Source organism: Miniopterus natalensis, chromosome 15 (assembly GCF_054644295.1).
Source record: "Miniopterus natalensis isolate mMinNat1 chromosome 15, mMinNat1.hap1, whole genome shotgun sequence".
NCBI lineage: Eukaryota > Metazoa > Chordata > Mammalia > Chiroptera > Miniopteridae > Miniopterus > Miniopterus natalensis.
Window position 1 is genome coordinate 29891601 of NC_142095.1, and position 121800 is coordinate 30013400.

At 44.4% G+C, this 121800-nt stretch overlaps 2 protein-coding genes across 3 annotated transcripts; both read left to right on the top strand.

Annotated features, from left to right (window-relative positions):
- The first annotated feature begins 13599 nt into the window (after positions 1-13599).
- CCDC174 (coiled-coil domain containing 174) lies at positions 13600-36806 on the top strand. Its single transcript, XM_016209880.2, has 11 exons — positions 13600-13695; positions 16095-16199; positions 16891-16991; positions 20056-20114; positions 22141-22318; positions 25305-25400; positions 26981-27123; positions 27573-27667; positions 28195-28327; positions 29943-30095; positions 30713-36806. Exons 1-11 carry the CDS (start codon positions 13654-13656, stop codon positions 31009-31011), a joined length of 1404 nt encoding a protein of 467 aa, XP_016065366.2. The 5' UTR covers positions 13600-13653; the 3' UTR covers positions 31012-36806.
- Positions 36807-39764: 2958 nt separating this feature from the next.
- On the top strand, positions 39765-90957 carry FAM194C (family with sequence similarity 149 member C). 2 transcript variants are annotated; one of them, XM_087824629.1, is made up of 17 exons: positions 39765-41584; positions 42373-42510; positions 47611-47730; positions 48510-48518; positions 56625-56760; positions 57730-58014; positions 65688-65837; positions 66624-66744; positions 73217-73348; positions 78685-78808; positions 80120-80369; positions 81629-81932; positions 84043-84150; positions 85316-85458; positions 88481-88491; positions 90127-90250; positions 90861-90957. In XM_087824629.1, exons 1-17 carry the CDS (start codon positions 41110-41112, stop codon positions 90955-90957), a joined length of 2727 nt encoding a protein of 908 aa, XP_087680755.1. In that variant the 5' UTR covers positions 39765-41109. The 2 variants fall into 2 exon arrangements, with proteins under 2 accessions (XP_087680755.1, XP_087680754.1); XM_087824628.1 differs by lacking the exons at positions 48510-48518; positions 88481-88491 and having other exon boundaries at positions 42370-42510; positions 90119-90250.
- The last annotated feature ends 30843 nt before the right edge of the window (positions 90958-121800 follow it).

Sequence of the window (121800 nt, forward strand, 5' to 3'; positions counted from 1 at the left end):
TCTTGATTGGTGAATTTATCTGGACTGGAAGATCCACGAATGAATTATAAGTGTCTACTGGGAATACCATACTGTTGAGCTTTCCCGTGTACAAAGACTTGTGACTGGGTGTGTCCCTTTGGGCACCCTGGAAGCTTTGCATATGGAGCTGTTGTTACAGAGACATTGGCTCCTAAAGCATGAGTCTTTGAGACCCACAGTTCCCTAATGAGGATCTCATCTCCTGAACCTAAGTTGTCACCTGGGATCAAACATGAGTAGCTCCTGAGCTGCTGTGAGAACTCCCAGGGATGGGAAAGGCCTGGTGCTACCCTCGGGCAGGCTGTTCTTTGGACTGTGTCATGGGTGACAAGTGTGTCCTATGGTCAGGTGTGAATTTCATTTTCTGGTTGAACCCAAAGAAGAACCTCCTGGTAGTCCCCATTAGCTCACATCTCTTTTCCAATTACAGCTAGGGAGGCACTTGAAATATAAAACTTAGCTGAAGCAACATCTAAAAGGAGGGGAACACAATGTCCACTACATACTAAGGACTTCCACATAGTGTACAAGAGTTCATATTACCTTATGGCACTCTCCATTTTATAGATGAGAAGACTGAGGCTCCCAGAGGTAAAGAGACTTGCTAAAGGTCACACAGAAAGAGCTGATGTCTGGGAGACATCAAGTACTGGCAAGAACTGGTTCCAGTACTAGTTCTATTGGGTATGAGCTGGCAGACCTTGTGGGCTACTCTGAACCCCAGTTTCTTGTTTGAAATAAATGAATGTAATTACCATACAGGGAGGCTGTGAGGCTTGAGATAGTCAACTTTCAGATGTCAGGTGCTACAATGCAGCAGAATTCAAAATCTCCTCACTCTCCTCACCCTGTCTGCTGCCAACCCCTCCCAGGGGTTATACCATCTGACAACAGTTTTTAGTTGCTATTGGACACAGATATCCCCAGTTCTGCAGAGCTGCATTTCTTTGACACAGATTGTCCCAGAATACAGCTAAGACAGAGGTTCTGGCTGTGTCTATGGCCAAATCTGATGCACAATGGGGAGCTTGATTGCCAACATTCTAGAATCGCCTCTGGCAAATATGAGTAAACATAGCTGTGGTTAAAGCAGTTGGAATGAGTCCATTCATTCAATACATATTTAATGAACACCTAATCTGCATGGGGCATTGTGAATACCATAATCTGTGAGCACACATAATCCTTGCCCTTAGCATTTCAGTCAAGTTGGAAGACAGGCATTAATCAAGAAACTATTCAAATTAATATATAGTTTTAAAATATTATTTATTTATTTATTTATTTATTTATTATTTATTTATTTATTTATTTATTTTAATTCTCACCCAAGGACATGCTTAGAGAGAGGAAGGGAGAGAGAGACAGAGACAGAGACAGAGGCAGAGAGAAACATCAATACGAGAAACGTCGGTTGGTTGCCTTCTGTACGTGCCCTGACCAGGAATCAAACCAGCAACGTTTCTGTGCACAAAACGATGCCCAACCAACTGAGCTACTCTGGCTGGACAAAATTAATATGTAGTTTTTAAAAGCCAGCAAATGTTACAAAGGCAAATTGCAAGATGCTATGAAAACTTCCAACGGTGGTCGTTGTAAACTGCAATTGTTATTGCCCACTCAGCCTCTGCCCTCATTTTCTCAGTTTTCCTTTGGGGAACCATTTCTGCCTTCCAATCAGTCCATGTGATTCAAGTGGGGATGAGTCCCGGGTAGGCGCATGACTCTGGCCAATCAGAGCATTCCACTTTCTGACACTTCAATGATTAGTCAAAGATATACACGTGACCTAAGTCTGGCCAATGAGATTCAACTCTGGGACTTTTATAGGGACAATTGGGAAAAGGAAGCTCTCTTTCTGTTGGATTTTCTAAACTGGAGGGTCAAAAATTGAGGTCTAGCATGGAGGTCCCTGGGAGAGCCTACCTCAGTCTGAAGTCCCACAGAGGAAGGCTGAGAAATTTGTTGTAGGCAGTTTCCCAATTATGTCATTTGAGACCCTAGATCCAGCGACACCTGATGCCATTGTACCCTGGGATTTTCTGTTCTCTGAACCAACAGTCACCCTTTTTTGGCTTGTGTCAGTTTAGTTTGTTTTTCCACCACTTGCAATCAAGAGCTCCAGTATAGGACTAATGGGTCTTGGAAGGCTTCCCTGAGAAGTGACATTCATGCTGAGTGCTGAAGGACAAGTAAGAGTGAACTAGGAGAAGGGGTTAAGTCTGAAATCAGTAGTTTTGAGGCTTGAAAATCTTGAGAGCTCAGGAAGGGGGTGGAGCTTTCATCCTGTGAAGGCAGAAAAGGGATTAATGAAGGGACATCATAATGGCAAAAAGGCAAGTCACAAATCACACTGAATGCTTAAATCATTTGTTGTCTTCCAGTTCAATTAACAGAAATCTCTACTTTTGATACAACCAATATTATAATAAGCTCTCTTTGCAGACAGAAAGATGCCCTTCCCAGCACTGGCCATTCACAAGAGGGCAAGACCCAAGCCTGCCTTCAAAAGCACCTCTGCTTCTAGCTTTGATGCAGAAGTTTCCTGTTTTACCTAAAAGGGGGGAGGGGGGGGATTAAAACCAAAAGTAATAATAACTGAAAATGGGGCCTATTTTTAAATGCAAATAACCATTTCATAATTTACCAATTTTATAGCATTGTGTAATTTTGTGTTTCAGATTTTCTTAAATTTTAAGTGTTTTTTGTTTCTTTCATTATGAAAGTAATATAACCACATTTTGGGATATGGATATGCAGAAAATAAAAAGATAACTCTTCATAACTCCCTCATTTTAACCCAACCAGTTAGTATTTTGGTACTTTTCTTCTGTCTTTTGTTTGGCTAGTTCAAAGCAGTGCATAGCCCAGTGCTTTTAAAACTTTGATGTGCTTAAGGATCACCTGGGTATTTGTTAAAATGCAGATTCTGACTCAGTAGGTCTGGGGTGGAGCCTAGGATTCTGTATTTCTGATAAGTTCTTGGGTGATGCCAGTGCTGGTGCAGACCACGCACTGAGTCGTGGGAGCTGAGGTCAACTCCATGCTGTGTGGCCTTAGTCAACCCAGCTAGCAGTTTTGCCCAAGTGCATGAGTTCTGGTTCTCAGGGGTCTCTGGAGAGGATTAAAGAGTCAGGCAGTAGGAGGTGCCCAAGGCATCAACGTCTAAGAGCTGCTTAGGTGATGCTGCTGCTGCTGCTGATGACTAATGCCAGGTAATTAGCTTATTCAGGTACCTCAGACCTCATCCTTGGCTCATGTTCACTGGGTGTGTTCCCAGCCAAAATCTTAGCATATTAAGCCCTGAAGCTATTTGCTTGGGAGCAGAGTACTTCCCACAAGAGATAATCATTAAGTCTTCACAGCTTTAGTGAGACCTGATACACCCTCCCTTCTGCTTACCACACACAGGCCTCTGGCCTCTGCTCCCCCTGGCATTCCACAGCAGAAAGACCCATTCTTGTAGCTTGGCATTCAACTGTCCATGATCTGACCCCTTCTATCGTCCTTGCCTCATTTTCTTATGCCCCATGCTCCAGGTATGAAGGACTCCCAGGTACCACCTCCATGCCTTTGCCATGTTACTTCCTCTGCCTCAAATGCCCTTCCCTGCCTTGATCATTGAAAAACAACCTTCTATCCATCCCTCAAAACTGAGGTAAGAGCTCCACTTCTTCAGAAGTCTTCTAGACCCTTTCTGAATGGCTGACCTCTTGCCCCGTGCCTCTTTTGTGTCTTGTACAGACGTTGCACAGGCATGACTGTTGTAGTAGATGCCTTAGGAAGCAAGAGTGAGTAGGATTCATTGGTTTATGTAATGGAAAAGTCCAGATGATAAAGCTGGCTTTGGACACAGCTGAGGCAAAGGGTTAAACTAAGCCACTGGGACTCTGTTACTAGCTGTTGATTGACTCTGCCTTCCTTTGTGTGGGCTTCTTTCTCTGGCAGCTCCCAGGAGCCCCTGGAAGTTCCACACTTTACCCTCCCAGGTTTAAGTTCAGCCAAAGTCTTCACTTTCTCAGCAGTCCTGCCAAAATCCCAGAATCGAGTGTCATTGGTCTGGCTTGGGTCACATGTTGATCCTTGAACCAATCACTGTGGCCAGCAGGTCAACAGCTCTGACTGGCCCAGCCTGAGCTACACGGCCACCTCTGGAGCCATAGGGACTAGAGTGGGAAAGGGCAGCTTTTGGAAGGAAATCAGGGTCCTGGAACCTGTGGCTGCGTGAGGGCCAGACAATGAAAACCCCAAAGTGTCTACCACAGGTGTCTCTTAGAGCACTTTTCAACTGTATTATTATTTGCTTTCATGACTCTCATCCAGCTATTAGGGAACAAGGGTCCTTCTAATTTATGGTTCCAGAGCATCACTTCAGCCCAAGGGAAGAGGGGGTTTAATACATAGCCATTAAATTGTACTTTTTAGGCATCTCCTTGCTATGTGACCTACATAGCAAGTAAATCACAACAGAATCTGACAACTATATGACATTTTAAAAATCACAAATAAAGTTTTTGCTCAGTGTCTGTGTCCATATAGGGTGAGTCCATGTGTCTCTCGTGGAACCCTCACAAGCTGAGGAAGGAGGGTTCCCTCCTTGATGGGTGAGAAAACTAAATGAAGCCCAGACACCATAAGTAGCTTATTTGAAGAAACCCAGCTGGCCAGTGACATTGCTGAAGGTTAATCCCAGGCAGGCTGACCTTCTCGTACTTCTGATGGTTTGCTGAAGGGGTTCTCGATTCAGGAAGACAGAGAAGGAAGGATCTTGGAATCACCTTTGGGACTTTAGGGAGATATCCCTCTGCCTTAGCTTTGGGTTCCTCAGAGGCAGGCCCTGAGACAAGGATTGGAGTGGATGCATTTTACATGGGAGGGGAGGGTACCCAGGGTGACCGCTGAGAGAGTGCCCACAGGAGACAGAGAAGGGAAGGCAGCCAGTGCAGAGAGCTTTGGACGCGGACACCGCTGTGGGCAACTGGAGCGGAATGCTGCGGAGACTAGCTGATTTAGAGTTGACCTACCCGAACGGGAAGGGAGCTGGCATGTACCCCAGCTCTCCTCGGTCATTGGTCGGGGCTGCTCCCAGGCGGCGGTCATCTGTCAGCACATCCAGCCGCTTGGAAAAGGCCTCAGGCCCCGCCAGGTGGACAGGGGTGAGGGCTAAGTGGGCCAGAGGCCTCACGCAGGGGCTGACGGAGGCTGCACTGACCCCAGCTCTCCCAAGCTGGGAACCACTCTTTAGGGAAGAACAGGCCTCGGTGTTTGATATCGGGGCCATCCCAGACCACTGATGGTGGAGCGGGCCAGGGGCCTCGCCCTTGGCGCTGAGGCGGCCGAGGCGGATGGGGCCGGCTGGGCCAGCATTTGCCTGGGTTTTCTTCTTTGTTTCCCTTCACTCTTCTTGCTCTTTCCCTGAATTTTCACAAATATCTCACAAAGATGCTCATGAAGAATATAATGGAGACTGGAAATGCAGAGGCTGGAGTTTGGTAAGCAACACAGGTTAGCCCAGCCAGGCGTGGCTCAGCGATTGAGCGTCGACCTAGGATCCAGGAGATCGTGGTTCGATTCCGGTCAGGGCACATGCCCGGGTTGTGGGCTCAATCCCCAGTCGAGGGCATGCAGGAGGCAGCCAGTCAATGATTCTCTCATCATTGATGTTTCTGTCTTTCTCTCTCTCCCTCTCCCTTCCTCTCTCTGAAATCAATAAAGGTGTGTTAAAAAAACAAAGAAACAAAAAACACAGGTTAGTTATTTTTCATTCCTTCTGAGAAAATTATAAAAGATTTCAGACAAAGTGGAGAAAAAAAATAACATAGTGAACATCCATGTACCACCTCCAAGCTTAAGCACCAGACCATTTCAAGCTGATTCCATCTTTTCAGGAGCCGCCATTCCTTTAGAGTACAAGATGTGGAGGCAGGAGCCCGAGGTTTCAGGCTCCACTCTGCCCCTTTGTGGCTGTGTGCCCTTGAGCCTCAGTTTCCTTATCTATGAAATGGGGGATGCTGCTGCAGTGACTCCCTTGGGACAGCTGAGGTGTGTGGGTCTGCTTGTCTCAACACTGAGTGGCCCCAACTCCCTCCTTCTACAATTCTTTTCTGGCTTTGGGCTCAGGCTGTGGGCCATCTCTTTCCCCAGCAGCCAGGTGGCCTGACAGTGTGCTGCAGGTCCAGAGAAGCCTTCTCTGCAGATTCACTCCCTTCCCAGTGCCCAGGTATCTCTGGGCTTGAGGGGGAGATGTATTATGTTACGTAGTAATTTTCTGGTTGCAAACAGGAACTTACTGGTTTGTGTAATTAGATAGTTCAGGGCTATATAGAACTTTCAGAAAGGTTAGACACAAGGGCTCAAACAGATCATCTGTACCTGATTTTTTCTGTCTTCCTTCCCCATTTTCTCCAAGTTGGCTCCATTCTCAGACAGACTTTCCCTCATGGTCACAAGATGGTTGTCAGCAGCATCAGTTCAAGGCCAGCTGAGAAAATGTTAGTCTCTGTCCTGGTATCCTAAGCAAAATCTTGAGACTTGCTCTGACTGGGCAGGCTGAGGAGACCATGAGCCAGGCTTGGTGGTCCAAGGAATGCACCACACTCATTGGCTCAGACCTGGGTCATGGGCTGACCTTGGGCAGGAGCCTCACTTGGACCAAGGATATGCAAGGCTACCTCCTCAAGCAAAAATCAGGTTCTTGCTAGCAAAGGGAGATAGATGGGATGCTGGTGAGAAACCACAGCTGACTGCTATGCATGTCAGCCTCATGCTGTGGTCCAGAGAACCCTGCACCGAGTCTTCTCCTCGGTGCCTTCACCTGAGATCTGGTGTCCCTGCTCTGACCACTGGACCATGTTACAGATAAGTGTTGGGAAAATGGAATTAACATACCTGCTTGGGTGTCATGAGCATTTAATGAGTCATGTAATACATTCAGTGAGCTCAGCTCATTGTGCAGAGGCCGTATTTTATGCCACCAAAGCCATTTCCATCTCCTGGATGCTCAAGGAGAGCACATTTCCGGCCCCCCCCCCCCCCCCCCCCCCGCAGTTAGGTTGGGGCTAGAGGATTGAGGTCTGGCTAATGGGCTGTGGGTGGGAATGGCATGCATATATCCAGGCCTGGCCATAAGATGTCCTGTGGGATCCACATTCTCTCTCTTCTCTGCTTGTGAGGTGCAAGCAAAGGGCTCTGAGATGGTGGAGCTGCCTGATGGACGAAGCCCCAATTCCTCAATCATGTGGGGAGGTGAGCCACCCAGGTGATCACCAGCCCGGCCCAGGTGCATTGGGCTTTGTGACAGCACCAAATAAACTTCTGATATGTTAAGTCAGTGGTTCTCAAAGGGGGGCATTTGGTAATATCTGGAGACATTTTCATTGTAGGGACTGTGGGTGGGGTAGGGTGAGGAGATGTTACTGCCATCTGAGGGGTCAAGGCCAAGGATGCTGCTAAACATCCCATAATGCTCAGGATAACCCCCATAAAAAAAAGAATTACTTGGTCCAAAATGTCAACAGTTTAAAAACCCTGCTTTAAAATGTAAGCATCTTGAGAGAAGAGACTTGTCATTGCTCTGCTAAAAACCCTCCAGTGACTTCCATCACACCCAGGATAAATTCCAGATGCTTACCTCGATCTACCAGGCCCTGCAGGAGCTGGGTCTTTCCGACCTCTTCTCCCTCACATCCTGCCTTTTCCCAGTCACTCATTTTGCTCCAGTCACCCTTGCCTTCTTTCTGGTCTTCTTTCAGACCTAAGGGCCTTTGTACTTGCTGTTCCCTCCCTTAAATGCATTTCCCCCTGCTCTTCCAATTATTCAGGTAGTTTAAATGTTACCTGCTCAGACACCTGACCTGATCACGCAATGTGTGTCAGATCCCCCTCCCACCACCTCACAATTCCCTGTCATCACACCACATTGCCATTGTCTTTTCAAAGCAATGATCATGATTCACAATGAGGTGATGTGCTGGTTACTTCGGTGGGTCGTGTGTGCCTGTCTTCCCCCTGCTGTGGGAGGACATGAGGACGCACCATGTCCATCTTGTTTATTTCTGCATCTCAGGTACAAGAGCTGGCACATGTGCAAGGGTCAAAAATAAATGTGTTAAATGAATGAGTAAATGAATAATGGGTGGAAAGAACAGAGTCTTTGCAGCTGGACACCCCAGATTGAATTCTAGTACCATCACCAGCTGTGAGTCACCTTCACTCTCCAAGCCTTTATCTCCTCATCTGTGAAATGGACATAAGAGTCTATCTCCAAGCTGCTATGAGGATGAAATAGGATAGTACATGCAAGAGTGCCTGGCACGACTCCCAGTGCAGAACAGGCACTTAAGAGGTGTGTGTTGAATATAGAATACATGAACAAAAGCTTGGAGATAGTAGATTCCCTGTGAGCTGTCATTTTGAGGGTGAACTCTTGGGGAGGAAGAAGATGACATTGGGTGTTGCGGGGAGGCTCCTTGGAATGGAAGGATGGAGAAGGTGTGCTCATGAACAGAGCCTTGTTTCTCCAGGCAGCTTCTGTTTCTCCCTCTTGATGATCTTATTCTGCCCCACACCTTTATGACCATGACCCCAACTCCCTCATGATAAAGTCAAGGTCCCCAGGCCAATGTCAGGCTTCCCTGCAGCCTGCCTCTCCTTCAAAGGATACAGGAGGGATGCAGACATCATTATGGTCCTTCTTGTGGGATTTACAGCCTCCCCCCCCCCTCCGTGTGGGCGCCTCCCTGCTCTCTGTCTCTATCTGTGTCCATCTAGACCATACAGGATATGAAAGTGGGCGTCAAGGCATTTGTAATAAATAGCTCATGCTCCAGGCCCTGGGACCAATGAGTGTCTGTGAAAAGGAATGTGACTCAGGGGCCTCTTTCTTTCAAGTAGTCTCATATCAGACTTGGAGCCACAAAGGAACTTGGATTATTTCCATCTCTAGATGTGTGAACGATGAGGACTGGAAGGCTGGATGCAGAGAAAGTGGCAAACTAGGGGAGAGACGGGTGCAGGAGCCCCATCTCCTAGGAGAGGCAGGAGTATGAGGCTGAGAGTTCCCTCACAGCCTCGGGGGGGGCACCCAACCTTCCTGAGCCTCAGTTTTCTCTTCTGTCAAGTGGGGATGATAACAGTGTCTGCCAGGTTAGGTTATTATGAAAATTAGGTGAGTTAAAATACATAAAGCACCACTTGAGAGTGGGCTGATCCGGGTGACTTGCTTCCCAAAGCAGGTCTGCAATAGGGATCCTTTTCAAGACTGGCGCTGGGGCCTGATCTGGGTTGAAATGTGTTCCTCTGTGTTGTCCTGGCCCCAGGATCCCAAAATGTGAACTTATTTGGAAATAAGGTCCTTACAATGTAACTAGTTAGACGAAGTCACACTGGAGTTGGGTGGGCCCTTAATTCAATATAACCAATGTCCTTATAAGATAATGGCCATATGAAGACAGAGACACAGGGAGAAGACCAAGTGAAGATGAGGACTGGAGCGACATCAAAGGTTGCTGGCAAACCACCAGAAGCTAAGAAGAGGCAGGGAGGGTTCCCATACAGACTGTAGAGGGAGCATGGCCCTGCTGACACCTTGACCTTGGACTCCTAGCCTCTAGAAGAGAGACAATTTCTGTTGCTTTAAGCTACACAGTTTGGCCCTAGGAAACTAACATAGGGCCAAAAGGAGGGTTCAGGGGCCAACAGCCTTTGGCTTCTTCAGCCTCTGTTGTTTCTTGCTTTTCCCCCATTTGTGGCCTTCAAGGCTCTTTGAAGGATCTCCCCACCTGACTTGTTCTCTGGGCCCCATCCTTGGAGCCCCTCACTGGGTTTCAGGCTTCCTCTGCCTCCTCCCAATTGTCTCTTGATTTGCAGTGGGGCTGGGGTGGGTTTGAACATGGTAAGGCATCTTCTCCTGTTCTTAGTAAGCCACTGGGTTGAGGTTGGGGAAGCACTCAGGCCCCAGTGGTTGGCAGTTTTCTGGATGCTGTAGAATTCTTAGCACTTCTTGTGGCCTTAAGCACCAATCTTCCAGGCTGCAGGAAAAGCCCCACGCACCATCCTGTTACTCCAAATTTGCAAGCTCAGCTGCAAATAAGTTCCAGGCCACCAAATGATCTTTATCCAGTCCCAGCCTGCACCATCAGGTCTCTGGCATTTAAGCAGTCAATTCCTTCTGCCTTCAATGACCTAATGACAGTTCTCTCCTACAGAAATATTCTGGGGCCAGCTCCTATAAAAACCGCCCCCTTCCCCAGTATAGGTGGATGAATGAATAAATAAGTGAATGAATGCAAAGCTAATATAGTCTCAGATCCACCAAGGAAGGACAGTGTGAGGCCCTGGAGCTAGGCTGCCTGGGTTCAAATCCTGGGACCAAGACTAGCTGTGTGACCTTGGACAAGTTACTTAATGTCTCTGTGTCTCAGTTTCCTCACCTACAGAATAAGGATAATAATAGCACTTATCCCTGAACTTGCTGTGGGGATTCAGTAAGATAATGCCAATAACAGATTTGTGTGCCTGATGCTAATAAAGGTTAGCTTCTTTGTCATCCAGGGAAAGAATCTCGGTATCTTTATGCCTCATCCTGTGCCCATGCTTATGCTTAGAACCCCATTTCCTTACTTAGGTCCAACCTAATCTTTTTTTCACACATTGGACTCAGCTAATTCATCCACTGCTGAGTAATTTATTCTCAGAGTGTGCTGGAGACTGAACAAAGGTTGAGGTGCTGCAGGCTGGATGCATGGGGGAGAAACGCATTTTTATTTTGAGGAAAAAGAATATGTAGAAAAATCATTCATGTGCCAAAAAAGGGCCAGGACTAAATTAAACCTTTTGACTTGAACCACCGATTAAAGCATTACAATAGCAGCACAGGCCTGTAATCATGTTGCTATGTGCCTTCATGTTGGACAATGACTGCAGGGCCCCCTTTAAAAATCAAAGCATGGCTTGGTGGCCATTCTCACAGGGAAATAATTGCTGTGTGTTTCTGAAGGTCTCTTCTCTCTCCCTTTATTTAAAGCACCTAGGAGATTTGACGATTAAAATCCAATAAGAGATGAGAAGGAAGATAAGGGATCTCCCACCAGTCCCACCACCTTGGGACCCAGCAGGGATGCAGACAAACTGGAGCTGAAAACACTGCAAAATATGCAGCATCATACCACAGACTGTCAAGCACACACCTTCTGCTGCGAGAAAACTGGTGCTGAGCAAAACTTCTGTATCCCACAAGTGATGCATGCACAGCACTTTTCAGCTTGAAAATTATTTCCATACTCTTTATCTCAAACATCCTGTGTGTGCAACCAGGCATGAGTACTGAGGCTCAGCAAACAGGATGAGGTTCTCAAGGTTACTCGAGGGACACAGCTGGGACTGGGTCCCAGTCTCCTCAGAGGCAATCCTGTGCTTTTTCACCAGACTAGTCTATCCCCGCCTTCTCCTTTCTTCCAGAACAGACCCAGGTCTGTGCATGAGGCACCGACACCCTAGGAAGATAGTGTGGCCTGGTAAAGAACATACGGGCTGTGGTCTCAATTTTTGTACTTGGTAGAGGAAGGCAATTCCAAATAGACCCAGATGCTTGGAAAGCATCAAAGGAAGAGGAGAATTTGAGGAAACAGGATAGGTGAAAAATCGCTGGGGTGCCAGGAGGGCATTCTGGTCATTCCAAGATTAAGCTTTCCATGCTTCTGCAGACCTTGATGTGTTTGAGGGTTGGGGAGAATAAAGGAGAATAAATGGCTTTTCCTTAGTCATTCAAATGGCTTGAAAGGTAATTAAAATCAGCTGGATGCCACTCTAGTGGGAACTTCTGGTCAGGGTGATGGTACAAACCTGCCTAATGAACATGGAGATGACACCATGGACACTGAGAGGCATTATACAGAGAAAACAAAACTCTCGAGGTCTTCTGGGGCATCCAAAAACAACTAAAATCACTTTCTTTCTAGCTACCCAAGATCCAGATACTCTGACTGGCCTCAGGACCAACAGCCTGCTACGCAAGGAAACCAGAGTTCATGATTTCCAATCTCTTTACGGCCCTTCCTCCTCCCTACTTCCCTCTTTCTTTTATGCACATCCTCTTCTAGCCTTTTTTAGATGAAGTCAAACTATACGGGTTCTCCTCTTTACCAGCAAATAGGGTGCAGACAATTAACTCAATGTCTGAGTTATTCTTTGACTCTAGGTTCCTTCACTCCTTAGCCGGCAAATGCCCCGTGGCTGGTCAATTAACCTCGTAGGCCTCATTTTTCTCCTGTGTAAAATGGAGATAATAGCTCCCACCTCTAAGATCATTTCAAGGAATATAAACGAGACAATCCACGAAGAGAGTGACACGTGTGCGTATCGTGTAGTAATGCTTTGCTACCATCATCAGCATTTGTAGTATCAGTTTCCTATTGCTGCGGTAACATATTACTGCAGACTTAGCTGTTTAAAACAACACAGATTTATTCTTTTAGAGCTCTGGAGGTGGAAAGTCTGAAACGAGCCTTCCAAGGTTAAAATCCAGTTGTCAGCAGTGCGGCTGCCTTCCTTCTGGAGCATCTAGAGGAGGATTAGTTTGTTCCCCCCCCCCCCCCCCCAGCTTCCAGAGCCCGCCTGTATTCCTCAGCAGGGGTCCTGTCTTCCTTCTCCAAAGCCTACAGTGGAGCGTCCTCTGATCTGTCTCGGGGACTCTGACCCTCCTGCCTCCCTCTTACAAGGATGCTTCCGATTACACTGGGTCCACCCAAATAACCTCCTCCTCTCAAGGTCTTTTATCTAATCGCACCCTTTCGCTATATAAGATAACATTCACAAATTCTGGGTATTAGAAGATGGATATCTTGGGGGGGAGGGGTCATTAACCTATCACAATTATTAATATTTTTCTCGAGAAGCTAATTTAATCCTCATTAACCCCATGAAGTAAATACGGTTTCATTCTCATGTGGGGGACTGAGACACAGAGAAGTTAAGTAACTTCCCCAAGGTCACAGAGCCTATACCTGGTGAAGGAGCAAGACCAACAGGAAGCTGGCTTCTAAAGTTCATGGTCTTACAAGCTGAAGTATGTGCAGTGGCACACAGTAAGCATTATATCGATGTTAGCTATTATTGTTATTTCTACTAAGATTAATATAATAATTCCTATATAACTCTTGTGAGAATTAAATAAATCGACGTCCGCACATTACCAGACAGTGCTTGGCATACAGCAGCTCCTCAAATAGTATTTAGATCTTTCCAGTTCTTATTCACCTTCCTTTTCTCTAGAAAGACGTTTGAGTTCATTCCTCCCTAAGATAGCACCTTCCTCCACAACTAAATGACCCACTCAAGATGGCGTCCATCGTGCTCGAAGTTATGAGACCTTCTCAATATGGCGCCTACTAGTCGTTTCCATCTTTCGCCCTCAAGATGGCCTCAGCAGTTAGCGTCAACCCTGGGCATCCCGACCTCCTTAAAATGGTGGCGAACCCGTTTGCATCACTTCACGACCTTCTCAAGATGGCGTCGGCGTCGCAAACTTAGCGTCGCTCTCCTAAGAGACACTTCCGGTTGCGCCGGAGGCGGGCGTTAGAGTTCTGCGGGGACCTGTGAAGGATTGTTTTTGGTCCGGGACACTCTGGCCTGACCATGGACCGGAGGAAAAAGCCTTTGGACGTCACAGCCTCCTCGGTGAGTGCGGGTATAGTGATGCTACGGGCTCCGAGTTTTTCCCCACCCCCACCAGCTAAGAATCTTGGCCTAGTTTGTGTCTTAACTCGGGGACCCAGACCTGACCCCCTCCCCCCAAACAGGAACCGGACCTGGCTTTTCTCAGACGGGAACGCGGACCAACTTTCTTACCTACAGGACCCTGAACTTTTTTCTCTCCTCCGACATGCGCCGGTACCGGGCTTCCCCGGCTCAGACACCGGCCGGAATCTCCCTGCCTCCCTCCGCGACGTCCAGCCCCGGCCTCCTGCCGGCGCGGTCTTCCCCCGGGCGAGGAGGACCCGGGCCTGCGCTGGCTGTGCGTACACGTTCCCCGCCCTGGGTCTCCGATCCAGACCCCGGGAAGGTCCTCCGGGAACATCAGAGTGACATTCTCCCTGACCGGGAACCAAGCCGTGGCCAGTGCACCCGCAGGGTGACGCGGTGTCCGGCGCTGTCGGGTCTCACAGGCTGTCAGCCGTGGGGTTTTTTTGTTGTTGTTGTTGTTTTAATATATCTTTATTGATCAGAGAGAGGAAAGGAAGGGGAGAGAGAGAGAGAAACATCAATGATGAGAGAGTCACTGATCGAGCCCGCAACCCGGGCATGTGCCCTGATCGGGAATCGAACCCCGATCGCCTGGGATTCGACGCTCAACCGCTGAGCCACGCCGGGCAGGGCCGTGTTTTTTTTAAAGTTGGCCACTCCTAGGAAGAAAACTTGTTCTGAGGACTCATTTGTGCCAGCACTTCATACGCGCTCTCATTGACTCCTCCCAACTGCTTTGGGAGGTAGGTGCTGGCCATGTCCCCCTTTTCTACATGACGAAATGGAGGCTCAGAAGGGTGAAGGGGCAGCCCCCAGCTTACACACAGAATTCTTAGTGAGAGAATTGGCTCGCTCAGTTTGGTTGCCTTTTCCGTTATATCAGAGCAAATTGCCTAACCCCTGATTTAATCTTGAATTTACTGCAGAATATTAGGATGCAAGGGAAGTATAAGGAAAGCGTCTAAATGTCCCAGCATTTGAACCCCATTTCCTCACCTAACCGTGAAAATTGGTACTAGTTATTATGTTTGAGGATTAAGAAGCAAAAAGATACAAATATGAAAGTTATCCTATCCCAACAGCGTAAAAAATTAGCAGTGATCATAATAGGAATGCCATCTGGGAACTGACAGTTTTCTGAGCATCTTCCTTTTAAAATTCATAAGTTGTAGAAAAGGAAAATGCGTGGCTAGAAAAATTGATGTGGTTAAGAAAGCTTAGAAAAAAAGGCGAGAGGTTTTTATTTGTTTTATTCAATTTAGAATATTAGGTCCTGGGATGAACTGCCCTTTGCATTACTCCTGCCAAGGCTACTTTTAAATTTATTTCTTCCAAAAGAAAAATCATTGAACTTAATCATTTTGAATTCCCTTAAAATTCAGTCCATGATTCATGGCTCTGTAAGTTGATTTACAAATGCCCATGTGTATAAGCAGCTGTACAGGATACTTAAAAAGGAAACTGCCCTTATGCCGTCTTGCGCACAGTAGACAGTGGTGACTGATACAGCTGAGGGATAGGCATGGGTACTCATTCAGTTGTCCTGTTTCCCTTGCCCTGGCCTATTCTTGAACCCTGTGGTTAAGTTGAACTTAGAGTTTCTGATACATACTAAAACAAACTTGGAAGCATTCTTACCACTCACTCATTCCACTTCATGTTTGGCTGTTGAAACCTGCCTATCTTTTAAGGTTCAGCTCAAAGCTGCTTCTGATCACTCTGGACAGGAGGAAATGCTCCCTTACCTGAACTTTTATGCTACTTTCTACCATTCTTACAGCACTGATTACTTCTTACTGGTATTATAAGTTATCTTTCTTATTAGATTGTAGGCTCCACATGAGGCGGGAGTATGTTCGATTCATGTTTGTATCCTACTCTTCAGCGTTAAGTGCCAGGCACATACTGGGTACTCAGATAGTTGCTAAACAAAGACATTTCCCTGTAGAAATAATAAATTGTTGTGATGATTACATGAGATTATACCGTATGAAAAAGCCAAGTACAGTGCCAGTCAGAAAGGTGTTTAGTAATGTTAGCTGACTCTAGAAGATGTAGACTTCATTTACTTTGATTTATCAGTCTCCCTTTGCCCAGAAGAAAGACTTTGAACGTTGAAAGTTAGAATAAAAGTACATTTCCAACAGAGCGAGGATGAAATATGACTTAGTTTTATTTTGTACTGGATTCTACATGTAAACTTTTAATTTTGTATCCATTTTTGTCCATTTATGGAAATTTGCAGCCTTGCTTTGAGAATTATAATAACTTAGAAATCCAGTCACTCATAGAATTAAATAAATGTTTTTGTTTGTTTCTTGGTTTTATTCCAGTTGGTAGACCTTAAGGCCGAACTCTTTCGAAAACAAGAAGAATTCAAACAAGAAAAACTTCTAAAAGATTCTGGAGTTTTGGGAAAACCGAAAACAACTAATAAGGTAAAAATAAGATCTGATTATCTCCATTGATTCCAAACATGGGGAATTATACCATACTTAGGTTTTTTGAAAGTGTTTGTGGTATCTGCTACATAAAAATATTAAGGGAAAATCCCTGTCTTGTATTTGAACATCTTCATGGGATGTCTTAACTATTAAAATAGAAAATAGTAAGATTCTTTAAAAGCACATTTTAATGCTCTAATTCTTTAGCACTTCTTTTGGAAAAGTACGTGCTATTAATAAGTAATTTATTATATTCTCGTGGAAGATTATCTAGGTATAATGTATTATAAATCCAAACCGAGACAAACAGTTAGATAATATAGAAATACAGCAAAACATATCAGGGTCTTTAACGGTTGTAAATGGTTATCCAATATTATAAGTAATGTTATCTATTATTTGTATTACTAATTATCTGTAATACATGCATTTTTACTACAGTCTTGAATCATTCAGGAGATAAAAGATAAAGAAGTAACACTGTATAGTTGTATAAAGAAATTCTTTTCAGCTCCAGCTTTGCCACGTACACTTTATTGCATGACATAAGTTAGCTGTCAGAAGATCTAGTTCTCTCCATTGATTCATAAGATCTGATGGTCTCTTTTTTTCCTTCTGATGTACAAGTATAAATGTTTTACAGTCATTTGGTGGTTCTGTTTTGTCTTTTTAAATTATTTTCCAGAAACCAAGTATCTGGAACAAACAGAATGCGGGAGTTTCAAATCGAGCTGAGAAGGATGCAGAACAGAAGATTGAAGAACAGAAGACTTTAGACAAAGCAAGGTAAAGTTGAACTCTGGTCAATGTAATTACCGTTTAGGCTACCCAAGCAAAGAAATGAAAGTTCAACTTTTACTCTTTTTTTATTTACAATTTAAATTTTTATCATCCTTCTAGCCAAATACTCTGTACATATAAAATATACTTTAAAAATAATGTAATTTGCAGATGTATTTATAATCTTAGAATAAGGTAAGACATAGCCTCAGTTTAAAAGATGAAACACAGTCCCACTTTGAACTTCTTTTAGGCACTAAGATTATCAGCAAGTGTTTAAGAAGTGCATGGGAGTGTGATTCTGGGCTAGGCGATGTGACATTAGCATTTAGAAACTAAATTCCCCCCCCCCAACTTTTTAATATGAAAAACTTCAAATTAACAGAATAATTGGAAGACTACTATAAAGAACATTCTAATACTCTTCACCTAAGTTCACAAATAAACATCTTTCCACATTCTCTCTCTCGTGTGTGTATAGAGAAACTTTGTTAAGCATCATGATACTTGACCTACAAATATTTTGGCATATATCTCCCAAAAACAAGGACATCCTTAAATAGTATTATTTATTATATGGTCCATATTTAAATTTCACCAATTATCCTAGTATAATTATGTCCTTTAAAGTTGTATTTTTAAATTTAACCTAGGATTCAATCAGAGATTACACATTGCATTTAGTTGTCATGTCATATCGCTCTGGTCTCTTTTCATTTAAAACAATTCCCTTGCCTTTTTGTTGTCTGTTATGTGCTGACTTTTTTCAGTAGTCCAGACAGTTGTTTCTACAAGGTCCCAAAATCTGATAAGTCACATAAACTGCTTTTAATAAGAATACTACCATGTAGGTGATACTTTGTCCTTGCCATTGAATTACGTTAGGAGGTCCATATTGTCAGTTTGAGTCATTATTGGTAGTCATAAGTTTGATCTCTTAGTTAAGGTAGTCTGCTAGATTTTTCCACTGTAAAGGTGCTCTTCCTCATTTGTAATAAATAATTATCTAAGGAGGGAAACTATGAGACTGTGCTACATTACATTTTCATGTAGTGGTGTTGACATCACTGATGAGTCATGCCACTTATCAGTTATTACAGTGATGATTTCAAAATGATGATTTTTCTAATTCTATCATTCTATCTTTATTATTTTTTCATTCCATTTATTAGCTGGCATACTCCTGTAAAGAAGAGCTCCTCTCCTATTTGTATTATTATCCTGGACTCAGAATCCCAGGTTTTAATGTCTGTTAAGACTGCCACATATGCTTTTGGATCGGTTGTATAATTAAACTCTGCAGTCGAAAATAGTGGTTGCTAATGTTACTCAGCCCTTTTGGGTCTGAAAATAAAAGTCAGCATATCAGCCCATTTTGGGGATTGTTTTTCTCAGCATTTGACCTGTCCCCAACTGACATGAAACTTTACTTAAAGATATGTTGATTTTTGCCTGGCTGGCATGGCTCAGCAGTTTAGCATTGACCTATGATCCAGGAGATCTTGGTTCGATTCCGGTCAGGACACATGCCCCGGTTGCAGGCTTGATCCCCAGCAGGGGGCATGCAGGAGGCACCCTATCAATGACTCTCATCACTGATGTTTCTATCTCTCTCTCCCTCTCCCTTCCTCTCTTTTTGAAATCAATAAAAAAATGTATTTAAAAAAAAGATACATTGATTTTGAGATAGCTTTCTCACTACTGGACATATTCTCAGAATTTTAATTTTGTTGAAAGATGCCGTAATCTTTTAAAAAATTATATATATGTATATATTTGAGAAATAATTGACATATGACATGATTAACTTCAGGTGTATGATATAATGATTCAATTTGTATATATTGCAAAATGATGAGCCTAGTTAGCATCCATTACTATACATAGTTATATTTTTTTCCTTGTGATGAGAACTTTTAAGATTTACTTTTTAAACTATTTTCAAATACACAGTACAGTATTATTAACTGTAATCACCATGCTGTACATTACATCCCCAGGACTTACTTATCTTATAACTGTAAGTTTATACCTTTTGAGCCCTTTCACCTATTTCTCCCACCCCAATCTCCTGATTCTGGCAACCATCCACCAGTCTGTTCTCTGTATCTGTGAACTTGTCATTTTGTTTTTGTTTTAGAGTCCACATGTAAGTGAGACCATATGTTATTTGCCTTTCTGCCTGACTTAATTCACTTAGCATAATGCCTTCAAGGTCCACCCGTGTTGTCACAAATGGAAAGATATTCTTTTTTTATGGCTGAATAGTATTCCCCTGTGTGTGTGTGTATGTGTGTGATTTTCTTTATGCATTTATTCATCAGTGGACACTTAGGTTGTTTCCATGTCTTGGCTATTGTAAACAATGCTGCAGTAAACAAAGGGGTGCATATATCTTTTGAGTTAGTGTTTTCATTTTCTTAATTTTTTATTTTTTACATGCTTTTATTGCTTTCAGAGAGAGGAAGGGAGAGGGAGAGAGAGTTAGAACCATCAATGATGAGAGAGAATCATTGATTGTCTGCCTCCTGCACACCCCCCACTGGGGACCAAGCCCGAAACTCAGGCATATGCCCTGACGGGGAATCGAATCATGACCTCCTGGTTCATAGGTCGATCCTCAACCACTGAGCCAAGCCGGCCAGGCAGTGCTTTCATTTTCTTTGGATAAATACCCAGAAGTAGAATTGTTGGGTTAAATGGTAGTTTTCTCTCTCTTTTGGGTATTTAAGTTGCATTTGCCATTTAAATTAAGTTAGAATCTTAATTCACTCATTTATTCATTCATCAGATACTGATTGAGTACCTACTATGGTTTAGGTATTGTTTTAGGGATACAGTCATGAATAAGGGAAACATGGGCCATGCTCTTACAGAGCTTACATTTGGCAAAGCAGACGTGGTTGGGTCTGAGGGTCCCTTCAGGGTGGGGTAGTCAGCTATAGTTATGATTGCCTTGTCATCAGGTTGGACCTCTTGGGAAAAATCACAGCAATGAAGCCGAAGGTGGAGCAGTCTTTTCGGGGGTGGCAGTTAAGACATTTCTAATACTTGCTTTGTTTTCTCCAAGGGAGAAATTGGAAGAAAAAGCTAAATTATATGAAAAAATGACCAAAGGAGACTTTATAGGTAAATAAAAATTATTTATTTATACTTCTTTTATTTTCTGTAATTCATACAGCTCTGCGGTATTTCATTATTTGTTAATAACTGTAAGCATAAGGAGAAATTTAAAAAATCAAACCGATATTTTCTGTACCAGAGACAAGAAAATCAGTGATCGTTTTCCAGTTTCCCAGTGGGTGCTGGGCATGTGTTAGGTGCTGTGAGGGGACAAGCAAGTACAATATAAACCAGATCCTCTGCCCTCAAGGAGGGGTGTCATCAGTGGAACAAAGCAAAGTTAGGAAACAAGGTCTAAATAGGCCACAATTATGAATAATTAGAGCTGTGTAAAAAACTGAGAGGTATTATCGTTATATCAGGGTGCTAGAGTTGTTTCCTGTTTCCCTCTTTTTCTCTATATTTTTTCTGTGATGCATTTATAATTGCTTTTTAAATGATAATAATAAAAAGAGATACCACTTTCCTCATACCCCCCTCCCCCGAGAAAGAAAATCCAAGCTATAGCTAAGCAATAGTACAAGAGCATTTGCAAAGCAGTTTACAAAGGAGGCATATATGGAAGTATTTAGGAAGAAGACAGGCTCTAATAGGAGTCTCAGAGGCTTTGGGTAGCTGGAGAAAGGGATTCTGCAGAAAGTGGGAGAGTGATGAGAGCAGATCAACAGAGGGAGGAGAGGGCCAGAGTTGGCAGGGCAGCCTAGTTGGCTGAGCCTGAGGGGGCTGGGAAAGGGGGCAGCGGGGCAACGGGAGACAGGCTGGACCCCAGTCATGGGCTGCCCTCTTCTCAGACAACAGGGGCGCGTTCCCTGCATGGCAGGGAATTGGCATGGGAAGCTCAGGCACGCTCAAAGCTAGGGGCCATGAGGAGAGGCTTGGCCTTCTTCCTGAAGCAGCAGCAGGCTAGCCATTAACCGGGTGTCCTCAATAATATGTGTCTTATAACTCAGCTCTGGGGAAGTACATCTCTTCTCCATCTGAGGTATTTTGTGGCTTTTAATATATATATAAAGAGAGAGAGTGAGTTAGGGAAAGCCTTTATTAAAAAAAATTGAAGTCTTTTCTATTTTGATTCAAGCTTTAACTTGTATTGTTAATATAGGATTCATATAGAATATGCTTATAGACATGGAGATTTGGTTCTGTCCAGAGCGTAGGCCCACCTCCTGATAGGCATATTGGGCTTGCATGTTTGGGCAAATTAAGTTTTGGAGCTTCAGTTACTTCTCCACTATACAGTGGGATAAAACCAGCACCTAGTAACCTAATATCTGTTCCATCTCAGACAAAATGACTCAAGTGATTATATCTTAAATCCCACATAGGGAAACTTCATGTAAACATTATTTGTGAGTATATCAGACATCCTGGGTTAAGTCGTGCATTGCTATTTAACTTTTCAGTATATGTTTTAGCTCGAGTAGATCATAAGCCCTGAGGAGGATAGTATCTCATACATCTCTGTATGTCCCGTAGATCCTGGCAACAAGTCTTGTCTGAAAGTGGTGTTCATTGGATCAAAAATAATTCAAATGACGTTTTACCTATATTATGACCCTTAAGACACTTACCATACCATAGCAATAGAATTAGGATTAAGTGATACAGCTCACCTGATTAGAGAGGTGTATTATCTGTAACAACCAAGGTCTACTGTTCTGACGACATGAGAAATGCACTCTCCTTCTGTATTATGTAACTGGCTATATGAATCTCTTGAAATCAAATGGTTTTGTTATCTTAAAATTACATCCTGAGACAGTATTGCTTACTCAGTGTATTGACAAGACAGCGGAAAACTTCAGGCTTTGTAAAGATATTTTTGCATGTTGTAGTTTCCAATAGCCTATTTACAGCTTCCCTGTCAGTTCTCGAGGTGTCTCTGTTTTGTAAGTGTTCCATGGGGTGGAGTCATTGACTAGTGAACCATCAGGAGCACGAAGCCATCGATGAATGTAACTGCTTCATATCAATTCCATGTGTGTTTTTCTTCTTGATATCAAGAATGTGACAATTGATTTTTATGTCCTAGATGAAGAAGTGGAAGATATGTACCTTGTGGATTTCACACAGAAAATCATAGACAGGCACAGAGAAATGGAGTCGTTTGGTGCCACTAGAGATTCTAGAAATGCAGGAGAAAGAGATGATGATGAAGAAAATCTTTCTGAAAAAGATATACCTCCTCCCCAGGACCCCAGTGAAGAATGGTTGGTAATGTTATGTGGTTTGGTCATACTGACATTGTGAGGCTTGTGTTTACTTTTTAAGAGTGATTTTGTGTGGTTGTTATCAAACCATTTCTCTGTATCCTTCCTCAGTTTTCTTTCTTTTGAGACTCCACTTTAAGTAAAATTGGATTTACAGATGTGGAAACAGTAGCTCCAGTGAATAATTACAAATAAAGGCTGAGCTCTTGCCATGTGCCAAGCACTGTGCCAGGGGCAGGGGGCATTAATACACCTGTTTTGTTGATGGAAAAGAGTTGTTTAGGCAGGAGCATGTTCCTTTGCTACCCATGTCCTTATTCAGATTTCATGGAGACTTTTTTGTCTATAGTGCTGATTTCTGTTTCCAGTAAGCCTTATTCTAGCTATGACATTTTCTGGCAGTGTAATAAAGACTTTGTCGACTTGGACCTGGACAACACTAGCTCTACCTTTCCCTGGCAATGTGACCTTGATTAAGTTCCTCACCAATCTGAGGCTCACTTTCCTCACCTATAAAGCAGTGATGGCAATGCCTACTTCCCTTGATTGCTTGCCTTAAACTTCCTTCAAGAAGTAAGCATATTTTAGAATCCCCGAGAAACTGCTGTTTGTGGAGTATAAGCGGACTTTTTGTAAATCTTTATTACTGAAATTGTCCTGAATTTTACCTACATGTAGTTGAATAATGGGGAAACCAATCTTGTCTTTTCCTTACAAAGAGACCAATGTGTCAATAAGAGACCAGAATGCAAATTCCATTCTGATGATACTCTCTACTTAAGACATTATTTTGAACTTGCTCATAAGCGTTTAAAATTATGTAGAGATTCACTGATGCTATGAAAATGTCCTGGGAGTAACTAACCCTCCCTGCCCACCGTCCTACCTGTGCAGAGCCCACCCATCTTCCCTTCAAGGCTCAAATATCCTCATCATGGGGTCTTTGTCAGGAACTGTTTAGGATTGTTTGCAGCATTTGTTGACTTTTGTGAAGCTTGGGCCCAGTGGCCAGAAGTCATTTATGAGCTGAAGAGAGTAGTCCCTACTGTGGAGCACAGAGATTGCACCTCTTCATACTACTGAGGGTGTCCAAATCAGTCCAGATAAAACATGCGCATTGAGATAGAACAGGTGTGTTCTCACCTACCTTCTAAAAACTTATTTGGGGTGGGTTATCTGGCTGCATGCTTGCTATATAAGCAACCAAGAGAGAAGCATATACAATGCAGTCTGTTCTATCAGTGCTGCTTCATTCCAAGTGATTCTCCCTCACCTGAACTCTGGTAGCACTTAAATATTTCCCACTCCTTTGGGTCATGCTTTTCTTTATTATCGACATAACTGGCCTCATTACAAGAAAAAAAATTGAGGAAAACTTGGGTACTTTTAACTAACATGTTGTTAGTTAAGCATTTCATGGGCATGTGCCTTAGCTTCCCCCAGAGCTCTTTGACAGTGACATGACTGAGCTCTCCTGTTACTCTGGCACCTCAAGTAATTGTTTCCCTAGAGCTTGCTCAGTAACTGATTACACAGAGCAGTTGCTGACTACTGTCTTGCTGCTTCTGTTTTGATGGACTCTGTACGTGTTGGAGGCCTTCTCCAAAAACAGAATAGCCTATGATTGCTTTTCATAACCGAAATCTCATCTCCTTTGGAAGGTTTAGTGTCTTTTTCTTTTCCTTATTAACACCTGTAAGATTACAAGCAATTTGTCAGTGATTTGAAGAGTTTGGAAGGCAATTGAAGGTGTCACGTGCCACCATATAGTGAAGGAAGACACACTGCAAGCAGTTCTGAGACCTTTTGTTTTTAAATTAGGCTCCAGAATTATAACTGCTTGCAAAATTCTTTCAGTAGTTAAATTCCAGGTGGTGGAAAATGTTTCTGCAAAAATACTGTAAATAATTACTTAGACCATCTGGCTAGATGGTTTTCTTCCTCCATTTTTTTTTTAAAAAAAGGAAAAGAAGAAAAAAAAGACACTGCTTTTTGCAGTTGGAGGTTTTATATCTTGTGGTAATCAGCTTTCAGACTATAGCAATGGATTCCCAAGTGCTCAGTTTTTAAATTATGGGCTGACAGCTGGAATCAGCATGTGTGAGAGGAAAAAAATTGCTAACAAAAGCCAAGTCCATACATGAGAATCTGACCTAAGTTGTCCACCAGCAGTATTGGCCCCTTTCTGTGTTTTTAGCACCTTACTAAACGCTGTGGGAAATTCCTTGCCCCTAATTTTTAAAAAATTAAATGTCTGTTGCATTATAATGCAAATGAAATGTTTTCCATGAAAATCCGTCCATAATACCTGTTGTGAAAAGTCTAAGTATTTCACTTGCCTGGCTCTCTGCCTGGCTTCCCTAACTACAGTACTTTCTAGTCTGGGCAAGGATTAGGAAAGAGGAACTAGGGGTAAAAGATAACAGACTGGCCTACTGATGAGGTGTTTTTGTGGCACAAAAAGTATGTTGTTCGCTTCCTCCTAATTAAAAAGAGTTCCAAAATACTGTGATTTATATTAAGAAATAAATTTCCAATTCATTGGGGAGAACTGTACCAATTAGAAGAAACAAAGGAAAAAGTAAAGTGTCAGATTTGGGAAGACTAAAGAAATTAATTTAGAGTCTGGTATAAAGCAAAGTTATTATAATGCTGATAAATTATTTGGAATTGTCTAAACCAGATTCAAGTAAGTTCTGAGATGTTGCAGCAAGGATCTATACGGGTATTTATCTTTGAAATCAGAGACATACATGATCAATCATTTTCTACATTTGCTAAAACTAAGGTTTAATAAAGGGTGCAATGTGTTTATTATGTGTCTTTAAAAAGCATGTTCTTATCAGTGGTAGTGGTCTCTTAGGTTGAGGGGTTTTCTTGGTTGCGAGGCCTACATTAATTTTTTACTGTGCACCAACTCAATAACTTAGGGAACCATATGTCATGTACAAAGCCTTCATTCACATCTTTTCACTTTTATTTTCAGGGTGGATTATGTGGATTCTTTAGGACGATCCCGGCGCTGCATGAAAAAGGATTTGCCACATCTGCTGGAGATGGATAAAAATCTTCAGGGGAAGCTGTAAGTGTGTTATATGGAAAGTTTTGCTTAGGTCTGAAATGCAGACACAGGGATAGTTTTGTGGGCAAGGCTGTCTTTATTCAGTTATCTTTGGTGCTCCAGTAAGGAGATCTTATGTAATGTATAAGAATATTTGCTGAAGCACTTATTCATGGTTAGCATACGCATATACATATAATCCACACTCAGGGAACAACCTGAATGGATGATCCGTCTCATGTAGCTACTACAAGGGATGAGTTAGAGCTATATCTGTTTACAGACACACCACGGAGATATTGTGGGTTAAGTTCCAGATTACCGCAATAAAGCAAGTATCACAATAAAACAAGTCACACAAAATTTTTGGTTACCCAGTGCATATAAGTTATGTTTATACTATAATATAGTCTAGTAAGTATGCAATAGCATTATGTCTAAAAAAAGTAGTATAAGGAGATCAGATGCACTCAAAAGAAAAAACAGAACTACTATATATATACAACTTTCTTTTTCATAAACCTGATGACAACCACAGACAAAAACCCCAAAACTGGGACACATAACTTAAAAAAAGAGGAAACAGAGGAAAGAAGTATGGAATACCACCCAAAAATAAAATAAAAAATAACAGAGTAAAAAACATAGTATACATACTTTAATTTAAAATACTTTATTGCTAAAAAATACCAACTGTCATCTGAGCCTGTTGGAAAAATGACACCAATAGACTTGCTTGGTGCTTGGTTGCCACAAACCTTCAATTTGTAAAAAACACAATACCTGCAAAGTGCAATAAAGTGGAACTCAATAAAGCGAGCTATGCCTGTACTTGGAAGGATGTCTAATTACAGAGTAACATATAGAATAAGCCTAAACCAAACCAACCAACGAACCTCAGTGGAAAAAGGTGTTTAAGAATGTACACTTGGTTATCCTACAGCAAGGGGGCGGGGGCAGGGAGGCAGTAGCTTATTAACTTATTCTTTATACATCTTTGCATTTTGAAGTAAGGGCCTTATAGCTGGATTTTTTTTTCAGTGGGGCCTAAGACACCTAAGAGATAACTTGCTAAAACATCCCAGGGAATAAAATTCCTCTCAGCAAGAGCAACTTTTGTGTGGAAAGTGTTGGGAGAAGGTCCACCTTGTCTAAGTCCTCCAGGTGGGCCTGAGCTTGGCACAAAGGAGGAAGTGCAGAATCCCTAAGCCACCTGACAGAACACGGGCACTGCCAGGCCACGTGGTGTGCAGCTTCCGCAGCCCCGCACGGGCGGCCATCCAGGAGAGCCTGTACTTCTCCTCCCTGCCCGGGCTGCCTCCCTCTATTCAGCCCAGGACGAGGGTGGGAAGGAAAGTGGTTTGTCTTGAGTGCAGGCAAGATTCCATTATGCTATTGTAACAAGTCGGCTGCCTGATCTTAAAAAGGTGAAAATATTTTCTGCTATTTCCCAGTCGTCCAGTGGGTTTCTCTGTAAGGAACTGTCTTCTTTATCAATTAGAGAATTAGAGTTACTTATCCATGATCCATCTTACTGAACTGAAGCATTGCCTTCTCAAAGCTCTTATCTAAAGATAGTTTTTGCTCTTTCCTTCTACTAGTTTTGTTAGTCCTGCTAATGAAAAAACCTTACTATCTGAAGACATGAGAAAAGAACTTCAGCGCCAGCAATGGGAGGAAGAAGAACGGGAGGCCCTTAAAAGGCCAATGGGGCCTATACATTATGAAGACATTCGTGAAAATGGTATAATCATCTTGCAGCTTTTAAATTATGTTTTTATCGTGAACTAATGGCAAGCATAAAGGAAAGTATTCATTCATAAAGCAGCAGTTCTTATGTAGAAATAAAAGATTTCTGCTTTTGAAATTGAAACTACCCTCTTTGTTTACTTCATAGCCTAAAAAATACTCATATTGGGAATATCTTCTTAACAGAGGGTCTATTAATCCAAGAGTTTGTTCCCCAAGAGAAGTGGAGACAGCCTATGACTGAAAATGAATGAATTTTTGTTAATGTTTATCATTTGGCAAACAGGATGAAAACTATTTCTAACTTGCTTTTTTACTTATCTGCCTTTTTAAAAAAAACTCATGCCAAATATCACTGTATTTCTTTTTGCCAAATTTCTTGTAGGATGTAATTTACTGATCAGGGAAATCTATAATCTCTTTTATAATTTTGACATATTTCAGAGGCCCGGCAACTTGGTGTTGGATATTTTGCCTTTGCCCGAGATAAAGAGTTAAGAAATAAGCAAATGAAAACTTTAGAGATGCTGCGTGAACAGGTACAAATTAAATTCAGAGTTGATGTAAAGAAGGCTTTGAGCAGTTGATTTCTTGTTAGATGATACTGCAAAAAAATATAGTAAATTAATTAGGAATTTAAATTGATACTCAGAATGCAGTTATAGATTTCATAACTTTAATTGCTATATTATTTTGATGTTTCAAACTTTTAAGATTATAGCTGCTCAGAAGTAACCTGTGTAATTTTGAATTTTGTTTCAAATATACTTGTGGAGTGGCCTGGGTAAGAAAATAGAAAGTAGCTTGAGGGATTAAGGAGTAGAACAGAATTGATTGGTTTTCTTGAATGTTAAACCTTCCAGGATGCTCTTTGAATGCTTACTAAACCTCAGAAAACATCAGAGGGACTGTGTAAAAGAGTGCTTTATGAGTCTTCATTTTGATGATCTCAAGGATAGCTTCTTAGAGGTGGCATGAAAATCAGTCTATTTTTAGAATAAATTAAACAGAAATATTATGAATTTGTCTTAAAGCAAATAATTTTCTAATTTTCTGTTCTCTTCAGACAACAGACCAGAGAACAAAACGAGAAAACATAAAAGAGAAGCGTAAGGCTATATTAGAAGCAAGACTTGCCAAACTGCGACAAAAAAAGATGAAAAAATCAAAAGATGATGGAGCAGAGGAAGAAAATAAAGGTATGTCATAGCTCATGTTAGTAAACTTTAAAAGGAAAAATTTTAGTTCCATTGATGTCTCAGTAATAAGACTGGCAATATAGAAATTAGCCATTAAGAAAACACCTGACAGGAATAGTTTTTCTAACCAGAGTGATGTGGAATGATACTCCAAGGAATATTTTTAGGTTATAGATAAGGAAATTAACAGGACATTGAGTCACTTCATAGAACGGTTTAGTAACTCACACTTAGTTTAGTTGTGTACATACATGTTTTAAACTAATTTTTTGCTGTGGCTACAGTGTTTGTTCATTATTATATATTAATTTATTTTAAAGAAGAAATATATTCACAAAGTCAGATAATTAAATAAAGAAGTTATAAATATGAGTATGGACAGCTTATGAAAGGACTGCTAAAACACTTGGAAACATGGTTAAGTATTGTATTCAAAGTAGTTCACTATATGAGTTATGGTGGTCTTGTCTAAATTGCCATGGCAAAGAGACCCCTACATAGACTGCCTCAAACAAGAGGGAAGTCTGTTTCTCTCTTTTAACATTTCAGAGGTGATGGGTGTCCAGGTAGGTAGTAGCTCTGCCTCAGATGGCCACCCAGTCTTCAGCTTCCTCTTGTCTTGCTATTTCTGCCATTCCCTAGAGGGTTGCTCTAACCTGAACAGTTGAAGCTTGCTCCCCAGTACCTGTTCATGATCCAGCCTCAGGAGAAGGAACAAAGAGGGGAGGGGAACCAGCTTCTTTTTTGGGGGGGATGACCGTCAGAAGTCACACACAGCCTATGCAAGTCACACACATCTGCAGGGAGGCTGGCGATTGCCCTCTCTAGCAAGGTGTTGTATATCCAGCTGAAACAGGGCATTCTGGTCCCAAAAGAAAGAAGAGGTGTATGGATGCTAGGGGCATATAGAAGCCTCTCCAGCCCTCACAGAAGCCTTGTGCTAAGCCAAAGACCATTTTCTAATTCTGAACACAAGTTCAATTTAGCTTTGAAAGAAGACCAGAAACATTTATGAATTGGAAAATTGTCCATTTAGTTTCATATGACTGTTGGCTCCCTGTAACATATTAAGCTCTGCATGCTGTTTATTTTTGCTCTACTCCTGAACATGTTATTTCTACAAGTTGTGAAGTGTCACACCACAGTGTGTTAAAAACATCAGTTTTTCTTTAAAATATGGCCAAAACTGAATAGCTTTTGGCCTTTCACCAGGCTCCAGCTCTTTATAACCCTAAGTTCCCTTGCTTTTTCTGAGACCCTTACTTTAGTTAAGTAACTGAGGGGGTTTCTGGTCCTTTGATTGTTGGTCTGGGGATATAGATATCTTGAAATCCATCCTGGCTCCTGTCACTTTTGACCTGTGCAGCACTTTTTAGCTTAATTTTTCTCATCTACAAAATGGGGATAAAATGGGAATACCAATACTAGCTTTATTAGGGTTGTTACATAATTAAATGAACTATTATATACAAAGTACTTATCCCCCTGCCTAGAGCATGGTAGGTGCTCAGTAAATACTGCTTATTACTTCTACTCCCATAATTAGTATATTTTTAAAAATTAAGTAGCTTTAAGCTTTGTTATAATAAAGTCTTATTCCCTTGCAAAAAAATAGATGGAGATGTTATTGGGCCTTTACCACCAGAACCAGAGGCCATCCCAACTCCACATATTGCTGCCCAGCGTAGCAAAGTAGAAGTCATCGTTCAGGAGAGGAAGGATACCAGGCCCGGAGTGCCACACGTCCGGGAGTGGGACAGAGGAAAAGGTAAGGAGGGTGGGCTCCTAGGTGTAAAAACCTTTCCAGTAATGGGCCCTGTACAGGAAATTTTTCTGGCTCTCTTGATCCGAGTATGATTCTGATGAGTCTTGGTGGTCCTTTGAGTCTTAAGGAATTCTCCATGTCTTTGAACTCATTTCTTCTTGATATCCAAACAGAGCTGTTTATAAATAGGAGCACTAGGAAGAGTAATTACAAAGGACCAGGATTCACAAGGCATCATGTCGAAGGATGAGGTGTTTTTTTGGGGGAAGCGCTTGGGGGATATTTTCTGAAATTTGTACTGCCTCGTGGTTTTGCAGCTTTGGAATGTCATTTGTCAGGAACTGCTTTCAAAATCATATGAAGGTTTGATATTTTAATGTATTGTGTTTTTAGCAGGCTCTTCTATGTTCAGTTAAAATTGTCTGCATGCCAGTGTGTTAACCTGGATTCACGTATGGTTCCACTGGGTTATGCAAAATTTTCTATAAATTTTTTCTTTGCTTTCCAGAGAATTTGAGGTGGCTTTTAAGAAATACATACAATGATTGAAATGTAATAACAATAAAAATTCATCTGATTCAATAATCAGTTCTAATAATATTCTTTCTTATTTTTACTAGAATTTTCCTTTGGGTACTGGTCGAAGAGGCAGTCAGATCTCCGGGCTGAAAGAGATCCTGAGTTTGCCCCACCGTCGGATTACTTTGTGGGTCAAAAGAGAACTGGTACTTTCAGTAGCCAGACATGGAGCAGACCTGCACCTGCACAGAGTGACGCAGGGCAGCACCTTGGTCAGAACCATGACCCCAGCTGTTCACATACATCATCCACTCCTGCCCCCAGCGGCCTGCCCCAAGCTCACACAGTCACTTTTGAAACTCTGGATGATATGATATCATATTATAAACAAGTGACATGAAGTTAATATACATTCTGACTTAGGTCTGTATGGTTGGTGGTGTCTTCCTATCCCAGAGCAGAGAAAATGACTTAAATTTAGGGACTGAATTGTAACTTTCTTTTCCCGTCCTTTCCCTAGAAGATACAGGTTGGATTTGTCAGTAAGGAAGAAATATTCTATTTAGTAATATTTGACACCGAGGGGCTTGTAATCCTATCTTTCATACCTATTCCCATGACTTACTCAGATTTAAGGGCTCCATTTCTTTCCTTTTGCAAATGGTAGCATATAGATGTCTTTCCTGAGGGGTCAGCTTCCAGATCAGTGGATGGAGCATCTGTCAGGAGGAACTTTTGCCTGTCAAAGAGTGGTAAATGAGAAGACACTGTGGGAGGCAAGTGATCTAATCTCCAAGAGGACAACTCAGTATCCTCTTTGCAGCTGCAGACAAGCGGATGGAGTTGGCCATTTCCCAACCCTGTGAGTCCTGTAAGAACGTGCTAGAGCAGATCTTCCAAGTGCCCAAAGGAACCCACTCTCCTCTGGGCTCTGTGGTGCACATGTTTTCTATTCCCACAGCACAGTGGTGTTGATGTAAGGCCCTCGTTCTCATTACAGATTGCAAATTGGAGCACAGAGAGGCTCAATTGACTTGTACAAGGTCATGTGGCACCTAAATAGCATATCTAGGACTTATACACAGTTTAGGCTAGGTTTGCTCCAGGTTCATGCTTTCTCCAGCACCTTGTGCTCTCAGTCTTGTTACTCCAGTATCAAGCAGTATTAGACAAAAGTTTCTGAGAACTTAACCTCTAGACTCCATATTGAGCAAAATTGCTAGACCTATTAATAGTCATTCTGTCAGCCTAATCAGGGAAATACCTCTTGACAAATATACATTAAAACCTACTGACTCGGCTGCCTTTTTTTATAGAAATTGACAAGCTGATCCTAATATTTATATGGAATTGCAAGGGACCCAGACTATCCAAAACAAACTTGAAAAAGAACAAAATGGAGGACTCACACTTTCTGATTTTAAGGCTTTCTACAAAGTTACAGAAATCAAAACAATGTGGTACTGATGTAAGGATAAACATTATAGATCAATGGAATAGAATTGAGAGTCAGAAATAAACCCATATACTTATGGTAAATTGATTTTTGACACCGGTGCCAAAACTACCCAATGGGGAAAGAATAGTTTTTTCAACAGGCGATTCTGGGACAACTGACTATCCACATGCAAAATAATGAATTTGGACCTGTACCTCATGCCATATACAAGACCAACTCAAAGTGGATCAAAGACCTAAATGTGAGAGCTAAAACTACAAAACCAACTGGATCAGCTTGTAGGACAAAAGAAGAGAGAAAAAGAAAAATTGGAATATTAAAAAAAAAAAAAAAAAAGAATTATTAGCTATCCTAGAATCATAAGAAAAACAAAAAAGGGAAGAAGGAAAACAGTTGACAAATCTGAGAAAGACTGTATTTATATAAGGTAGAGCAGAAGGACTCAAGGCAAATTGTGGAGTCAGGCAGTAATGAGCCCATGAGTATGGGTGCCAGTGGTCATGGAAGACGCCACCAAGTAACCTTTTGTTGCCCAGAGTACGTTGGGTAGACAGCGAAGCAGTCTGTGTGGTCACTGTCAACTAATAAGTGTAAGTGAGATTTTCTCTACGATTTCAGAAACTGTATTAACCTATTTCCAATTCCTTTTTTTTAAATTTTATTTTATTTTTTCCATCACTCCTCTGTGCCCTCTCTAACTGTTCTGTGAGCTCAGTTCTTACGTTGTCTTCCATTGCAGACCCAGAGTTCTTCAAGTGTTAACATAGTTTGTTTTAGCATTTCTCACGGGCCTGTTTTGTATGAGTACATCCAGCAGGTGGCATTAGAATTCTTAGACTTCAGATCCACACTTTGCCCAATAGGAATATGTAAGTCTTGTGTCTTTTTCAGTTTTCCAGTAACCACATTAAAAAAGTTAATTTTATTATATACTTTTATTTCAACATTGAATCAATGTATAAAAATATTAATGAGATAGTCTATATTTCTTTTCATACCAAGTCTTCAAAATTCACTGTGTATCTGCTTATAAAAATTTTCATCAGGAATACTTGATCTTTAGATTTCCTAAAATATACAGTTGAAAGAGGAGATTCACATATCTAAGTTGTTCCAAACATACTTAACCATGTTTAAAAGTTTGCCAATAACTGAATCAAGTGTCATTTTAAATTTAAATTAATAAAATGAAAATATAGTTTCTTAGACATATTAACCGTATTTCAGGTACTCAAAAGACGTGGTCTAGTGCTACTGTACTGCACAGTATAACTCTAAATGATCTGTTTTTACATGCTCTGGGGCAGGAGTGGGGAACTTTTTTCCTGCCAGGGGCCATGTGGATATTTATAACATCATTCAAGGGCCATATAAAATTATCAACTTACAAATTAGTCTGCTGTATTTGGTCAAACATTTAATTAACTAGCCCCTGATGTGACGGTGGACTACTCTTTGGTGAGGCCTTGGCAGGGCGAGACCAAATGATTTCCCACCCCAGACGCTCCCCACCCCTCCTCTAGGGTCTGACCACACATGATCCTCCCATTAATAACTAAAGGGTAGACAAACAATTTCTTCCAAGTGTACATGAAGCATTTAAGATATTCTTATGGCTGTGTTTATCTTGGGAGCAAGTAGTGGTAAAACCTCTTGTCAGAAAACATGACCACACCTTATTCATGTCTTTGTAGAACTAAGCGAAATGTTTTGGGTCAGAAATTGCTTTGAATTATTTGTTTTCATTTTAATCTTTTCTTCAGGCCTTTGTGTGTTTTGATACAGTTCGTTTGAATTGGCTAAATAAATCATTTTGTTTGCTTACAAAATTCCCAAAGGAGAAAATTTAAATCCATATACATGAGATTCTTGCTTTGTTTAGCCATACATTTGCCAAAGCCTTGTGTATAATTTATTTCTTCTTAAAGCCATGATGCAGGCCATGGGGGTGGTTTTCAACTAACCTTGTGACATACAGATGAGGCAATAGAATTTAGAATTTGGAACAGTGTGAGTACTGGTTTTTGCAGTTAATACAACATAGAGTAGCCACTCCATATATGTTTAGATTTTTTTCAATCAGTAAATTGAACTACGTCCGTTACATGTCAAGCAGTTCCTGTAAAAAAAAACTAAACGGCTAAGGTAAGTGATGATAAAGAAAAGAATTTATTGACCTCCTGAAAACCATGAGCAAAAATGAAACTCCTCTGATCTTCCCACCTGCCTTTGCTAGCTGTCTTTGTGAGGCATTTTATTAGTATAGGTGTGTACACCTAGCTTAATGTGTGTGAGGGGTAGGGTGGAGTGGCGGGGGGAGGAGTAGAGAATTATGTGATTGGTGTAGATCTAGGAAAACTGGATAATCAAAGTAAGCAAATGAAGCAGGGTGTTTTTTAGTGAAAAACCTGTCATCCAGGTCTAGTATTGATCTTATTACTGTGTTTCTCATTCAGTCCTGGGCTGCATTTATATATTCATGCCTAGTATGTGTGTTTGTCCAGTGATGGGAGTGGTTAGAAATACTCTTATCCTCAATTTAAACAGCTGTTTTCTCCACTACATTTATAACTGCCACTTTCTCCCTAACTCTGAAAGTTCCCCTGCTTGCCTGGTTTTAAGGATTTTCCCTGGGGTACGCTGTAGAATGGGCCCTGCTCTCAGCCCAGCTCTCCTAGATCACAAGTGTGTCCGAGAACAGTGCTGCTGTCTTTGTAGGGGACCCATGTTTTATTGTCTTCTTTCTAAAAATTTTTACTTTTAAAAATAAGGCTTTATATCTCTGCTTCCGATTATGATCTACATAGGTTTTAATGGGATAGGTAATCAATGTAAGCATACCATTTGGGTATTTTGTGGGTTTTTTTGCTTTCATATAACATTATTTCTAAAATTGAGCCCATTTTTTTTTTTAGTTCAGTTATTTTTAATTGCTAATAGTTCATCAAATTAATATACATAATTGTTAAACACTTCCTCGGTTGTTGGCTGGTTGCTGCATTTCACAATTAGGAATGAAGCAGCTATAAACATCTTTTTGTTTCGTTTAACCAACATTGATCATTACCCAAGCATCTTTTCTCCCGTTTCAACCGTCCCCTTGGGCATTAGTTTCAGAGCTGAGATCACTGGGTCAAAGGGATGATCATTTTTATGTTTGTTGATGGGTCTTCCCAAGAGATCTGTCTTAATAAGGGCCTTTGGTGCCACAGTAAATCTCCCTGGCGGAGGGTGGAGGTAGAATTCCACTCCAGGATGAGGGGTGACTATGCGGTTCCAGTCTCCTATGTAAACCATACTCAGTAGCAGGCGGTTAGGTTAAGCTTGATCACATGTGCTGCTTTTCTGACTGCTTACACTTAGATCCTCTTCTCTCTATAGCTCTGCCCTTCTTTCTTCTCATTTGTGAAGAGAATTCAAGCATCCATCCAAAACCATTTATGTACTGAACGGTAGAGAAGACAGTATCTATTCATTTTTCCAGTCCCATCTCCACTTCTTGCATGTATCAGGTGAGGGCTTAGTCTCATGCATGTCCTAGCCTAAAGCCCTACTTGGTCATAGATTGCAGTTATGCAGTTCCATTTGGACTGCTCACTGTCCTTATCAAAGCATTTCTGATTGAAACTAGAGAGAACCAGAAAACAGAAAATAGCAAAGGAAGCTGGCACCAGATAACCCGAGGGAGCTGTTTCATTTTGTTTTTATACAGCTTTATGTACTTCTACCCAAAAACGTGTTCTTGGACCAGTGCCATGAAAAGGAAGGAAGTGTGCCCTTTTAAATCTATACCCAAATTTCCCCTTCAACTTTGTTCTAGTCAGATGTACTTGGTTTTCCCAAGGACTGTTCAGAATTTTTCCCCTTTTCACCCCTGATCTGCTTGGGTCCTACTTTGTCCCCCTGGTATTTTGCTGTGTCTGTGCCTTTTAAGTACCCTTCTGTGTGCACCTAGGACTGAAAATCCCTTTTAATGTAGATGGAAATCAGGGTGTCGTGGGTGCAGCCCCGCTCTTGGCTAATCCCTCCAGCAACTATACATCTCACACACTCCTCCCCACCCCATATTTCCACCACACTGCCAGCCCCTGGGAGGAGCCCCTGAAAATACAGATGCCTCCTTTGCTTGCATCCTAGGGTTTCCCATCACCTACAAGATGAAGCCCAGACTCAGCATTTCACACAAGCTCCTCTCAGGGTCTCCTGTCCACTCCTCCCACGTGGCCCTCCCCATCCACCCTAACCTGTAGCATCATCTAGTTACTTGCAGTTCCCCAAACTTGCAGACTATTTAAAGCCTCCAGCCTGAGCAAGTGTCCGTGTTGCTTGGAATGCTCTTCCTTTCTGTGTCCACTAGTCAGCTATTTCTGGACAAGTTTCTGTCATTTCTATTTTTCAGCCTTCTTCAACCACTTCAAGTAATTACCTCTTTCTACTTAACATTCATTGAACACTTAACTCTGTGCTAGGCATTGTGCCAACCCTTTACATGCATCTCCTCAGTTAATCCTTATGGTCCTGGGAAGTAGAGACCAGTGTCCACACAGGGCCCTTGAAGACATTACACAGATAAAGTGCCAGACTCAGGTTACATAACCTGAGCACTTACCCACCCAGTGACACTCCTTTCTCTAGGCTTCCATTCTGCCTTGCAGAGAACACTCTGACTTGTCATTGTAGCCTGGTGTGTGTGCCTCTCCCCTCATCTCTGCTCAGTTCCTAGCCTGGAACAGAGGAGACAGCAAATTATAGAATGAAAGTGGTGCTGGGCCAATGCTCATCTTTTTTATGCTTTCTTTATAAACTTCTTACACCATTTTTTCATTTCTTTGTGGGAGTTAAGCCTTGAAACTTTGCTTATAGCCATCTACATAGATCTCTTAGACTACCCATTGGACCTCAATGCCACAAATATTTTTCACTTTCTTGCATGTGGCAGACTGTACTTAGTGTCATGGAAACTATAAAAGAAGAGGCGACATGGCCCCTGCCTTCCATTTGCAAAGATGAAACTTTCTACATGGGACACAACTAACAAAGACAATATATTTGAGTTTTTGTATTGAGTATTTGATTATATAACAAATGCAAATTCTTCAGCACGACATATAAGGCCCTTCATGATCTGACTCTAGACTACTTTTCCTACTTTATCTGGTGCTCTCCTATAGACCTCTGTGACCCCGCCCATACAGGTGTGTTTTGTAAATCTCTGAACCCACCATGCTTTAAATGTCTCTGTTCCTTTGTACATACTGTTCCTTTTGCCAAGAATGCCTTCTTCCTATCTGCCTGGCAACTTCTTACTCAACTTTTAACGACAATCTTCAGTGTGACCCTATATATTATACATTTCACTTATGTAAGTCTCTTTTGTCAGTTAAACACCGAGCTACTCCAGGGCAAGGCCCATGTCTCAGTGATGGAAAAATGAATGAATGACAGAATAAAAGTTGGATACTTGGAAAGGAGGGAGTGATGATATTCCAGCATGGCTAGTTGACAGTGACATGTGACTGCAAGCATAGAGATCTGAATAAAGTGGCTTAAAGAGATTAGAGTTTATTCTCTCATGTGAAACAAGTTTGGAGGTAGATCACTAAGTGCTGGTGTGGGGATGCCACGATATTATCAGGAGGCAGGCTTTATTGCTCTGCTCGGCCACCTTTAATGTATGGCTTCCATCCTCAAGGTAACACCATGGCTCCAAATGGCTGCTGGAGCTACAGCCATCTCATCCATTCCAGAAGAATGAGGGCAGTGGGTAAAGAAAAAGTGTCTCCATGAAGGCAGCTTCCTTTAAAAGGATTTCTCAGAGTCCTACCCAAGAGCTCCCACCTTTGTCCCATAGGCCTGAATATAATCACATCGTCACCTCTAGAGGAATTTTGAAGAGATAAAATATATGGTAATAAATATAGGGTTTTTGTGCATTTAATTAAAAATATTTCTTTTAAGAAACAGCTTTTAGATTTGAATAGACTTTTCTCCAAAGAAAATATAAATTCGCCAAAAGCACTTGAAAAGATGCTCAGCATCACTAGTCATTAGGGAAATGCAAATCAAAACCACAATGGGATACCACTTCACACCCTCTAGGATGGCACTGTAATAAAAAAGACATAATAAGTGTTGACAAAGACATGGAGAAATTAGAAACCTCATACATTAAAGGTGGGATTGTAAAATGATGCAGCCACTTTGGAAGCCAGTCTGGCAGATCCTCAAAATGTTAAACAGTTATGACCCAGCAATTTTACTCCTAGGTAAATATCCAAGAGAATAAATACATCTGCCCACACAAAAACTTGTACATAAATGATCGGAGAAGCACTAATCGTAGTTAAAAAGTGGAAACAACCAAAATGTCCATCAAATAATGACTAGATCAACAAATTGTGGTATAGCTGTATAATGGGATATTATTCTACTAAAAATGAAGTACTGATACCTACTATAACATAAACCTCAAAAACATTATGCTAAGTGAAAGAAACCAGTCACAAAAGGCTACGTTATGTGATTTCATTTATATGAAATGTCCAGAACAGGCAAATCTATAGAAACAGAAACTAGATTAGTGGTTGCCTGGGGATAAGAGGAATGGAGAGTGACCGCTAATGGGTTTCTTTATGGGGTGATGAAAATGTTCTAAAATTAGATAGTGCTACTGGTTGCACAACTTCGAATATACTAAAAACCATTGTACACTTTTAAAAGACTGAATTGTATGATATGTGAATTATATCTCAATAAAGCTGTTGTAAAAATCAAGCTTTTATCTATAAGACATATCTTCAAAATTAACCTCAAAGGAAAGGAACTGGTAGGGGGTAGGGAGAGGTTCATCAAACCAGTTAACATTTCAAGGATTTTATTTGTCTTCATCTGAGTCCTGGCTTTAAAAAAAAAAATCAGCTCAGCACGGTCAGGGTCAGATCCTCTGGCTGGTTGCCCAGATGACAGAGATTCTGAGTGGTTTCTTTGTTCTATAGACCATTTAAAAAAATGAACCTATTTTTTGGAATCTCCAGAACTAAGAAATAAATGCCAGGGGGTCAGCAAATAGACATAGGAAGCCACTTTATCTGCAAGTCAGCCGGATGTCAGAAGGATTTGCTCTATGGGACTCTTGTTCTTGGAGATTTGTTACTGATATATGGGCAGAGGCAGCTCAAAGGCCATGGGGAAGTAGTGTTGCACTTGGAAAGGCCTCTGTGCCAGGAGTCTGCGGATAGGTGACTCCTGACTAAGAGCTCTGATTCCTCATCAGTAAAACCAGAGATAATAACTTTCTTACCCCAGGGTGGTTGCACCAGATCATGGTGTGAACCTGCTCTGTAAACACTGATGGCGCCAGGGGGGTGGTCCTGGAATGGTGAACTTGTGGTGGCTTCAGAGGACATGGTTTGAAAAGCGAAAGAATGAGGATTGTTTGGTGAGAGAAATTGTCAGGCTGAAGGTAGTAGAATTGATGATTGGAAAGCGGTGGTAACAAGAATTGTCAGAAGGCACCAGCCAGCGGCCCTTCTGCTCTAAGGGCCACCATTACTTGCAAATGTGCTCATGAGTCATTTAAGTCAGACAACAGGGGCCACACACTGACACTGCATGGAAATGCTGGCAAAGGTGATCAGAGTTGGGGGGCACCCTCTTCTCCTCTCAGCTTCCCCTAGATCAACCTTTCCTATGTGTTCTGATTCTTTTCTTTTTTTCAATTTACTTTTACTGTTGAGAGTATTGTGTCCTGATTCTTGAGCCTCTCTTATAGAGGATCATATTCTCACAAAACCTCTCAGAAATTAAATTATTTTTGTGTAGTATAAGATCAAAAAGTGACTTTATATTTTTATTAATGTATTTTAGATTGATATATGGACAATGGCATATCCTTATGGGGTTTATTTTGATCAGATGAATGAAACTTTCAGATCTGATTACAAAACCCTAGAGGTTTATTTGCAGATTTTTTCTAGCCAATTTTGTGTTCATCAAATTGTTCTTCAAACTCCCATTCTTCAACCAGTGGTCTATTTTTGGTATAAAGTAAGAAGATAAAAATAAAACACAATTTAGAAGAATGTTAGGGTAAAAACTACCTAGTAGCATCTAATGGTGTTCAGCTGACCCAGACAAGAGTACACTTATCTGCTAACCTCACAGCCACATATGCCCACTTGATGAGCACTCAGAGCTCTCAAGAAGTTTAATTAAAGTGGAAAAATACTACTGTAGTTTGCTGATTTTAAGGCATACATTTTTTCCCATTAACATCTCTGAAATTGATATGTCTTACAGTGGTACTTACATTGATATTTTTCTTGTAAGATGGCGCATTAATTACATAAAATCTTCAGTTTTATGAAATGTGGCAAATGATATTAGTCATTGAATTAAGAAAGCTCATTTTCCTCATCCTTTCCTGTCTGCCCTGGGATGTACATGTTGAATAATTCTATGTCCATCCTTGCATTGCAACTTGGAGTTACCCAACCAGGAAGCTTATCACCTTCCTCCAGAGAGAGCTGATGAAATATCTTTTTGTTTTTGCAGGTTTTTATTAATAGACCCCAAGAAGATCTTCTACCCTCAGATCTCTAACTACAAAAGGTATGATGGAACCTTTCTCCTTTCCCCATCTTTTCCATTCCTCCAGCCCTTGGAGTCCCTCCATAGGAACTCGGTTTGTATGACTCCCAGGAACCATTTCTGGAACTTGCTCATCCCCAGACCCTCCCCAAAGTGACTCACTAATGTGGGTCTATCTGAGGTTTCTCTGGGGAAAAAAGGGAGGAGGGGCATCCCTTTGCCCTACTGTGGAGGGAGTGACCAATTATCATCCTTCCTGGATAGGACCCGCTGGCTCAATGACCTGTAAGGGCCATTTCAGCAATTCCATTCTGTCTGTCTCCAAGCCTTCGCCTTAGCTAAGAACTTCTGTTCTCATTCACCTCTCAGAGTGCTCTGACTCTTTACAGCCAAAGGTCCCTCTTGTCCGAGATAGACAGCATTACCTAGCAGTATGCATATTCTAGCAACATGAACGACGTCAAGAGTAACCGAGAACTGTACCTGCAGTACTCAGCCACAGCCCCTAAGCTGCTGGCCCACATCTCCAAATTACTCATCATGTGCCGGAACTCAGGCATTGCTGTACCTAAGGGCATCAGAAACATCTTTGAGTTCACTTGGGAGGAGCTCATCTCTGACCCCATGGTGCCTACCCCATCTGACATCCCGGGCCTGGAGATCAGCATTGGGACCCCGCCCTTGGTGCCTGTGGAATCAATCCCTGTGCCGGTCCCTATCCAGAAGAAGCCACCTCCACCACCAGTACCACCACCGGCGCTATCTACATCCAGTGGGCCAGTCAGGCTCACCACTCGCCCTCACACCCGTGGCCGTCAGCTACGCTCCACCCAGGGGACCCTGCACAGGTTCCAGCAGCAGTCCATCCACTTGCTAACTGAGCTACTCACCCTGAAGATGAAGGCCATGGTGGAGTCTGTGTCTGGTAAGGCTGGCTTGTCACATTCTTCTCCATTTTTTTCTGGGCCTGGAATTGTCAGTCTGGACCGATGTATGTGTGTCTACCGTACCCGCCCCAAACAGGTATATAAGGATGTGCTGGAAACAGGTGGCCACCGTGGATCTGCTGTAGGAATTGAACTCCTTCCACAATCACCCCCAAGAATCATCCTCTCACCCCTCCCTGCTGTCCACTTTTTCTTCCCATTCCCCCAACTTTGTAGAGCCAAGACTGGTAGGTTGGCCATGGAGAACAGTGTGAGGTCAGAGATACTGATGGGTGGAATTTGTGGAAATGATGCAGAGGTGGAGAGAGGTGACATCAAGGAGGAGGAGGCATGTGGAGCTGCCAGTAAGGAGGGACGATTGGTGGGTGGCAATACAGAGAGAGCCCAGTAGAACCAGAATCAGGGAGAGTTATGAGAGCTGGGGTCCATCCATGGTAAGAGTGCCATCCCAAAATCAATGCCAGGATCTAGAGCCACATCAGTAATTAAACCTTCTAAATGCTGCATTATTTTAAATACCAACAGCAGCGATACCCAGGTCTATGGGTATGGAAGAGAGAAAGGCAAGGGGACAGGAAGTAACATGCCACCTGACAGGTTTTGAGAGCTTGAGACCCTTCCATTAGGAGTCTCCTCACACTTGTTTATCCTAGATATAGCTCTCCACTCTACCTTTATTTCCTGGGCCATTTATGGAGGTCCTTTTCTGGAAGCATTAGCCCCATCTGGGGACGTAAACGAGTTGCTTTCATTATTCCTTTAGTAGGTGCCAACCCCCTGGACATCACAAGGCGCTTTGTGGAGGCCAGCCAGCTCCTCCACCTCAATGCCAAGGAGGTTGCTTTCAACTCCCTGATTGGCACTGTCAGGAGAAGTGGCCATGGTGTTGGATCTCTGGGGAAAGGTAGGTACCCAAGCTTTAGCCCTTAGGTGAAAATTCAAACAGTACCAACCAGAGTGCAATGAAAAGGCCAAATCCCCAGTTTAAATGTTTGACATTTTCAAGAGTTGACGTGGATGTGGAGCAATGGAGATTCTCAAATGCTGCAGGTGAGTGTGTAAATTGGTGCAGTTCCTGCAGAGAGCAGCTCAGTGGTATCTGTGAGGTGGGAGATGCTCTAACATCTTACAACCCAGCAGTTATTCTACGTTATTCCCTAGAGCTGTGCTTCTCAAACTATCTGCAGTGAAGGACCAATTTGCAAATTTTCAATCTCTTGTGGACTGACTTTTATGATATTTCAAAAAGATAAAGATGATAAAGATGTCACAGCAATGTCAAATTGCTACAAAGTTTTCTAAATGTTTACTCTGAATTTTTGTACTCACATGGTCATGGCTTGAGAGTCGTACTTGGCACATGTGTGCAAGAACTCATACCCAAATCTTTATTGCAGAATCGTTTGGAGTGCAAAACATTGGAAACAACCTAAATGTCTATCAACAGGAGAAAAATAAGTAAAATATTACCTATTTAGACAATGGAATATAATGAGAAGTGAAAATGAAAACGAATCAAACACTAAAGCAATTATATCAATAGGCATAAATCTCAAAAAACAGTATTAAGTTAAACAAGTTACAGAAGGATACATTTGGTATGATACTATTTAAGTAAAGTTTAAAAGATTGCAAAGTAATAATATATTGCTTATCCATACATTATACAAAATACAAGTATAAAAGCACAAAGTTGGAGGAAGTGATCTTTGGGTAGGGGTGGAGGGGAATGAGATCTGGATGACACAGTGATTCAATCATACCTATAATGCTGTATTTTTAAACCTTGGTGGGTATAGGGTATTCATTTTGAATGCCTAAAAGTCCTCATTGTTAGGTGGTTTCAGAAGGAAGCATAAAAAAATTATACAGTAGTTCCCTCTTATCTGCAGCTTGACTTTCCACAGTTTCAGTTACCTGTGGTCAACCATGATTTGAAAATATTAAATGGAAAATTCCAGAAATAAACAGTTCATAAGTTTTAAACTGTGTGCCATTCTGAGTAGTGTGATGAAATCTCGAGCTGTCTTACTCCATCCCACCCAGGATGTGAATCTTCCCTTTGTCCAGCTTATCTGCATTGTAGACACTCCTTACCCATTAGTCACTTAATAGCGGTCTTGGTTATCAGATTGACTATCATGGTATCACAGTGTTTGTGTTCAAGTCACCTTTATTTTACTTAATAATGGCCCCAAAGCGCAAGAGTAGTGATGCTGGCAATTGGGATATGCTGAAGAGAAGCTGTAAAGTGCTTCCTTAAGTTGAAAAAATAAAACTTCTAGACTTAATAAGGAAAGAAAAGTCATATGCTAAGGTTGCTAAGATCCACAGTAAGAAGGATCTTCTACCCGTGAGCTGTGAAAAAGGAAAAAGAAATTCATGCTGATTTTTCTGTTTTACCTCAGACTGCAAAAGTTATAGCCACAGTGTGTGATAAGTGTGTAGTTAAGATGGAAAAGGCATTACATTTTTGCATAGAAGACGTGAATAGAAAATGTGTTCTGATTGATGGGAACATGTTGCTCCAGAAAGCATTGAGCCTATATGAAGACTTCAGCAAGAGATTCTTTAAAATGAGTCACACTGAGCCATTTACTACAAATAAGGGATGGTTACACAGATTCAGAAATAGGCTTGGACTAAAAAATATTAAAATTACTGAAGAGAGAGAGACCACGTTCACATAACTTTTATTACAATATTCTGTTATAATTGTTCTATTTTATTATTGTTAATCTCTTACTGTGCCTAATTTATAAATTAAGCTTTATCATACCTATGTAAGTATGGAAAAAACATAATATATATAGGATTTGGTATCTGCAGTTTCAGGCATTCACTGGGGGTCTTGGAATGCATCTCCTGTGGTTAAGGGAGGGCTACTGTATCTCATAGCCATTTACCCTCACCTGTAAAATCCGTCCCCATTTAGCATTTCTGCCCGCTGAACATTTGTCAGGCTTCCCTTGATGTTCAGAGGTTAAGCATCTGATAATAATATATACATACAGTGCAAATAAATTGCATAGTAAAATTGCAATCCTTGGGGGAAAATATGGATTTCATGAAGTCAGTACAAGTGATGTTGGAGAGCTGCTCGATTCCCAGGTGCAGCCACTGATGAGTGATGTGTGGAGCAAAACTAAACTACTGAAGACAGGAAAACCGAGGGTAATGACTCCATGGAGAAAGGTTGGTTGGGTATCAAAGGATTAGAAATAAAAATCGATAAAGTTCTGGGATTTTTTTGCAAAACACAAACATGAAGGGACTCATGTTTTATTGCTATCATACAACCATTCAGGAAAAAAAATGACACTGCCTCAAAAAAAAATCGACACATTTTTATTTCTTATAAGATTTAGCATATGCTTACAATATAAATGAATGTTAAATACAGATAAAAGGAGGTTATTTTTTTGGATAAGTTTTGTTTTCTAAGATAAAATCCCAAAGGTTTTTTTCCCCCCATGCTATTTACCATGCAATGGAGGTCTCTCATGCCAGTTCTGTTCAGGATTACCTATGCCCTGGTAACACAGGTCCTCTAAATGATGTTTTAACTATTTTTGCAGATGATTACCAGCATATATGGAGTTCTGTGCCTTGTGTTCCATATAGGGCTTAGAGATCCATCTCATTTGGGGTGGACAGCTGCCTGTTGGTCTGTTTATGGGTAGGGAGGGTCCCATGGGGGGTGTCATGGTAGCTCTGCCCCAAGCACCCACTCTCAGACTTGCCCATGGTGCTCTCCTACCTGAACATTCTGTTCCCTCACCCTGAAAAGGAGACGGTTGTCACCAATCACACTCCACCTCATTAAGTATTTAAGCATTCTTGCAGTCACCTGTGTCACAGTAGCTTCCAGTGTCCCTCATGGGTTGTGGTTAATCAAGTGGAGGAGAATTTGCCAGGAGCTGAACTCTGGAGAGATAGCCTTTTGGTGATGTCTGTGTCCTGCTGCATTAGCGGAGCACTGGGAAAGCCTCCCCCTCCATCACATTCCCCAGGAAATCTCTCTCACTTGTTGCCACATCTGTTCCAGACACTCCTTTCTTTAAATAAGCCTAGAGTTTGGGGGAAAAATATTGAAATGACAAAATGTAAATGAAGGAGCTTTTCTTTTAGACAAGCACTCATCTTAGAAGGACTTGAGTTAGATAACTCTCCCAGGACATTAAAAAGAAGATGCAAATCAATTTATTTTGCATGAATATTGCTTTTCTAGACCATCTTATGTGAGGCAGACCAAAGCTATAACTGAGTGTAGAGTATTCTTCCCTTAAAGCCGTATCCAGAGTATACATAGCACTAAGACTGGTTCCAGCCTTTTCTCCTGTCCTAATACCTATTAGTCCTTGGTTGTCATGAAAAAAACTGGACTACTCCTTGACTTTTTTTTTATTCTTGCCTGAGGATACATATTTTTTTTCCATTGATTTTTTTTTTTTTTTTAGAGTGGAGGGGAGGAAGGAAGGTGGGGAGAGAGAAGGAGAGAGAGAGAGAGATTGATTGGTTGCCTCCTGCACGTGCCCAGACCGGGGTGGGGATCCAGCCTGCAACCAAGGTACCTGCCCTTGACCAGAATCAAACCCACGACACTTCAGTCCTCTGGCTGAAGCTCTATCCACTGAACCAAACCAGCCAGGATGCTCCTTGATTTATAGTTGATGGCAATATTATTAAATAAAACATACAAAAAATAATAATAATCCTGCCATCTTTACATATAGCTATTTTTCTTTTACTTAGTTTTCTTTGTGGTTCATTCTCTCTCTTTCTCTCTCTCATGTGTGTGTATTTTTAAAAGAATACTACAATTTTCTCTTTCTCAGTTTCCTTGACTTAACAGACAAATATTTTCCGACATGGCTATATACTTCTAATAATTCTCATTTTGAGTGGGTGCAGATCCCTTCTAATATTTATGTTCCATAATTAACCAAAGGTTTCCAGGCTTTTTGTTATTCGTATAATATGCATTGTAATATGCAACTTTATATACCTCACTCATTTCTGTTGTTTTGGTGATTAGGATTGATTACCCAGGAGAGGGCTTATTGGGGTAGAGGGTCTGAATACATGTTTAGCGCTTGCTAATAATTACTTTCTTGATGGATTCTCTCTACACCAGCAGGGATGACTAATTTTATTCCACCTTTACCAGCATTGGCTATTTGTTCTTTTCTGCTAAGTTAGAAGGTGCTGAAAGTTGTTCTAATTTCAGTTTTTGGATTACTAGTGATGGTGAATGATTGTGCATTGCATCATCCAGTGTGTAGTCTCTGGTTATTATCTTTGTCTACCTGTGAAATCAGGTTTGCCATTTTCTGTATGAATTTGTATGAGCTATGTCAATGAATGAGTTGCTTAACATCTCCTAACCATTAACTAGTGAAATGACCATATTTGGAGGGAGGATAAGGAAAGGATTTGATGAGGCATATGTAAGAATGATCAGGATTTTCCATGAGTGATGGGGGTGCTAAATTCTAATTTTTAAGTGTTCAGATAATCAAATAATTCTACAGAAGACAGTATGATTCTGCAAGAGACTGATCTAATGGTAAAAGAAGCACCTAATTTCTATGGCTTGGATAAGGGAAAATAGATTACTTTAAATTTCCTTCTAGCTGGCTCATTGTTTATTCTCTCTACCTAGTGCGGCAGTTTTACCTGCATTTGCCCTTCAGTAACATCATGTCACCTTTTGCGTTTGCTTGCTGCTCCCTGCTCCCTGCTCCAGTCATTTCACTCTTGATGGATATTGGAGGGGTTGTGAGGGTGACTGTAGAAAGGAACCTTAATTTTCCTTAATTACCCAGAACCTGCTTGTGCATTACAAAGTATTTTTATTCCAAGAGGTGGTAGTTTTGTGCAACAGGGCAATTTAGAATATTGGTCTACCATACTGCTAGAAAAAAAATCCATATTATATTTTTGGCTAAGAAGAAAAAAAATTTTTAAATTAAAAGAAGGATCCCTCTCTCTTCCACTTCAGAGTCTTTTATGAGCACCTCAATCATGGGAGTAAATTCGCCTTATCAGCTTATCTATGAGGCCTCTACTGGCTGTCTGAGCTTTTCACTCTCAACTGGAAAGGAAGTCAAGAAGAAAACAGGTAACAGTGGTTCCCAGCAAGACCTCTTAGCCCATCTGTAGAGATAGGAGTGGTAGGGGGCAGATAGAAGATTCCCTGTTTAGGTCAATAGCATAGTTTGATTTGTTTTTCTGATAGGAAGGATTTACAGCTTCCCTGGCTGTTGACAGAAGCTGTTGACACATTCTTTCCCATAAAGTCAACACATCTCAACCTAGTTACTCCAAAGTACAGTCTTACCATTTGAATGTTTACATGCCCTCCATTCCTGGTAATGTGGTTCTCCTCACCTGGGACAGTACTTCTCTCAAACCCACATTTTCCATGCCCTCAGTAGCCCAACCTGATCCCCTCTGATCAAAGAGATCTGTATTGCTCCTATTCACAAAGCAAGTGGGGGAACCAGTATCTGAAGAGAGGTGTTAGGATACAAAACCTAACAGTGTGTCTTAAACTGGGCCAGTTCTTGTGGGCAGAAAACAAAGAAGACATAGAGAGGACTCCTAGTCTATTGAGGAAGACTTACAACAGAAGGAAAGGCTTAAGGGAAAGAATGGCTGGCTGATGAGACCAAACAGTATAGCAACGACTGTGCAGCCAGAAGCTCATAGGAGAAATGAGTTGAGGCTGGAGAAGGCAGGGTGAGGCCTCAAGGAACTTCCAGGCCTCCCCCTACTCCCTGGGCTTTGATGGAAGAGTGGTGGAATGGGGTAGGTAGGGGAGGACTACATTCAAAAGAGGTGGTGGGAGGGTCGACATAAGGTAGGAATGCTCAAATACTGTCCAATTGATTCCCACAGACACTGGAGGTAAGGCTGGAAGTTGAGAAGTTTGGATTTTATTCCTGCCCCTGCCCCTGGCTGCCTGTGTGATTTGCCTTCCTCCAGGCCTCACTCTCCATATCAAGCTGATCCTATATCCTTTCATTTAGTGAACAAATGTTTATTTAAACAATTGCTAGTTGTCAGTTACTGTTCTAAATGCCAGGGGTACACATGTGAACTCAAGACAAAGAATACCTTTCCTAATGGAGCTGATATCCTCAGCTTCACTGCACAGAGTAGATTCAGCTATCCCCTCTCATTTCCCTGGTTCCTTTACCTCTGTTGATGCGTTTTCTCTCACTGTGGTTTAATAGCCCACAACATCACTTTTAGCATCCCGCTTTACATACACCTGTTTTTATCACATCCCCTCCTGAACTGGACCTAAATTGACAGTCACTTTAAGGAAAAACAGAGTATCCTCAAGACAGTGATTTCATGATTTTTCTTCCTAATGAGCTCAAGTGTAATGCCTTGAGTAATGTTCCTAAGCAAAAGTTAATTATGTGTGTTGGTCTCTTTGTGTATATGGTTGTTTCCCTCTGCTACCCTACCAAGGTGCAATTTGTCTTGATGTTTTATCATTCTCACTAGGATTTATGTTAAATGATACTGCATTTCTTACAGATTCTTGATAATGTTTTGGAATTATTCTCACACACGCATGCTAGAATGGAACCTTCCCTAATATTTTTTAAATTTTATTTTATTTTATGTTTGACAGTATTACAGATGTCCCCCAATTTCCCTCTCTTTCCCCCCCTCCTCCAAGCCCCTGCCCCACCCCAGGCCTTCACCATGTTATTGTCTGTGCCCATTGGTTATGCATATGAGTTCTTTGGTTAATCTCTTTGAGTCTCCCCCTCACCCCCAATTGTTTTTAAGTAATCATGCATCCTGTCTTGCCCAGGAATGTCCCAGTTTATGCTTATTGTCCTGGCATAACTATTATGCCTACTTTCACTGTAAGAACTTTCCTAGTTTGGATAATATATTGTAGAGTAATTCTGGTTTTAAGTCATTTTAGGTTTGGGACATCCCCTATCTGTTCCATGCTCATGTGCTATCACACCTCACCAGTTGGCCCTCTTTGCAGTTGTAGGGCCAGGCAGACTTGGAGCAGACAGGCTCCAGGAGTTGGGCCTACTCCCAGAGGACAATATCTCTTTCTGGAAAGTAGCCCAACTTTACAAGAAGAGAACTGAGAGAAGTCTGTCAACAGTGGTTTCTTATGGAAGCAAGAAGCTGTCACCCTTGAGAACCCAAGACAACCAGGTATAGGCCAGGCATGGATGCTCAGGCCAGCATATGTTCCAGGAGTCAGCCAGCTGGTAATTGGTCCTCAGGGTCAAGTCTCTGGTGGCAGGAGGAGTTGGGGATGGGACCAGGAACCACTCAGGGTGGTGGATACCAGAAATGGTACTCAAGTACTAGCCAGAAACCCCAAGGCTTGGCTGACAGGAAAATTCCTGAGGCCCTCAGAGCTCAATTGGAGCCTGATAAATGCCCCTGACATGAAGCCAGGTTTTATTCTGGAGACAAAGGTGAAGTTGAGCCTGCATATATCCAGGGAGAGCATGTGGCTCCAGCTGGGTGGGCAGCAGAAACTCAGAAGCAGGCAGGACCTGAATAGATGCCTCTGGAACTTAGTCATGGAAGATCATCTCCACAATTTCATGCCATCATATCCTCAGACCACCTAACACTTGTCACACACAGAAGATAACTGTAAAAATAAGGAGAACAAACACAAGACATTATCATCCACAGATCTGAGCAGGCAGAAGAAAGAATCAGCAAACTCAAAGGTAGGGTAATGGAAATTATTGAATCTGAAAAACGGAAAGAAAAGATTGAAAAGAAATTAATAGAGCCTGAGACCCATGGGACACCATCAAGTGGAACACCATATGTAATGTGGGAGTTCCAGAAGGAGAAGAGAGAGTGAAACAGAGACAGAGAAAATATTTGAAGAAATAATGGCTGAAAAATCCCCAAATTTGATGAAAGTCTTGAATATAAACACCAAAGAAGCTCAACAGATTCCATGTAAGAGGAACTCAAAGAGACCCACATTAAGACACATTATAATCAAACTTTCAAAAGACAAAGACAGAGAATCTTGAAAGCAGCAAGAGAAGAGCAAATCATTACATACAAGTAATCCTCAATAAGATTATCAACATATTTCTCATCAGAAACTTTGGAGGCCACAGAATCTGGGCCAGTATATTCAAAGCACTAAAAGAAAAAAGAAAAAGTCAATCAAGAATTTTATAACCAGAAAAACTGTCCTTCAAAAGTAAGTGAGATATTAAAGCATTCCCAGATAAACAAAACCTGAGGGAGTTTGTGATCACTAGACAACCCTGCAGGAAATGCTCAGGGAATTCTGCAAGATGAAATGAAAGTACACTAGACAGTACTTTGAAGCCATGTGGAGAAATAAAGATCTCAATAAAAGTAAAAGCTTGGGCAAATGGGGGAAATGGGGGACATCTATAATACTCTCAACAATAAAATAAATTTTTTTTAAAAAGTAAAAGCTTGGGAAATTATAAAAGCCAGCAGTATTATAACAATGGTTTGTAACTGCATTTTTTCTACATGCTTTAAAAGACATACATTTTAAAAAATATTGTTAGTGTAAAAGCTATTACTATAACTTTGATTTGTAACTCCAAATCTTGTTTTCTACATAATTTAAAAGACTAATGCATTTAAGAGAATTCCTACTTTATGTTTTGGAGGACATAGTTTATAAAGATGTAATTTTGTGACATCAACAACTGAAAGGAGTGGAGACAAAGCTGTAAAGGAGGAGAGTTTTTGTATGTTCTTGAAATTAAGATGATAAAAATTCAAATTAGAGCCCTGGCTGGTGTGACTCAGTTGGTTGGAATGTTGTCCCATGCACCAAAATGGGGCAGGTTTGATTCCCGGTAAGGGAACATACCCAGGTTTTGGGTTCAATCTCTAGTCAGGGCACATGCCGGAAGCAACCAATTGATGTTTCTCTCTCCTTCCTCTCTCTCTCCCCCCCTTTCCTTTTCTAAGATCAATTTTAAAAATTCAAATTAGAGTGTTATAGCTTTAGAACGTTCAATATAATCACCATGGTAAACACAAAGAAAACAGCTACAGAATATACAAAAATGGAAATGAGAAAGGAATTAAATCATTTCAAAATGTTTAAATATCAACTAAATACAAAAAAGACAGTAATGCAGTATATGAGGGACAAAAAACTATAAGGCATATAGAAAACAAAAAGCACAATGATAGAAGTAAGTCCCTCATCGGTAATTAATGTAAATAAATTAAAACCTCCAATCAAGCCCAGCTGGGCGTGGCTCAGTGGTTGAGTTCAACCTAGGATCCAGGAGATTGGGGTTTGATTCGCGATCAGGGCACATGCCCGGGTTGTGGGCTCAATCCCCAGTCAGGGACGTGCAGGAGGCAGCCGATCAATGACTCTCTCATCATTGATGTTTCTATCTCTTTCTCTCCCCCTCCTTTCCTCTCTCTGAAATCAATAAAGATATGTTTTTAAAAATCTCCAATCAAAAGACAGAGATTGGCAGAATGGATATGAACACACAATCCAACTTTATGCTGTTTATAAGAGACTTCCTTGAGATCCAAAGACATAAGTGAAATGACGGGAAAAAATATTTTATGAAAATATTCACCAAAAGAGAACAGACAAAATGGACTTTAAGTAAAAAAAAAAGGTTACAAGGGACAAAGAATGACACTATATATTAATAAAAGGTTCAATACAGCAAGAAAATATGACAATTACAAACATTTGTGTACTTAATGGCAGACCATCAAAATATTTGAAACAAAAACTGACAGATTAAAGACAGAAATGGACAGTTCTACAATAATAATTGGAAACTTCAATACCCCATTCACAGTAATGGAAAAAACAACCAGACAGAAGATAAGTAAGAACAGAGGTCTTAAATAACACAACAAACCAACTAGTTCTAACAGACATATACAGAACACAACAAAAATAGAAAACACGTTCTTCTCAAGTGCATATGGGACATTTTCCAGAATAGGCCATATGTTAGGCCACAGATTAAATCTCAATAGATTAAAAAGATAGATATCATACAAAGTATCTTCTCCAATCACAATGGATGAAATTAGAAATCAATAACAGAAGAAAAACTGGAAAATTCACAAAATTGTGGATATTAAATAACATTCTTAAATAACCAACAGATTAAAGAAGATATGACAAAAGAAATTAGAAAATACTTGAATATGAATGAAAATGAACACCCAACATACCAAAACTTAAGGGATGCAGCAAAAATGATATCAAGGGGTAAATTTATAGTTATAAATGCTTACATTAAAAGACAAGAAAGGCCCTGGCTGGGTGGCTCAGTCAGTTGGAGCATCGTCCTGTATACCAAAAGGTTGTAGGTTCAATTCCCATTCAGGGCACACACCTAGGTTGAGGGTTTGATCCCCGGTTGGGGTGCATACAGGAGGCAGCTGATCGATGTTTCTCTCTCGCACCAATGTCTGTCTGTCTCTCTCTCTCTCCCTTCCTCTCTCTCCAAAATCAATAAAAACATATCCTTGGGTGAGGATTAAAAAAAAAAAAAAAGACAAGAAAGATCTCAAACATCTAACTTTATAACTTAAGGAACTAGAAAAAGAAGAAACTAAGCCCAAAGCTATAAAAGGAAGGAAATAATAAATATTAGAGCAGAGATAAATGAAATAGAGAATAGAGAAAGTCAATGAAACTAAAATATGATTATTTGAAAACATCACATTTGACAAACCTTTAGCTAGATCAACTAAGAAAAAGGAGAGAAGACAATAAATAAATTTACTAAAATAAATTGAAAGTGGGACACTACTTCTATAGAAATAAAAAAAGATTACAAAAGAATACTATAAACCATTGGACACCAATAAATTGGATGACCTACATAAAATGGAAAGATTTCTAGAAACATGAAACCTACCAAGACTAAATCATGGATAAATAGACTTATAAATAGTATGGAGATTGAATCAGTAGTAATAATAATAAAAACTTCCAACAAAGAAAAGCCCTAGACCTGATGGCTTCAGTGGTCCAGACATTTAAAGAAAAATTAATGCCAATCATTTTCTAACTTTTCTAAAAATTTGAAGGGGGAACACTTCCCAACTTATTCTATGAGGCCATCATTACCAGATACCAGAACCAAAGACACTACAAGAAAAAAACAACTGCAGACCAATATCCCTCATGAACATTGATGCACAACTCCTCAGCAAAATACTAGCAAAAAGAATTCAGTTTATTAAATTCAGTATATTAAAAGGATTATACACCATGACACTGAGGAGGGCTCAACTTACCAAAAAAGTCAATGTAATACACCACATTAACAGAATGAATTAGGGGGAGGCCACATTATCATCTCAATTGATGCAGAAAAGTCATTTGACAAAATTCAACACCCTTTCATGATTAAAAAACAACAGCACTCAATAAACTAGGAGTAAAAGGAAATTACCTTCAGATAATAAAAGCAATATATGACTGACAACAAATATTATACTTAATTGGTAAAAGACTAGGAACAAGACAAGGATGCATGTTTTCACCACCTCTATTCAACAGAGTACTGGAAATTCTAGCTATAGCAATTAGACAAGAAAGAGAATAAAAGTCATCCATGTTGGAAAGGAAGAAATAAAATTATCTCTGTCTGCACATATGATCTTATATGTCAAAACCCTAGAGAGTCCACCAAAAACCTGTTAGAACTAATAAATGAATTCAGCAAAGTAACAGGATAAAGTCAACACAAATCAGTTGCATTTTCATATATTAATAATAAACAATCTGAAGAGGAAATTAAAAAAACAGTTTCATTTACAACAGCAGCAAAAAGAATTAAATACTAGGATTTCACCAAATGTGAAAGACTTGTACAATGCAAACTATAAAATGTTGCTGAAAGAAATTAAGAGACATAGCTTAATGGAAACACATTCTGTGTTCATGGAATGGAAGACTTAATATTGTTAAAATGCCAGTACCACCCAGAATGATCTACAGATTTAATGCAATCCCTATTCAAACCCCAATTGTGTTTTTTGCAAAAATAGAAAAACCCATCCTAAAATTCATATTGAATCTCAAGGGACCCCTGAATAGCCAAAACAACCTTGAAAAAAAGAACAAAACTGGGGGACTCACAGTTTCAGATTTCAAAACTTACTACAAAACAACAGCAACCTAAACTGTGTGGTATTAGTATAAACACAGATCTATAAACCAAAGGAATAGAATAGAGAGCTCAGAAGTAAACTTTTGCATATATGATCAAATGATTTTTGACAAGGGTGCCAAGACCATTCAGTGGAGAAAGTACAGTCTTTTCAACAAATGGTGCTGGAAAACTGGACAACCACCTGCGAAGGAATGAAGTTGGACACTTAACCATATACAAAAATTAACTTCAAATGGGTCAAGGACCTAAATGTGAAAACCAAAACAATAAAACTCTTAGAAGAAGACATTGTAGAAAAGCTTTATGACATTGGATTTGACAATGATTTCATGGATGTGACACCACAGGCATAGGCAACACAAGAAAAAACAGACCAATTAGACTTTATGGAAATTTTTTAACTTTTTGCATCGAAAGACACTATCCACGGAGTAAAAAGGCAGTCCACAGAATGGGAGAAGATATTTGTAAATCAATATATCCGATAAGGATTGATATCCAGAATATATAGAGAACTTCTAAAACTCAACAACAAAAAACCAAACTGAATTAAAATAGGCAAAGGACTTAAATAGATATTTCTCCAAAGAAGATACGCAAATGGCTAATTAAGCACATGAAAGATGTTCAACATCACTAATCATTAGGGAAATACATATCAAAACTACAATAAGGAACTACCTCATTTACTATCACAAAAACAAACAAAAAGAGTTGGAGAGGATATTGAAACCCTTGTGCACTGCTGATGGGGATGTAAAATGGTACAGCTGCTGCGGAAAACTGTGGGGCAATTCCTCAAAAAATTAAAAATGGAATTACCATAAGATCCAGCAATTCCACTTTTGAGTATATGTCAAAAGAATTAAAAGCAGGGTCTCCAAGTGATATTTGTACACCCGTGTTTATAGCAGCATTATTCGCAGTAGCTAAATATGGAGGCAACCCAAGTGTCCATCAATAAATGAATGGATAAAGAAAATGTAATCTACACTACCAGTGAAATATTACTCAGTCTTTAAAAGGAAGGATAGTCTGACACATACTATAACATGAATGAACCTTGAGTACTTTATGCTCCCTGAAATATGGCAGTCACACGAAGACAAATACTGTATGATTCCACTTATATAAGGTACATAGAGTAGTCAAAATCATAGAGACAGACAGTAGGATGGTGGTTTCCAGAGTCTGGGGGAGGGGAATGGTAGTTACTGCCTAATGGGTACAAAGTTTTAATTTTACAAAATGAAAAGAGTTATAGAGCTGGATAGTGGTAATGGTTGTACAACAGTGTGAATGTATTTAATACCGCTGAACTGTACACTTAAAAATGGTTAAGATAGCAAATTTTTGTTATGTGTATATTACCACAATATAAAAATAATTGCAGTCCAATTCTCAATGGAGTCACACTGCCCTCTGCAGAAGGCCTGAGATTAGCCAACATCAGAGATGTGTTGAAGCCAGTTGAGATGGAATTGAAACTTTTTTATTTAATCAGAAATATCAGAAGGTAATCACTTCGGCATCCACAGCAGGCATGTCTATGCCCTCCCCACCAAGAACCAGGCTGCCCTTGGGGAAACATAGCTGGATTCATCACTCTGTACAAGTCTGCTCCTGACACTCTGAGTTGACTAATAGAGTGATGTCTGTTTTATAAGTGACCTTATAAAACAGGAAGTCCTGTCCCCAGGAAGTGTAAATGATTCTCCCGATTATTTTAACTCAGGGATACGACTCTCCTTCTCCTCACCCGACCCTCTTCCCCAGGAGAAACCATTTTCTAAAACTCTGTCCCTAACCTCTTTATCTCCAACTACAGGCAAATCAAAAAATTTAGAAGAGATAACTGTGTCATCCCCTCAACGAGGACCTGGAACTTCTGTCTCTGACAATGTGGAGTTCAGCGACCCCTGCCCTGAGGTCCGGGGGAAGCTGCAGGAGATGTGTCGCCATATGTGAGCACCTCAAAAGTTGGAGGTGGATGGGAGAGGAGGGCATGGCTGCCAGTCACCTGTGTATACATAAAGGGGAAGTCACAAAAGTGTTTGAGTACCAGGAAGTGTCAGCTAACCAGTGCCCCTAACAACAGTGACAGGGTGATAGGTTGTCCCTAGTCCTTCCTCACAATCCTTTTCAGTCCTTATACAGTCTATGAGGAAGATGGGATTTATGCCCATTTTGTAGGTAAGGAAATTGAGGCATTGTTTGAGGTACCACAGCTTGATGGACCTGACCTCAAGGCATTGATCTTTGCCTCCTCACCAGTGATACCCCTTTACGGGACTTCTTACAGTATACAGCGTTTGTGCCCTGAATGTCTCTTCCTTAACATCATTTGTCAGAATTCTCCTGCCAAAAAAAAAAAAAAAGAAACACCTCTTAAACAGCAAACATTGAATGGATGGTTAATGATATTTATGATATTATGGGTCCAACAAGTCCTAGCAAGTTAAGTCTACATTTCTCTCAAGGCCCAGATGATGGGCCATAAAGGACTTTTTAACTTAGTCACATCTAAGCCATATATGTCTTAGGCTCCCTAGGCTATAGAACATAGATTAAAGGAAGCCACTCAGTTTTGCTCCTTACTATGACATTCTGGAAGGAAACTCTCTTTCCCTATAACCTCAGGACTGGAGGGTGAGTCTCCAGCTCCCCCAGGTTCCCCTTCGGCACACAGTTCCACTCCATGGGTCCTCACCTAGTGATAAAGATGGAAATGACTGGTTTCAGAGCTGTACTGGTCTCTTCCCAGTTCTTCCTAAAAGTACTAACTTTAAGGATGAGGGGTAGGAGGTGGGAATGGATATTTTTGAGAGAGGAAAATGGGATGGGAGTTTTAGGAGCTGGGAGGGGCTATGGAGAGCCTCCCTGGTGAGTAAGAATCAAGTGGCTAGAAGATATGTTGGTCTCCTTCCCTGCAGAGAAGCCGAAAGGACCTCGTGGAGAGGGAGGAATATCTTCTACCCCATGATCTTACGCAACTACAGGGCAAAGATGGCCTCTCATTCAGTGTTGACCCTGAAAGGGGACGCTCAGACCCTGAGCTCCCAGCACTCTCACCCTCCAGGTGCTCAGACTTCCATTCCCGCCTCTTACCAGCCTTCCATCTCCCATTCTCACTTCGGTCGGCACTCTCAGGAGTGGAGGGGAGGCAAGAAGACCATCAAGTTGCACTATACCTTCTATGATGGGTCTTCCTTCGTTTAGTATCCTTTTATTTGGGCTGCCCCTTGTCCCCGGCAACTCAGCCCCAGAGAACTTCTAGGTCTGAGTATTTACTTTGGTTTTTCAATCAATCCAGGACAGGTCCTCTAGGGTCTTAAGAGTTTTTCCAGGTCAGAGAGGACGCCCGTTGGAGAACGTCCAGGTGGGAAACAGTGGATCAGGAAGTCACCTTGGACCCCTGTGTTCCTGGCAGGGGTCCTGTCACCCACTCCCTAGCATGTGCTAAGGCTGGACCAGACCACAGATGCCCAACCCATTTGGCAGCAAGGCTGAGGTCAGAGAGGGCAAAACATTTATTCCAGGTTTGTAGTCTGAGTTGGATGAGATGTCAAAGAGGGGAGACACTAAGCCATTATTCATTCTTGTCCCTTCATTGTAGGACTGGGTAGTATGACTCACTCAATATCACAAAAGGAATTTGATGGCAGAGCCTGGCCTAGATTCAGGGCTGCCTACCTCTCCTTAGGGCCCTATCTCTGGCACCATTTTTATGCCTTTTAGGGTTATTTTCTCCAGTGGAGAGCAGGATAGAGAGGATGGAAGGGGAGTGATAAAACCACTGGGCATTCAGTGTCCCCTACCTTTGGAGAATAGGGCTGCTCTCTGAGCTGTCAAACAGGCTGCCCAGACGGGCCTGCTTGACAACACACCCCTCAATTCATTTGGCCTCCTCTCCACTGAACTGGAAATTCAGAATTTAAGTGTCCTGTCAAAGGAATCGTATTGTTTCTCTGACCTTAAATGAGTCTGTTCATCACACTCTTTTCGGCCCTGCTTCTAATGTGCCCTGTGATATTGAACACAGCAAACTCCTTCCAGGGTAGCTGCTACTACTTGTGGGTCATGGGGCTGCCCTCTCCCCGCTTTTTTTTTTTTTTTTTTTTGACTCTACACTGCATTGAATAGGATCATCCCCTTAAGCTCCTCATGAAGCTGTGGCTATGAATTAGGTTGCTACTGGTGGGACAAGAGAGGGTGGACTAGTTTACAATCAGGGCCCAACACCAGCCTGCTGAAATCCATGTTCTCTCACCTATCTCAGAGTCTCAGTCCCAAGCCCAGCCGGGGTGGTACCACCCAAAACCTGCAGGCCATTGCTACTGGCATGCTTGACTCATACCCCAACAATGAGCATATCCTGGCAGTTAATGCGTTTCCTCTTTGGGAGTCCCAAGAGGTCTGGGTTTGGGGCTTAGTTCTTCTTGGTGACTACTGCACACAAGTCACTTTATCTCTCTGGGCCTCCCTTCCCTCTATTTTAAGATGAGGAAGTTGGACTCAGTGATCTTGAAGGAGAAATTCTGTGTTACTGTGTTCAAATGGTTAAAACACATGACGCAGCTGTTGGATCCCTCTTGAGTAAAGCAAATGTTTGGAAAACACTCCCTTGCCTCACGGCTTCCACAGAACAGTAGGCTTAGCAATTGATTCTGCTGTCACAGAGATACTGGGCAAAGCTCTCAGGTAGAAATGATATATCTGCTCTTGGGATGCCAAAAAGCTCCAAGTCCGGATGGGCAGACCCCAGAACCATCCTAGTATTCATTTCACTTGGGTTGTCAGCAACTCCCTGAATCTCTTCCCTCAATCGCTGATTTCCCACCAAATTTCCCTTAAAGCCCTTTTTCATATGAAGTATAAAACTCATCACATTGATATAAAGATATAAACCTTAATCATTCTATGTTCAGTACTGTGCTCAGCACTGTTCCTTTAGGGATGTGTTGAGCACTCAGAACCATATGGCAAAATGCACATACCATAAAATTTATAGTGAAGTGTATAATTTAATGGTATCAAGTGCATTCACAGTATTACACAATCATCACCATCATTTAGTTCCAGACTTTTTCATCATCCCAAAAGGAAACCCCATACTTATTAAACAGTGACTCCCATTTTCCTTCCCCTTCCCTTCCTGACCACTGCTAATCTGCTTTTCACCTCTATGTACTTGCCAATTCCAGATATTTCATATAAGTAAAATCATACAATATGTGGCCTTTTGTATCTGGCTTCTTTCACTTAGCATAATGTTTTCAAGGTTCTTCCACGTTGTACAGTTGACCCTTGAACATGGCAGGTTTTAACGGTGGGGGTCCACTTATAGGTGGATTTTTTTTCAATTGACTCATTCAGTTCAATTGGCCCTGCTCAGTTTAGTAGTCTGAAGCTAAATTGATGTGCAAAGTTCAGTTGATCCTTGCAGCTCAAACTTGTGTTGTTCAAGGGGTCAACTAGAGGTTGGAAATAGTTGAATATGGAGGGCCAACTTAAGTTATACATGAATTTTTCCACTGCACAGGCATTTGGCACCCCTAACCCCCACATTGTTCAAGGGTCAACTGTAGTATGCACCAGTACTTCATTCATTTTTTTTTTTTTAAAGTGGGGTGAAATTCACATAACATAAAATTGATTCTTTTAATATGTATAATTCAGTGGCATTTCATACATTTACAATATTGTGCAACCACTACCTCTATCAAGTTCTGAAACCTTTTTGCCACCCCCAAAAGAAAACATCTATTAAGTATTCACTCCACTTTTTCCCCCACCTCCAGCCTTGGCATCACCAATTTGCTTTCTGTGTGTTTGCCTATTGTGGACATCTCATATAAATGGAATCCTGCAATATGTGGCCTTTTGTGTCTGACTTTTTTCACTTATCAATGTTTTCAAGGTTTGTACATGCTGTAGTATTCGTCAGAATTTCCTTCCTTTTGGTGGCTAGATAATATTTTATTATATGGATAACACCACTTTTAAAAAATTCATTCTTTCATTTATGGACATTAGGTTGTTTCCACCATTTGGCTATTGTGACTAATGCTGCTATGAACAATTCTTGTAGAAGTTTTTATTCACACACCTGTTTTCAATTCTTTTAGGTCTATATCTAACAGTAGAATTACTGAGTCATATGGTAATTCTATGTTTAATTTATTGAGAAGCCTCCAAAATGTTTTTCATGGTGGCTGCACCATTTTACATTTCTACCAGCAATGTGTGAGGGTTCTAATTTCTTTATATCCTTGACTATACTTGATATTTTTCAGTTTTTAAATTCCAGACATTCTTGTGGGTGTGAACTGATATCTCATTATGGTTTTGACTTGCATTTCCTTCATAACTAATGATTTCAAGCATGTCATGGGCCTTCTTTGTATATATATATTTTTAGAAATATGTATTCAAATCCTCTGCTCATTTGTTGATTGTCTTTTTCTTGTAAGAGTTCTTTATATATTGTGGATATTAGAATCTTATCAGGTATATGCTTTGCATATATTTTTCCTATTCTGTGGGGTGTCTTTTCACATTCTTGATAGCATCCTTTGGTGTGCAAATTTTTTAATTTTGGTGAAGCCAATTTTTCTTTTTTTTTTGTTTCTTGTAGTTTAGTTTTCATATCTATGAACCCATTGTTTATTCCTGTTTTCTTCTAAAAATTTTAAAGTTATAGCTCTTACATTTAGGTTTTTGATACATTTTTGAGTTGACTTTTATATTTTTGCATGGTGTGAGATCAGGGTCCAACTTCATACTTGTACATGTGATAACCAATTGTCCCAGAACTATTTGTTGAAGGGACTGTTCTTTTCCCCATTTGAATGGTCTTGGGACCCTTGTTGAAAATCAATTGACCATAGATGTATTGGTTTATTTTTTTACTCTCAATTCTATACCATTGATCTCATGTCTGTTATTATGTTTTGATTATTGTGGCTTTGTGGTAAGTATTGAAATCAGGAAATGTGAGTCCTTCAACTTTGTTCTTTTTTTCTCTCTCCAAGGTTATTTTGGTTATTTGGGATCCCTTGCAATTCTATATGAATTTTTCTATTTCTGCGAAAAAGATTGATGACACTTTGATAGGATTTACATTGATTCTGTAGATCACTATGGGGAATAATGCCATTAGCAATATTAACCCTTCTAATCCATGAATATTAGCAACAAATGATGTGAAATGCTGTATGTACAATAGAAAAGCAATGAACAAAAGGAAATGATGCCATTTACAATAGCATCAAAAAGGATAGAATACTTTGAAATAAATTTAACCAAAAAGGTGTAAAACTTATTACTGAAAACTATAAAATATTGTTGAAATAAATTAAAGAAGACTGAAATGAATGGAAAGACATCTTGTATTTATGAGGGACAGCTGATTTTTGTGTGTTGATCTTGTATCCTGCAACTTTCCTTTGCATGTTCCTAGGTATTTGTCCTTTTCAACTAGGTTACCAAACTTGTAGGTGGTGTACAGTTGCTCATGTAATTCTCTTATGATCATTTTTCATTTTTGTAAGTTCATTAGTAATGTGTTCACTTTCATTTATAATTTTAGAAATTTGAGTCTTTCTTTTTTCTCACTTTAGCTAGAGTTTTGTGAATTTTTAAAATCTTTTCAAAGAACTAATTTTTTGTTTTGTTTGTTCTCTCTATTGTTTTTCTATCCACTATTTTTTTCTCCTATGCTGTAATCTTTATTTCCCTCTTTTTGCCAGTTTTAGCTTTAATTTGCTCTTTCTTTTTATAGTTCATTAAGGTGGAAGTTTGGGTTATTGATTTGATATCTTTCTTCTCCTTTAATGTCAGTATTTATAGCTAAAAATTTATTTCGGAGCATTGCTTTTACTTTATTCCATAAGTTTTGGTATGCTGTGTTTTTGTTTTCATTTATCTCAATTTTTTCAATTTACTTTGTGATTTCTTCTTTATCCATTGATTGTGTTTTTTAATTTCCATCTATTTGTGAATTTTCCAAATTTCCTTTTGTCAGTGACTTCTAGTTTCATTCTTTTGAAATATATTCTCTAAGGTTATAATCTTTTAAAATTTATTGAGACCTGTTTTGTGGCCTAACATGTTGTCTGTACCAGAGAATGATCCATGTGAACTTGAGAAGAATGTGTATTCTGTTGTTGTTGGGTGGAATAGTCTGTATATGCCTGTGAAGTTTAGTCAGTTTATAATATTGACCAAGTCCTCTATTTCTTTATTTATTTTCTAATTGTTCTATCCATCACTGAAAGTGAGGTACTGAAGTCTTCAACTCATAGTATTTATTTTTTTAATTCTATCAATTTTTGCTTTATATATCTTAAGGCTCTCTTGTAAGGTGTATATGTCTATAAATGTTATGTATTCTTGAGACAATGACTATCTTCTGAATACATAATGTCCTTTGTCTCTTGTAAAAGAATTTTTAAAGTCTCTTTCATCTGATAATCAGTATAGCCAACTTTGCTTTCTTTTGTTTACTATTTGCATATCCCTCTTGATAATTTCACTTTTAACCTACTTGTGTCTTTGTATCGAAAGTGGGCCTCTTGTAGACAGCATATATGTAGATTATGTCTTTTTAAAAATCCATTCTCACAATCTCTGCCTTTGTTTGGAGAGTTTAATTCATTTATATTTAAAGTAATTGCTTTTGTGTTTGATTTTTTTGTAGCATGACATTTTGATTCCTTTCTCATTTTCTTTTCTCCATAGTTTTAAGTTATTTTCTTAGTGGTTACCCTGGTATCATGGCTTGAATGGTGTCTGCCAAAAATATATGTTCACATGAAACCTCAGAATGTGGCCATATTTAGAAATAGGGTTTTAGAGATGTAATAAGTTAAAATGAAGCCATATTGGATTAGTGTGGGCCCTAATTCAAGAAGACTGTAAAACAGAGTCACACACAGGGTAGTTAAAGCCATGTGATAACTAAGATAGAGATTATAATGATGCATCTATAAACCAAGGAATACCAAAGATTCCTGACAACCACTAGAAGCTAGGTAGAGGCAAGGAAGGATTCTTCCCCAGAGCCTCCAAAAGCATGGCCCTGTCAACACCTTGCTACTCTCCAGAACTGTGAGAGAAATTTCTTCTGTTCAAGTGACCCAGTTTGTGGGACTTAATTATAGCAGCCCCAAGAAACTAATACACTTGATTATTACAAATGACAACAAACTAGTTTGAATTAATACTAACTTAGCCTTAATGGTATACAAAACTCTGCTTCTATATAGCTTATTCCTCCTTCTTTATGTTGTTGTTATCACAAATTACATCTTTATATAGATTTATGCCATTAACATAGATTTACAATTATTATTTTATGCATTTGATTTTTCAAATCACATAGGAAAGAAAGAGGAATTGTAAACCAAAAATACTATAATACTGACTTCTAGATTTACTTATATAGTTACTTTACTGGTGTTCTTTTTTTCTTTGCATATCTTTTAGTTACTGCCAAGTATCCTTTCATCTCAGCCGGAAGGACTCCTTTTAACATTTCTTGTAGCAGTGAACTTCCTCACCCTTTGTTTATCTGGAAAGTCTTCATTTCTCCTTCACTTCTGAAAGATAGTTTTGCTTAATATAGAATTCTTGGTTGACAGATTTTTTTCTTTCAGGTCTATAAATATTCCATCCTAGTGCCTTTTAGCCTCCATGGTTTCTGATGACAAACTGGACATTAATCTTATTGAAGATCTCTTGTACATGACAATTCTCTTTTGTCTTGCTGCTTTTAGGATTCTCTCTATGTCTATTGGCAGTTTGATAATAATGTGTCTCAGTGTGGCTATCTTTGAATTTATCCTAGTTGGAGTTTGTTGAGTTTCTTGAATGTGTAGATTGATGTCTTTCATAAAATTTGGGGAGTTTTCATTCATTATTTATTCAAATATTCTTTCTGCCCCTTCCTCTCTTCTTCTTCTATTGGTCATCTTATTATGCATGTGTTGGTCAACTTGATATTTTCCCACAGGTCTCTGTCTCTCTTCATTTTTTGTCATTCTTTTTTTTCTCTGTGGTTCACCCTGGATAATTTCAGTTGATCTCTCTTCAAGTTCACTGATTCTTTCTTCTGTGCAAATCTACTGATAAACCCATCTAGTTAATGTTTTCATTTTATTTATTATACTATTCAGCTTCAGAATTTCTATTTGGTTGCTTTTTATAATTTCTATTAATTTATTTTTTATCAGTTTGTGGGAAAGGATTAAGAGGGTCGATCCTAGTGCCAACCACTGAAGTTTTTCTGTCCAGGGTAATTCTGAAATTTCCTGCAAACAGGATAGTAGCTGACCACACCATGTCCCTCTTAGTTGGGACCCATGCTTCTTGGGGCCTCTTGGTAGGAAATGAGCAGGTATATATTGACTGCTGTCCTAGATTAGTCAGAAGGGGAGGCAGCCTGACAGCATTAGAAATATCACTGGCCTCAAAGTTAAGATACTGGCTCTACCACTTCCTTGTGGTGTTATGTGAGGCAGACTATTTCTTTGCACCTTGAATTTCTCAACTAGTCCTGGTTTGCCCAGGACTTTCCTGGTTTTAGCAATGAAAGTCCCACATCCCAGAAACCCCCTCAGATGCAGGGAAGCCCTACTCGTCTGCGAGATGGAGATGATAATATTTACTACAAGGTGGTTGTAAGGAATAGAAAGAATATATAGGAAAGCACCAGAGGCATTTAGTTCCAAAATCATTTCGTTGTTATGCAAAGTGCAGGGAGGGTCTTTGAAAACTGGGAATGTTACCACTTAGCTAACACTTAGACTTGTAGACTTTCTTTCCATGGAGCATCTGAGAATAGAGCCTGGAAAGTTTTTTGTTAGTTCTACTTAACCTTTTCTGCCAGCTATCCCTCCGGAAACATTGCCATGTGTCAGATCCCCACGTGCTGCAGAGGGAGACCCATCACCTGCCTCTTTAATGACACACCCAACTTCTTCCTGGCTCTGTTCAATGCTGAAGGCCAGGGCTACGTTCACTACAACCTAAAGGCCTGGTGAGTGGGTTGGAGGAATTATGGCCCCATGGACGTATCTCTAGGGGTGACAAAGGGGAGCACTTAGGTAGCAAGTAGAAGTCCCTGGGGAAAGGAGAGGCCAGGCAGTGTCCAGAAGTTTAGGAAGGCAGAGAGGCAGTGCCTGCAGAAACATGGGTACTTTGAGGCCCTCACTTGCTATATCTGTGTCATAGCCAATGAGAATGGCAACTCTCCAAGATCTACTCCACTTGTATCCCCACAGCACTAAGACTCTGATTGTTGACTAGATTCATGGAACAATTCTTTAGTGGAGAAAAATGTTTTATACCAAGAGAGTGTGAAGGGAGAGGTCACAGGCACCACTTCTGTGGAGTATTTTTAAAAAAGTACATATTTTTGCCAGCCAATAATTGATTTTTCCTGGCCTTTCATAGAAACTATTCTTGAAAGAAATTACTCACTTTCATATTAAAGATGTTCCCATTTTGATGCCTAAGATCTTGCATACTCAGGATTCTGAGCAACAGAGCACACATCCCATTTCTGTCCCTCTTGGATTTGGTCTGAGCCTCCATCATTTCCCTCAGACTTGTCCTTCCCAACAGATTCTCCCATTAGCATCAACAGATGTGAAGGGGCCTCAAACCATATTAGGCAAGAGAAGTGAGGCTGCCTGCAGGAAACCATGCTTTCTCCAGCTGGGGCAGAGTCTCAGAGCCCTGCCTGCCTATAGCCAGTGTTATTACCAATAAGGGCTTCCTTCAGGGACCTGGTGGCAGTGCCTCACCTATGTGTCTCTCCTAGCTGCCCATATGTCTTGGTCTTGGATGAGGAAGGCGGGACTACCAGCGACTACAAGGGCTATGCAGTCCACAAGTGGAGCTGGGCTTCTAAGACGGAGACTTTGCTCTCCCTGGAATATAAGGTAGGGGTTGGCAGCACAGGTGGGGCTGCCTTGGCAGCCTCCCCTGGGCTGCTCAGCATCAAGAGCCAGAGGACTACCTGTAAGGCAAGAGCCCTGCTCTCCAGAAGTTTGTAGTCTCATTCAGAGGTTCTCAAGTTGGTGGGCAGTGGTCCAGGGCTGGTTAGGGTGAGCTTTTCACCAGTCTACAGCAACTGTTGGCTGCTATACTGAGTTTTCTTGGTAATATCATTCCTATGTTATTTTTATTATTAATATTAAATTTTGATAGTTTAAATGTCCTTTCTTTTAGAAAGTAACCATTAAATAGTTAGTAGTTTTATTTTTAATGCCTATGCATTGAAGTAAGAAAAGTTAGCAATTCTATGTTGGTCTCCCCAGTTTTTGTTTTTATAATTTTACTACCTGTGAAATTAAAAACTATGGGAGTCAAAGGAGGCTGATAGACACAAACCCTTTTTTCTTTCATTGGGTTGTTCAGACAGCCATTAATCAAAGATTTATTAATTTATTATTCAATGTTGAATTACTAATATTAAATAATAACTTAAATTTAAGTTATTAATAAAACAATTAGGTGTGCTTGTCACTTTATCTAAACCTGAGTTTCCCATCCTTAGCACTACTGACACTTGGGCATGGATAATTCTTTGTTATAACTGTGTAGGATATTTAGCAGTATCCTACTAGATGCAGTAGTACATCCTTCTTCAGTTGTGACAACCAAAATATATCACCAGATGTTGCCAAATGTCCCCTGGGGGACAAAATTGCCCCTGGTTGAGAATAACCAATCTAGGGGATATAAAGATGAACAACATCCCTTGAGGAATTCAAAAGTCTGGGTGGGGTTAATAAGAACACAGGGTAGAGAAGAATAAGGGGTGTGAGAGAGGGACAAGCTCATAGGGTTGAGATTCAGAGAAAGATCACAGAACATAGAGTCTACCCAAAGTGGCCTAAGAGTAAGAACCCCAAGGTAAGGATTATGGACAGAAGCACCCTTGGAGTGCATGGTAGGCATCCTGTTCCTAATCTCCTGTCTCCTGCCCTTCCTATTTATCCTCTGCATAGGCCAATGCATTCTTATCCTTAGGTCCTGATTCCTTTAGATCAGTGAATCTCTGCTCAGAAACATTCCATCTCTTGAACACATCTCAACCTTCTGACCTCCATCCCCAATACCAACCTGAAATGCACTCCCTCGTTTTCTGCCAATCCAGAATATTCTCTGTTCAACCCTCTACTCAGACTTTCCCTTTTTTTTTTGGTTTTTTTTTTTGGTTAATCCTCACCCAAGGATATTTTTCCCATTGATTTTTAGAGAGAGTGGAAGGGAGGGAAGGAGGTGGGGGAAGAAAGAGAGAGACATTGATGTGACAGACACACATCAATTGGTTGCCTCCTGCACATGCCCCGAGTGGGGCCAGGGATCAAACCTGCAACCCAGGTACATGCCCTTGACTGTGAATTGAACCCGAGACCCTTTGGTCCCCAGGACGATGCTCTAGCCACTGAGAAACACCAGCCAGGGCCAGACTTTCCCTTCTTTGTGGCACTCCACCCCACACCCCTTTGTCTCTTCTCACGTTGCCCACAGCCTGGATTAGTCATTTGATGATTAGTCATGCAATGAAGGGGCTTCAGCGCTGGTTGCATATCAGAATCACATATGGGACTTTAAAAATGCATATTTCAAGGCACATTTCCAGAGGGATTCTGATTCAATTGGTCTGTTATGAGTTCTGGATTTTGAAGTTTTCATGAGTATTTCTGATACTTGGCCAGGTTCAAGATTTTCAATCTAGGAGTGTATTGAGTTATTGTCTTAAAATTTAACTTTTTGTAGCTGAATGAAAGTTTATAATGTAAGAAGATTATAAATTGGTTACAGCAGGCACCATATGTTGTGTATCAGTGTGGCTAAATAGAGAACTGGGATGAGAGTCTGAGGAGCGAAGTACTAGTGCCAGTTTTTCTGGACTCCGGCTGTGCAGCTTTGTGAAAACCACTCAGCATCTCTGACTTTGGTTGTCTCACCTATACAAGGTGGGTCACCAGACCTGCTCTCCTACCTTGAACTGCTTTTGTGAGAGCTAAATGAAATAATGGAGGGGAAGGTGCTTTGATATCACCAAAATGTTTTAGCAATGTATTCCAATTATTTGCTCTGTTCCTTGGAGCTGCATACAGAAATACACAACAGGGCCTGGAGCAGTCAGGAGTGGCTTGGAAGACAAAGTGTCCCTTGAGTTATGAGTTTGTATGCATATTATTTACATAGATAGAAGAAGGAAGCAAGAGGATTAGGGGTAGAGGGAATAGTGTCTGCAAAGGGCCAAAGTTGGGACTCAGTGTAGTATTGTTAAAAGTTCACAAGTGTCTCTTGTGAAAGAAACAGGGCCAAGAGATATATGTTGTGGTGTGAAGGTGAGAGGTATTGGATGTCAGGCTAAGGAGTGTGTGTACTCTCTTGGAGGCTGCAGTGGCCAGTTTGTTTTTACCCAGTACAGGATTTCCAGTGCTCTTCAGTCCTTCCTGAAAATCTAAGTTTCTTTCTGGTATCATTTCTTTCAGCTCAAAGAGCTTCCTTTAGCATTTCTTGAAGTGTAGATCTGCAGGCAACAAATTCTGTTTTCTTTCATGTGAAAATAATGTCTTTATTAAAGGATATTTTTGCTAGATCTAGGATTCTGGGTTGACTGTTGTTATTGTTTAGCATTTAAAGATGTTGTTCCACTGTGTCTGACCTCCATAGTTTATGATCAGAAGTCTGTAGTTATTCAAATCATTGTTCATTTTCTCTAGCTGCTTTCAAGATTTTATATTTTCTTTGATTTTCTAAGTTTGGATATGATATGTCTAGGTGTTGTCTTAATATTTATTCTGTCTGGGATTTACTTAGCTTCTTGAATCTGTAAATTCATGTCTTTCAGCATATTCAGGAAATCTTACATTAGAAAAAAAATTATACTCCAGTCTCCCTCCTTTTCTTCTGTGACTCCAATCACATGTATTTTAGACCTTTAAATATTGTTCCAAAGATCCCTGAGGCTCTGTTATTTTGTTGTTGTTGTTCACATTTTTTCTTTTTACTTTTCAGATTGATAATTTCCATGGATTTATCTCTAAATTCACTAACTTTGTCCTATCATCTCCATTCTGCTATTATGCTAATTCTATGATTTTTTTATTACTTTTTTTTTTTAGAGAGGGGAGGAGAGAGAGAGAAACATCAATGTGAGAGAGAATCATTCATTGGTTGCCTCCCATTCGAGCCCCAACCAGGGACTGAACCTGCAACCTAGGTGTGTGCCCTGACCAGGAATTGAACCCACAACTTTTTGATGCATGGGATGATGCTCCAGCCAACGGAGCCACCCTGGCCAGGGCCTATGAAATTTTTAAATTTCAAATAGTGTTTTCAGTTCTAGAATTGCCATTTAGTTCTTTCCTGTATTTTCTATTTCTGATATTTTCTAGTTTTTCATTCATTACAAGTATATTTTCCTTTACTTCATTGACTATAATTAAATTAGGTGGTTTAAAGTCTTTGTCTGATAATTTCAACACCTGGGTCATATCAGATAGAATTGGCCTCCATTGATTATCTCTTGCCTTGAGAATGGCTCACACTTCAGTGGTTCTTTACATGTTGAGTAATTTTAGATTGCTGACATTGTGAATGTTATGTTGTGGAGCCTCTGGATTCTGATGCATTTCTCTGAAGAGTGGTAATGTTTTTGCTTTAACAGGCAAGGAACTTGACTCATACCACAAACTTTGTCTCAGCTACAGTGAGACAGCAGCTCAAATATCAGTTCAGTTTTTTTTGTTTCCCTAGCTGTAAACTGTCTTTTTAAAAATATATATGTTTTTATTGATTTTAGAGAGAGAGGAAGGGAGAGGGAGTGAAAGATAGAAACATTGATGGGATAGAGTCAACATCGATCAGCTGCTTCTGGCATGCCCCCTACTAGGGATTAAGCCTGCCACCTGGGCATGTGCTCTGACCAGGAATCAAACCAGTGACCTCTTGGTTCATGGGTCGATGCTCATCCATACAGGCCAGGCACTGTAAACTGTCTTGAGTCTGCCCTGCTCATGTATAGTCCATGGATCAGCCAGAGATGTGGACAGTTTATTAATTGAATTTGGGGCTCTCATTTTCTCGCTCTGTCCCTTCTGGAAATCTTTCCTTACTTTTTTGTGACTATACTTGCCCCAGGTTCTGTTTTTTGATTATTTGAACCAGAAAAATGGTAGAATTTGGGCCATGACTGTGGCTTGTCTTTAGGCTAAAGCTATAAAACAGAAACTCATCCCATGCTGGTCCTTTCCTTTAAGTTTTGCCTCTTCAAAATCAGTCTGCTCCTTTTAAACATATAGAAATATGTTTGGGTGGTTTTGTCTCTTGTGGGAGTTGTGGGGTTTTTTGGTGTGTTTTTTAAGTCTCTTAGGAGCTGACTCAACTGTACTGGAAATAGAACCAGCTGGCTAGTTGGCTAGTTTTTAAGTTGAGGGCTGGCATGCTTAGTCTAGCATCTGTGTGGAAGGTCAGCTGGAGAGGGAAAGATCAATGAATAGGCTAGTAGAAAGACTGGGTGGGTGTTACTAGCCAGACCTGACATGATTAAGGGTAGTAGCAATATTTTTAAAAAGCTATTTCAATAAAAAGAATTTAGTGGCATTTAGGCATGGTCTGTAAAGGACAAATAAGAGGAGGAGGGAATTATAGATGACTCCACAATGGAGTATGTATCTTCTGGGTGGAAACAAAGAAGTTTCTGAAGGTCAAAACTCAGTATGTTTTTAAATATTTTGATTGGGTTCAACGGTCAAATCTCTCCTAGGGTGAGAGATTGGGGATTATGGATATATGTATCTGGGCTGGCTCTTGAACTCCTGAGCAGATGAGCAGTGACTGAGTTTGTATTGGGGGCATTCAGGAAAAGAAGAGAAACCACCCAGGGAGCAGCGAAAATAAAAACAGCTGTACCATGCTAAGCCCTTTGCATGTGTTTTCACATGAAATCTGCTCAGTGCCCTAGGAAGCAGATTCTATTATTGTCCTCAGGCTCAGAGAAGGGAAGTAACTTACCTGAAATTGCCCAACTGGTAAGTGACAACACTAGGATTTGAACCTTGACCAACTGCAATGTTTGAGCTCTTACCCACGGCTCTATTCTACATCTTTTTAAAAGGAGAATTGGAGAGGGTAGGGTTTCTCTTAAGTGTGAGTATGATCAGCAAGCTTGAAGATATTAAAAGAGTTGGCAAGAAGACAGCCATGGATCAAATGTCTTCAGGTTGTTGGAGAGGACTAGCATCCAGACTTCAGAGTATAAGGAAAGGACTCATTGGTGAAGTTGAATGTGGACCTTTGAGCTAACAAGTGGAATAGCAGGAGGAAATGGAAGGAGCAAAATGGAGAGTATTTTCTTAGTTCAGAGGAGTCCTGAGGTGTGTGTAGGTCAGGGACACTGAACACTGAAGGCAGTATCATCATGCAGCAGCCTAAGGCTTCAGACTCCTAGGCCCTCTGTAGGAGCACTGTGCATGAATAACTGCATACATGAACTATTAAGGGGCCTTACCTGTGAGTTGCTCTGCCACATCCTGACTATACCTGCTCATGTTTGATATGGGCCTTTGTGACTCACAAAGCCACTTTCATATCTTTATCTCATTTGAACCTGATACTAGGCCTTCAGCTATTTCACATTGAAGAATTTGCACTTGAGAGGCTCAATGGCTTGCTAACAGGAGACAAAACTGGGACCCCTAGACCACAGAGTTATTAGTAAGGAGTGAGTTGCTATAAGGGCAGCTCACCCTCCCTGAAACTGCTACATAGGAAATCCAACCCTTTTGGAAGTCGTGAAAAGGGGTAATTCCTTTGGCTTCTTTTCAGGGAAAGAGTGGTGACATATTTGGTAACTGTAGAGGAGGGTACTGAGCATGTGTAGCTCGGCCCCTGCTGGGTTCCCTTTTGCTATCTGCCTACCCACCTTCGGAGGGGTATGTTCTGGTGCCATATGGTCAACTCTGTGTGCTGCTCTGTGTGCTGTAGAGCAAGGCTCGTCATCAGACCTGGTACCTGGGTGGATACACATCTGATTCAGGGATATGTTGGCTTCTGACCCAAGCTGCCTCCCCATATAGCTCTACCAGAACCAAAGCTGGCTCTCCTGCCAGACTCCTGTGTCTCTTTCACAGTTGGTTCTAAGCTTGGTTTGAAAAGGGAAGGGGCAGGGGTAAAAAGACATCAGTTACTTTTTTTGCTAATTCCCAAAGAGAGACTGGAATTCTCTCTTCTCCATGAAAGCTAAATTCCAACATAAGAACCAGAAAGATTTTACAGTTCCCTCAGTCCCAAGCCAAGAGAGGTTTTGTGCTTTGTGGTTTGGGGGTGGGGGAGTGGAGGGGACAAGAGAAGCAGAGGTCCGCTAAGTACTGGTTTTTTCATCTGCAGGTGAATGAGCAAATGAAGCTGACGGTGCTGGGGCAGGACTCCATCATGGTCACCTTTACCTCGCTGAATGAGACAGTAACACTCACTGTATCAGCCAACAACTGTCCCCACGGGGTAGGACACGATAAAAGGGTAAGGCAGAGCAGACCAGGCACCCAGGTTTGACCCCAGGGCATCTCAGAATGTCTTGCTACTCTATATCTCAATGCCATTGCGCCTCCTACCCTGCCCCCCTACACACACACACACACACACACACACACACACACACACACACACACTTATACTCCACACAAGGCCCGCCCTCTTTCTCTGCCTAATGGATTTCTACTCATCATTCATTGACTGACCTTAATACCTTCTCTGTGAAATTCTGTCAGTAAGGAGTCTTTTAGTGTGACAGAATCCAATGCAGACTGGCTTAAGCATGAAAAGAGACTATATTGGCTCAGTAAACTGAAGTCTAAATAGGCAGCTTCAGGCATGACTAGATCTAGGCCCTCAACTGATTCCATCAGATCTCTCTGCCTCTTGGCTCTGCTTTTTTATTTTTGGGTTTATGATCAGGGAGTTTCTCTCTTTACGGTGACAAGATAGTCATTAGCATCTCTGTGCTCATTATTCTACCAGCTTTGGTCTCCCCAGGGGAACAGGGGCTTCTGTTTCTTAAGTGCTCCAGTAGAAGTGCCAATATCAATGTCATTGGCTCTATTGGATGCCCAGGCCTGGAAAGTTCCCTGTGGCCAGGAGTGTGTGTTGCTGTCACTGACCAGGCTCAGCTGTTGTGTCCATCCTGGGAGCCACGGGGTGCGATCAGCTCCAGGTGTAATACCTGGGCAAAGGATGACGCAGGAGTGTTTTCCAAAAGGAAAATCACGGTGCTGTTACCAGAAGACGAAGAGATGATGCTGGACAGAATAACTGCCAACTCTGTCACCCCCTTATTCATCTCAGGTAGAGTCTACCTCTCCCTCTCCTGGGCCCTCCCAGACGTGACTCACCTCCATTCTAGCCCTCCTTTATTTACAGCCAGTCTTCTCCACCCAATTGGGGATTCCCTGTGATTTCCACTGATGCCTATTGCCCCAGGGCCCAGCACAAGGACTGCTTCATATTAAGGACTTACTAAATATTTGTTGGGTGGTGAGAAAACAGCAAAGACTGGAAGCTCAATTCTCCCGTTCTCTGGGTCTGTATACTACCGTGGGCCTGGTGGCGAGTCACCATGGTGGAGAAGATGGAGAGGACGAAGGGGACACAGCCCTGATTCCTGTAGAGCTTACCATCCAGAGGAGAGCAGTTGGCATACGCGTGAGACAGGGTGTCCCGGGCTTGGCGATGGAGCAGGCCGTGTGCGTTGCGCACAGGGCACTTTGCTGGGATTGGCTCACTCAGGAAGGCTCCGTGAAGTAGGAACAGGAGGACCCACCTCCCAGTTTGCCCAGAGGCAACCCCTGTTTACACGTCAGCCTGGAGGAATTATTAATAGCATATGGGAAGCATCCCCTTTCACTCTCAAAAGTATCTTAATTTGGATGATCAAATTATATGGTCACCCTGAACGAGCTTTTGTTCTGTGGGGGCACTTGCTGCCACATACCACAGGTTCATAGACTCTCAGAGCTGACGGAGCTCATAAGGAGCAGCTTGCCTAGCACCCTCACTTTACATGGAGACAGGCGTTTGTTAGGGGCCCATGTTATCTGAACCAGATAACAAAGAACACCCGTGTTTCTCCTGGGAAAGTGTTGCACCTTTTATTTTCCATGCATTTGCATTTCATCAGCGTTTCATTAATTCATTAGCTAATTCGATAACCATTTATTAGCACCTGCAGTGTGCCAAGTTGGCTGCTGGGGATGTAGAAATAAGAGAAGTCTCACTCCCTCTAGTCTCTGAAATACTTTTCATCTAATGGTGGAAAGGCAAAATCATCAGCACCTGTTGTATTCCAGCTTGAATGGGCACAGGACACCAGAGAGAGGGACTCTGAGGGAGTCTCACATTTTGGGACAGCATGGATGGACCTGGAGAGTTTATGCTAAGTGAAATAAGCCAGCCAGAGAAAGACAAATACCATATGGTTTCACTTATATGTGAAATCTAATGAACAAAATAGAAACAGACTCATAGACAGAAAACAGACTGACAGCTGTCAGAGGGGAGACAGGAGGCTGGGTGAAAAAGGTAAAGGGATTAAGCAAAAAAACGAACTCAACTCATAGACACAGACAGCAGTGTGGCGATTACCAGAGGGAAAGGGGGTAGAGGGAGGTAGAGGAGAGTAAAGGGGGGAAAAGGGGTGACAAAAAGAGACTTGACTTTGGATGGTGAACACACAATAAAGTATACAGATGATATATTATAGAATTGTACACTTGAAACCTATATAATTTTATTAACCAATGTCACCCCAATAAATTCAATAAAAACTTTAAAATAAATAAAACTCATTGTTAAGTGACTAAGTATATATGAGGTCACATGTCTATGTTTCTCGATAATCTTTTTTGACTATGTAAAAAAATGTGCGTTTACTTATCCAAGGTAATAGATATCAGGAAATTATTCTTTCCCATAAAATTACAGTAATGCTTTGTTTGCCTGGCAGCCTCTTGTATGGTAATTTCTGAAGTCCGGAGTACAGCTGAGAACCAGGACATAAGGAGCTAAAGACCACCATGAACAGCCAAGATAAATCACTCTAAGTCCGTAAACTAAACATGCCCACCAGGCCTAGGAAAGCCCCTTTGTAATTCAAGACTGATTTTTTTTTCTTACCTAAATGTAACCTTAGTATAAACTACAACTAGAAATCCAGAGCTGTGATGTCCAGTATGATAACTACAAGTTGCAAATGGCTATTGAGCACTTGCAATGTGACAAGTCCAATGGAGATGGGCCGTAAGTGGAAATACATGCTGCATTACCAAGTCAGTATAAAGAGACAATATAAAAGTTTTCATTAATTATTGATTTTGGTTCCATGTTGAAATAATCATACTTGTTATATAGTGAGGTATATAACTGTTATTTAAATTAGTTCTACCTTTTAAGAACATTTTTTTAATCCTCACTTGATGTTTTTCCCATTTTTTTTAGTTTTTTTTTAGAGAAAGTGGAAGGGAGGGGAGGGTGGGGCGGAGAGAGAGACCTGGGCCAGGGATTGAACCTGCAGCCTGTATGTACCCTTGACCGGGAATCAGCCCTTCAGTGCGTGGGCCGATGCTCTATCCACTGAACCACACTAGCCAGGGCTTAAGAACATTTTTAACGTAGCTACAGGAATGTTTCAGATTGCTCATGTGGCTCGCATAATATTTCTCCCAGACTGTGTGGATCTAGGAGGCGGACTCTTTGTAAAGGAAGTGCCCAGAGGCACTGACAGTGCAATGGAGGCTGGAGAGTTATTGAAAAGGCATCGTAACTCAAAGGGCATAACCGTCTGGGGGACATTTAGCATAGGGATAAACAGACATTAAAACAGTTTCTGAAAACAGTACTGATTCTGACAATGGTCATTGATGTTGACCAAGAAGATTGACTTGCCAAAAGCATCCAGGTCATAACCCCTACTGTTTGAGAGCGCAGGGAGGTGTGGTATATTACAACTCTCTAATCAGACAACAGCAAATGAAGAAAGATTAGATTTATCGTAGGTAACAGGATTTCCAAACGTTGACCTTAACTGCCAAGTTAAGCATCTCAGAATATTTTTACATGAAATCCTTGAGGCTCAGAAAATTGTCTCCTTTTGGATTCTTAGATCATGAGAGCTGCAAGAAGCCCTTGAGAAAATTTGCTGAGTGAGGGGGCTGGCAAAAAGCCTCAGCTAGGATGAGGCCATGGGGCCTTGGGAATGCAAGGCCTCAGTTTCCCCATCTGTATCATGATGCAGGGTCCACCCAGCTTTCACACACTGCCATCCTGGGACCTTTACAACCCATTCAACTCCGTCCTGTGTGTGTGTGTGTGTGTGTGTGTGTTTGGGGCTAGTTTCCACTCATCAGCAAAATCCATGGCAGTCTAAGAAAGCTGAAGGTGGGGGGTAGGGTGGCGCCCTCCCTCAAAGTCCCTGTCCCTGGGAAGCTTGTTAAATGGCTTCCCCAGACACCTATCTCCCTGGAAGAAGAGCGACAGGCAGAATGGCAGTTCCGTCTTTTACGGCCCTGTGGCCTGGCTCCTCACTAAATATTTCTATCAAGGCAGCACTTTGGAAGCGAGGCAGTGCCTCAATTTAAATGCTTTATTAGCCCAGAGTGCCGCCTCAAATCCTTTTTGGAAGCAGGCTGGGTATAAATTACAAATAAATAAATAAAATTAGCCCAGAAGCAGCAGCTGGGGCCAGCAGTTGGAAGGATGGTTGAGGTTTTGCCATTAATTTGGCATCCTTTACAGAAGTCCTGCCTGCAGGGTAAAGAAGGACATGTGGGCTGACTTCATTGTTCAGAAAACCTGTCCACTGCCCACCCCGCTCTCTCCACCTGAGGCTTCAATTCCACAGAAGAAAAACCTTTTTCACACCTCCTCTGTGTTAAGTGAGACATGTAGAAAGCATGTTTCCTGCCTTTAAGGGGCTGACCGAGTTAAGGATAAAGAAGGTAAAAAATAACCAGGACCCAGGGCAGAAAGGACAGGAATGGGCAAATGGGCAAGTTTAGCATGGAGAGCAATTGCTGCTGGCTAAGAAAATCGGCAAAGGCTTCCTGGAGGAAAAGTGAAACCCTGACTGCCGCTAACGCTGGGACCTGAGCCTGGTTCTGCAGCACCATTTTGATGCTCTGGCAGAGGGAGCCGTTGAACTGCAGGGCAGCCCCAGCAATTGCCTCACCACCCAACAGCGGGCCCCAGAGCCAAAATGGCCCTTCAAGGTGACCCAGAATTGAAGCAGGAGGCCTGGGCCTTTGTGCTCACAGGTACCAGTCAATCTATGAAACCCCGGCTAAGGGCTGTATTTCAGCTGAGATGCCCTGGCAGCTGGAGGGAGGAAGAGGGTTCTAGGGGGTGCATACTGAGGAGGACTGGCTCCAAAGAGGCCTTTATCCATCACCATTCATAATGCAACAAATATTAATTGAACACCTTCCACGTGGTGGGCACTCCGACACAAAGGAGACCAAGGCTCAGCCCCTGCCCTCTAGGAGCTTATAGTTCAGTGGGGGAGACAGGCTCGGATACATTCAATTACTTCATAAAGGGCTAACCTGTTCTCAGGCTGCGTGATGATGGGGGTCCAAGGCAAGGAACAGTTCTGCCCAGTAGAATCAGGGAAAAACCTCCAAGCTGGGGACATTTGGGGCAGGTTGGCTTGGTGTGCAGGAATTCACTGGGCTGAGGGGGGGAGAGGATGTCCTAGGCAGAGGGGACAGCACGTTCTCGAAGTCAGAGCAAGGCCTGGTTGTCACTGATCTTGGCAGGCAGCCCCTGGCAGGACAGGTGACAATGCCCTCCCCTTGGCCTCTCTCTAGATGTTCCACAAGATCAGCAGCCTGGACGACAAGCTGTCTAAGATGAGCCGAGCCCTGGCAGAGATCAAGAGGCGGTTTCAGAAGGCAGTGTCTCAGTTCATGAATTCTGTCTTACTGGCGGCAGGTAAGGGGGCAGAAAGGTGGGTCACAGCATATCTGATGGCTTCCAAATCCTGAGTTACCTGCAGGTCGTCTCCAAGGACAGCTTGACAGGGCTTGACAGGGAGATTTCCCCATTGGTAGATGGGATTACTGGACTCAGAGCGCTGAAGGGACTTGCTCAAGGCCATGCAGCTAATAATGGTGACCTTCGCCACCTTCGATTTTTGAGCGCTCTCCCATGTGTCTTGAATGTCTCCATGTGACTATCTTATTTTCCTGGGCCTCATCATCTTTCCGTATGTCTCTCTGTCCCCACCCAGCACCTGCTTCACCTTTTGGCTCCATCTATTAAATTGCCCACCATCCATTTGCAGCCCCATTCCTCTCTCCTTGTTGTGGAAGATCTCAGCAGAGGAGAAAAAAGCAGCCACCTCACCAGGCTGTCCAGGGCCTGCGTGGGTAGCCTCAGGAAACCCTTCCACACCTGGACTCTTCCCACTGATGACAAACCCGTGGACAAAAGAACATTGACACTGCCCCACCCCATGCCACTCCATGCCACCCCCTGGCTGGGCATGGAAGGGCTGTGCTCCCCTCATGGCATCCCTGGGGTATTTCCCCTCATCCCTCAAGACTCAGATCATGTGCCCCTTCTCTGGAAAGCCTTCCCTGATTACCCCAGCAGAATGGGACACACTCTCCTCTGGGCTCCACAGCTCTTTATGTGTGCTCTTAATTATAAATCTTACTACCTAGCATCGTGAATATTTCTGTTTGCGTATCCCTCATATACTGCCACTAGGAGTTTCCAAAGGCAGGAACCCTGTTTTGGGTTGTCTGTCTGTGCCCAGCACCCAGCATTCAATAGATGGTAAGCGAATGAAGAAATGGGAGCTCCTGGCCTCAGAAGTTTTCCAGTCTAGTAGGAAAGGAAAGTAAGAATACAGATAAATGCAATGTAACAAAGAAAGTAGATGGAAATGACTTAAATCTGGAGACACAGGGAACAGCATTCTCAGGGAAGGGAACAGAATGGATGCATTGTGTACCCAGTCTCTATACTGAGTGCTGTGGAGGACACAAAGCTGATTGAAACACAGGCCTCTTGGGAGAAGAGGGATCTAAGAGGGACCCAGCATTTACTGGTCCACTAACTGTATTAGAGTTAGAGCACTGTGCCAGACAACAGAGGGCAGGCAACCCAGCAGGAGAATCTACAAGAGTGAAGGAGTGGAGAGGGAGATGAGCTGAAGGGTGCCCACATGCAGAGCCTCACAGCAGGGAGGTAAGGCCAAGCCAAGAGGGAGAGTAACAGCGTGTCTTCTGTTAACAGGCCTGGTCACCATAGAATATACAGTAAGGGAATCGTCAGAAATAAGTCGAACCAGAATGAAATCCTGGCCCTTTCTCGAGCGGAGCACCAAGCCAAGTGTATACTCAGAAGGCCTTCCATCACGGTATCAGTCAGCCCCACACGAATCCTTGATTGGAGAGTCTTTGAAAGAAGATCCTGTGTCTGCTCCTGTGAGCCCCACTAGGAAAAAGACCATCAAGATCCGTGCCAAAGCCCTGGTCACACCCAGGTAGGCTTGGGCCTTCATTTCCTCCAACTTCCGTGTGTCAGATGCTGTGATGGGTAGTGGACACACAATGGTGAAGAAAATAGATGAGGCCCCTCCCTCTTGGAGTTAGAATTCTCAGGATGGGGCAATTATCTCATTAGAAGATAAACACATGAATAACTGAAGTCATTTAGATAGTGAGAAGGCTAGGAAGAAAATAAATCAGTGTAATGGGTTAGAGCAGAGGTTGGCAATTTAGGGCCATGTGCAAATCTGGTTCTGCTGCCTGCCTTTTTTATGGGTGAGCTCAGAATGGTTTCATGTATTTAAATGCTTGGGGAGAAATCAAAAGAAGAATTTCTCATGATACGCGAAATGATATGAAATTTGAATATCAGATCAATAAGTATGTATAAATCAAGGGTCACATTCTGGACTTTCTGTTTTGTTCCCTATTATCTTATTATAGCTTTACCAATACCAAATTGTCTTATTACAGCTTTATAGTAAGTACTGATATACAGCAGAGTAAGTACTCAGACTGTGTTCTAAATTGTTTTGCTGTTCTTGGCCCTTTACATTTCCATATAATTTTAGAATCATCCCATCAATTTAAAAAAAAGGTCCTGCCCTAGCTGGTGGCTCAGTTGGTTGGAACATTGTCCGAGTCAGGGCACATAGCTGGGTTTCAGGCTCGATCCCTGGTAGGGGGAATGCAGGAGGCAACCAATCGATGCTACGCTCTCACATTGATCTTTCTCTCTCTCTCCCCTCTCTCTAAAAATCAATAAACTATTTTTTTAAATAAAGAAAAAATATCACAACAGTCTGCTGGGCAGAGAATAGACTGAAGAGGGGCCAGGGGAGAAAGCAGAAGATCTGTTAGGAGGCACTTACAGGCATCCAGGCAAGAAATGATGGAGGCTTGGACCATGTTAATGGGAGTGGGGGGACAGGAAATGTGGTTGGACTCTGGATCTTTCTTGAATGGAGAGCAGACAGACTTGCTAATAGGTTGAATAGAATATGGGGTGTGAGAGAAAGGAGTTGAGGATGATTGCAAAGCTTCCGTTGAATGGATGAATGGTTGAGTCACTTGTTAACTGCATTTTGCACCTGAGGAAACCGAGGCCCGGAGAAGTTAGGGGACCCATTCAAGGCGGTGCTGCATGTGGTGGCGGAGGCCAGGCTAGAACTGCCTGCAGCCTAGGCCCCACAGCAGCGGGCCTCTGTCCGTGTGGGCAGGGCCCACTGAGCGCCTGCCCACTTGCTCCTTGCAGAGGGAAGAGCCAGGAGGTGCGCAGCCCCACCGGGTGGGCAGCCTCACCCTCTGACTGCCCGCTGGTGCTGCGGAAGCTCATCTGTAAGGAAGGCATCCATGCTGGCTGCAAGTGCATAGTGAAGCCACCCCTGGTGTCCGACCTGGAGCTGGAGCGCTTCCTGTCTGCACCTCGCGACCCCAGCCAGGTGCTGGTGTTTGGGATCGTGTCTGGCCAGAGCCCCACCAGCACAGGAGAGCTCCAGTGGCTGCTCAGCACACTCTACAGTCACCGGCAGCAGGGCCGCGCCTCACCCTGCGTCCAGGTGGGTTCTGGGCCCAGCAGAGGAGCCCCCAGTGTCTGGGGGTGGGGAGCCCCCGGGAGGGCTAGGGCTGGCCGAGCACCTGGCTGAGCGGCTCCCTCTCCACCTTGACACACGGCCGTCTTTCACTTCCCTTTCCCCGTGGGGCCTTTGCACACACTCTCCCTACTGTCTCCAGAACCAATGTCACCACATCAAGGTGGGTGCCTTTTCTGGCCTTGAGACAAATCAGGCCCCTGTTGTTTTCTCCCAGAGCTCTCACCACCACCGTGTGTGGTTATGTGCTTATGTATTTAGAGCAGAGCCACACTCACCCCGAGATCCTCAGGAGCACCCAACGTGGTGGGGCAGGAACTACAGCAAACCCCAATGGGGACCATGAAAGGACAGCTCTAGGTGGATAGGAGCAGGGGAGCAGAGGAACACCTCTCAAGGGCCTGGGAGAGCCCCCCAGGAGGAAAGGGTCTGGGTGGGTGGTGAGTGCTTCTGGCAGAGGCGGTGGCCTATGCCAAGGTAAGCAGAGGAAAGGCTGCTTGAGGTCCCAGTTCATTGTGGGTCAGTCAGTCAGGGGCATATGGAGCCCACCTGCCCTCCCTGCTCCAGAGGTAGCATCATCATCATCCTGAGGCAGCAACCATTCCAGCAGTTAGAACAGTTCAAGGGGTGGCCCTGTCCCCAACTGGAGCAGAGGATGCCACGTGAGCACAAGCACGCTGGTGCCTTCCTTCAAACCCTTTGTCCTGGTACCCTCTCAAATCTATTGTCTAGCCCTGTCTTCCTTTGGCTGCAGCCCCAGATTCTGAGGGTTTGTGTACACCCTGGGGACACCCTCTCAAGTCCCCCTCCCAGGAGTGCCACCTTCCTGACCCTGACGTACCCACCCTCGGACCTGAACTTCAGCCAGTGCCAGGAGCATGGCATTGGAACCCTTCCTGATGTATGAGACTAGATAAAAGAAGGTTTTTGTCTAGTCTCATACATCAGAGCCACATATGTTTTAAACTTAGAGTTGACTTTAGTTTACTTCAGGGCTATTAATTGTTCACCAGTAATTATCCATAAGCACAGGAATGCATGGTAGTGCCCCCCAGCCATGAGCAGCATGAACAGGGCCAGGGCCTGGCCTGCGCTGGCTGAAGGCCATGGCAGATGGACAGGAGTGCAGGGAGCAGACCTGGAGGGTGGTTTCAGTTACCCTGACTCCGATTCCACCATTCAGGGTTTTAAAACAAACCTTCCCTGATGTTCTCTTGCTCTGATAGCTAGCACACCAGGTGTGGTTCTGGGTTTTACATTTTAAACTGGAAGTTCAGACAGGACAACTGGAGGCACCTGAAATAAAAGGCAAATAAAACCAGAAACTATTGCATTGGCCATATTAATGGATCCATAGCATCCAGAAAGAAGGAGGAGAAAGAGACCAGCTTTGCCCAGCCGGGCGTGGTTTAGCAGTTGAGCATCGACCTGGGATCCAGGTGATCAGGGTTCAGTTCCCTGTCAGGGCACATGCCCGGTTGCGGGCTAGGCACCCAATCAATGACTCTCATCATTGATGTTTCTATCTCTCTCTCCCCCCGTCCTTTCCTCTCTCTGAAATCAATAAAGACATATTAAAAAAAAAAAAAAGAAAGAAAGAAAGAAAGAAAGAGACCAGCTTTACTCTGGATTGACTAGGCCCTACCTCAAGGTTTGGGTTCAATTTAGTGGATTTAATGACTCTGAGGTGTCCAGAAGGCAGCCAGCAGGTGAATAGAGAGCAGAAGAATCCCGGAAATGGGTACACTAGGGAACACGGTCCTCACCTTCAAATCTCCACAGTTTCTCAGGCAGAGGAAACAAGGATGTCCCCTAAACTCTAGAGGGCCAGGCTAGTCGTGGATGTCACATGGTGAGGGCGATCATCTCCATGGCAGCTTTCACCAATAGAGGGCCCTAAGTGAATGTGGGGACATTCTCTGGGATGGCCATGGGAGGCGTGCATGGGGGGGGTGAACAGCCCCTTGAGTAGGAGTTGGGAGGGGATGTTGTATGGAGCCCCAGGACTCACTGAGAATGCGGGCATCTGAGAGCATCCTCTTGGCATGGGGGTGACAGGCATTCATTCTCTTGGCAGTGCCGGCATGACCCCTACCGCCTGCTGCGGTACGACCTGGACAGCCCCCTGCAGAAGGCCCCGCCCCTGCTGGTGAAGAAGTATGCTGTGATGAAGGGGATGGTTCTGGTGAGCCCGGCAGGGGACTCGCCACCACTCGCTACCACCACCCCAGTCGCGTTAGCCCTACCACTGTGGAGTCACAGATGTGGGAGGAGGAAGATGGGGGGCCTGTGGGGTTCTCTCCCAGCCTGGCCTCCTGTCTCCACACTGACCCCGTGTGTCCCCCATCCCAAGTTCTCTTCATCTGTTTGTTTATTTTAAATAACTTCATACTAGAAACATTGGATTGTAAAAATATATACAGGGTGGAGCTAAAGTAGGTTTACAGTTCGTAAAAAATAATACAATAATTATTAAATAATAATACAAGAATAAACTGTGTTTCGTATACGCACAACTATAAACCTACTTTGCCCCACCCTGTGAATTCATTGTGGAAAATTTGGAAAATACAATTTAGAATATAGTTACTTCATCATATCACCCAGATTGCCCCATTTGTTACACAAGTGTGCACCGGCGCCTAATAGGTCAGTGCTGTGGGAGGCCATGGGCCACACCCATGCTAATATTTTGGTATCTGGCCTTTTCAGTCTTTCTCTGACTTTGGCGTCCTGCTTTTTAAATTAAAATGACATGCGCATTTCCCCATGTCGTAAAACAGTTTATAACACCTGATTTTTAATCGCTGTGTAAGAATCTATCATTTCGGTTTTTCTACCTGTGCTTTTTTTTTTTTTTAATAACAGCACTAATGAATATTCTTGCACAGAAATCTTTGGACAGTTCTCTACTTGCTGGAGACTGGCATTTAGAAGGTGGGAACATGGAGAGCTGTAGGACAAGATCCCTGCCCTCGAGGGGCTCCCATCCCATGGGACCAGCTGATGCGCGTATCAGAGTGGGTTTGAGGCCAGCTGCCTTGGGGCTGAAGTCGCCCTTCTGGCCCCAGAGTTCTGGGAGGTCTTGTGTATAAAGTGACATTTGAACTGGTCTGTCTGACAGGGGGGAGAGGCTGGGATTATGGGACTGGCCTCTGACCTATGGAGCCTAGACAGAGGACGGGCTTAGCCACGCCTCGCTGGGTGACTTGGGAAGGGCAACACCCCTTCCCTGGCCACCAAAGTCCTGGATTCTGGCACAAGCTCTGAGAGCCTGTGGCACTGTCCTGAGGGTCAGTGCTGGCATGCTGATGGCCTCTTCCCTCAGTTTCCTTCCTGTCTGTCATCAGATGTTCGCTGGGGGAAAGCTCCTTTTTGGGGGCTGCGTTTTGAATGGATACGGCTTCAGCAAGCAGAATCTGCTGAAACAGATCTTCCAGGCTCGACAGGACTGCAAGATGGGCTACTTCCTGCCGGAGAATTACAAATTTAGGTAAAATGGGAAAAACTCGGACTGAGGAAGGATGGGTGGAGGGGAGGGAGGAGTCAAGGCACTACGAAGGGGCACTGGTGAGCCAAAGAGCAGTGAGGTGAGAGGGGGCAGAGATGGGGACACCATGGTCCCACCCGCAGTCCACAGTAGAAGCTGGCATGGGAGGACTTCGCAAGTAGGCAGGATGGGAATGAGAGCAGGCCGTGAGGGGGTGGACAAGGCCATGCTGTTTTCTTTGTGACACGCTTGGGAGAAGGGCCCTCTTGAACAGAGAGGGGGCCAGGATTGTTTGCCCAGTGCTGGTTTCTGTAGGAGAAATAATGGAGGCCGGCATTTGGGTAGGAGCCCCAGTGACAATCCCGTTTTTGTCCCATTGTACCCCACCCTATCCCATCCTTTGTGCGATCCAAGTCCTGCTTCTACTTTGTTTACCAGCAGGGCCACATAGATGAGGGTCATTCATGGAGTGATCTCAGGTCCTTGTAAAAGGCAGTGGGTTAGCCTGGCTGAGGTCTGCTTCTTGGCCTCTGGGTACTGGCTTTTCAACCAGGTGATGCCCATTGCTGAGCACAGCCTGGGCCCAGCTTGGGTGAGATGAGCAAAGATAGATCTCTCAGCTCAAGAACCATACAGCCTGGTGCAGGGAAGGAGCCCAGGGGCCATGACGTTGCTGAAGGCTGTATTAGGAGAAAGGAGCGGATTCTAGAATGCCTGGGCTCTCAGTGGCACCTGTCAGCATCTGCCCTTCCTAATGTCCATGGCCTCTTCCAGAGGGAGTGAGGTTGCTCAGGTTTAAGTTAAGAAATACACCAAAGATTAAAGGGGTTTGGGGAGCACACAATTTGAAAAGCCCAAAATGTAGATGAGCTGAGGCCAAAGACGACAAGCAAAGGCATTTTCAGAGACATTCAGAAACCCAGTCTGCCAGTTGGGGATGTAGTAGGTGGGGAGTGGGGGTAGCCAAAAAACTAGTTACAAAAAGACACAGCTCTTACTTGGCTTCTGCTATCCTCAAAAGGAGAATGACCTTTAATGGGAAAGGGCAGTCTATGCCTAACATAGGCAAGAAAGTAGGAAAAGGAGTCTGGCGACCTTTAGTAGCTGTGTGGCAAACCACTTACCTTCTGTGCCTCAGCAAGAATAAGCAGTTTTTACCTGTCTTGGGTTGTGAGGATTAGATAAGTCAACACATATGAAATGATAGCACATCACTAACATTTACAGAGAGGCTATAAATTAATGCCATTATTGCCATTATTGTTAATGCCATTATTATTATTACTAAAAGGAGTTCTGGGTTCTGAAAGGCCTTAATAGTATGTTTTTACAGTTTTCAACAATTTTTGAGGAATAGTGGAAAAAGAATCAGAAAACTACACACACACATACACACACACACACACACACACACACACACACACACACACACACACACACACACACACCACAGATGGTTTAGGTTATTGAAAGAGGAAAGGGGCAGATTCCTGAAACTATAAACCAGTAGGACTCTTCCTAATTCCAGAATGGCTTATTAGGTTGACAGTTTGAAAACACTTAGGGAGAAAGGGAATAGAATGTCTATAAGAAAATATTGCCATAACAACAGTTCTGTTATCTATATCTGTGAAACTACCACCCTAAGTTTTGTGGTGCAAAATAACACAATTATTTGTTATTACTGTCTCTGATGGTTGGAGGGTCTACTGGACTCAGCTTGGTGGTTTTTGCTTGGGTCTCTTGTGTAGCTGGAGTCAGAAATTGGCTGGGGCTGGAGTTCTCTCAAAGGCTTGTTTACTCTCATTGCTGGTAGTTGATGCAGGCTGTCAGCTGAAACACACGTGGCCACTCCACATGACCTGGGCTTCCTTACAACATGGCGGCTGGGTTCCAACAGCAAGGTCCCAAAGAGCCAGGTGGGAGCTGCATTGCCTTTAATGATTCGACCTCATGAGTCATTTAGCATCACCTTCCCCTGCATGTGAGTCCCTAGGTCCAGCCCATGTTTAAGGGAGAGGAACAAGACCCCACTTCTTGATGGGAGTACTGTTGAAGAACTTGTGGGCATGTTTTAAAACCACCCATCGACCCTAGTTCCTCCTCCAGCAGGGCAACTAGAGAGACGTGCTGTCAGCCTAGATTATCTGGACTTGGAAAGTCACTGGGTGAAAGCTCTTGACGTCCTTATGGACACAATGGATAGATGTGGCTCGGGTAGCCTCCTGTTCAGCCACACCCAGTGAGCAGTGAGGAGTGGCAGCTTGAAGGGCGGACCTCTGTACTTGGCCTGTCCACTTGTTTCCTAAATATGCAACTTGGATGGGTGCATGGGAGGCTTGCTGCTCAGCTGTGCACTAGAGGTGGAGAGATGAAGGAATCGAGGTTTGCAAGAGGTGTTTTGAGAGAAAGAAGAACAAATGTTCACCTTTAGATTTGGAAGGTTTATGGTCAGTGGATGTGGAAGTCCCAGCATGACAGACTGTTATGCTGAAAAAAATCTTAAAAGGCAGAACTGTCAGCATACAATGCGAGGGAGGTGCATAGCACCTAGAATGATAGCGTTTCATCTCTGGGTTTCCTGTTTCGAGAAGGATGTTGGCAGACAGCTTTGCATGCAGAGCTGCAGGGCGATGTGGGGGTCTGGGAGGCAAGTCCCTTACAGAGAAGCTGACTGAGGCAAGGGGCCCCTGGTGCACCCCTCCCACTGGAGAAGGGAGCCAGCGAGGGCAGTGTTCCCTGCAGAGGCAGGGTGCCAGGCCATGCCACAGACATGGCTTCAGATGTGTCACTTGCTCTCCCTGGGCCTCAGTTGTCTGCCTGTGAATAGAGAACATCATTCTTTCAGGGCCATTCTTAGAAGAGTGAGTTGAGAGAAACAAAAGCTGTAAGAGATGATGCACCCTGCAATAACAAAATGCCACGTGCCCTGTAAACCGCCAAGCCCAGTAACATATAACATGTAACTGTAACATGCCCGGTCAACCACAGAGCACCTTCCACGCTATCATGAAATCTACACAAGCAAAGTCCTCAGTAAAGTGCCGCATGCCCGATAAATCACCAAGGGCTTTGGAAGCTGCAATGTGCCCTGTAACCTGCAAAGCGTCATAAACTGCTGTGTGCCCTCTACCCAAACTGGAAGATGGAAGCCCTGTAAAGTGCTTTATAAATTGCAATGTACCCTAGACCCTGAAAAGCACTTTGTAAACCACAAGACACCCCATAAATGACAAAGCTCCATATAAACTGGCAAGCGTTCTGTCAGGTGCAGAGTACATTACAAACTGGAAAGGCACAGTGCTATGTAAATGCCCATGTAATACTCAATAGGCTTTGTAAACTGTAAAGTGCCGTTCATATTGAGGGGAAGCTCTTCACAGTTGTGCCGCTTGGTAACACTCCTACCTCTTGCCTACCTTACAAGAGGCAGGAGGAGGCTGACTGGGACAAGGGGGGTGGAGGGGCAGGAAGGGGAAGGCCAGGGCGCAGTGTCAGGAGGCCTGGGTCCCTCCTCGAGTCAGCTGTGCTGGGGGCCCATGCCCTCCTCAGCTGCCCCTGCCAGGACCCCTCGAAGGATGGGGATGGGGAGAGTGGGCCCAGTGTCGGGGAGGAGCCACCTCCACCAGGCCCTCCTACAGTGAGGCTGCTCTGAGGGAGTGCACTCCGCCCTTGCCCGCTGCTCATGCCAGCACCTTCCCTCAGCCCAAGGAGGCCCACCTAGAGCCTGCTTTCCAAGGCCTTGCTCACTCTGTCCTCAGGGACCTCTACAGCTCCTGGGAAAGAGGCATCAAGCCAGGCCCTCAGAAGAGAGTGTGAGCTCTGTGTGTGTGCAGGGACGGAGCGTGGCAGAGCTGACCCTTGAACCCCCCACCACACACACCCCGTCCTAAGTTGCCTCCCCAGCTCCACACCCAGGCAGCTGTCCCTACCAGCCATGGCAGTTCTCAGCAAGGCTCTGGTTCAGCTCAGGGTTTTGTGGCACTGTGAGCCTGTCACTGACCTGCTCTGGGTCAAGCCACTCTGTTAGGGCACCCAGAGACGTGTGAGGTGAAGGCCAGGCCTGGTTGGTGAGGTAAGACTTGTCAGCTTGTGGAGAAGAAAGAGTAGAAGCCTGCTAGGATGAGGCAATGCCCCTGCGTGCATGTCTGTGTCCACATGTCCCCCTTTTTATAAAGATGCCAGATTTATTAGATTGAGGCCTACCCTACTCTGGTATGACTTCTTCTCAACTCATTACTTCTGCAATGACCCTATTGCCTAATCCTAGGGTGCTAGGGATTAGGACTCCAGTATGAATTTTGGAAAGACACAGCCCATAACACTGTAGATGATGACTTATTTTCTTGGCTTCCTGTCCTCTCTCCTTTGCTCATTTGATGGCCAGGCTGGGTGTACAAGTGTCGCGGACACAGAGTTAGGGCAATTCCAGCCTTAGAGAGAAGCCAGGGAAGCCCACCTCCAGTGAGTCTCTGGGTCCCCAGGGGGTCAGGTTCCTCACTCACACGCCCTCTGGAGAAGCGCCCGTGCCCTTTCTCTCCAGGAACTGGAACCTCGAAGGGGCAGCTCTGAGTGAGGGCTGCTTGCCCAGGCACCCCCAGCTCCGGCCCCCTCTGCCTGTGCTCCCACTGAGCACTGCCTCCCCTCCCTGCCTTCCCTGCAGCACGTCAGCCTCCATCCTGGGCCTGGATGACCCTGACTCAGACAAGAGAGCAATGTTGGAAGACAGCCAGGGAAGCGCCTCTTCATTGACCATAGGGGACAAGATGGAGGAGCCCTCCCCCGAAGCGGAGAAGTAGGTGGCCTCCCTGACCCAGGGCGAGGGGCCCTCCTGTGGTGGGCAGAAAAGGTATGGCCCACAGAGGCCACACGGGGCTAAGTGACCTTAGGTGGTCACATCCCCCTGGGCACAGTCATCTCCAACAATCCCTGACCTCTGGCCCCTTTTATCAACATGCTGCCGAGTTGCTTTCCCTGGAGCTGCTTCTGGCAGTGGTCTGGCTGGTGGAGTTTGAGGCCTTTAAGCTTTGTGGTGAAACCCCATAGCCCAGGCCCATCTGTCTGTCTGAGAGGGGTGGAGACTGCCGGCTGTCTCCCAGCAAGAAACCTCCTAGACCTGTCAAGTCCACTAACTTGGCCGTGTTCACTGTGAAGTGAAGATGTGTTCTGCAAGAGTGTGAAAAATCACATTTCTCATGAAGACAGAAAAGCAAAACTGTGAGCACCTAGAAAAGTCACAGGTGCCACCAGGACCCCCAGGTTGGAGCGATACCTAGAGGACCTCAGCTGTGCAAGGTGGAGGCAACGCCCACCTCAGCCCAGGCCAGGGCAGGGCTCAGGCACTGCCCAGACCAGCCCTCTCCACTCATTTCCCAGTATTCGCTTCTCTCTATTTTGATTTTTAGGATGAAACATCCTGATGTGGATCTGCATCCTCATAGAAAAGCCAGGAGGGGCAGTAAGAAGATAAATTCCTGGAAGAAAGTGTCCTCCAAGAAGTAATGCAGGCCCCTTGACCACCAGAGTGCCAGGCCTAGACGAGGCTCCCCCCTCGCCCACCCTGCCCTGCCTCCCCAGCCCTCACCCCCTCTCTCTGAGCCTCTATGTAATAAACAAGCATGCCTCCAGCATCTGGGTGAGGCCATGGGCTAGGCTGGCTCTACAAGGCCAGAGGCCCCCGAAAAGCCCTGTTCCAGGCCCAGTCCTTGGAAACTTGGGTGCTCTGACCCAGAGCTCCTTCTGTGGCCATGAAGTTAGCCCGGGATTGTCCCACTCCCAGGGAAACAAGCCTGACTAGGAAGCCAAGCCCAAGGAGACATTAACCATGGGGAGGTCTGCAATGGGCCTAAACTAAACTATGCCCTCCTCCCCTTCACTGGGTGGGAATGGCTCAGGTTCTGGCCCAAGTGGCAAATGGTGTGAGAGAGAAGGGGGAGAGGGGAGACAGGAAGAGAAAAGCAGAGCAGAGGGAGAGGAGACTAAGGGAGAGATGGGGAGGCAGGTGATGAGAAGGGAGAGCACAGGGGGAAAGGAAAGGGAGAGGGGGGGGAGGAGAAGACATGAGGGAGGAGGGAGAATGAAGGGCAGGCGGAAAGAGAGGGAGACAGCCATGGAGTGGGACAGAAGAGGCAGTGACAGGCCACTCAGGGACCCTTTGGTGGCACCCAGAAAGCCAGAGCCTCTGTGGCCCCTCCATGCTGATGTCCCCATTTAGCCCACCCTCAGTGCCCAAGCTAACAGGCCTGAAGAACCCTCACCAGCATCAAGGGCCCAGAGATGGCAGCCTATTGGGTGGGCTAATGCCCCCCTGGTGGCACCTGAGCAGAACAGGCAGCACACCAGCTCTGGCCCCACTTGTCTGATGCTCCCAGAGCGACACTTCCCAGGAGAAGGGTGAGGACCCCAGAGGGTCTGCCCTGTTCTCAGAGCCCAGAAGAGAGTCTTCAGGCCCTGATATGTCACTGGCATTCAGTGACATGCTCTGTACTTAACTACTTGTGCTCCCTTTGTAAGATGCTTATTAAATCTGAATTTTTTGAGGTTTAATTTCTATCATTTGTATCAAAGGTGTTTTTTTTAATTATACATTTGTCCCCTAGTAATGGATTTGAAATGATGTGCTATGTTCTTAAGCCTGCATTCTTTGATACCTAAGGGGTCTGATATTTGTTAGGGGTCCTGGGTATCCAACCCCTCCTCCCCTTCTGAGCACAAGAACACCCAAGAATTGAAAGGCAAGGGGAAGCAAGTTCCACTGCTGTCCGGATCAGCCTTCACATGCTAGATTTACTATATATGCTGCCTGTGAGGTCTGGGAAGCCCAGTGAGCAGCACCCCAGGATGCCCAACAGAAGCAAACGCAAAGCTTCTCTGAAAATGTTCACTCTCAACCTAGACCTCATAGTATTCCCTCAGAGAGAACTCAGTTGAACAGTAGCTCACAATCCAAAATTTAAAAACATAAGCCAAATAAATGTTCGTTCAAACATTTGAATGAACACAAATGTTAAATTAGACATACAAGACTTTGGATATTGGAAATTGTCAGACACAATATAAAATGAATGTTTTCAAAGTTTAAATAAACAAAAGAAGGATCTGAAAACATAAGCAAGGAACAAGATATCATCAAACAACAAAGATATGGACTGAATTTTGCTTCCAGACGTGTTGGCATAACTGGTACAGAAATAACTGACACAATCAACCAGGGCAAGGGAAGCAGAGTGTGTTCCAGGATCCCTCCCGGCTTTCTGCCGGACATGCTTTCTGGATCGTGGAGCGGGACGGGAGAGTTCAAGCACAGTAGAGAGTGTTGCTGAACTGGGGAGAGAAATCAGAGTTTGGAGAGACAGCAGGGAACAGGACCTGTGGGGCGGGGTATCAGAGAAGAGGGAGCTTTGCAGAGAGACCTGGAAATTTGCGTGGGGATCTGCTTGAGTCTTCGGCTGAATGCCAAGTGCACATGTTTAGGGTGTGGCTCCCTGAGGTCTGGTAAAGAACTAGATTTCCACAGGTAAAAGAATGAAGTTGGACCCCTCCCTAACTCCACGTACAAAACTGCAAATGGATCAAGAACCAAATTTAAGACCTAAAACAGTAAAACTCTTAGAAGACAACAAAGGACAAAAGCATTGTGACATTGGATTTGGCAGTCATTTCATGGATGTGACAAAGGCACAGGCAACAAAAGAAAAAATAGACAAATTGGACTTCATGGCAATTTTTAAAATGTGTGCATCAAAAGACACTATCCAAAGAGTAAAAAGGCAGCCCACAGAATGGAACTGTCAGGCACAATATAAAATGAATGTTTTATATTCAAAAACATTTGAAAAATATTTGAAAATCATGTGTTGGTAAGGGATTAATATCCGGAATATTTGAAAATCATTTGTTGATAAGGGATTAATATCTGGAATACATAGAGAACTTCCAAGCCAACTTAATGCAAAATTGGGCAAAGGACTTGAATAGTCATTTTTCCAAAGAAGCTATACAAATGGCCAATAAACACATGAAAAAATGTTCAATGTCACTCGTTATTGGAGAAATGCAAATCAAAATGACGAAACATCACCTCACACCCATCAGGATGTCTACAACCAAACAGAAAACAGCGAGTGTTGGTGAGTATGTGGAGAAGATGACCCATTGCGCGCTGTGGGTGGGAGTGTAAAATAGTACAGCTGCTGTGGAAACCAGTATGGAGCTTTGTGCACCCATGTTCATAGCAGCATTCACAACAGCCAAAACAGGGAAGCAACCTATGTCCATCGGCAGATGAATGGATAAGCAAATATGGTATATGCATGCAAGGGAATATTATTCAGCCTTAAAAAGGAATAAAGTTCTGCAATATACTATAACATGGATTAACCTTGAGGGCATTAAGCTGAGTGAAATGAGCCACTCACAAAAAAGATAAATACTGTATGATTCCACTTATATGAGGTTCCCTAGAGAAGTCAAAATCATAGGGATAGAAAGTAGAATGGAAGTTGCCAGGGACTGTGGGAGGGGAGGAATTGTTTAATGGATATAGAGTTTTTAATTTTACAAAATGAAAAGAGTTATAAGGATAGACGTTGGTACAGGTTGCAGAACAATGTGAACGTATTTAATACCAGTTAACTGTATACTTAAAATGCTTAAGATGGTGCCTGGCCGGCCGTGGCTCAGCGGTTGAGCATTGACCTGTGATCCAGGAGACCGCTGTTCGATTCCCGGTCAGGGCACAAGCCCAGGTTACAGGCTCGATCCCCAGTCAGGGCCGTGCAGGAGGCAGCCGATCAATGACTTTCATCATTGATGTTTCTCTCTCTCTCTCTCCCCCTCTCCCTCCCTCTCTCTGAAGTCAATCAAGATATATTTTTAAAAAAAAGCAAAGATGGAACATTTTATGTTATTTATATTTTACCTAAAAAAAAATCCTGAAGCAAACATTTTTCTTAATGGAAATACTTTAAATGCATTCCCCTAAAGTTAGGAACAAGATAAGGGTATGACTGTCAATACCACTATCCAAAATACAGTGTACTGGAAATCCTGAACATTCTATGGAAAGTAAAAGAAATAAGAGCATCATAGTGAATTCAGTTTGCTATCTCCAAGTACCATAGACTGGGTAGTTTAAACAACAAAAATTTATTTCTCACTGTCTGGAGCCTGGAAGGTTAAGGCCAGAGTGCCAGCATGGTCGGGGTTTTGGTGAGGACACTATTCCTGGGCATGGCCTTCCTCCTGGATCACTTTCCTTGTATGCTCACGGAGACAGACCTCTCTTCCTCTTATTATAAGGTCACCAATCTCATCACGAGGGCTCCACCCTCATGACCTCATCTAAACCTGACCACCTCCCAAAGGCTTCACCTCCAAATGCCATCACACTGGAGGGTTATGGCTTCAACCAAGGAACTTGAGAGGTAGGGACAAACACACAAGTGTTCAGTCCATAGCAGAAAGATATAAGGATGCGGAAGGAAGTGACAACATTGTCAGTTTGCAGGTTACTAGTCATCTACCTAGAAAAACCAAGGATCGGTAGACACACATATTAGAACTAATATGGACTTAACGAGGTCCTGGACACAAGAACTGCACAAAGTCAGTTTCCCAGTGAGAAGCAGTGGGCCAGGCTGCACGCACGGTGACACGGGGTCTTAAAAACACAGAGCAGGTGGGTGACGAACAGGAGATTCAAAGCACAGTCAGTTGCTTTAGTGACAGGAGCAAACTGAGGCAGAAGAAACACAGAGCAGAGTGCTTGCCCAAGAGAGGATGGGGCCCCTCTGCTGAGAGCCCAGGAGGTCTCAAGAAGACGCAGAATGAAGCCCAGGCCCCAGCTGCTGAGGCCCCTGACAGCCCTCACCCAGAACTGGCAAGTATCTCTCCCTTCAAAACTCAAAACCTGCTTCCCCCTGAATTCCTCCCCCCTTTCTAAGCCTTAAGACTATGGGCAAGTGACTTTGGTCTCTGGGCCTCCACATTCTCATCTGTAAAGTGGGACTGATGACAGTTACAGCTTCCCAGGGATATGGGTGGACTGAACATGGCACTGTAAAGGAAGGACCAAGCTCATGCTTAGTAATCATGGATGAAAAGAACTGTCATTAAAGTGGTTAAAAAGCCCCCCACCCACCCAATGCCAACCTCCACCGCAGCAAGGCCCGCCTGCAGGCTGCCTCCCAGTCTCCAGCTCCATCAAGGGTTAAGGAGCTTGGCTGCTTGCCGAGGAGCAGGAATGAGGTAGCAGCCCTGGCAGCTATGTCTCCCTATCTATGAGCAATCTCCTCCCGCCCTCCAGCTCAGGCCTTTGGAAATGAAAGCCCCTCTCCCAGGCTAAAGCTCTTCTGCTGGCTGCATCATAATGACTTTCCCAGACAAAGAGATTGGGATGGGCCCTCCTCCATGCCTTCTTGGCTCTCACTTCCCCAGGTCTCTGGGATGCAGGGGTCCCTGAGCTGCCCAGAGCTGTCAGCTCATGTGTGCAGAGAGAGATTGGGTCCTTCCAGCTCCTGGCTCTGTGGGGCTGGAGGAAGGGGAAATGGGTGGGGTGGGGGAGAGCTGGGAGGGAGTCCTGGAGTTGGGGGAATGCTGACAGGTTGGGGAGTACCCAGTCAGGGCGCCCCAGTCACTCTAGGTCTTATAAGAACCCACCCATCCTGCTATGGGCCTGCCTGCAGGCTATGGCCCATTGGTGAGTTGTGAAATCTATTCAGTGGGTTGTGATCTACATTTTTAAAAAAAGAAATGGATTAGACAATAGAGTGCATTGTATATAATAAAGCAACAAGCTGTGAGTGTGGGCTCTTTTTCTGTCCTCACTGTGTAAAATGTATTTCTTCCCTGGGAAAGTATATATATAGTCATACATTTGAAAACCACTGGATTCGAGGATTGGGCACAGGACCTGTTTACGGCAAGAATTCAGAGCACAGCCTTGGGTGGGGGTGCTGTTCTTAACAAATTAGAAGAGAGGAGCCTGAAAGGAAAAAGAAAAGCTGGAATCCCCAGAGGCAGATCTGCATGTGCACAGCCCTCCACAGTTTACACCACTCGAAGGCCTCCCTCACTACAGCAGCTGCTGGGATCATTTTGTGTAAATATCAAGGAATGTGATTGCTGGATCATACGATAACAGTGTGTTTAGTTTTATAAGAAACCACTAAACTGCCTTGCAAAGTGTCTGTACTGTTTTGCATTCTCACCAGCAAGGAATGAAAGTTCCTGTTGCTCCAAGTCCTAGTCAGCATTTGGTGTTGCCAGTGTTTTGGATTTTGGCCATTCTGATAGGCTTGTAGTGTTATCTCACTGGTGTTTTAATTTACACTTTCACAGTGGCATATGGTTTTGAGCATCTTTTCATATGCTTATTTGCTATCTGTATGTCTTTGGTGAGGTTTCTGTTCAGGTCTATAGCTTACTTTTTAATCTGATTTTTCATTTTGTTGTTGAGTTTTAAGAGTTATTTGTATATTTTGGATAACAGTCTTTATCAGATGTGTCTTTTGCAAATATTTCTCCAAGTCTGTGGCTTGTCTTCTCATTCTCTTGACATGTCTGTCTCAGAGTAGAAGTCTAATTTTCTAATTTTAATGAAGTCTAGCTACTCAGTTATTTCTTTCATGAATCTCTGTCCAGTGTGAGGCACTGGACTACAGCAGTGAACAAAATAGGCAAAACTCCTCTCTCTCCAGGGAGGGGAGAGACAGACACCAAATCCAAGAAGCACAATGCTCACTATGGCCCATTGTGATACATGTTATGAGGAAGTAAATCAGGGAGGGACTCACAGGGGAGGTGACCTGTAAACAAAGCCCTGAAGGAGGTGAAGGATAAGCCTTGTGTATGTCCAGAGGAAAAGCCTTCCAAGTAAAAGTCCTGGGGCAGAGCATGCCTGTAGTGTTGAAAGAACAGTAAGGGCCAGAGTAGAGGAGCTAGAGGACACTGGGGGAGGAGATGAGAACAGAGAGAGAATAGTTGGGGAGTCCTTGTGGACCCTTGGAAGGACTTTGGCTTTTTCCCTGAGAGAGGTGGGAGCCAGAGAGGGTATGGCACAGAGGAGGGATGGGGCCTGATTTGGTTTTAACAGGGTCCCTCTGGCTGCTGGGGAAGACAGTCGGCCTGGGAGTGAGGCCTGGGAGTAAAGCAAGCACAGTGTGGCTATGTTTGGAAGATCAAGTCAGTAGGACTTCCTAACAGATCGATTTGGGGTGAGAGAAGAGAGACTGCGGGAAGAACTCCAGTGTTCTGGAAGGATGGAGATCCGTTCCTGAGTTGGGAGGCTGCAAGAGGAGCCGGCTTGGGGAGGGGCATTAGGAACTGGGCTTTGTTTGTGTTAATTAAGGAGGCTCCCTAGGCACCCAGGTGGAGAGGGCTGATGCCACCTTCCCCAGATCCCATCAATGTGGCTCCTCTGCGGCTGAAAGAGGAAGGAAGGGGCTACTTTTTGGGTCAGGGAGGAACTTTCTGGGGAAGACAGACACTAAAGGGGCTGCAAGCTGTAAAGGAGGTACCAGAAAGGATCACGTACCCCAAAGAGAGTGAGGTGTGGCCCAGATCCTGGAGTCCCTGAGCCTGAGATCCAGAACTCCTCCCCAAGCTGGTCTGGGGGTCCTGTGGGGGCAGGTCAGGAGGGGGCTCCCCTGAGGATGGTGGAATTCTCACCTCATTAGCGCTTTCAAGGGAGCTTTCCAGCTGTGTCACTAGCTGTAAGCAATTTATTTTAGGTAGAAGCAGACAGGGTTCAAAGTGAGAAAGGTAGTCCTTCCTTTTCTCTTCCGATTATTCCACTACGTCGAGGAGAGTCTCAGGCGGGTGCGACCCATCTTTAACACCTCTTTGGCACTTGATAATCTCCCTTCTTAACCAAGGGGGAGCAGGTGCCAAGCTCAGAGCCTCTGCAGGCAACAGTGTTTGGCTAGAATTTAACAATGTAGCTTTATGTCCAGTTTATTTTATAGCGCCCTTGTATTTAATTTACAGCAATTCGTGGCAGTGATTGGAAGTTTCTTTTAAATACATCTAAGTTGAAAGTGTGAATGGATTTAAGATATTCAATAAATAAATGCGGCAAACATCGTGGAGGTGATGCATAAATCCCCGGCCTTTGGGAAACACTCCCTTAATAATCGTGTTTGTAGGGTTGCTATGAGCTTTGGCTTATGTTGGTCCTTTTGTTTGGGGTACTTTGTCTTCTGTAATATTTTGCTCCCTTCTTCTTTCTTGACCCCTGGCCTTTTTCTCTAGAAAGTAGGATAGGGTGGGATCCAGCCTTTGTCCCACCAGCCTTGGCCGGGCTCTGACGGCTGAGAACATCTTTCTACAGAGCCAGGTCGGCATCCTTTTTGGGTCCCAGTCCACTGGGGGGCGTCTCCACACTGGCCTGATCTGCCCACATTTGCCCTGTCTGGATGCACGGACTTCAAACCTCCCACCCTCAGTCCTTAGGGCTTCAGGGCAGCACGGAATTTCGGTTTCTGTCTCCCAGGGCTGTCCATGACACAGCTCCCTGCTCTCTCTGCACCATCTCCACCATCTCTCTCCCTCGCAGGAGCCCTGTGATGCAGGGCCAACACCGAGAGGCGATGAGACGGATGCGGTCACCTGGGGCAGGAGTGGCTGACCCAGGATGACACAATGATGGTGGGCGCTGGGCTGGGCCCTTCCCACTCCATGAAAGAGCTACCTGGGGGGGGGGGGGCAGGAGGAGCAGGGATGAACAAACTGTGCCTCGTCCCAACCGTGTGCTCAACCTTGTGGCCAGCCTTTAGGGACAAAGCCAGATCCCCTAGGCATTGGGGTTTTACTTTTTTCCCTCAGAGGCCCTTGAACTAGACCCCCAGAGAGGGCAATGCTTAACAGAAAAGGCTGCCGTTTCTGAAACATGAAAGGTGAAGACTTCTCGGAATCCCTCCATAGTAATCACCATCATTTTTATCATATTTACTTTGTGTCAGGAACTATTCTGAACACTTTACAGATATTAATTTGCTTAGTTATCTTAAAAGCCCTGTGATGTGGTTGCTTTTACTATTCTGATATTGAAGATGGGGACACTGAGGCACAGAGATGTGAAAAGAGTTGCATAAGGTCACACAGCAGGTCAGTAGCAGAGCTAAAAGTAAAGCCCAAAGAATTTGGTTTCCCTTATTAAAAGCCTTGGGTCTGTGTGGGCAGAGGGGGCAAGGCTCTGGTCTGTTTCTGCTGTAACCTCCAAGGCTGCTGGTGCAGAAGAGCCAGCCCCTTCTCGCTGGCCTTGGTAGAGGGCCCTCAGCCACCTGCCTCCCACCTGGCACTGTCAGCCCTTGACAGTTTTCCTGGTCAGTGAGCATGCCACCTCTGCTTGCACACCCCCAGTGATGACGGGCTCACTCCCTCCTAGCTACCTCTTTTCTCCCTGCTCTGCCTGAGAGAAACCTCCTCTTCCTCACCCTGTGGATCCAACATCCACTGGGGTCTGGCACTATGGACCCCCAGACCTGCCTGCTCCCCCTGCTCTGGAGGGGCCTCTCTGACCTCTATAGACCTAATAGGGTTTCCTGAACTCCAAAGTTTGTGGCCCAAGGGACTCTAAGTATAGTTTGGGGAATTAAAATAAAGGCAGGGCTGGGGCTACCTGAGCATGTATGTGTGTCAGGGCTGGGGGGGGAACAGTGGCTTCGGGGCTCTGCTTCTACCCAGCCTGCCCACCTTTGCCCCCACAGTGAGGCCAGCCCAGTGCACCATTTCCAGGGTCTGGCCCTTTTAAATTTAGCTGGAGGAAAAAGCAGTTTGTGCAGGCCTGGAACGCGGAGACAATCAGCAACAGGAAAAAGTCATCCGAGGGGAGTTTTCAATGAATTATGGAGGCATTGTTCCTGCGCCCAAGGAGCCAGGGCTGCTGGTCCAGGCCTCACCGACCCAGCCCAGGCCTCTGGGGCCAAGCGCTGCCTAGAGCTGCGTCAGGACAACACAATGTGGGCGTCTGAAGGCCCCCCCCCAAAAAAAAAAAAGCAGAGGAAGAAAAATACTGGAAATTCCCTATGTCCCAGCTATGGAAGAGCCTTTCTTGAAAATCAACAGCAAGGGAAAGGTTGCTGCCCGCCCAGGCGGGGGACCTCGGGGAGCGGGAGGAAGTCACAAGCGATATTTTGAGATATTTTCAGTCTGGTGTGATGCCGGTTGATTTTCCAAAACATGAGGGCCTCATGCTGAGAGGAGAGTTGAGGTTGGACTGGGGCTGACCTGGGGGTGGGGCCCGGGCGCAGGATGGGCCAGGACAGGGACATAAACAGAAGCTGACCCAGTTGGAGCGCTCAGGCGTCCCAGCTGGCTGACTCGCAGGCCCCTCACAGCCAGGGGAGGCCCAGGGGGTCTCCTGTTGATCCAAAGGCCTTTCCAGACCTTACCTTGATGAGAGGACCGCAGATGAATCCTGGGGTCCCCTGCACAGAAAGCCTGCTGGGTGACCAGGGAGTTCTGCTTGCTCACATCTCCCAATGGGGAGCTCACTACTTATTGGTTAGCCCGTCCCATACCTTCACAGCTCGGACTGGGAGACACAATAACAATACTTTTGGGAGGGACGCAGTAATGAACAAAAGAGAAAAAAACTGCTCGCAGAGCTAACATTCTAGTGAGGAGACACAGCACACACAGTAACATTTACAGTGTGTTAGAAATTGCACACACTATGAGAAGATAAAGCAGGGAGAGGAGTAGGAAGTGCTTGGGATGCGATTCTAAAAATAAGGGGTTAAGGAGAAAATTTCTCCTCACTTTCAGCTGAGACCCAGCTCCCTGGGATGTGTCACAGGCCCCCATGCTGCCCTCTGGACCCGTAGCCCTTCACTCCCCCTGTCCTGGGCAGCCCTGCACTGTTCCAGGCTGAGCAGGGCCAGCTCCTCACGGGAAGGGGGCTCCAGCCCCTCCTCGCCCTTCTCCAGCAGCTCTGAGCTGCCTGCCTTTCCCGGGAGCGGGCAGGGCATTTTAAACCCTTTATCTCAATGAATGCACCCTACGGTCCTCATTTAGCTGTTTTAGCAGCTGATCCCACTGTTACCTCCCACTGAGCCCACCGTCCTCAGAAGCCCGGTGCGGACAGCAAGCCCGTCTCCTCCATCCACCTCCTCCATCCACGGGTAGTTCAAGCTGGCAGACCCAAGAAGAAGAATTTGCATTTATTCCTATTGTTTCATCCTGTGGAATTCTGTCCCTGCAGCTTGCAGAGACCTTTTTGGCACAGAGCTGGATCACATATGAGATAAAGGGTTAATACTAACATGTAAAAAGTGCCTAAAAACAGATAACAAAAATAGGAGAAAGAAAGAAACAAAGAAACAAAGGAAGAAATAAACAAAGGAAGAAAAACAAGGAAAGAAAGGTGAGCAAAGAATAGACCAGGCGGTTCGCTGCAGAAATGCAAATAGCCAGCAAACAAACGAAACTCTGCTCAAGCTCGCAGGCAGTGGTGGAAATGCAAATTAAAAGAACAATGAGATGCCATTTTTCTCCCATCAGATTGGGGAAAAATATTAAATATTGATGACATCCAGGGCCAGCAAGGAGGGGGGCAGTCAAACAGTTTTGATACTGCCGGTGGGGGTGCGAGCTGTCATAATCTTTTGGGACAGTCATCTGCAGTTTCTATTAAAGTTTAAAATGTGTATGCCCTTTGATCTAGCAATCCCATTTTGGAGACTCTATCCTGCGAAACCACAGACACATAAGGTGATACCCACAAGAGTGTTTGCTGCACAAAAGAGAAAGAACACTAAATGTTGATGAATAGGGCAATAATTGAACAAATCCTGGGACATTTGTTCTATAAGATATTAGGCAGCTGATAAAAATAATTGGATATGTATGTAGGTACGTATAAACCTAGGTATAAACCTGGAACCATGTTTATGGTATATTATTAGACAAAAACGAGGTGCAAAGTCAGGTATATGGTGTGATCTTATTTTTGTAAATATGCTTGAAAGAGTAAACTAGAAAGAAATATTCACCAAACTGCTAACATCAGTTACCCCATGGCAAGAGGATTGCAAGGTGCAAGATATTTTTTTATGTCATTTCTCTATTTTTTTACGCTCACAATAACTTTTTGTACCTCTAATAATTTAAGTAGCAGATACTTTTTCTTAAAAGTCATCTTTAAGCTGTTTCTATAGAGATCTGCTCATCACATCATCATCATGAACGAAGAACACTAGCATAGAAGGTTGTCTTTTCCCTGCTGAGCTGGGGGGTCCGGCCCACTGTGGACCCCCTTCCTGGGTCTTCCAAGAGATATCCAAGTATCCACTCCCCTGCTCACCCCCACACTAGCGGGAATCCCACTGCTCACTAAGCCTCATGGGTATTCCTTGCCTCAGCTCCCACATCTGCCTCTCCTGTGCATCATCCTGCCTTCCCTGACCTGTGAGCAGTACAGGTTCCAGAAACTGTGCAGAAGGGACTAGGCTGGGTTTCCTAATCTTCATCAGAGATTTGGGGGTGCAGAGCCTAGGCTCAGGACAACCACCAGTTTCCACCTTGCATGCCAGCTCTGAAGAGTGGCAGAGGCTGCTGAGCAGAAAGGGATCCTGAGGCCATTTCTAGGTTCCACTGACTGATTAGTAATGTTTGTTCTCAACAGGGGACTGGCGAACAGGAGCACCGAAGTTATTGATTTGTCATGGTTGGTCCAGGCCAGTGATTCTCAGTCTGATACCATGCACAAAAATCATTGAGTATCTTATCAACACAAAGATTCAACTCCAGCAGTTCTGGGGATGGCCCAAATTTTGCATTTCTACCAAGCCCCACGGAGATTCTGAGGCTGCTGGTCTGAGGACCACTCTTTGAGGAGTATGGGGCAAGGATCTTTGAGACTCCCATTCACAGCTACTTCCTCTTCTCCCTTAACTTTATACACATTTGCAAACAGAAGAGATCAACCCCTTCCCACTATCTAACACTTTTGTTGTTGTTGCTAATTCTCACCCAAGGATTTTTTTTTCATTGATTTTTAGAGAGAATGGAAGGAAGGGAGAGGGGCAGAGAGAGAGAGAAACATCGATGTGAGAGAGACACACCCGTTGGTTGCCCCCTGCACACAACTGGGGCTGGGGACCAAACCTGCAACCCAGGTACATGCCTTAACCAGGAATCAAACCCTTGACCCTTCTGTGTGCAGATGGATGCTTTAACCACTGAACAACACTGGCCAGGGCCTGTCTAGCACTTTTTATACCCATCACACCGCTTGATTTTTGGAACAGCTCAGGTTATTGTTATCTTCCTTGACAAACGAGAAAATAGAGGTGCAAAAGGGACACAGGACTCTCCCATGGTCCCCCAGCTGCTGGTGGCAGAGGTGGGCCTGAATGGCAGTTCAATCATCAACCTCCCTCAGCCCCAACCATCTCCTCTCTGGAGCCAGAAACTAGCCAGAAAGACCCTGCTGCTCCCTGAAAGTGCTGCGTTCACTGCCATAAATAAGGTCTCCGCCAAGCCAAGTCCCTCCTCCCCGGGCAACCTCTCAGCGGGCTGGGTCTAGGACAACCACCGAGGGAAGGGAGGCTTGCAGACAGCATGAGTTATGGGCTCCGGGAAGCCCATTAGTCACTGAAGCAAGAGGAGTTAACTTGAGCTTATTAACTCTAAACGTTTATTATTCACATTGATCACCGTGGCAGACAGCACCCGCCCCCCACCTCCCAGGAGCCAGCCAGCGCATTCTGATGGCAGATTGGCGATGCCTGCGTCTTGAGTCCCCAGGAAATGCAGGCAGGGCACAGTCTCAGCTGCCCCTTTCCAAGAGACCAAGAAGGGTTTCTCATCAGTGGCCCTGTCACTCATCTGCTCCCTGCTTATCTGCCAGCCCCTGTTCTGGGCCAGGCCCTGAGCCAGGAGCTGGGGAGCTATCAGCACCCAATCAGACACCACTGTCATGGGCTGGCCCTGAGGCTAAAGAGGTGGGGAAGCTGGTTGTTAGGAGCTTGGTTTGATTTTCAGCTCTGCCACTTGGCAGCAGGTGAACTGTGACTTTTCAGAGACTCCATTTTGTCATCGATAAAATGGGGGCATTTTCATTCATTCAACAAATATTTATTGAGCACCTAGTATGTGTCCTAAGATGCAATAGAGAGCAGAAGAGCTCTCCACTCTCATGGAATTTATGCTCTGGAGATGGAGACAGGCATAAAGCTATGGAAGAAAATAAACAGTAATTTCAAGTAGCAGTAAGTATGATGAAAATAATTTCAAGTCACATGGTAGAGAGTGGCTAGGGGTGTGGGGGGATGTTAGTGGGACAACCGGGGACAGCTTCAAGGAGATGGCATTTGAGCTGAGACCTGAATGACAGGAAAGAGCCAGCTAGAGAGAGATCTGGGCCAAGGGGAGTCTAGGCAGAGGGAATATAAATACCAAGGATGATGGCCTTGGATCAGGCAAAGCTTATCATGTCTGGTGACTGGAGAGGTAGTCAGGGTGGCTGGAATTTAAATGAGATGCGGAGGAGAGAAATGGAGGCCCGGAGCCACTGTAAGGATTTCAGATTTTATTCTCAGTGCAATGGGAACCACTGGGTGATTTTAGGTTAAAAAGGTCATTAAGGGTATAATCATACTTGACCTCCCTCCGTGGCTATTACGAAGTATAGTGGACACCAGGGGTCCTGCCTGGATCTCCAAGTGCTCCTGTCCCCCAGCTGCAGTGATGTGGCTGCTAAAGGCTGACGGCTGCACTTTCTCCTAAGGACGGCCTTCAGCTACCACCCTTCCCCAGGGTGGGCCCCTCGCCTCAGGTGGGGGCCAAGCTGTGTTGCTCTTTGCACTGCAGAGCTCCCCCTGGGGCCAGGCTGAGGCCGCTCTCCAGCGGGGATCACAGTCTTGCTTGGTGCTTTGCTCCTGCCCTCCCTGCCTCCCTCACTCCTGCTGACAGCACTTTGTCAATAATTCATGTGCACCTGGGTTCCTGAACTAAGACACGATTAGAGCAAATGGTGACTGTAAAGGCTGAACCCAGAACCTGCTCACAGTGGTACTTCAGGTGACCAACTCATCCTGGTTTGCCCAAGACGTGGATGGCTTTAGTACTGAAAGTCCTGCATCCCTGGAAACCCCTCAGTGCTGGGCAAACCAGAGGTAACTGCTTGGTAAGATTCGTTTGTTCATTTACCAAATACCTCCTGACCTCCCTGTGCCAGGCTCTATCCATAGAGCCACAACAGGGCCCCATCTTCGGGAGCTCACAGATCAGCTGCAGGAGGCTAGCAATATCATTAGATGCTTACTCAGACCTGTGAGGCGATCAGGAGAGCCAACCTGGGGCGGTCAGGTGGGGGCTGCCCAGTGAATGGTGGCAGAGCACCCACCCTGGTGAGCTGATGATCAGGAAAGCCTTGAGCTTCAGATCTACAGATGCAGAGAGAGAGACCATGAGAAGCAGGTTCTGGGGTTCAGCCTTTACAGTCACCATTTGATCTAATCGTGTCTTAGTTCACGAATCGTGTCTAATCGTGTCTTGGCCATACCCGCAGCTGTCCCACGCCTTAGTTACTTCACCTGGGAAGGCCCCTCCAAATTCGTCAGGAAGCCCAGAATGTCTGCAAAGCAGAGACTTCTTTGGGAGGAGCCTTCAGTCAAGGCAGTTACGACAGGATAGAGAATCTCCTCTGACTCAGCAGGCACTGGACTGGTCTCTGAAGCCCCATGACAACCCAGACTAGGAGGCCTATTATCTACATTTTACAGACAGGAAAACTGAGGCTTAAAGAGAAGTGACCTGCCCAAAGTCACATAGCCCGTGAGTGGTGGAGCTGGGGCGGGATCTCAGGGCTCTCGGGGCTCTCGGGGCTCTCAGGCTCCACAGCCACTGAGCCAGTTAATTCATTAAAGAAGATAAGGTGTTACTGCCCACATTTAATTCTTTTCTTTACACACTCCTTTCATCCATTTATTGATTTCAAAGCAGAATGGATAAAAGTACAGGTTCCAAAGCCAACTCCACTCCACAGAAGCTGTGGGACCAAAGGCAAATGGCTTACCTTCTCTGTGCCCTGCGGTTCTCATTTCTCAGATTGGAAAGCACAATAGCACATCCCTCCAAGGGTTTTTGTGAAGATTAAATGAGTTAATACATGGAAAGTACTTAGAACAGAGCCTGACACATCACCTCAGCTATAATTGCTTTTTTAAAATTACTAATACTTAGTATGATACAAGCCATAATAATAAAACATTGGAAACAACCTAAATGTTCAGCAATAGAGGTGTTATTAGCCAACCGTGATGTATTGCTTTCACTGGATAGAAGAGTAATTAAGTCAGGTGATGTTCACGCAAAGCTAGACAAATAGACTAAGAGGACAGACCAAAAAGTCCAGAACTGGACCAACATGTAGAATCACCAGATTTATGACAACCGAGATGCTGTACAGTGGAAAAATGGTGCTGGATCAGCTGGATATGCACGTAGGGAAGAAAAGATTTTTGACCCCTACCTCACATCATACACCCAATATCTGTTTCAGTGAACTCTATGCAGCCCTTTACCTTGACCAGAACATTGCCTGTATGTATGGTTACCCAACCACCTGCAATCTAAAAAAAGTGAACTCAGAATAATGAAGCCACTTTAAACGTGTGTACAGACTGATGAGAAAGCCAAGGTGAATTTCAGTGGTGTCGATGGCTTCATCTGAATGAAAATTTCGGTTGTGATGGTTGTCCTTTCAGTAAAATGAAGGACAGTCCTTTATTTTGAAGTTCACGCACACAACTTGCCCAATCCAAGATAATCGCAGAAGGAAGATGAATTTTAGGCAACAAGTAATCAATAAAAAAGTTCCAAATTCCTTTGGAAAAAAGAAAAACATGTTTTGTTGTCCCCTGACAGGGAGATGGAAAAAAATAAAATAACCAAGGGAAAAGTCACCCCACGCTTTCCTCACGGTTATAGGCCCCCACCACTGTGGCGCCGTGAGGAAGTCGAAGGTTGAGTGAGCAAAACATGTTTTCCTTCGGCAGGACGTCTGTAGGAACTGTTGGAATCAATTATTGGAAAACACAAAAATAAAATAAACTTCAGCCTGTGGTAAACACTACCCCTCTCTCTGGGATTGGAAAAACAAAGGCCAGGATGGGGGTCAGCATGGAACCGCAGGCAAGCATGTCACGTAGGAGGCAGGGACATGGGTTTTGGGTGAGGCTGGGTGAGGCAGGAGCCTTCCTGAGCCTCAGTTTACCCACCTGCAAATCCACAATCCTGTGTCCATCTCACAGAGTTGGAGTGAACTCACTTAATAAACATGTTTAGCTCTTATCTCGTGCCTGTCTATGAGTGGGGGGCTGGGCACTCCGAGATGCAACTTTCCTAGTGCTGATGTGCTCAGGGCCAGCTTCGTGGTGGATGCCCAATGTCATCTCAGAGGGACACACACTCAGGACGGCCCCATGCTTGGTTTAAGCCCCGACGTTCTGCTGTCACCATTAGAAATTCTTAATTTTGAACAAGAGGCACTGCATTTTCATTTTGCACTGGGCCCCACAAGTTACGTAGCTGGTCCTGGATATGAGGCAAAAACCAATGATGCTTTTCGATCGCTCGCTGAGTGTGTCTGAACCCTCTTGGTTCCCTCTAAGACTTGGCACAAAGAGGTGCTGATAAATGGGGGTGAAATGAACATGAAGGGAGAAACCAGGAGCCGTGAATATTGCACTGCCACCTGCCCCGGGCGGCACCTCTGCCACAGAAACCCTTAAGCCCGCATAGTGCCGCAGCTGCCGCTGTTTTGGTGAAAATTATCTCCATTTTGGTTGGGAAGGTCTGAGTTAAGTTCAAAGGGAAAAGCACCAACTGTGTGATTACAAAAGACCTGGGATCACAACCTTCGCCTGCTCATGGGCTGTGCATCCCTGGGCAAGTCTGTGAGTCTCAGTGTCCTCATCTGTTAAATGGGCATAATCATACCTGACATGGAGAGTGCCTGTGGAGATTAAATAATGTTTAAACTGCCACAGCTCTACCATATTGAGGAGGCACCAAGCCCACATCTCCAAAGGCAGGGGGTACCAGGATCCTAAGTGAGGTGTTTATAGCTGGAGTCAGGCCTTAGAAATAAGAATTTGACTAGACCCTGGGGCACTGTCCCTGCAGAGCAGGGGCTGGATGCTGCTCCCTATTCATAAGTGAAGTGCGAAAACGTTGTATTTATAAATTGTTAAAAAGTAGTTCACCAAACTGTCAAGTCAGTGACAAATGGTGTGTGGATTAGAGCTTCACAAACACAAGCAAATATCTACCTGCTAAAGAAATCAAATCCAAATTGATTGCTAACTATGTGCCAAGTACTTCCTTAAGAACCCTTAGTAATAAAGTCTAAGGTTTACTAAGCAGTTAGTATGTGCAAGGCACCCCCAGGCCAAGTGCTTGAGGGTCATTATCTTATTTCATCTTCTTAATGGACACGTGAGGTAGGTGCTAGAAATGCCCCCATTTGTGGGGGCTCAGAACTGGGAAGTGGTGGGGCTGGGGCTCAAACCCCAGTGTGTTCTCCACAGCCTTGTCCAAACTCGGAGCTATCGAAGTTCTGTCACTAGCTCATACCGTGAAATCATCAGAATGATTCACACATGGGTCCCGCCAGGCTATACGTGAAAGGTTCTCTTCCCCTCCCCACTACATGGTCCCCTCACCAAGGATAACTGCCTCCCCCCCCCAGGTGGACAGGATCTGGCTCCAGCCTACAGCCCTTGTGGCACAAGGCAGCTAGGAGGCAGCTCCTGCAGGAAACCATGCAAGTTGACTGCAGTCTCTACTGAAGGACGGGAGACAGCGGCCATGGGGCATGGACCGGAGCCCAGAGCACTGAGCATTTTAACGGTGTTCCCAGGCTGGGCCTGATTCATTTATCTAAGTGTCTGGGTTTCAGGTGGGAGGAGGTTCACTCCAGCAATTGATAGTGTCTGTGACAGGGGTCACATCGGTTCCCAGCCCCTCTCTGCACACAACCACACGGGTGCACATGTGCTTATTAAGCTAATTAATACCCTCTTTCCGGAGTCGCTATCTCCCTCACCCTCTGCCTTGGGGCCAGCAAAGAAACACAGTCTCCACTCTGGAGCTTCATGGAGAAAATAAATCAGGGGTCCGGCCTTGTGCATCGGGAAGGTGACATTGACACCCCCATTCTGCAAAGCTGTCCCATTAGGAAAGGATGGCCCTGTGAGGCCGTGAGCTCTTGCTCCCTGGGGGAACTCAAGTGCAGGTGGCAACAGAGGTAGAACATCGGAACTGATTGCTTGGCAGGGCCTTCCCAAGACTGCCCGGCTCCCCAGCAGGCAGAGCAAGGTGTGGACAAGCTCCCACCTTTTCGATGTAATGGCCAGGTTCTTGTCTGATGACCCAGCTGGAACTTCAGGCTGTTTGGGTTCAGGAGGGGTCCCTGTGCTCCTCCCACCCCAGGCTCCACTGGCCTTTTAATGGGGCCACCAAAGCCTTAACTCCATGTTTCCCCAAATGAAGAATCTCAGTCCCAACCCCAGGGACCCTTAACTCACTGGGCCTGGGATGGGGCTTTGGACTTCGTGATGTAATCAGCCTAGAATATTCTTCATATTAGGACGTTCAGGTTCCCTTGTTAACCTAGACATGTGGCTGGTGGCAGTGGCCTTGACAAGCCCTGGGAGGAGATTTTTCTGAAAGTTAATCTCCTTTTCTCATTCTCTCTGCCCAAGGTCCCTTTTGGCTGAGGGAGGGAAGGAGAAAGGCACAAGCTCCTAGAAGCCAGTCTTGAGTTCCCCCTCACCTCTGCCACTTCCCAGCTGAGTGGTCTTAGGCACAGACTTTGCTTCTCTGAGCCTCTGTTTCCTCATCTGAAAAATGGGGATAATGATACATTCCTCTGGGTTCACTAATCCCCAGTGTAGTTTTTGGTGATTGTAACAGTGAGACCACATTAGCTTGTTCATTGTGAATGAATGCCAGTTCCTCCATAGAGTAATCATTTAATCTTGATCCCCTCATCTCCAACGTACTCCTCTTGAGAGCTGCATCCTGGCCTAGAGACCACCAGCCCCTTCAGACTGTGAGGAGAGTGGGAGTTGTGTGGAAGGGTGTCTGTTACTGTTTGTTGGGTACATAACAGACATTACAGTGGGTGCTCACGATGGGCCAGGCTCTGTTCCAGGTGCCATGCCAGTAAGGCAGCCAAGGAGGGAGACCCAGCCCTGCCCTCCTGGAGCTGGCATTCCAGGTGGGGAGACAGATGCAACACAGGTAAATAGATAATTAAACAGAATGATGGTCTCAGGTATGGGTGAGTGCAAGCAAACAAGAACCACGAAAGGATGAGATGGAGAGGGGCTGGGGGTGGGCAGTGGTCAGGCACACGTCTGTGAAAAGGTGACATTTGAGACCTGACTGATAAGGAAAGCTGGCCCAGGCATGGGAAAAATTGAGAAGGTGTTTTCTAGAGAGCAGAAATGGCAGGTGCAAAGTCCCTGGGGCTGGAGGGAGCTGAGCAGGGTCAGGGATGGAGAGGAAGGCTAGTATGGCTGGAACTGAGGGAAAGGGGTGGTGGTTGGAGATGAGGTGGAGAGGGGCCTGATGAGGTGGGGGTGTGCCTGGTCTTGGAGGCCACAGTTAGGAGAGCAGATGTTATTCACAAAGCAACTGTAGAGCAGCTACCACATGCATCGCAGTGCTGGGAGCTGTGTTCATGGCCTCCTCACAGCTGCCCTTGGGCACGGAGAGAGGGAGGGGCGTGTACTGGTAGGCTGTCAAGGAAAAGGCTGGGCTCCTGATCATGCAGGCCACAGGGTCCCTGCCCTGCCCTGCCCCCCAAAACAACAACAAATGACTGCTTCTCCCTATGACTCAGGTTTCTCCAGGGTCATAGCAAAAGGTCCCCCAGAGAAGACGCCTTTTGGAGTCTGAATCCCTGTCACTCTGTGCTGCATCCCATGGATACCCACTACCAGAGTGAAATCTTTAAAATTCCAAATCAGAATGTGTCCCTCCATGGCTCATGCTTGCTCTGAGAATATAGCCCAAAGGCTCTGATGACAAGCCTCTTCTTCATTCTCCCCCTCCACTTGTCTGTGACCAGCACTTAACTGTTCTTCAGATGGCACAGCCCTCCCTACCTATGGACCTTTCTCCAGCTGGCCCCTCTCCCTAACCACTGTCCTCCAGGTCTTCCTATATCAGGCTCCTTCTCATTCCCCTAGTGTCCTTTCCTCTCTTTGGTCACCAAGCTGAAGAGACCTCTCCACACTGCACTCCCCATCCAGTGCTCATAGCTCTGCTCATTCTCTGATCATTTACACTGATTTGTGGACTAGTTTACTGCCTGCCTTCCCCAACCACAACACTCACCCCACAGAGCAGGAGGTTTTTGTTATTGTTGTTATCACAGCCGCATCTGTGAACAGCTTATATAAGTGAATATGTGTTGGATGAATGAATGACCTCAGTAGACGCTTGAAACAGTCCCATGAAGTTGGTGCTCTAATTGTCCCATTTCACAGGTAGAGAAACTGAGGCTGGAAAGTTAAGCTACTTGCCTAAGGTACACAACCTGCAGTGAGCCAAGACTTCAATGGACACAACCTGACATCTGACCCCACACTTGTTCCCTGCTGCACTTTTCTTACTGTGTGGCCGGCCAGGCCTTCGCCCTCTGAGTTCACATCAATATTGTCATCCATGCAATGGGTATAAAACCCCAGCCTTGCCTTTTTCTCAAAAGGTTTGGAGGATATCATTGAAGAGGACCCTCCCCTTGTCACCTGTACTGTACCACCCCCACGGGGGGTGGTAAGAAAGGGTTCTCAGCCAGCCCTGCCCTCGGAAGGGTTAATGTGGCCTCTTTGTCCCATGGTTGCCATGGGGACAGTTCCTGTCCTTCAGGAAGCAGGGAGAGCAGTTTCCTGTTTTGAAGAAGGCTTGAGGACTGTTTTCCTCCAATCAGCCTGCCCACAGAGGGGCAGGAAGCCCAGGGCCTGGCCGCCCCTGTTGCTGGGTGTGTGGTGGAGCCATGCCCACACCCAGCCGGCCAGGAGGGGCCGTTGTGGAAATGCAGCCTTGGGAAAGAGCCAAACGGGCCAGCAGAAGGAAAAAAAATGGCTGGCCGGAAGAGGGTGGTCACTTCCTCCACAGACCTTGGATCCCACCCAGTGGTGATAAAAACTCCAAGCTGGTCCTGCCTAACCCCACACTCCCCTCCCCCAGAGCTCAGCCCTTCCTTGGGGAGCTGAAGGTCTGCCGGACAAAGGCCTTTGAAGCCCCTGCCTGCCCCTGTGACCTACATGCACCCCAATCCTGCACACTGGATACTTCAGCCTAACTGGGTTACTGGTCCCCAGGTTCCATCCCCATCCCCTGTCTGGCATGCCTTTCTTACGCGCCTCTGCTTGTGTAATTCCTTCAGGGTGCCGAGCAAAGCCTTCCTCCTCCCGGAAGCCTTCCCAGCATGCATTTGAGCTCCCAAAGCTATGGGTAAGGAACATTCATGAATTCAGGCCTAATCTCTCTTTGGGGCCCCTGCCCCAGCTTCCTTGAGTCATCCCACCTCCAGGCTTGTCCTTTTAACTCCTCTACCACATAGGCCTGACAGTGTCACTCCCTCCCTTGGAAACACTCTATGGCTCCCCGTCACCTGTGAGGTAAAGTCCAAACTCTTAGGCCTGCCAATGGAGAGATCTTCCCCACACCTGTCCCACACTGTGACCATAACACACTTCTCACCTTGCCCAACCCTACGTACCTCTTCCATGCCCACAAGCACTTGTTCAGGCTGTTTCCCTACCTGGAATGGCAATCCTCCTCCTCTACCTGGAAAATGCCACTTGACCTTTAAAGCCCAGCCCAAGGTCACCTCCTTTCCTCCAGCTCCTCAGTTCAACTCCTTCCCCTGATTTCACTCCCAGCTCCACTATATCACTGTTAGCTGACCCCAAGCTTTTCTCTCAAGCCAAACTGTAAGCTCTTCAAGGTCAGGAAAGTGAAGAGAGAGGGAAACTAACATTCCTTTCATTCTTGTCAGGACCCAAGAGAAAGGTCTCATCATTCCCATTTACAGAGGAGAAAATGGAGGTGCAGAGAGGTGAAGTGTCTTGCCCAAGTCCACAGAGCCAGCAACTAACCATTGGAGCAAGGGGTCTCCAAGCCCCCGGCTTCCCATGCCCGGCCAGAGTGTATGCAGGAGGGGTGGGGATGTGGGTGGGAGACGCCTGAGCAGAACTTATCTAGGTTCCCCCTACCAATCTTTGGGGACAGGAAGGGAAGGGTGGCCTTTCGAAGACTCGTCCGCCCGGCAGGTGTCTGGCTCAGATTTGCCTGCCTCTGGAGCCAGGAAGGCAATTCAATGACTTTCCAGAGGCAGATAAGCCCTGGAAGCTGCCGCAGTGGCAGCCGTGGCATTGCTGGGTGAGCAGCAGTCCAAGGCTGCGGGGACCTGGGGGTCAGCGGCTGAAGAGGCTACAGGACCAGGGTCACTTCCTTTTTAATAACATGCATTTTATCCCGGGAGACAAAATATATACCTTCTACTTGTGAAAAACAGGAGACCCAGGGGGATTCAGTTATAGAGTAGGATTCAGCTATAGAGCAAAGGTGGCCATTAGTTGGGTCCCCAGCTTTTTGGAAGAGCCCTCATCTCAGCAAGGAAACAAAATCCTGAATATCCCCTCCTCTGAGTTGGGGCAGGAAGCAGAGCCCAGGCTGCCTCCTCATACTCTCGTGAGCCTCCCACGTTGCCCCCTCTCACCCATTCCAGTATACAGCAGGTGCTCAGTAAATGCTTTCCCCGTGCCTCTCCTCTGATTGTGGGGTTCTGTGCCCTAATTCCTAGAGTACTTTGTAAACATTTATTAAGCACCAACTATGTATTTGGCATGTAAATAACGATCATTTATTAAGAATGAGGTCACTCATTCTCCCCTACTGAATAAGTTATCTCATTTAATGAGCAGACATTATTTTCATGTCCAATTGATGGGGCCAGTGTGCTGAAGTGGGTAAGAGAGCTGACCCCAGAGCCAGGAGGGGATACCTCAGCCTCCCTGTGCCATGGTAGCCACATCTGTAACATGGAAGCGATAACATTGCCTACTTCATAGGTTTGTTGAGAGGATTAAATAAACTAATAACATGCAAAACACTGAGTGCACAAAATAAGCGTTCAGCAAATACTATTATGATTTACCAATGGGGAAACTGAGGCTTGGCCATGCCGCCTTCCCCTGAGCTTCCACAGCCTGGGGGCTCTTTGTTTCTGGAGCACTCGCCACATCCAGCTGCGGTGCTGGCTTTGCTCTTTGCGGAGGCTTCAGACAGGCAGGAACAGGGAGCTGGATTTCAGCAGTTTTGATCTGAGGTTCCCTAAGCTGTATGCAGAAAGGTAATTAGCCCCAATGGTCTAAGGATAATAAAAAGACTGGAAATGTTTGCTTACTTGGAGGATCCTGATTTTTTATGCTGAGTTATGTGTGTGTAAGGATTAGAGAGGTATGAGGTTGGGGGCTTCAGTCGGGAGGAGCCTGGGGGTCTTAAAAAGCCCAGTAAGGGGTAACTTAGATTTCAGAGGCCCCACAGAACCAGTTAGCCTCACACCAGGGGTCTAAAGGCATCTGAGAGGAGTCCGTTTACCCCATTTGTGCTCTCATCAAACTTAACAGTAATTTGCCATTGGGTGTCCTGCTTTCTCAGCTGGCCTGGGAGCTCAAGAAGGTCACAGTGAGAGTGACCTGTTTATCCAGGACTTCACCCAGTGTATTTTTGTGGAAGGAAGGAAGGAAGGAAGGAAGGAAGGAAGGAAGGAAGGAAGGAAGGAAGGAAGGAAGGAAGGAAGGAAGGAAAGGAGGGAGGGAGGGAAGGGAGGGAGGGAGGGAGGGAGGGAGGGAGGGAGGGAGGGAGGGAGGGAGGGAGGGAGGGAGGGAGGGAGGGAGGAAATGGGAGGGAGGGAGGGGGAGGGAGGGAGGGAGGAAATGGGAGGGAGGGAGGGGGAGGGAGGGAGAGAGGGAGGGAGGGAGGAAATGGGAGGGAGGGAGGGAGGAAATGGGAGGGAGGGAGGCTGCCTAGGACTCTGGTACTGATTCTGCCATGGTGATCTTGGACAAATGTGGTATACTGTGAATAACACAGGCGCCTTGGGGACAGACAGACCTAGGTTTAGTCCCAACTAGCTCTGAGTCTTGAGTTAAGTCTCACCTCTCTGACCCTCAGTTTTCTCATCCATCAAATGGAGATAATGATAAAACCACTTCACATTCTCACAAGAATCATGTAAAGAAAGTGCTCAGCAGATGTAGCATCAGCATTATTATTGCCTGCTGTTATCCCACAGCCTCCTCACCTGGCAATGTGCTGGCCATCGAAGTTCCTCAGGCTCTGAGGCTCCCACCTGGCTATTCCTTGGACATATCAGAACCTCAGTGTCAGTTCCTTTGAACAACCCTTCTGAGGCTCCTTCAGACATGGGCTGGGTCATCATCGTGAAGCTGGGAGCTTGGCCATTCTGATGGCCCAAGGTGGATAGAAAGAAAGAAGGGAGAAAAAGAAAGAGGAAGAGAAAAGGAAGGCCTGGTCAAAAAGGCCTGACTCCTACTGTGGATCTGTCTTAAAGGTGTCATGCCCCTACCCTGCCAGGCTCCTTCAGAAAAGTACAGAGGGAATCCTGCCCTCAAAAGGCAAAGCAAGAGACTGTACCATTGGAGAAGGTGCATGGTTTCAGGCTCCACGTAATTCCGACTTGGACCTGGATGTCATAAGGTGTGGATTCCACCACTTGCTGTTTCCCTAACTTGCTGTATAATCCCAGGCCAGTTATTTTTCCTTCTGGGCCTCAGTTTCCAAGTCTGTCAAGTGGACATAACACCTACCCTGGGTGGCTCACTGTCTGCTGAGAGGAATAGCTAAGATGATGAGAGTGATTTGGAAAACGTGGAAACCTAGGCAGACTTTTTGGTAGTTAGGAACTCAGGCCATGTTCTCAGAGTGAATGAGGTGTGCATCTGGCTGGGCTATAGGGGCAAGTCATTTCCCCTGTTTGGACTTTAGTTTACCCATGCGTGAAATGGGGATATAATAATCCCTTTGTAGGATTCTTGAGAAAAATATGCATGTGTGAATATAGGAGCAGTGATGGCCATTACCCCCACCCTGTGGTCATGTCCTTTGTGGGTATTTAGAGCACCCCCAAGCTGAGTGAGAGGTTACGGCTTAGTTCCATAAGGACTGAGCAAGTCCAAGCACCAGCATTAGCACCGGATGTTTGTAGAGCCTTATGGTCTTTCACATCCATTTTCTCTTGTTAGGAAAAGCAAACAAAGGAATGAACGGTTCAGCTTCACAGCCTATCACTCCACCCTGACACGTGGTTTCAGCTTAACAGGTTCAGACCTGTGTTTTTCTCCAACTGTCATTGGTGCTGTGATCTTTTTAAGTAGACTTTGCTTAGCCTCAAATCCCAAATTCAATAGTTGTGGAAAGGGCTTAACAAGGCATTGAGGTCTCTTCCTGCCTTCCTGTCTCCTGTGCACTGGCTTGACAGTGAAGCGTAATGTTGGCCGTTGATTGAACGATCTGAGCCTCCCTCTTCTGCTCCAGCCCTGGGGTCCTAGGTTACTTAGGTTTCATTGCTAATTCCAGAAACAAGTTCAGTTTTTAAGACATATTTTTGCATCAAATATATTCCCGCCTTCTCAATCATCAGCTCCACCACCTCCACCCTCCACGACCTCACTCAACCCCATCATATCTACCACCTCCACCAACTCTACCACCTCCACCAACTCCTCTACCACCTCCATCATCTCACCAACTCCACTATCTCCATCACCTCCATCACCTCACTCAATTCTATCACCTTCGCCATCTCAAGTCCTTCTCCACCACATCTGTCAATTCTATCTCCTTTACCACCACTAACTATATCATGTCTTCCATCTTCACAATTACTTTCTTTTTTTTAATTGAATTTATTGGGGTGACAACAGTTAATAAAATTATATAGGTTACAGGTATACAATTCTACAATACATTTTCTGTACATTTCACCATGATTTCACAGCTTCTTCTATCATCTCACCACCTCGACCTCCTCCGTGTTTCCCACATCCACTATCACTTTTGCCATCACCTCCACCATCATCACCTCTCCATCACCATCTCTACCATTGTTACTGTAGACAGTCAGTTGGAGTTCAGGGGAGTTTCTCCCATTGGCCAAGATGGTGCAGGAGGAGGTTCTTACACTGAGCTCTCCAAAAGCTAGAAAGATGCATGGAAAGGACCTGAGTGTGCCAAAAGCTAGTAAGATAATTGGAGAGGGGGGAAAAAACCCTCCCCTCCCTATCCCTACATGAACCACAAGCTTGAGCAGGAAGGGGGGCTGGTCTTCAAGACGAGAGCTCACCGTTTTCTCAGGTCGCTCAGCACCTGAATAAAACCTCTTTCCTTTTGCACCAGCACCTGCCTCATGAGTTTGACTTTCATTGCAGCAGGCAGCAGAATCTGCATTTTTGGTTACATCATATCCATGCAAGGATCCATAACGTTTACTAAGAGCCCAAGTAACACAAATTCTGCCATAGATTTTCTATTCCAGAGGCATAAGTATTTCTCCACAAAAGGCTGGAGGCTTAAGGATTCTGTGGTGGCTCAGAGCTGAAAAGTTCATTTGAAAGAATCAAATTCAATTCCTGATTTTGGGGAATTCAGGTATACCCTAGGTCCTTGCCTGAAACTGTGCATAATCCAATTCCATACTGTGGATATTAAAAGCTGAAAATAAAACAAATCCTACATACCTGGTTAGGTGTATGAAAGTGCTCGGAGAGTGGGAAAGCACTATGTAAGATAATGACAGGGGAAAAAAGTTTAACATCCTCAGAGCGTTTCCACATCACCTAATTGAAATTCATGCATTTCTATCTTCAATATGTGTGCATTAAACACCTTCTGTGTGCCAGGCACCAATTGGCTCATGTAACAATTCAAACCAGATCTTCATGCATATCCTATATGTTTAGTGAGCACCTAATATACACCAGGAGTTCTGCTGGTTGCAGGCCCTCAGGTATCCAGAAACCTACCAGCCTTCCAATAATATATTAATAAGGAGACAGAGGTCAGCGATTAAGTTCTCACCCCAGTGAGAAGCTGGGGGAACTGGGATGTCTTTTTTTCTACTTCTGTGTCCTTTGTCAGCACATTTTGCCAAAAAGAAATGGGGTGGGTTGTCTAGGGCAGTGTGTCTCCAACTGTGATGTGTATACAGGTCATCTGAAGATCTAGTTAAAAATACAGATTCTAGTTCAGTGGGTCTGGGGTCGGGCCTGTGGTTCCATATTTCTAACAGGTTCCTGGGTGACACCAATGCTTAGAGACAAGAGGAATTCCATCTATGCAATGAAAACATCTAGTTATCTGAGACCACCTGACAGAAAGAATGGCAGTCAGAGCACCTCTCACGCTGGCCCTTCTGTATCTCACATTGGGACATTACCACCCTCTATTCCCCAAGCCAACCACCTCAGGCTCCTGGAACAGGGCATGCCTTTTCACCCTGCTAAATCTTTGCCCCAACTATTCCCTCTACCTGAAAGATCTTTCCTTTGCTTGAAACTCCTCCACTTTGGAGCCATTTCATAGTTCCCAGAAGTTCCTGTGAATCCCTCTCCCCATCCCAGCACTTGTCCGGGGAAGCATAACTATCTGACTATGTTTGTATGTACAATCAGACCGGAGCTCGAGGTGGAGGCTTGGGTGGGGCAGGGCGGGTATCCATATTGCCCAGCACTAAGCCTGGTCCCAGCGAGGTCCTGGTCACACTGCGGGAAGTAAACAAAAACAGACTTCTCATCCAACAGGTCTCCCTTTCAACATCACTTCCTCAGGGAGGCCTTCCTTGATCACCCATTCTGTACTCCAGTGGTTCTCAAACTTCAGCTTTCATCAGAACGACCTTAGGGGTTTGTTAAATATGAGATTTCTGATTAAGTCTGGGGAGGGTCCCGGGAATTTGCATTTTTAACAATTCCCATGCTGGTTCGCACACTTCAGAGAGCCACTGCTCTGCCCCATTACCCCGGTTTTATCTCCCTCAAGGCACTTATTACTCTCTGAAATGATATTCATTGCTTGTCTTGTGCCTCCCATTTAAGCTCCACGAGGGCAAGAATTTGGGGCTGTCCTGTTGGGCACTCAGCACAGCGTCTCGCGCCGGACAGAATCAATGTCCATGAAAATGAAAATAAAGATGGACGGTCCGTGTGGCAAAGGCACGAGGAAGTCCCCAGAAGACCAACTCGCTGTCTTCCCCCGACCCCGATGCTAGTCCCTAGAACCTCGCGCGGCTCTCGGAGTCCCCGTGGCCACTGTCCCTTTAAATATGCACGGAGACGCCTGGCCCCCTCGACTCCCTCGATCCCTGACTGAGCAGAAAGGCGGGAGGGGGGGAGGAAGCCTTCCTCTTCGGAGCCGGAGGAAACGTCTAGGAGGGGGCGGAGGCGCGGCGGCACCGGCAGCGCCCGCAGAGGCGCCGCGGCCAGAGCGCAGCGCACCGGGCTCTGAGCCGGGAGCCCCGAGCGGACGCGACGCCGCGCGCCGCTCCGGCCACCGCCCCCCACGCGGCGCGCTAGCGCCCCCTCCCCGCCCAGCCCGCGCCGCCCCGCCCAGCCCGAGGCTCGAGCCCCGCGCCCCCACTTGTCCAGCGCCCAGCGCCGAGTCTGATTGAACGCGACGCCGCGTGCTGTCCGGGCTGCCGCCTCGCAAGCCCCGCGCTCGCGCACCTCTCCCCGGCCCCGCCCAGCCCTGGAGGCTCGCGCCCCGCGCCCCCACCGGCCCTGCACCCCTCAGCGAGCCCTGCCCCCCTCAGGGAGTCCGGCGCGCGCCGAGGGGCGGGGCGGGTGCCAGGGGGTTCGGGACCCTCCGTGAGACTATGGAGTGAGGCTGCTCGAGGACTCGCGCTGCACTGACGGACCGACGGGCGGCCCCGGGCTCCTGGAGCGAGAAGATGAACAGAGCAGGTAGGGGGCTTCGCGCGACCTCGGGCGCCGAGGGACGCGCGTGAGGGGGCCCCGGCCAGGCGCTCCAAGTTGACGCCCGCGGGGCGCCTGGAGCGACGGCCGAGAATCCCTCGACCTTCCTACTCTGCTGGGCTTCTATCGAGATATGGGCGGGTCCGGAGTCCCCTCTCCGAGGAGGCTGAGACTCTCATGGGGCCCGGGTCGGAGTTGCCCCGCCTCAGGGACGCCCCCTCAGTCTTAGCGAGGCCTCACCCTGGCCGTGTATGCCCTCAGCCCACTCCCATGTGCCCCCGGAATGAGGGTGCCCTCGGCAACGGAGAAAGACGCCCCCTTCACAGAGGCAACTTGGTCGCGCCCCTACCCCCTTACCCCGCCAGACCCTCGCTGGCCCCTCAGGGACCCCTCCCGGCACGCGGGATCCGTCCACGCTCTTCCCCACATCGGGATCTATTCCTGGTCCTTCATCACTTGGAGGCGCATTCCTGCACCCTTCTCTCTCTCCAGACCCCGAGACTTGGAGCTTACTCTCCCGATAGGATTAAAAAGCCATAAATCATCTCCTCCCACCGCCCCCGGCTGCACCCCCTCCCTGGCAGGGCCTGGGTCCGGGCCCTCTTTGTGCCTCTCCCCGGGGACCGAACGCCTAGGGGACGCTCCTGGGCTGAGCTGGGCTGAGCCGCACTCCAGGCATTCCCTCCCAGCCCTCCCGTCTCTGCCCTGTGAGACTCGCCAGTTCACGGATTCCGTGCAATCCAGACTGCGTTTGACAGTAAATATTAGCGATCTCTCCAGAGGAATGCCATTTAACAGATTTAGCGACTGAGACTTAGAGATGGGCGGTTCCTGGAATCTAGTTCCCGGGATTCCCGACTCCATCCACAGGGAAGGCAGAAAGTTCCCTCAAAGAGGGGAGTTTGCAGTGGAACAGTCCCAGCAAACTTGCTTCATCCTCCTGCCAAGGAGCGATTGTCACTCTTTTTTCTCCCTCTCTCTTAGAATTAAGCAAAAGGCAGCCCTCTTTCCCAACCAACACCCTTGTCTGAAGCCATACTCCAAAACAGACGTCCCTAAAGAAACAGGAAGCCACCATTTTGCCTGTCTTAGAACCATATCCTGCTGCTGGGGTGTGTGTATGGGGGGAGGGGGTTCTTTTTAAAATGTTTAAAATGAAAAAAAGTCATTGTCTTAGGAGTGAGGTGCAGACAGGGGACATTGACTGGACTGACCTGAAAAAAGGAGCCACTTGGAGACTTAGGAGTGTGGCAGCCGCCTCCTGTGTCCAGGTCCTGTTGTTGCTGAGCATGTGAACGCCTGGACAGTTAGAGTGTGGGCCACA

Coding starts and splice junctions, on each gene's coding strand:
- CCDC174 (XM_016209880.2), top strand. CDS start 13,654: ATGGACCGGAGGAAAAAGCCTTTGGACGTCACAGCCTCCTCG. Junction 27,668..28,194: donor TAGAGATGCTGCGTGAACAG/GTACAAATTAAA, acceptor TGTTCTCTTCAG/ACAACAGACCAGAGAACAAA. Junction 28,328..29,942: donor AGCAGAGGAAGAAAATAAAG/GTATGTCATAGC, acceptor GCAAAAAAATAG/ATGGAGATGTTATTGGGCCT.
- FAM194C (XM_087824629.1), top strand. CDS start 41,110: ATGAACGACGTCAAGAGTAACCGAGAACTGTACCTGCAGTACTCAGCC. Junction 58,015..65,687: donor GATGGGTCTTCCTTCGTTTA/GTATCCTTTTAT, acceptor CTTTTCTGCCAG/CTATCCCTCCGGAAACATTG. Junction 78,809..80,119: donor TTCTGTCTTACTGGCGGCAG/GTAAGGGGGCAG, acceptor TTCTGTTAACAG/GCCTGGTCACCATAGAATAT.